This window comes from Aptenodytes patagonicus, chromosome 7 (assembly GCF_965638725.1).
Source record: "Aptenodytes patagonicus chromosome 7, bAptPat1.pri.cur, whole genome shotgun sequence".
In the NCBI taxonomy this organism is placed as follows: Eukaryota; Metazoa; Chordata; class Aves; order Sphenisciformes; family Spheniscidae; genus Aptenodytes; species Aptenodytes patagonicus.
This window is the reverse complement of record NC_134955.1, coordinates 13922816-14046759: the sequence shown is the minus strand read 5'-3', so window position 1 is coordinate 14046759 and position 123944 is coordinate 13922816. Positions and strand designations below refer to the sequence as shown.

General features: G+C 44.5%; 1 protein-coding gene across 3 annotated transcripts; it reads right to left on the bottom strand.

Annotated features, from left to right (window-relative positions):
* Positions 1-48997: 48997 nt before the first annotated feature.
* Positions 48998-111414, bottom strand: LMO1 (LIM domain only 1). Of its 3 annotated transcripts, none has more exons than XM_076344043.1 (4): positions 111315-111414; positions 65500-65713; positions 54196-54321; positions 48998-49439 (listed from the first exon to the last, which is right to left on the bottom strand). In XM_076344043.1, exons 1-4 carry the CDS (start codon positions 111334-111336, stop codon positions 49334-49336), a joined length of 468 nt encoding a protein of 155 aa, XP_076200158.1. In that variant the 5' UTR covers positions 111337-111414; the 3' UTR covers positions 48998-49333. The 3 variants fall into 3 exon arrangements, with proteins under 3 accessions (XP_076200158.1, XP_076200159.1, XP_076200157.1); XM_076344044.1 differs by lacking the exon at positions 111315-111414 and adding an exon at positions 110677-110810; XM_076344042.1 differs by lacking the exon at positions 111315-111414 and adding an exon at positions 105783-106332.
* Between the last annotated feature and the right edge of the window lie 12530 nt (positions 111415-123944).

The following is a 123944-nucleotide window of genomic DNA, read 5'->3' as shown; positions in this document are numbered from 1 at the left end:
CATATATTTTCAAGAGAGAGTTTGAAATTTGCGTATTGTCAACGCATTTGTTTAGGTTGCTGCTGTGCAAAGTCATCCTGAAACCATCTTCCCACTACACTGACAATAAAAGATCAAAGTAAAGAGGGAAGTTCATTGTTTGTACTCGTTCATTTTCACCTACTTAAGCAAAAAACTGCCAGTCATGTCAAATTAAATTATATGGTTTTGTATTTCCATTATATTTATATTACACTGTATTACTGTAGTTGAATTAGACTATTTTCCATGGGGTCTGGGCTGTGACTACTGAATTTAACTCACTTTACGCAAGAGCTACCCTTAATTAGAGTTGAGCTGAGAGCAGCATTGCTTTGACTAATGCTGCAGACCACTATGGCAGCAGAATACCACAGACTCTTAAATTACTACGAAAGAGATATCTGCTGTCTGAACAGCTGGAACTGGGCGGACAATTCCAGAAATCATTCTTACTGAGCACCTCTGCCCTAGGGAGACGGCAGCCCTTGGCCAGGTCCCCCCAGCTGTTACCAGACTAACCTGGCTGGGCTGTCTGCTTCACCCACCACTCATTCACCAGTTCTCAGGCACCTCACAATAGGACTTCTGGGACTCCCCGCTCTGCTCTGGAAATAGGAATTGTGGGAACTGTTGGTTCAGTGTCTATGCCTCTTTCCTAAACTTGCCAGCAGCTCTTGATGCCTGCAGTGGCAAAGTTAGCAGGTAGGGACATCAAAAGGAACATCTCCCTGATCAGAAATGTGTCATCAGTCCACTAACAACAAGTAATTTGCTCGATCTGTCATGAAAAATACATTCTTGTTCTCTGAAAATGATGTACTACCATGAGCAGCAGCTTTGGTCTCTTCATTGAAGAGAAGAAGGTTTTTAGCATAGTACAGTGGTGAGATTTTGCAGTTGCTTAGGACAGTCATCTTCAGCAGCTGATGATGCTGAAGTTACCCAAAGCATCAGTCCTTAAGCCAAAAGCAAAACAACCTTCCATGATGTCCTGGTTTCGGCTGGGATAGAGTTAATGTCCTTCCTAGTAGCTGGTACAGTGCTGTGTTTTGGATTTAGGATGAGAACAATGTTGGTAACACACTGATGTTTTAGTTGTTGCTAAGTAGTGCTTGCACTAGTCAAGGACTTTTCAGCTTCTCATGCCCTGCCAGCGAGAAGCTGGGAGGGGGCACAGCCAGGACAGCTGACCCCAACTGGCCAAAGGGACATTCCATACCATGTGATGTCATGCTCAGTATATAAATGGGGGGACTTAGCCAGGGGGCAGTGACCGCTGCTCAGGAACTGGCTGGGCATCGGTCGGCAGGTGGTGAGAAATTGCATTGTGCATCACTTATTTTGTATATTCTTTTATCATCATTATTATTATTTTCCCTTCCTTTTCTGTCCTATTAAACTGCCTTTATCTCAACCCACAAATTTTACTTTTTTTTTTTTTCCCGATTCTCTCCCCCATCCGATGGGGAGAGGGGGAGTGAGCAAACGGCTGTGTGGTGTTTAGCTGCCTGCCGGGTTAAACCACAACACAATGACCACAGGGAGAACACCACTGGCCTGGCACAGCACTCCTGGGGATCGCTTCTCTTTCCATTGTAACTCTTGGGATGTGCAGGAAAGACAAATGACGACTGGGAGAGCAGCACCACCACCTGAGCCTTTCAGGCGTTAGCTGCAATGGTCAAAGTGGTTTCACCATTGTAAGTGCCCTGGGTGTTGTCAAGGCAGTCGATTCAAAATGCTGATACTTGGGGGCTTCCTTGGTGATTAGGTTTGGATGAAGCAGATTGCCTTTCCACTCTTACCTTGTTCCCAAGAGGGTCACTGGAAGAAATAAATAAATGCTTATGGCAGTTTTCTCAGTACTTTTTCCCACACTATTCAAAGCCAAGGAGGAATGGGGAGACCAATGTTCTATAACGCATTTCACATGGAATCACCGGCTTTCTGATCCCAGCATGGCACTTGGTCCATGGCCACTCAAGAAGCCTACAGAAGCTCAAAGCCAAAGCAAGGAATTTAATACTGGGATTATAAGTAGAGACTGCATAGATGTAATGACTCTTTGTGAAGTCTTCAATCATCAAGAGTTATGTCTGAAAAAAAGGAAGACTTGATAAAACCCATTTTTCTTCTACAGCCAAACACAGAACTCCTGCAGGGGAAGCCTAGGGTACGAGTCTTGGGCTTCACAAAAAGGACAGGTCCAGTCCTTTGTCTGTGGAAGTCGCAGGTGAAATCCTTCTGGTTCAGCTTGCTGTAGACCCGTTTCTAATCGTACAAAACAACCGTGAAAATAGCATCTTAACAAAGAAGATCAAGAGGATGTGTTAGATGATTTTACCTTCCGGAAAAAGAAAATACCATAAATGTATTCTGATCTGAATATGTGTTTTTCAGACCACAGTCTGAGTACCACGAATGCACTGATTGCTCACATGGGCCTCAAAAAGGTCAGCCTCATGAAGTGGACTTCGATGTATTTAGATTGCTTTGAATTGTGTCGGCCATCACATAGAAAGAGATGTTTTCACAGAATGATGTCCTCATAAGTGCTAGTATTCATAAATATCTTATTTGATTTATGTTTCCAAACTATTATAAGTACAGCCTTTGTAGTATTCAGAAACAACACTCACATAGCAAAATACCTCCCGGGTAGTATAATAGATATTCAGCAGGTATTGATAGCAGTCTCCAGCAAATGATTTATTTTGAACTTCTGGAAAGGAACACTAGAAATTAATTTCATTTTCCTCCTACTTATTTAACCCTGATATTCTCGCACTTACCTGCCTCTTTGCTATCCCGTGCTTACCTCTTTCGGTTTCTCCTTATCATGGGACAAATGTTGAAAAAGTTTTTAAAGGCAATTTATCCAGTATGAATCAGACTTTTTTTTTTTCTTGTTTTTATACTTTTTTTCCTAAGGATGTTCTTGGGCTACTTTATTTTGCAAGAAAGCTCAAAAACCAGGAAATGAAGTCTGAGTTGTGGAAATTGTACACGTTCATGCTACTATCTGTGCTGGCAATATCAGCATCGAAGCAACCATCCATTTGCACAAATATTGGCAACTTACTGTAACTTTTTCCTTTCATGAGGAAAGGGTCATCTTCAGAAGCTAGAACCTTTTTCACATGTGTAGGTAAAGATCTGCACAAAGAGCAACTACTTGGAACCACAGTCTATGGCTTAATGAATACCAAACTACAGATTATGTAAAACAATATTCAACAGTTCTGAAAAACAGGAAAGGCATGAATGCTCAAGTATGATTGCTGATAATTCAGTGAAGATAAAAATAATGTGAAAGAAGTTGAATGAATCATTTTAAGCCTGTCTTTTTTTTGTCTGCTCATTGTTGACTGGCCACATATAAATTGCTATAAAAGTGAACAATCTTTGATATAAATGTAAATTAGGATCAAATTTCTTAACTTAAACTAACAAATGACTCAAGAGCCTCCTCGTATGTCTAGGTCTTGCCGAAAGCTGTGCCATCACAGCTTCTCTCACCTAGCTTAGGAAGGTGTCTATGTGCATGCTGCAAGCATACTTCTCATTGCAGAGTATCTTAGTAGTATAGGGCCAAATGCTGCAGTATTAGGCAAATGCAAACACCAAAGCCTGAGAGCTTTTTTCTGAGGAAGAATGTAATGCCCTGGTAATTCCCAAATCTGTTGATTAGCTGCAGAGCAGACAAAAATCAACGGCTAGGCTGCACCGGCAGTATTTGCTGGGAAGACCTCTGTGGTATGTTGCTTGCTAGTCTGCAGCGAGGGTTTTGTGCATAGGGCAGGAGCTTGCACGGCTAGCATCCTTGCAGTACGCTAAGCCAGTGCTGTACCTAAGCGGTAAAAATGGGTCACATCCTCTGTGCCTTCTGTGGGTAGCCTGGCACAAGGATGTGGTTTCTTGTCTTCTGTGTGTGAGAAAACCTATTTGGCATATCTTCAAGTCTTCTCCATACTGAGAATTGGAGGACTTGCCCCTAAATGAGCAGTGTTGACTAGAGTCTGCCTGCGTGTTTTCCAACTCCGTGGTGAGTTGATAAGGTAACATCAGGTAACAGATGGGATTGCTTACACAATGTGATCAGGAACACATTAAAGGGGATGGTTTAACCTATGGACCAGGTGATGCCTTGCAAAGGGAAGACCCTTTCCCTGCATCTTTCTTGCTGTCATTGATCAGCAGAAGGAAAGCTCAGACTTGAATTCTGTGGGCCCTTCTGTCACAAAAAAAATAAGAGAAGTGGTATTCTGCTCCAATTAATTAGACAAACTGATATAAATTCCCCGCTTAAATCGTACTTTGCATATCCATAATCTCTGCACTACATTTTATGTATACTTTACCCTTGGGTAAAAATTTGTAAGCATATAAATGCTTTCTCATATAATCTTGCTAAAGCACGCTCTTGCCTATAAATATTCATACCACTGCCAAAACATTTGCAAGCTTTCCCCAAAGGTGAAATATGTGTAATGTACTTTGCCTTCTGGGTATAAATATTATCCAATACATTTTGGTTAATATGAATACACTAATTATTCTTGTAACCCTTTTTAAAAGGGTCATCCTCATGATGTGAATTTTTTTTAAATGTAATTACAGTAATTGGATACTTAATCTAATTAAAATTGGCTTTATCTTTAATGGGAATTTTTCTAAAGAGGCAGAATGACAATTGACTTTCTGATAATCACTGTTTTCTTTCAGCTAGAGGATGCATTTAGTACGGTAGGAACCAGAGAACATGGCCTCTTTACTACATGCCAGCCACCTTTAGGGCCAGTTAAACTATAATTTTATCCATTACCAGGCAAAACTTCCACTTTACTTAGAAATAAAAGTTCTTTCGTTGTGGCTCAGGTACAGATAATTTAGGGAGTGTTCATTGTGCTGACTATGATGCAATGCCTCCCTTAGAGAAGATGCTGTATGGGAGAAGGTGCCAATCTCACAAAGCCTGGCTCTTTTGGTGGCTGCAGGCACAGTCACATGTATGATGAGCTCTGCTATCTTCAGGAGGTGCACCTGGATGGACCCCGGCGTGCTTTGGGGTACATGTAAGTTCTCACTGAAGTCAACAGAACTCCAGTACAGAGATAATTGGGATCAGCATTTCTAGCGTGCTCTCTAAAGGCATGTTCTTTGTACAGTGTGACTGGCAGGACTGTCGCTGTTCAAAAGGTGAAAATTATTTTGCGTCCACATTGCCAGTTATAGGGAGCATCCTTTACTGTGGGAAGCCAAGGAGAACAAGGCAATGGAAGAGCTGGGGGTTGTGTAAAATGAGACTGGAGAAGTGGATTCATGTTGCTAGCTTCAGATACCTGTGACATACACATTTATGTCTGAGACATGTTTGTATTGATCAGTGGGAAATCGGTACTTTTAAGGTATAATTCAGCAGATCATAGGTGGAGGTCTACTTTCAGATGTGATAGATCACACTATATTTTCCTTCCTTGACAATAAAGGCTGCAGGGGGTGCCTTGCCCAGAGATTGATGGGCACCCTGTAGATGTGAATATTGAGTCAGATGAATGCCACCAACTGAGATGCAACACAAACCCCTGTCTGTGGAGCGCATCAATTCACTCAGTGCAAATGAGAATACCAGCATTAGAAGCCAGGTCACGTTCATAAAGTTTTGCTTTCTGGATCTCTGAAGATTCAAAAACCCAGCTGAAAGCCGGGTTGAAAGAATTAAAACAAAAAACTACCTTGAGAAAGAAATGAAAATGGAAATTCCCTGGTAATATGGGTGATTTAGAACTGTCATAGTGAAAGAGTTCAAAATTGGAGAAGAGCTTCCCTGATGAGCTCAACAAATGAAAATCTGGCAAAACAAAGAGAAAAGGCAATTCCTGTGAGCAAATATGACTGACCTATCTCTGGTGATGTTACAGAGATGGCACTGTCAGCAAAGACATTTAGACATTGGATTGGTGCGAGCCCTTGAGATATGATTTGATCCAGCCATCAGGCTGAACTAACTCGAGCACAACTAATACCATGACCTGGAGAACACAGCTTCAAGTTGAAGTATCTGGAAGCGGCCTGTTATAAAGCTGCTGCATCTTTCAGGGTCTTTGCTTCTAGCAAAAGGCATTACTGGAAGCCAGGCAAGAAAGAGCTTCTAAGAAAATCAATCAACTGTTTTGTAGGCTCAGCTTGCCAACCAGTGTGTCCCTCATAGGCTGGTATGTTTTCACAAGACTAAAGACAAGGAGAGACATTTCATAGAGGAACTAATCATTGTTTACTAAAAAGGATACTCATCTACAACACATCTACATCTACACAGTGTTTACTAAAAAAAAAAAAAGAAAGAAAGAAAGATTGTGTAGACTGGGCCAAATCATCATCTAGTGCAAAGAGGCCTCACTGGTTTTGGAGGTACCTGTACTCAACTGATGTCAGTATCAGTTTGAGGAATGATGCAATTGTCAGAAGATTCTTTTGGGTTTCAGCCCTGCAGCGTGGTGTCTGCTACAGCGAGACCCACTTGCAGGATGGCTGTGGCAGCGTCTGGTAGACAATCTGTGACCATTTCTCTGTAAATGCTCTCTGTGCCTCTCACATCTGCCCAACTGATGCACCTGGGGAGTCTGCCTGAGCTGACAGACCAGAAGCACCAGCCTTAGAGTTTCCATAGGAAGCTATTTTTTGTGCCCGGAGAGTTTCTGCTGAGCTCAGCCCTCTTGTAGTCTCCTCCAGCAGGCGATCAGCTAATGAACAAAGAGAACAGGTTATATTACTGTATTACTTTTTGGGTCAGGGTGAATAAATATGTATCTAGTTCTGTTGAGCATGATGTGAAGTAACAGTGACTGCAGAGGAGCTGAGGAAAAGGAGGATGGCGATGATGCTGTGATTGAAAAGCTATGTTTCAGCACCAACCTGTACATAATATTTGTGTTAGAAAAGAGGCTTCTAAGAGAGCTCATGACATTTATGTATTGAGAAAAATCATTAATTTGGGAGTGAAATTAGCACTGGTGAAGAGAAACATTTCAATTAAAGACAGGTACTGGGAAAAGTTGATCATAGAATGAGTGCACGAGTTCAAAATAACATCAAAACTACCAAGGAAGGCCTCTAGCTTCGTTTGAGAACTGCTGGTCGTCTAGAACTGTAGCTTTCAGCTTGTTAAGAACATTTTCCATATGAAAAGGTTGGTGCTGAGAATATTGAAAAGTGTGCCATTTCCCATCAGTTTGTTTTACCAGTAATACCTTTGTGTAAGCTAATCCATTGGATCAAGAAATGATGACATCATCTTGTAGCCTTCACTAAGTTTAAAGCTTCCATACTGAAATTAAACATGGAGGTAACACTGACCCATTCAAGGGGGGGGAAGTTCAGTGGCAATAAAAAGTGCAATAATAGGTAAACGGTCCTGTACCCGAGACGCACAGAAATGTGAATGTGGTGAGGTTCTGTTGCTATTACGGAATATGTGTTTGTAGGTTTGGCAGTACTTCAGAAGTGGTGTGGGAGGTGAGAAAAGGGAGTGTTGTAATGGTCTGCAGCGTGAACTGTCATATTTTCAGAGCTGAAGATCCTTCTAGTTAGGGTTTTTGCTTTGGGACCACTATTGGCTACTCAATACAGAGGAGCTCGGAGGATAATGGCTTGCTAGAAAAATCTGAGCTCTTCAGAAATAAATTTTTGGATTGTCATAGGAATTCCTGTCCCTGTTTACAAGGCCAGTTCAAACTATGCTTCTTGCAGTAGCTCGTGACTGAGGAATCTTGGCAGATGCCCGTCTGAATGCTTGGAAAAACAGAAGCAATTTGGTTTTGCAGTCTGTCTTGGGTAAAAACTCTGCATTGCTGATATTCTCTCCAGATAGGCTTATTGGGAAACTAATATCAAACATTGCCCTAAGCATGAGAGAAAAGTATTGGCAGCTGAAGGGAATAAATGTGTTGGAGGGGGGAAAAAAAGTCTGTTGCCTCTCTTCTCTTTGCAGACATACAAATGTTCCTCATCCTTCAGTGGTCCAGCTGCAGGAAGAGACTGCTGAGTAACCGACCTTGGCATGTACATATCCTACAATACCACAGGAAAAGTTTTCTTGTTTAAGAGAAAACTTGAAACTTTAAAGACTTCTTATAGGTTGGGAAAAAAATCCTCATAGATATTGGTACCAGTATCAACTGGTTATACTGAATTTATTTAAAAGAAAATAAAATCCTGATGCTATTTCATGAATTTAAAAAGGAAGGACAGCCTGAAGTTACAAAAATTTTAGCAAGTCTATGACAAGGTATGATATAAAACTCTTGCAGAGGAGCTTAGGTGTTTCTAATAAAAGGAAAATCCTCAACAGACCAGACATGACTTTTGCTTTGACCACAATCAAAAAGGTGGGTGCCACTTTCCACAATCCTACTATCCACAGGATTATTTCAGAAAGCAATTTGACACTATGCACAGTAAGAAATGAACAGACTGGGCAGCTGAGTCCTAGTGACTTCCTTTGCAGCAGCTTTGGTATCTCGTGTGCATCACAGGCAGAAGAAAAGATTTGAATCCGAAGTATTAGTGAAAGGCTGTGTAATTTCTAGGTGTCTATGAGGACAGCATCCCTGCGAGGACGGCATCCCTGCAGCCTACGGAGCGTGATGGGAGGGGGAACCGTTCAGCTGGAGCTGTGTGCGGCTGGCTGACCAAGCAGCAACATACCTGTATTCCAGCACTGCGGAGACAGGAATGGGACCAGCTGAGGCAGGTGTGGGAGTAATGGGTCGCTGTTACAGCAGAGTGTGGATAATAAAGCGTGGATAGTTCAGACACAGCTTCTCCCCAGCGAAAAGACAGTAATTGTAAGAGGAATTTGGGTAAAAGAAAAACTTGGTTTTGACTGGAAATATGAAAATACCCTGAAAACACCCTGAAAACAAGGCATGGTAAATTTGAAAGTACTTAGAATTGTATTCTAATTTGGTCGGGGGGAGGGTGTAAAATGCATGGTCTCACAGGTTACCTGATAAGTGCAAGTGAGGAAGGATTTCATCTTTTGTAGTTGAACACAATTCCATAATTTGAGGAAGCAGTAAGAAACTGTTTCACTGAACCAAGAGCAGCCTTCCCCCAGGCCCATCATTATGCAAACAGAAAAGGCGTGCATGAAGTAGCTGGGCCTGGAGGGGGGTTTCAGCTCTGCTTGAGAGATAACACCGCTGAGCAGCTACGTGCTTCACCTGTCTGTCTCCCGAGAAAGGGCAGCTCCATGTGAGACATGGGTGCCCATCTCCCACTCATTTCTAGGAGAGGGAGCTGAGGCAGGGAGAAGAGTCCTCCTCCACTGCAGGCAGAGCCACGGCTTCATCCTCCAGCTGGTCTTGGACCGAGACTGAGAAGCTGAGCCTGGGAAGAGTGTGAGGGGCTCTTGCTACAATTCCTCTTCAGGCTGAAGGTCATACATAGCAGCCAGAGGTCCAAGCTAATTGTTGGAAAAGCTGGCATTGGGGCAGAGGACAACTGGAGATATGGACAAACGTAAAATCTGAGTAACAAAACTAATGCAGCACCTAGAGACACGGGAGGTGTGTTTGGAGTTGGGGGAGATCCTTCAGCGGTAGCCAGAACCACTGCTTAGTAAGTTGGTAGGATGGTCAACACTAATTATCACAGGGTGGCTCAGGAAAGGCCAAGGAAGCAAACAAAAAAAATACAATACCATCTCCTTTCAGATGAAAACTGGAATACAAACCTCTTCACTGCTAAAATCCCATAATCTGAAAGTTATCTATTTCTGGGTTACTGACTGCTGGGGGCATTAAGTAAAGTAATACTGCACCATTGCTTGGTGGGCAATTCATGATGTGTTTGGGGAGCTTACGTTTTGTAAAGAAACACCAAACCACTGGAGCACCTAGCTGTTCTCGCCATCTCCTTTGGATAGGAGTCGTCCACAACACTCCAAACATCACATCCATTCTTGTTCCTCAGCAAAATCCTGTGATAACAAAGAGCCATGCAGCCATTTCTAACAGTGAAACCAGGTATCTCAGCAACTCCTAACCCCTTACATTTAAGAGGTTGTTGGCTTTTTTACTTAACCTCTTGCTATTGAAAAGTTTGTTTCATCTCAAGGTGAAAAATTTGGGAGCACAACTTCTGTTTTTCCAGGAGATGGCAGTGCCACTACAGAAAATAGCTGAGCGGTTGAGCTCCTAAGGTGACTGTTCTGTAATTTGCCAGCTCATATATAACAAGTTTTGATTTTTTTTTTAAATAGATGATCAGATAATTATACTTCAATGACTGTCAAAAGCAATAATGATAGCACTCATTACAACTTTAAAGTGTGTCTGGTTTCCCAGGGGCTCACAATAAACGTTAATTCATCTGAATGGAAACAGGAGACATAATTAGGCAGTAACTCATTTCTATCACATACAGTATATGCTATAATTAATTTTTGCTACGCATGTTCACACCGGGTGTTGAACTGTCCTCCTAACACCCATCTCCTATGCCCCTACCTGGGGTAAGTGCAGGTGTTGCAAGAGTTGCAGTAGCAGGCAAGTAGATGGTAAACCCTGGATTCAATCCGAGGAAATAGCACAGCACATCTGGCAGCACCCGGCAGATCTGAAGCATAAAGCAGGCGAATAAATGTATTGAAAATTAATAAGGAACACAGCACTGCACCAGATGCAGCGGTATGCTAACTACATTGCTAAATAGATTGCAATATGCTAACTAGACCATCTAAAATATATTCTTGCTTTCATGAACTGTGTGAGCTGATGCCTTTAATTTTCAGGTTGAGCTTGATTTCTGATTATTTTTGTCACATCATATTTCAAGGATTTTATGTTATGATTACATGTGATTTACTAAAAATAACAGATCAATGAAAAGATGCAGAACTTACTGTGCTCCTCTTTCCATTCATTTGTTATATTTTCACAAGTCTTTCATTACAAAAAAGGGCTCTATTCACACTAGAAAGGCTACCTACCAGTTCAGTGAGAAGAAGGCAAGCAAAGAGTTATTCTACACCCTGCTAACATATTCATATAAAACTCATCCAATTTTGTTAAGACCTTTTGTGGAGAATCAAAAGTTAGCGAAGATTGTATTGTAATTCCTCTTCCTGACCTGAAAGTCACACAGCTGGATTCAAGTAGGCCAGAAATGTGTGCTTTATAGAAACATCTTGTGGTTTGGTGGTTTTTTTGAAGCTCTGAAAGTTTATACTGCTGACCCTGCCCTCCGTACCAACAACCGAGTCTCTAGTAGGAACTCATGGCAGAACACAATTTGTCGCAACTGTCAAATAGTCAGCAGAAGGAAAAATCCACCTTGTTTCATCAATGTCGGCCTCTATGTTTTCCTTGTAACGGGGTGGAAGTTACGTCCTGCTCATTAGACCTGAAATAGTCTAGTTTTGTGGGACACAATCAAAATTTAAATACCCTGGAGGAAAATCATTTGCTGCTTGATCTAACAGCACCTTTTGAAGTCAGTGTAAAAATGTTCATTAGCATCAATGAGATTCAGATTAGATCCTTGTTTCATAGTCAGCGGTAATGTAACATAAGTAGCTGGTCAACATCATCTTTTGCAAGTCATAGGAATTAACGGAAAACCATGTCAACAGCAATCTCATTTATTGTAACAGCAGCACCCCAATGCTCTTTACAGCCTTACGAGCATGCACGTTACATCATTTGCATCCCTCCTAGATGGTGCTAAACCCTGTCCCATACTACGCAGGTACATGTTGCAAACCACCCACCGCAAATTTCACTGGTGGGTGCTGGTAGAAGGGATTGCAGCATTTGTGATAATGGAGATAACTAAGATATGAGAAGGAAATGCAGGTATTGCATAATAACATTTTATATATCAGTTACTTTTAATTCTTAGTGTTAATGACAATGGTGAAGCAACTGTTAATGGTACTTTGCATTACATACGTGATAAAAACATAAGGAAATTAATGTGTATTGTGGAGAATCTCCCCATTATTTATGCCTTTCAATTTATTGCATAGACTTTATGACAAAACACATAAATAAGGTATTTAAATAACAACTTTTCAAATATAACATTCTACATATTAAACTGTGCATTGGATGAGTAGGACAGGTCAACACTAAGAGCTAATCAAAAAGGAGCTCAGATCCTGTGACTGATACCCATCATGTTAGGAAAAAGAAAAATATAAATCATGCTGATTTCTGACTAAGCAGCGCTCCAACCAGCCTCGTGAAGTCCGTCATATGACTCTGCGCTGGTGGGTAAGAAGACAGCTAAGGAGGGCTTGAAAACTGCAAGCCAGTAGAGCCACCTTGTTTTATATCCACTCAGGATTTAATTCAGCGCTTCTATGAAATGCTGTCATTTAATGCAAGCAATGCCAACACAGGTGTCACAGACCATATTGTTCAGAGGTGTTACTCTGTAAATGTGAACAACAATGAGCTAATACTGGAGGACATTTCAGTGTGATAGCTAAACAGGCCAGGTACATGGGGAGAGTGAGGCATCAGAACTAGCAAAAAGAGCACAGCCGGTTTCTGTCACACACGAGAATCAGCTGAGTATCGGGTAAAACATTTCTTATGCACATACCTGACAGCACGCAAATGCACAGACCATACAACTCCAACCAGATCCTGTAGGAACCCTCCCCCCCAAAATGATGGAGCTGGAAGCAAACTAGAAGAATAAGACTGATAGGGTGTTCATAGTCATCTGTTATCACCAAGGTAGTTTTCAGAGGTGAAGCCCTACGCCTTTGAAGGCATGTGCACCTCCGAGGCTCAAGCGCAGCTTACTCTGGGTTGTGATTCAAATGCCATTCTTCTCATGCAAGAAATGCATGGACAGCCCTACTCCATACAGCACATCCATCCCTCTGCAGCTCTGCAGAGCCAGGTAGGACTAGTCACCAGAAGACAGGCAGATAAAAGAGCAGAACATTAACCAAGGTCACAGGGGACTTGTTATTTCTGGGGCAGTTACTTACTTTCCATGTGTCTTTACTTAAGTCATTCAACCTCTTTGTGCCTTTTTTTTTCTGCTTGGTTGGGTTCCTCCAGTTGCTACCAGGACTTCAGCTATGGTCCCCATTTTATATGCTTAGAGCTTGGTTGAGGCCTCTGGGCACAACAGTATTACTACTGCTGATAGATGATTCCCACAAATGAGAAAAGGAAGAACAACACGAATACGTCTTGCTGTAGAAAGTCCCACTCTCAAAAACTGTAAGAGGCGGAGACAGCCTCAAAGAGACACTGCAGCTGCAACAGCATAGGGATGAAGGAAGAATCAAGGGCTTGGCAAAAAGGGTAGAAATGATAGCTTATGATTTTCAATGATGAAGGCTGAGAAGACATTCAAGTTTAAATAATCTTTGGATGAGCAGCTGTAGGGACAGTTAATACGGAGTTCCTATTAAAAATCTCTCAGGAGATCTTGTAAGATTAAGTAAAATTAGCCCAAAGGCCCAAATTCTCAGGCATCATCCACTGAAATTAAAAAGCCTCTGAAGAGTGCAAGATCAGACCAGCCATGTGGTCTGGCAGTCATGCCGTGCTTGTCTTCCCCGTGTAGCCTTCCCCCTCAACACCTCCTGCCTGTCCTACCTGCTCCGTTCAGCTCTGGTCCCGGCCACCGTGACAGCTTGTGGTTCTGCTCGCGTACGCAGTTACACTTTGAAAAATGCATAGAGAAAAGGCAGTTAGCTGATCCCGTGAGGACCAAGGCTTGCACTAGCATGGCATGGATGTACCCTATACGACTGCTCTTGAAAACCTGAAAAGGCTGGGCACCTACCTTTCAGCTAGGTATGGTGTGAGGGCTGGGGTTCTAGGCTCACACATCAGTGACAAATAACTACAGTGCGTACATCTTGTGTTTTCTAATTTCTTGCAACTAAAACTTGATGTAGCTACAAAAATCAGTGCTCTCAATTTTACATTAAGTGATTAAAAAAAAAAAGAAAGAAAAAGAAAAAAGAAAAAACAAGAAAAAAAGAAAAAAAAAAAAAGAGAAGAAAAGGAAAAAAAACCCAAAGAGTTATTAAAGAGTATGAGCTGATGCTGCAGGTTTTCCTTACTTTCCCCAGTCATCCCCGTTACGTCCTTGGGCTGTGCAGCAGACCATTGCATTGTGCAGCAGCCTGCTTTCAGGGTGTTACAACTTCAGCGATGAGGCGCTTCTCCTGATTGCAGACAGATAACTGGTGGAACTGCTGCCGCCAAACTGGGGGCAGGAGACCTGTGAGCCATGGCTTTGCGGCATGCCCAGTTCATCTAACACACCAGCCAAACTTTTTATGCCAGTCATTTGGCAAGTCCCGGGCATTGCCAAGTACCTGCACCTGCAAGTAATTCCCCGGGAGTCGCTGGCGTTGCTGGTGCGGCTTGGAGCTCAGCAGCCTCGCTGCTGGTCCATTAACTCTGAGAGAGGTTTATTATGAAGCTAAAATTTATTCAACCGAATCTCACAACGAATAGAAAGTGTAAGATAAATATTAGGGCTGCACTTGGTAGAAACAGTACAGGATATGCTGTTTACCAGGGTAGATATGAATGCTGCTTAATTTGTGTCAGAAGTAGTTGCAGGGGGAGACCTCACTACATTGCTACAAAGCACAGCTTTAAACAGACCTTTCCTCTCTGATACGTAAGAATATTTCTGTGCAGAACTTTTTTTTTTTTTGCTTAGAAGAACTAAAAATTAGTACCTTTTCCTTTTAGTAACATATTAGTCCCCTGATAGTCTATAAGGGCAGATGAGTGATTGAAAATACTCATGTACTTTCAGACAGTAACTTGAGCCAGTCCTTAGGTGCAGATCCTTAAAGTTAGGTAATGTCCAACTCCCGATAAAAAATTACACCAGTGGGAGTTGCTCACCTGTGCTCCAGTCATTGGAAATGCCATAACCAGTTAAAGGCAGGTGCCACAACACCTTGAGGACCAAAGCCTTAAGGTCAGATTTTAAATGCTATTGATGTGCCTAGCTAATTTACAGAGCATCCCAGGGCAGTCCCATGCTGGCTGTTTCAGGCCACCTCGGTGGGGCCATACCACTCAGGGACATCAGCAGGACATGGACGTTGCTCCACATCTGCCCGTTTTGGGAGTGTGTCCCCATGTTTTCGGCCACGGGCACTGGCAGTGACCAGATGTGCCAGCGCTCACAAAGCTGCGGTGATCTAAGGATGAAGCTGGGGCTCTTAAATATTACCAAAAATCAATGGGATTTAGGCTAACTCCTTAGTTATGTGCATAAGTTAGGCTAACTCCTTAGCCTGTGTGTTAGCCTTAGCTTGTGTGTTTGAAGACATTCAGGTGCCTCAGTCTGGCTGATGGGCTGGTTGGGGCTCGGGACTTAGTGCCTGTGCATGGATCCATCCCGCTGCACTGGCAGATAGTCCAAGACATGGTGTAGCTTCTCCAGGAGTGAATCTATACACATCCATCATCAATAAGGGACAGTTTATAGATCAAAACGAAGGATAATGGGAAGACGGTAATTTAAATGATAGTACTTAATTGGACGTAAGGATTCCTAACATCCTCTTACTTTCCTAATTGCTAATATAGTTAACACTGATTTTATCAATAGTCTATGATATATAAAATTACTTCATATCAGCTCATTAGTTAATTAACTGGGGGGGGGGACAAAATCAAAAGTAGATTGAGAACCCAAACTTCTCCTTGAGTGAAAGGAGCAGCTCTGCCTCCGGTGCAGTGGTGCTAATTCCCCCTGGCCTGCATGTTTTTCAAGTTACGTATTTACAGCAGTGCAGCTTTGCAAAGTACAAGTAAGAAGGAGATGAGGCCACCACTCCAGGACCAGCCCTTCTTTTCAGCTTTTTGAAACTTTATCTTTAGGGGCAAAGAAGTTTCCGGGTGAACCGCAGCTCAGAGCTGCAGCTGGCAGAACTGTGGCTGAATTAGAGAAACTGCAGAATTAAAATGAATATATGTACCAGTTTTTGAAAAACCCTCTAAATAGCTGGATGAGTATACTAAGAAATAAGATATAAAGTTAGTTTTTCTATGGGAGTTAATATCTCAGCTAAACCAGAGGAGGCAAATATTAGTTACAACTACCCAGGCAAGCACTCTGAGCTGTGTTTAGTGAATGCCTTCTGTATGACTGTTTTTGGTGAGAATGAAATACCATATATTTTTCCTACATTATGCAAGAATTGGGTGAACTGAATGTTTCTGATTACCCAACCCAACAACATAAAGGCATTTCAAGCCACCACATTTTGCTTCTAAAATAAGCTTAGGAAGGGACACAAGGCTGTTAAATGCAGCTCGACTGATGTGCAATGACCGTCTAAGCGATGGTCTGTCCATACCTGGAGGTCATCTCATTTATTTACAAGTAAGGTTAGGTAGGATTGGTACCTAGTTTGGGGTTTTTTGTTTGGGTTTTTTTTGTTTGTTTTTTTGTTTTTTTCCTTTTTTGCTGGTCAAAGTGGGGCAGGAAATGGAAGAAAGCTCCTGCTCCAATCGAGGGTTTTCATCACACACCAATCTTTCCTTTTACTGTCCAGTGAGCCAAAATTTGATCTGTTCTCTATTATTAACATCATCTACAGAGCAAATTGATCACACTTTCTTCCCAGCATTGGCAAATGGATGGTTTCATTTTCCTCATCTAGGATGACCCCATACATGCCTTTTACTGGGATGGAGCCCTCTCTTCCAGCCCGTTCTTGGTCTTTTGTCCTTCAGCTTCTGTGTGTGATATATATATAAAAGGGTGTCTACCACAGAAGAAAATTTGATCACCCCACTAAAGCGAACAATGTGAATTTTAGATTTGCAGCCCTTCGATTTATTATCTACAGAGAAACGCAAACTCCAGTGTTTGCTTCATGCCGATTATCCTTCTGGAGATATAAAAAAAAGCATCAATTTTTCTTTTACCCTAATTTCCCCATCGCTTCTATGCAGGCAGTCGATAGACACTGTTACCTGACTTCTTCCTCCTGTTGAAGACAAAAGTCAGGATTTTTTGCAGCCACAAACTGTTATGACTGCCAGTGTTTGTCCCATTTCTGCCTCCAGCCTACACTTACCCCTCTGGTTCCATGTGACAATTTATTGCTATGGTTTCATGTGACAATTTATTGCTAAAGAGTGTACTTTCCATTAGAGGAGAAGGGGGGGGGGGGGTACCAAACAAACTCCAGTGGCTGTATTCAAAGCGTAATGCTTCTTATCACAAATAATTTAAAAAATGCAAGAACCCCAATTTGCAGCTAGGAGGCCCACTTGAGGGATCAGTTAAAATTTACTCCTTTATACGCATGCCAACTTTGACTTCAAAAAGACTTTATTCCCAAGGATAAACAACCCAATATTTGTGTAATATAATTAAGTGAAGGCATCTTTAAATGTCATACCAGCTTGTGCCATGCTTTAAATTGTTATGCATCAACAGAATTTAACGAGATGGCCAAGGATCCTGCTTCCTGCGTGAATGCGATAAGCCACAAATACTGTATAGCTCTTTAATAGATTGCCAAAATAAAGCATTTTGTATGCAAATTATTCATGGAGTGGCAAAGCTAATATAGTGCCAAAATTACGCCCACTGGTCCTCTGCAATTAGTAGTTAAGTTGAAGTATCTTCAAACTGCAGAATTTCTTTCAGTGTCTCCCAATACTTGAAACATCTTTTCATTTATGAAAATAGGAAATAGCAGCTTTTATTTTCCTTTTAAGGTTTAGGGTATGCACATGCTATAGCAGAGAGGTGGCGAACGGGATCTAATCAGAATAATTGCACATAGGCTACCCTGGAAATAAATATAAAAGTCCAGTGACTTGCAAGAAAGTTGAAGGAGAAAGAAAAAAAAATTGATCTCCTCCTCCCCAGCCCATGCCCCTAAAATAAACTATGTGAGCCCTGTGAAGTTGGGCTGAAAAAGCTAACTGGAAAAACCACAGTGAAGACTGAGTGAAAATACAAGCATCTGGCTGATGGCTTGGAAGGGCTGATGGTTCCCCCCATGTACAGCACCTTCTCGTCTCCTCCGGAAATCTCCCTGCCCGAAAAACACTCGTGTCCTCCTAATGGCCCCAGAAGAAAACTTCCACGGAGTGCACCAGGTAAAGGAGCCACCACCACAAAAGGCCAGCACCTGTAAACCATTTAACCCATAGCTTCACTGGCAAGAAATCACCTGAAATGTTCTTTTCCAGCAGATTCAGGGATAAGCCGTCCATAACCAGGAGACTCTAGTTTCAAGTTAAGTACACAAATAACCGGCAGGCACGTCACCTGGGAAATACTTGCAAAATTCTCAGTTTTTCTTTTTAAGTAATTATACTCTCCCCTGAATATCAGCAACAGGGATCCTTTGTGAGAAAGGGAAACAGAGAAAGAAGGAAAGAAAAAGGATTTCCCAGTCTCCAAATTTCCAGCGAAAAACCCCTTTCCCTCTGCTTCAGCTCTCCAAGATCATCTCCCAGACAAACCTAGGGCCAGTGAGGGAGCCATACAAAGGGGGGGAAAAGAAGAATTGCTCCTTGATGGAGAAGTTTTTGAATAAACTTTTTAACAGTTGAATTAGGCAACTGCAAAGTATTCAGGCAACTTTTACCCTCTTTGGTGTCACTTGCAATAGCGCGTGGAGATGAAGCTCGGTGAAGTGGAGAGGCAGGTAGGTCCTGTAGATCATGTCCCCATTCTGTAGAGTTAACGCCAACTGTATTGGTCATTTACAACCTAATCATCAGAAGAGTATGGTAGGCATCAGGGACCTGGGACAGGGATTTAAGGAGTCTGTGTCAAACCGCTTGGACCTAGATGGCCTTTCTAAGCTAACCCGGAGGATTTACTACCAGCTAAACAACAAATGTAATTTCGGTCACAAACTGTTTTCTGAAATGTTGTGGAATACCATAAACAATGATATTCAGTCCAGTGAACTCCAAAAGCTGTAATCTACAGCTTTCTCTTATCCTGGAGGGCAGCGGGGGGACTCAAACCCAACAACCCCCTCTTCCATACTTTGATATCAAGGGAAGAAACAGATAGCAGGTCTTACAGCGGAAAACGGCAGTCCCTCAGAAAAACACATAAAAGCAGCTACCCCCATTAATAACATAGATCTTGTATTTTGTCCTTTTTATAGTGATGCCAGTTTAAATGTGTCCTTTTTTATAGTGATGTGGGTTTAAATGTCCGCCCCGCAGAGGTGAGCATTACCACAGCATCTCCGCCGGACAAAATCCAGCGGAAGGTACGGGGAGCATGCTGCCCCAGCACCTCCGCGCACGCCTGGCCGGCGGCAGCCCTTGCACCGTGAGGAGGACTTGCCGGATGCTATTGGTCCAGGTCCCGCACTGACAACTTGTCATCGATTTTGTTAAAAAAAATAAAAAATGGCAACCAATGAAAATCAATCTTCTGATGCTCCGCTGCCTTAAATACCAGTAGAGCAAACAAACAGCCCTAAACAATACAGCAGAACCCATATATCAATTACCCTAAATGCTCAAGCATTTTTACTTCACAGCCTGCAACATCCGACTGTGGTACCCGCACCCACTGCGCCGAGATGATAATGGTGCTGCATTGTTCCTGGGCGCCTGGCGGCCAGATAAGGGCTGCCTGCGCTTAGATGATAATGAAAGTGGGCAGACTTAACATTGTGATTGGAAAATTTCTTGGGTCTCAGAAAAAGGTTCTATTAAGCCCACTGACCCCAATTGAATATTAATTAGCTAATTAACAGATTTATTGTTCCACGCAATTTCTGGAGAGGCAATTTTTTTTCAAGTGCCATTATTTTTTTAAATTATTTTTTGCATTGTGTATAATTGAATCTTTGCAGCTGCCAGCATCTTCTGCATGATTTGGCAAAAAAAAGAAAGAAAAAGCACTTATAGCTTTCCTCTTTTTTTCAGACCCAAATGTTTCCAATCGCTTTAGCGAGTGTTTGGGGGTGGGGGAGGAAGGGAGGGGGAAAGAGGCAGCTGATTTATGTCGCATTCTACAGATTTATTTATTCTTAAAAGCTTAACTTAAAAATGTCCACACTTTTTTTTTCCTATTATGATTCACTGGTCTATCTTCTAGCCTGAGGTTACAGTGCACTATTATTCCCAGGAAAGACACTGAGGTCTGTGCCCTGCCTCTCTTTATACATCCTTTTAAGCATTGCACATCTTTCCTCTCGTCTTACCTGTTTGCTCCTGCTCTTTTCTGCCATGCAACTACTTTCTACCCAGCTGGGGAGGGCAGGAGACTTGGACGAGCTGGTCTCTGCCCTTCCTGCAGGAGGGTCCCTTGCATGGACCAACACGGTTCACATTTTTTTGCGAAGTATTTTTCTAAATACTGAATTATTTGTAAAGAGAGGCAAGATGATATTTTACCATATGGATGATTTCTGACCATTTCAAAGAAATTTATTTGGCACAGACCGCTCCAAGAGCTTCACACTTAAGTGAGCAAGGGCCCACGGCGGTCTGTTGCATGATGCTGTTACTGGGGCAGGGTGTTTGTTGCAGATTTCTTACAAATCATTTACTGCATCATATCATTTCCTAAAGAAGCAGGCTGTCTCTTAAATAAACGGTGGTATTTTTGCGAGTGCTGTCCAAAGACACTAATGTAAGCACTCTTTAAAGTTCCGGAATTAAAAATCAAGATATTCTTATAACATTACAAGCTGCAGTGGAAAATGTCAACAGAGAGCATCATTATCCTGTTAAAAGTAGAAAAGACAGAAATAATCTTGCATTAGAGAACAGAAAACATGCAATTTATATGGTGCAAGAGAGCGTGCAGATCTCTTAAGTCCATACACCTGGGCTTAGGGCTACTTCTTGTGTCCAAATCCAGGATTTGCATAATCTGCTGTAGCAAGCGTGGCTCAAAACTGCGACCTGGATCTTCTAACGGTGCCTTCTTTTAGGGCATATATCTTCCTTCTCTGACCATCGTGTGAATGCACCAAGACAGCTATATATTAAAAATATGGTTAAAAATTACAGAAAGAGAGTTCCTGTAGAGGCCTGTGAAAAACTCTTTGGCACCTACAGAAGTAAAACCGCATTTGCCTCATCCCCCATGGACAGAAGAGGCTACAAGAGGGACAAGCTGCTACCTGCCACAGCTACAGGTGGGTCCAAGGCCAGTGAATGCTCACAGATAGTTCCTCCTCGGTTTCCTCCTCAGACTGATGATTTTCTGTTATTTTTTCTTTTTTTTAATAAAACCGCCAGTGTTCAATGAAATAATTCATTCATAGCTTCCAAACAATTCATAGTTCTACAGCTTGCAGTCGTGTTTGGAAGCCTGTGAAACAGGTCCTCGATGACTCAAGACACTTTGTGGATCCACAGAAAGGCTGTGCTGCCAAATTAAACGGGTCAAAATACATCCATCAAGTATCTCTTTCAACTGTTACAGGTGGCACTGGTGGAGACTATGGACTATACTGCACAATGACATAAGAAAACCAGCTTGTAACCCCATTTCTGAGGGGTAGACAGACATTTTCACTCAACATCGAGAACTAAGCTGTATGACCCAGAAGAAGACAAGCCACCGGCGGCAGCTGTGGGCCCTGGCTAAATTTGGATCCAAACAAGTTTTACCAGTCATGGGGAGCAGAAGTGTCGGTATCTGGATGCTTTTGTCCGTCACAGAGATCTAACTGAACTGAAATATTCAACTCTGGATACAGGGCCCATGTTCACAATGTTTTGCCCAGGACCTACTTCAGATCCCATGCGATATTCTTCACAAGATTGGCCTAGGTGAATCACGACATTGTAATGAGCTGCTGTTGTCATAAACTTCTTTTTATTTGGATTTCTGTACCTTTTTTACAGCTATATCCTATCCTGAAATATGGTAGTCAGGGAGATAGTGTTTAAACCACATGATCATTTACTTAAAAATATTAGATGAAATACTACTGGGGCTCCAAATGAGAACTAATAAAACAGCAAGAAATGTGATTTCTATTTAGGTATAAAAACATAAGGGATAGGGAAGGAGAAACACAAAGCTTGCACTAGAATTATAGAGATATGTGAACTGTGTCACTAAAGAGCCTGGACTAGTCTCATCAAAAGGTTGGTGGATATTATTTCATATTGACTTTGACCTTCTACTCTAATGTAATTACTAGGAACAATTTAAATAACTTTCTTTTTTTTCCAGAAAAAAAAAAGAAAGCATTTTCCATTGCTTAAATCTGGAAAACAAAATGTTTGATTGAGGTCATCTTGACATCCATTAGTGTGATAAATGAAGTGGAATTCAAGGCTGCTCCATTATCAAGGTTCATTTTCGTTGTTCAGATCTGGTTTCCCCCCTCTCTCTCCCTCTCCCTTCTTTTTTTTTTTTAAAACAACATCGCCTCAGACTCAAGGCTGATTACAATAATTACATTTTCTACCCATAATAGTACAAATGATTCAAAGAGTTATTCAGAATGTTTCAATGTCAGCACTTAGATAAATGCTCCTTCTTTCCTAGGGATTGCATTTTTTATGCAGAAGGTTAGTTAGCAGCAGCAATAACGGTATAGCTGTCAGAAAGCCGTGAATTTACGTGCCCAGTAACTACATTCACAATTGTTCGGTACTCGGCGTGGCAACAAGACTGAATGGGATACCAGATAATTTATAACTGCTCCCCAATACAAGAAGAACAATTATATTGTGTGCAGTATAAAATGGCTATTATTTAGCTCAAGTTTTAAAAATTATTTGAACAAAATGCGTATCCTTTGCAGGGCTATTTTCTTCTTGGGTCTAATTAGATACCCAAGGAATACAGGATATATAAATTTTAGCCAGCAAATATATTTATGGAATTTTAATTCGCTTCTTGTATACCTCTGCCATAAACCTTGTAAGCCTTCTTTGGGCGGTTTTTAATCTTAAAGGTTAAAAAAAAATCCAGAAGTAAAAAAAAGTGAAAGAAAGCAATAGTCATACAAAAGGTAGCTGCCATTTTTCTGATGAGCAGCAAGACCCTGGCTGTACGTCTCTCCTCTTGTACCGTAAAATTACTGCTGTGTGTTTTATAAGAACAAGTTTGTTTCTGCAGACTTGACAGATTGCATCTCCTTGTAGGGAAGAGTGGGGCCAGTGTTGGGCAGAGCTTCAGAGGGGCCTCGAGCGGGCCGGGGTCTGCGGGACCCTCCAGCGCTTGGGCTGAAGCCTCAATCCCCAGCCTCCATCCCCTGCCCCAAGCCTCCCCCTTTGAAACGGGCAGGTCACATTGCTGTGGAGGAAACCTTTTTATCAAAATCCTCCATGTAGGAATTGTAGCATCTCACAGAAAACAAACCTCAAAACAGTTGATGACCTTACGACTGCCTGCCTTCATTTTGGGGTGATGGAGGCAGAGAGGCTTTGCAGCACACACCACACCTGGCTGCGGCTTTGGTAGCACGCAGTTCTTTGCGAAACATGGAAATTTTAGTCTAGAATGCAAAATTGATTTCCATTCACAAGGGGGGCACTTTTCCTCATTTTCTTCCAAAGTATTTCAGGGATCAACAAAGCATATAACCAAGTATGAATTGGATGAGAGTCAGGTTTCACCAATTTCTGTAAAATTTGCACCTAAATGGGAATTCAGCTAGAGAAGGGGCAGACAGACAGGTGTCAGAAAGCTCAGACTTGTTAGTAGCTGGGCCCAGTTTAAGTCATTGTCGAAACTTAAATTTTGCCAATTTTGAAAGGAAATTAGCCATGCTATTACCAAGACGGGTTTTCAATCAAAGTCTAAAATTAGACTTTCTTCTCTTGAATGAGACCTTAAAATATCTAACATATATTAATCTAATCCAGCTGTCTAAGAGTTGGTATCTCCCATTACCATATAGCCAAGTCGCAAAACATTGCATTAACCCTTGCCTTGGGAAGGAGGTCTTTTATGGGATTGCATCTGTATGCGTCTAACTAAAGCAAATCCAGTCACGTCTCTTCTAATGGGAAAAAAAAATATCTAGGGGAGACTGGGGAGGCAGCAGGCAGGGGAACGGCTGCAGCAGTGTCCTGCCAGCATTTCAGCAAGGCTGTGCCGCAGCAGCTCCCACCTGCCCTTTCCTTCAGAGAGTCCAAGGGTACGGATGCAGGAGAGAGCTGGGATGAGAGGCTGTGCTGAGTGCAATTAATTTATATCTCCTTTTAAATAAAACCCTCTCATAGTCATAGCTTGGGAGGAGACAGCGCCACTTGGCAAACAAAATTGTATTAAGTGCACTCCACTAGAAATGTTTATACTTTGTCCCTGAGAAATGTTTATGCTTGAGTACAGTATTTAACTTATCAATTTGAAAATGAATGACGAGGAGAGGAGTACAGAGGCTTTCTTATTTCAGAAACATTTGTTAAGTGCCTTTCATTTGCGACAGCTCCAAAGTCAGGGTGAGTCGTCTTCGCCTAGAGGAGTCTGCAGTGACCAGAGCAATGCTGAGTGTGCTGGTGAGGACCCTCCAGCAAATGTATACCCCCAAAATGAATGAAGGTTTGGGGAAATTTCTTAATTTCTGATTAAATTCCTTTCTTCTCACCCTCTCCTGGTGCTGACTTGGCCTCAGGAGCCTAAAATTACGTTAGAGCAGCCGGACCAGGGCTTTGAAATGTATGAGATTGTACCTGTGAGCATGAATTTCCAAAAGACTCTCTCGATTAATATCTCGAGGTTAAATTCCAAATTCCCAAAGGTCAATGCACCCCCTCGTGTCCTTCCCCTGCATTTCCAGTGCAGGGTGCAATCGCGCTCGGTCGTCCATCCGCAGGGGCGCAGGAACAACGTATGCCTGTGTCCAGCATGTGCATTGCAGACACTTTTTCTTGCCAACGGTGGCTGGCCTTCTGCTCTAAATACTTTGTTTCATAGGAGAATGAACCACAACGGAGAAGAATAAAACCCCACCTGTATTTACTGTCTCAGTATTTTTCCCCTGCAGACTGCACAGGGTGAGTGCAAGCTAACAGGATCCTCCCGTAGGATCCTCTCTGGGATTCAGGGCTGTGGATGCTGCTGAATGGTCCATTTTGCATCCAACAAGAAAGTAGATTCCCACTGTGACAAGCCCACAAGCTACACAGAGATTTTGGCAGCAAGGTCACCTCTCTCCCTCCCACTGAGCAAACCAGTGCCTCTGCATTTTGGGGTTTGGGGCTTGGTTAGTGGCCAGCCGCCAGCTCTGTCCATCACCGGCATGGGTGCTGCTGCTTCTGCGCTACTCTGCATGTTTCTGGGTCAGCCTGCATGGGCTGGACATGGTGCTTGCAGAGCCATAGGAACCTTTCACTTGCTTTGGAGTTCAGGTTTTTGTCCATGAAAGAGTAAGGCAGCAGTTGAACCGGGGCCGTGGCAGGCTCGCCTTTGCCAATGGGTCTTATTCTGGGCCAAATTAACTGAGCTTGGTCTCTGGGAGCACGTTTTTACCCAAATGCAAGCCTCTCTATCCCTGTGTGTGAAACCTGGATATCAAACTGCTGAACTGGAGAACCCAAATTAAATTGCATTTATTTCACTGTAGCATCATACATAAAAATAAAAAGGCCGAGTGTGGAGGTGAAAGACATTGGTACTACTTTTCAAAGGGGAACGTGCCTCTTAATAAGCCATTTGCATGAGGGATGTGTGCCCTCCGCCTCCTCTACCACATGCAAGTAAGTGTACATGTGCTTGAGTTCGTGCTCCCGTTTGTTGGTAAATTATATTCCTTGCAGGAAAGCCTGTAGGCTTCCCAAGATGGCCATTTTGCTGAGGTGCTCAAGGTATTCTGGAAAGGTGATGGAGCGGTGCAGAAGATGCAGTTCTCTGTAGATAAAATCCAAATTAAACGTTAGATTCTGCAGAAGGACAATGCAGGGGTTTCCTGCGTTGGGCAGCTCCAGGAGGCTCAAAGCCAGGATTATCCTGTCTTCCCCACACGACAGCCCAGCTGGCGGCTACCAACAGGAGTGACCCCAACCATGAGCAATCCCAGCCACCACAAGAGCAGATTACTCTGCTAAAGGCGAACCTGAGCAGGTAATGTGCAGTAATGGTTTAACGCTCCTTCGTGTGCTAGTCGGTGCTACAGACCCCAATTTCAGACCTGAAAAGCTGCCGTATGTGGGCCCCAGCTGTGCCTCTCCCCATGCTGGTGTGCGGGCACTGGGGCAGCCCCACAGCCGTCCCCGCAGCCAGGCTTCTGAAACGACCTGTGGACGGCCATAACTACCAACCGCTCTACTAACACTTTAATTCCCCCATCACACCCCAACAAAGCCGCAAAGGACCATGCTGCCAGTATCCCAGCTGCTTTTGCTTGGTATAATGAGGATGGGGAAAAGATCCACTGGAGGGGAGAAAATAAATTTTTTAAAAAAAGAAGGAATAGGAGTAGGAGGTGAAGGAGCATTGCTCACTCTAACCATCATCCGTAACATCATATTTGATCTTTACATGAGACTTCCAGAGAGACAAAGAGAGATGGTGTAAGTATGAATCCAGGAATAACAATGTACACTTAATAATTCTCATTGTATGATGAAGTATGACACTGACATTTTACCAATGTACTTTCAAAGGGTGTTAATGAGGGAGAACCTGCCTGAAGCCTACAGCCCAGAACATGCCAAACGAGAAATGATTGTTTCCGTGAGGAGAAGAGACCCAAAGGAGGGAAAGAAGAGGCACAGAACAAAATTCCTTGTGCAACCATGTGATGTTTCAGCACCCAATGACGAAGAGCAAAGGAGGGGTAACCTGATGCCAGAGGGAAGGCAACAGGAGGCATTCAGCAGCTCATGGAAGAGGAGGAGGAGGAAGAGGAGAAGAGCTGCACTTCCTCATGGCAGTTTCAGCATTGGGCATAGCATCAAGCAGGCTCTTAACTGTGTCCCTAATGTATCCGTGCCTGATATTTTTTCTCTCCTCAAAAGCTTTGCTTTAGAATATACATGACCTGGGTGCATGAATCACCTCAGGAGCAGCAGCATTGTGATTAAAATAATAATAAAAATAATAATAAAAAAAAAAGCATGCATGCAGAGTACGAGAAGTGTGCTCAACCTCTGAGAAACCTGGAAAACTCTGCAACTCTTGGGTATGAGCATTAAATGAAGTTTAAAAGCTTGTCACCCTCTCCAGCACACAAGTCAAGAGCAGAGGTCATGTAAAATTGAAGGAGAATAATTTGCGAAGGAGGGGTGTAATTTATCAGATTCTGGGAAACTCATCACTTCGCGTTGGACAGGATGTTGCAGCAAAAATAGCCATTGGTGATGTGCATGTTTTAAAAGAGGCAGCTACTCAAACAGTGCCCTGTATTATGCAGAAACAGAAAATAATTTTAATTTAAAAAGTTTTGCTTTCCCCATCATTCATTTGGTCTCATCCCACTAAATGAACTAGACAAACAAAAAAGAAAAGCTCTTTGAGAAAAGCAACATGCCTTGGCCCACTACTTACATACAGAATCATACAGATTCATGTAATTGTAATACCAGCAGCTTCAACCTTCAGTCTTATTCTCCACCTGTAGTTTCCATCACATCAAACTGTAATGCTGGAAACACCGAGTAACTGGGCAGAGGGAGGGACAGCGAACCAGGCTCCTGCTCAGACGTGAGTTTTTCAGTAGTTAGCACTAACCTGAAGGGAAAGGCATCATGCTTCATTGAGAAGAGAGGGATTTTAAAAAAAAATAATTTTCTAAGAGTTGCATCAGATTTGAGATGGCTCCGTTGAAGTACTTTGGAGATGTTAAATAATTAGTTCATTACTGCATAATGAAAACAGAACGGAAAAAAGGATTTGTTTAGTAAAATTGGGAAATTGCTGTTTTGACATCAGACAGCAACAAAATAGGAAGCAGTGATGCCAGAGTGCATTAACCCTGTCTGAGCTGCCCCAATTCATAACGGCATAAGCCAGCCTGTCCTTACGAAGTTTATAGCCGAGCTATAAATGCACGAGCTCTCATTTGCAGGACAAGTGTCCTGGCTGCTGCACACCCACATCACCCTGCCAAGGCCAACAGAGCTGCTGCCTTTGGGAGAGCTTGGTCCAAAGGTTGCATTTTTTTCCTGATGTATTTTAGAAAATTATACCTCATTGTTAAGAGTAACATTGCTCACCGATGCTTAAAAGCATGGTCGTTAGCCTTGAACTACAGGAAAAGTTGTCTCCTGCTAATGGCACATGCTCATGGGTATGAGACCTCATGATCGTGGCAGAGCTCATGTGCCTCCTCTGGCATTATTTCTGACTCTGACATGCAGTGAACTGTGGGCCTGGCATAAAAGCTCTTTTCAATGTATCGGGGGGGGGTTGACTCAGGGTTTTCCAAAGCAGTGAATCCCCTGTGCACCTTAGGACTCATCCGGGGAGATCCCTGTTTCTAGCCGTGGCTGCTTGCTGCTGCCTGCAACATGATCTCACCCAGCCTAGTCCAGCCTAGTTATTATTTCAGGCAGTCTCCATCACAAGAACAAGACGGCAAGTGCCCAAAGCAGGCGGCATGCTGCCGAGGCCAGAGCATGCAGGGCTCGCCCTGACTGGTTCCCAGCCGCTTGGAAACAGGCCTTGCATCAGCAATCACAGGGCTGAACAAAACCACCACTACCCATGTGAAAAACGCCAAACCGCAAAGACAGACCATCCTGCAAGGGACCAGCACATCTCTCAAATGCACAGGGGCCAGACACACAGCTTGGCAGCAAGCACAGCTTCATGCCTGTGGGGTCCCCAGGGAGCACCAGTGCTGCTGCTTCCCCGCGCTAGTGGCTCAGCCGCAGGAGCAGAGAGGCACGGTCAAGAGAAATACGGAGCGCTGCCTGTCCTGCCCCCAAGCAGAGGAAACTCGTCCTTTATAAACACTGCCTGCTCCTGAGCTCAGAAACCGCAGGGTCCCTCCCATTACCCAGAGCTGAGATTTATACGGCCAGAGGTGGGGGAGCATGAGCACATGGGCTTGAGCAACTGGATACCCTTGGATTTATACTCCATTTGGGATGATAATGAGGTGGTTAATACAGAAATACAAGACAGTAATAAACCACTGACTTTTATAGATCTCGGTGTGAATCTGAATCCTCATTTGGTGACCAGGAGATGGGTGATATACAGCAGCCCGTCCCGCTCCCGCTCCTCTCGCAGCTCCCTGGGAGAGCAGCAGCACAAGGGACCCTGTGTGCGCGGAGGCTGATAAATATGACCTGGCTGTGAGGGGACAGTGTCCACAGGACAGGATTTTTTAATGGAATATGGATCAACTAATCTCAATTAAAAGCATGTTCTTTTTACATAGAGATCCCTTTTCCCCCACGCACGTTGTGCTCATTTTTAAACCCCTTAATTATATTGGAAATGCACGCTGGTAGCTGAAGGCAGATTTTGCTGCTAGCTTTAATAAAAGGACTAGAAACAACTTGTTTTCTGGTGGGTGAGAAGGTGCATTAACTACCACTAAATGATCTACTTTCAGGTCACCTCAGTCATCTAAACTTGCATTAATGTGTTTATAAGTTTGAAAAAAATCACAAAACCATGGAATAAACGTTGCAGATGCCTGAAAGTTCATACGAGTTAAAAAAAAAAAAAAAGCAACTGGACAAATTCATGGCAGAAAAGGTCCCTCAAGGGCTACGATACAACTCTCCCTTACAGCTGCCCCCGAAGCACAGACACTGGAGGCTGGAAAAACATTGCAGGGGATGCACAGCCCTGGGTGCTTGCCTGGCGTTGCTGCAAGGCTGCTCTTGCAGACATGCCCTTGGCTGCTGCCGCAGACCTGCTGCACCGCTCAAGTCCCACAGTCCTGGTTTGGGTGAGCTACAGCTCTGTCGTGAGCTGGGAGCCAACAAACTTTATATAAATCTCTTCCAAAGTGAAACAGTGACTTTAGGGTATCCCGCTTTAACAGAAAGCCTGATTGCTGCGAGTAGACACTGTCAGCAGCTCCCAGCAGCAGAGGTGCCTGTGAACTGTTGCCAGCTGGGCTTCCCCAGCAGCAAGGCAATAAAATCACAAGCAGCTTCCAGAAGTATTCCTCTTTGTGTGTGTGTGTATTTTTCTGTGAGAGAGACTTAGGAGCTGAAGTGATATTTCATTAAGGTAGCCGGAGCTAATCCTTCCCATCCCTATTCTTCTCGGAGGCAGTGTGGGCAGGCAGGGCTGGGGCAGCAGGGCTCCTGCTGCCTCCAGACTCCAAACCTGCCAGTTCCTCTGGGAGCAGAATATATGAGGATTTATATGATGGAAGAAAAAAGATAAAATGTTAGAGGAAGTGGTCCAGAAATGCTGAAACAGAAATGAAGGACTGAAATAATCTACCCATACTTTATGCAGTGGCATAGATAAAAAAAAAAAACAACGGTATTTTTTATAATTGAGAATTCTTTTTCTTCCCAGGAAAATTGTTTATGCAGAATCTCCTGAGAAGCTTCATTTTTTATTTATATATCCATATATATGAGTAGTGGTAATCTGAAGTCCTCCAAACAATCACCTGTAAATTACAGTCTTTCTAAGCAGCAAAAATCAGTCCCAGGACACTGAAGCTATATGTGAAAAGGTCTATTTATGTCACTCCAGGCAGAGAAAAAAAATTTGCTTAGTTTTATATAAAAGAAAATTTCTTATTAACATGTATAGCTAATTGGATAATAAAAAAAAGAGGAGCCCTTTAAAAGACCTGGGATGACTAGAAAGTTAATCTACTGAACTCCTGAGCAGCGTGATTTACCAGGGCAGCGATACCCGTGCTGCTCTGTGCTCCGCAGGCACAGATTTATCTCCTGCGCAGCGCTGAGCACAACCCCTGGGTATGGCTCTTGTGCTGCACACACACACTGGGAGAGCCACCGTGGTGCTGGGGAGGGAGCAGCCGCACTGCTGAGTGTTGGTCTACAACAGAGAAGTCACCAGGAGTGACTCTGCAAAAAAGCCCTGCAAAACTCAGGGCAGAGATGACGTGAGGGGAGGCAGGCTCGGAGCAGGATGCTGAGGGGACAAGGCCCTAATCCCAAATCCCCTGCTCTCAGCAGCTGCGGCAGGCGGGCAGCCCCGGGGCCCACTGCTGTGTCAACCCATCACCAGCCACGGAAAAGATGTACTAGTTTGAGCTATTGCTAATGGGGATAAAATCTGAGCTTATTTTACTTGCCTAGTGTAGTCAGCCATCACCATATACACAAGTAGGTGTTGCCCATCACACCTTCCTGCTGAATAATCATCTGCCCAAGTTACCTCCTTGGGACCCTGATTTGGGACGGGGTGGGCATCGATGGGCAGAGTTAACTTTGGCCAGATCAGCACCGTCAGCGATCTGTACGCGAGGAAAGACAGCAACAGTTCAAAGCATGCCGTATTTGTACCTGCAGCTTTCTCATAGCCGTTATCTTACCCATGGCCCATATCTCCTGCTGTAAATGCAATGTTTTGTGGGTGTGAGGGAGGCAGGTTTCAGGAGTGCTGCTAGATCATGTTACCAGCAACAAGGGAGGTGAGTTTCCAAGACCTTGAGACTCATCACTTCTAACAGCAGAGTCCAGATCATACACATGCGTTTTTTAAAATATGCTTTTCCTCAGAGTGAGCTTTTGGAAGAAGCCGCTCACGAAGCCAGCAAATGACATCAACCGACAGCGCCATTCAACAAGTGGGCACTTAAGTGGCAGGAGTACTTTGTAGAGGACAAAACATCTGATTGCTGCAGCTTTTCCTCCCATAAATTACATTCTTGGCTTCTCTCTTCTCCTCCTCCTACCTGTCTGAGTGCCGCTGAAGATGCGAAAGAAAACTACCAGTTGTAGTAGTTCAAATGTATGAAGTTAAAAATTACTAGGCAAATATATCCAGGGAATTCTCTCAAACACTCAGGTGAGTTTAAGCATGAGCTTGCAGCAGCCCTGCTTAGATGGCTTTTGTCTTCATCTTCCATCAACGATCAAGGTTTGCCTGCATTGTCTTTTGTGTTAGGTGAATATTAACCCTTTCCACACAAGTCCTTGCATTTGCTGTATTTTCGGGGAAATGGAATGTTTCTAGGGCCTTTGCTGTGGCTGGGCAGAGGGGGAGTGCCGGGGTACTCTCATGAGGTACCAGAGTGAACAACTGGTGTGAGCCATCGCAGTTCACCCGGACAGCCTGAGCACGGCCGGTGCACTCTCACCCGTCCCACACCGGAAGGAAAAAAAGCAAAATCCATTAATACTGGACACCAACAGATTTGGGAAAAGCACAGCCCCTTCACAGAGATTCAGAAATAGGAGCTGTGTTTGTTGAAGAAATTATTCACTGTGAATGATTTGCTCTACTAATAAGCTGCTTTCCCTCCAAGTCTTGCACTCACCTGTCCTCCCACATACATGGGTATCAATCAGGCCTCACTCCACTGAAATTACCAGAATCACCCAAAATTTACAGCAGCGCTGGGGTGAGGAGGCATCACCAGCACGTGGGGGCTGAGGGGAAAAGCCCCTGGACCTTAACGCAAGTGAGGAGTGAGGAGCCTCTGCCGCAGCCCCGGGCTTGGTGTCAGGGGGCTGTCATGCCACAGGCGTGCTCTCCTGGAGCATTGCTGGAGCCACCTGGAGCTGTGGTCTATCTGCGGCGGTTTAGTAGCGGGAAAACAAAGGGAGCATATGCTGGGGGATGTGAGGGGACGGGGGAGTGGGTCGCTGGTGCTCAGAGCAGGTGGTGATGCCCAGAAATAACCATAAAGCTGACTTTCCAGCCGGTGCACTTCTTCCTATGGATTTCCCAAGCCGGGAGTTCTGATCGTGAATGATTCCCTGTGGTACCCCCACGGCCAGGATGGGGCTGCAGGGCAACCCCTGCAAGGTGGCACTGTCCCAGGACCCCTGTCCTCCACTGCGAGTCAGTGCAGAGATGGGTCGTGCACTCTGTATGCTACCTCCCCAAAACTGCCCAGTGAAAGTCTGCTTGAGCTGCAGGCTTGATTCTGCAATCCCTCTCACACACTGCTGGGCAAAATCAGCACAGGGCCAACATAGGGAAGAGTGGCTGGAAAGCTGCCTGTCAGAAAAGGACTTGGGGGTGTTGGTCAACAGCCAGCTGAACATGAGCCGGCAGTGTGCCCAGGCGGCCAAGAAGGCCAATGGCATCCTGGCCTGTATCAGAAATAGTGTGGCCAGCAGGAGTAGGGATGTGATCGTGCCCCTGTACTCGGCCCTGGTGAGGCCGCCCCTCGAATACTGTGTTCAGTTTTGGGCCCCTCACTACAAGAAGGACGTCGAGGTGTTAGAGCGTGTCCAGAGAAGGGCAACGAGGCTGGTGAGGGGTCTGGAGAACAAGTCTTATGAGGAGCGGCTGAGGGAACTGGGGTTGTTTAGCCTGGAGAGGCTGAGGGGAGACCTCATCGCTCTCTACAACTACCTGAAAGGAGGTTGTAGCGAGGTGGGTGTCGGTCTCTTCTCCCAAGTAACTAGTGACAGGACGAGAGGAAATGGCCTCAAGTTGCGCCAGGGGAGGTTTAGATTGGACGTGAGGAAAAATTTCTTTACTGAAAGAGTGGTTAAACATTGGAACAGGCTGCCTGGGGAAGTGGTTGAGTCACCATCCCTGGAAGTATTTAAAAGACGAGTAGATGAGGCACTTAGGGACATGGTTTAGTGGGCATGGTGGTGTTGGGTTGACGGTTGGACTCGATGATCTTAGAGGTCTCTTCCAACCTTAATGATTCTATGATTCTATGTTCCCATCTTGGGGAAATTACACCCAAAAAGGGGCTCTCCCTGCCATACTGCAGGGGACAGCAAACACCATCAGGGTTGAAGGGCTTCAATAATTCAAAATTTTTTGATCTTGCAATAATCCCTTTGCACAGTGCAACTTAGAGCAGACTTTGATTAAGGGATATCTTGTTAACCGATGTTTGAAAGAGCGTTTTTTTTGTAGTTTTTGCTTTTTTAAGAGGGGTTTGATGTTTGTGCTGTCCCCATGCCTGCCTGAGCACTGTGACACAGCCAGGCATCGCAGCAGCCTGGCAAGTGCCGAGCTCCTGGCCATTAATTGCCCAGTGGCTCAATGTCTTCCAGCTCCTTCCCCCTTCCAGCTCCAGACATTGATGAATTTTAAGCTAAAAGGCCAGCCAAATTTATTGTCTTCCATTAGTCTAATACAATACAATTTATTTTTAAACGGCTTCTCTCATGCAAAAGCATCCCAAAATGATTCACAGCAGATGACAGACTCTGCATGCAAATCCGGGCAGTTTATGTCCTCCTGCGTGACACGGCGTGGATCATCCCGCTGGCTGGACCGCACCCAGACAAATTTAATTATCCACAGAATGGCATCATTGCGCTTTGTCCCGGAGAATGTGCAATCAAAACAAGGTAAATACAGGCAACAACAGATATAGGCAGAGCCAGAGAAGAGACTGACGTGGATTAAAACACAAAACGAAGGTTGAGCAAATCACGCTGCAAATAAAGATGCTCAAGAACTTGGGAGGAGAGGGAGAAACGCAAGGAGCAAGGCGGTGGGTGGAAACCGGCGGCACAGAAAGTGGGAGCTCCTATGGAGGAGCAGGGAGCCAACCCAGGACTTGGAGGATGAGAACAATACAGTGACGACGGGAGATGAGCTGATTTGCATCAGTTCAGGATCTATCCTGGGGCATTTCCACAAACAAACAACAAGCAATTTCCCCAAAAGCACTTATAAAAGTTTGTCGGCCAAGCCTCTCCCCTGAGTTGTGGTCAGGAGAGGCTTATTTAAATGATGGGGGACCCCCCCACCCCAGCACAAGAGCATGGCTGAGTGTGCTCCTCTATCCCACAGCCCGTGCCCCTGGCAGGAGGGGGGCAGTTTTGTGGGAGCCCTGTGACCTAACAGGGGTGTTGCTCCCTCCCACAGGGCTGCACGGTGCACGGCAGCTGAGGAGGGCTCACCCCAGCTCACAGGAGCTGCGGGGAGTGGGGAGGTTTGGCACAGCAGCGAGTGTGGCTGAGAGGGTCCAGCACCAGCATCTTCTACTGGCCATTTTAAAAATGATAAAAATGATTGAAGGGCTGGCAATTCAGGGAAGGAGAGCTATAATACCTTGTCCTTTGACTGAGGTGATTTGGCATTTCTTTCCTCACATACCATTGCAGCTCTTAGCAAGAGGCCAGAATTACATGGCACCTCCACATACCACGTGCCCATCACCTCCCTCCCACAAGGCTCACCCCATTCCCCGGGTGCACTGCAGACACCTCCTGCGCTTTCTTCAGCCCAAACAAAAGCCCAGAAAAGCCCAGAATTTCCCCCTGCCATACCTGTTGCCACAAGGTGCTCCCAGCATCACTCCCCGGGCCAGGTCCCCTACTGCCTGCAGAAGCTGTAGCCCAGAGCATCTTGCTGCAAACAACCCGCAGCTGTTCCAGCACAACCCCTTGGGACAATTAAAGAGGCAGGATAATGACCTGTGGGAAACAGCATGTCAGAAACCTGCCTTCCCCCCCATCAGCGAGGAAGGCTTCCATTTAATTTCCCTGGACTGCCTGCCTCTCTACAAATAAATGAATAAATACAGTTCAAGGATCATCAGGGTAGGCTGTGCCGCTGATAACTGTCATGTTTATAAAACCTCATCAACAAGACCCACCAGGGACCGGGAGCATGTGGCCTGTCACACCAATAGAGTTGGTCACCTGCTGGAAGTGAAAACCAAAGTGATAGTCGGGCAGTGGCTTGTGGCAAGTCGCACCACAGAGTGCTGCCCCCAGCCACGCTGGCCAGGAGGAGACCATCCCCGCAGCATCTTGCCTTCATGCCGTGGCCACATGGTCCCCGAGCACGCCCCAGTGAGGGTCAAGCACATACCCACAGGCACTGGGGAGGCTCTCCACCCTCACTGGTGTTTTGGTGAGGCTCACAGAGGGGTAGTCAGGGTTTTGATCAAGCTCAAGGCAGGTGCTTAGTAGTTTTTCAGGATTTCGTACTTCACAATTTTATCCAGTGATGTAATAATCATGGCGCTTCAGCTGTTTCTAAAAAGGAGAGTGACTCTGCAAGAAGAGGACTTATTAGAAAGCTCATTCTTTATTTAAAAGCCAGAATAAAGTTCTTTGGGGAGAAATTAAATCATGGAAGTAAAGAGCCATGAAAGGATAAAAGTGTGGGGTTAAGCAGTATGTGGCTCAGAGCTTGGCTTTCCTGGCTCCTGGCTAAAGTCGCCGAAGCAGGGCCTTCAGAAAGCAAGGGCAGTGGCGCAGGCAAGCGGCATTGCCTGCCAGCGGCGTAAAGCATCTGTAAAAGCAAAAGAAATCATCATTTGTGCACAAGGACATACTGTAGTAATAATACAGCAATAAGGGAGCCTGTATGACCCAGCAGGTCATGGTAAAGTGATGTTATACCACAAGCCAAAATAACGCCGTACCCATGGTGGGTGCCCTTCCCTGCTGTGCCTTGCTTGGCCGCCAGCCCCAGCCAAGCAGGGCCTGACCCCTCTGCCTCCTCGGCACACTGGTGCCGCCGGCTCCGTGCCGCAGCCCCTTGCAAAACCAGGGCCGTCCTCAACCCTGGCTGTGGGTTTGGGGGCACCACTTGGCACACGCTCACGGGTTTCACACATTTTATCTGGAAAATGACTCCCTAGGCGTTATTTGAAGTCAGACACCTCAAAAATCAAAGCATCCCACATGATTAACCACATAAAAGGTGTCTTGAATGCCTTTTTTTTTTTTCCCCTATAACGAAACAGATAGCTCGTGCCATGTGAGAAATAAATTTTTCTTTCTGATTTTCTCCTTGTCTGTAGAACATTTATGAAGTGGAAAAGCCAGCGGCAAAGTATGTCAGAATTGTCTTTTAAGGGGTTAACATTTGTAAGATGAATGCTGCAAGAAATTTTTTTTTTAATTAAAAAATATATTTCTGGAGCAAAAACACAAGCAATAAAGAGTGTTTGCCTGTTGGGAGTCTTGTTTTGTAATGTGGTATGAATAACCAGCTGACAATCCGTTTTTTTGTTTTCTCTTCGTATGGGCAATGGCTACAAGCCAGCGAACTTTATTGTCCTTGAAATGTCATGATTTTGAGTATGCACAGAATTCTTAACTGTCCAAATTACTGCATAACATCCCTTTTTATTATATGGCAACAATGTGATCCTGGGCTCAAAGACTTACTAGTTAAGAAGATTATGTGTTTTCCTTTTTCTGTTTTGTTAAAGTGCCAAGTCTTGCATTTTTGGCATCTTCTAAAGAATAAAATGTCTTCTGAAATATTCTCTCTGAGCACAGAAGTTACCTCAGAGGAGCTCAGCAATGCAGGGCTTTTCAGTACTTTCTCATTTGCTCAGAAGTTCAGACGCATTTCTTTTCCTCAAAAGCTTCCAATTTTGGCCTCTTTGTGTGTATTGACAGCAAAAAAAATTGTCCTTCATAAGTTTGTGTTGCTTTACTTTACTGATAATTTATTTCTCGCCTTTTTTTTTTCCCCCTTCCCAAGTGTTGAACATTTGCATTCGTGCTCATGAGTGGGCAGGCAGTGGGCAGGCAGCGGGCAGGTGGTCCCACCTTGCCCTGCCTGCACCCTCAGCTGCGTCCCCACACCCACCGTTGCAGCAGCCCTGTCCTGCAAAGTGCCCACCGCCCCATACCCATGCTGGGGGTGCACACCCCTCCCAGCCTGCCCCGTGGCTCAGCCGCGTGGGTTACACAAGCGTACCAGAAGAACCAGCACAGTTTTGGCCAAATTTAGCCCAGGCACAAGTGTGAAACCCTCTGTTGGTGGGAGATGGTCCCGTTGACAGCGGGACGGTGCTGGCTCCCGCAGGTCTGGTCCCCAGCGAGTGGGGACGCAGTGCAGCCAGAGAGTGTAGGGGTTCGTCACCCCAGCCCTGGGCTTCAGCGCGGCAAGAAACGGTGTGACTTTTTGGAGCTGCCCTTGCAGCCCGTCTCCTCTGGCAGGTTGTGCTTCCCCAGGAAGGGAGCCTTTTAAATATGTTTTCACCAGCTGACATTTAAGTATGAATAAACAACTATTATCCATGCACTAAATATTCATGTTTTACAACATTGCCACTACACTGCGGAATTATTTATGAGCCTGCTGCTCCCCACCGGGGTAAGGGGACGCAGTGTGGCGTGGCCAGCAGCAGCCCCCGGCCCTGCCGGTGCGGCCACAGCTCAGCAGTAATGTTGATGTTTCTTTCTTGCCAAAGGCTGGGGTTTCCCAGAGCCTCCTCTGGGGTGCAGAGGCAAGACGTCCTGCTCTGGAGGATGTTGTGTCCTGAACCTTTGTGTTCCCATAGGGACTTTTGGGACACCTTTCCCCCTCCTCTGCAGCAGGCAGAAGAGAGGGAGTCGCCTCAGCCCCCCAGGGCTCCTGTTACTGCACCGTGTGTGCTACCGAGGCAAGATGCTTCGCTGCATCTCTGGACTCTGTTTGGCAAGAATTTAAGAAATAATAATTAAAAAAAAATTATGAAAAAAATATGCTCTTTTCAGAAACCAAACTGCAAACAGAAGTCCCCCCTTCTGAACCTGAGTGTTGAACATTAAAGGGGTTACTTAGGTTAAATAATAGACTTACTGAAAAGCCATTCTTAAAGACTGGGGGTAACAGCGGCACGGTCTCTGCAACTGGCACGATTTCCACGTGTGCCCAAATGCACTGCGGTGCTGCAGCACGGCCGTACGCCTGTTCTCGGCCCCAGCAGCCTGCTGTGGGCAGGGTCAGTCCTCCCCTTTCTACAGCTGCTGCCAGAGGACAGGGACAGAGACGCCTCGGATGGTGTTTTGGCCACCCATTGCCCTTGAGCCACCGACTTGGAGGCCACGGCTGGAGGAGTCACAGCTGTGATGGGACCCGAGGCCGAGGGGAGAAGAGCGATCCGTCAGCTGTCAGGGTGGATGCCACCCACGGGCTGTCCTTGGAGGGTGGCAGCACGTTCCTGAGCGCTACTGATGACCACCCTATTACCACCAACAGGCTACGTGTAATTCCGCTGGGATACACATGGATGACAAAGTGCATAGGGAAGCATTTTAAGGGTGAAAAAAGCCAGGTGAGCTGCAGAGGGAGAGGGTGCTTTCCCTGCCTTGGCACTCCTGCCATGTGCAGGCACCTGCCGTGGGATGCACACGGGGCCACAAGATAAGCCCCAGAGTGAAACACTGGTTTTGAACAAGGTTTTCATTAAATAAAAACACAATTTTCTATGGTTTCTACAGGGATCTCAAGACCTTTAAGTAAATACCTGATTCTATTTAGTAATAATAAAGCTATTCCCAAGGTAATTTTCTTAGTAAAATTGCCCATAAAAGCTCGGGTTGCATTAGCAACATGTCTTTCCAGGAGTATTACCAGCGAGGGCTAAAACGAGCAGCAAGCCCCGCCTGCCCGCCCGCAGGCAGCCGGCGGGCAGCACCCAGCGGGCAGCGCCTGCTGTCCCAGCGCTGGCCTGGCTAGCCTGCATGGGGAGAAACGATTTGCCTGATTGGTCTTGCTTCGGCATGGCTAAGCAATAAGAAAAGGTGCGAGCTACGTGTATATTGCAGTGGCAAGAAACAAAAGGAGCGACCCAACAACTTCTTGCTCCTTTCAAAATAAATTTCTTTTAGTTAGCGAAATGTTCATGCCAGGAAGTTCCTGGGACTTTGGTTTCATGCGGCCAGTCAGTGGTGGAGCCTAAATGCATATTTCTGCATTGCCACTGGGTCTGCAAGGTGACCACGACCCTGCTGCAGCCCACGGGCGTGCTGCCACACTGTGCCCGCCGGCTTCCAGCAGGCACCGGCTGCACCAGGGGCCTGCCCGCATGCCGCACTGTGGCTCCGGCTGCCGGGCATGGATCGGGGGTGACTGGTGACATTTCTCGGGGGGGGGGGGGGGCGGGGAGGGGGGTCTCACACCTTGTGTCTCCATGCTGGATCTCCAGGGCCTGAGGAATGCTCAGTGCTGTTCTGGGCAGCAGGGACGTCACCTAGCAGACACCAGCAGAAAAAGGACCGGGGGTGATGGCGATGTGTGCCCCGGTCTCGCTGCAGGCGTGCAGGCAGCTTGCTAGCTGCATGCAGGGTGTGTCCAGCGCTGGCATGCTGTGCTGCTGGCCATGCCTTGGGCCAAACCCAGGCAGTCATGGTAGGGCTGGCTGCAAAGTTTTGAAGGGTGCCTCCGCAGCACATGCTGGCTCCACCCGCTCCTCTTGCCACCCCTGCCCGGGCAGAAGGGCGTTGTGCTGGGTCTGATGGGGCTTGCGGTGAAACACTGACGTGGCTGGGGGGGCAACTCCAACAGCCCATGAATTTCCACAAGCCCATCTATTTGAGTCTCCCAGGGGCAAACCTGAGCCCGGGTCACAGGCTTGGACCATCATGCTTTCCCTCTCCAGAGTACCTTCATTTTACAGCACACCCAAAGCCGCTCACCCAGCCAAGCCCCCGCCATTTCCCCTCCATCACCTGGGGGGAAAAAATTGCCCATGGCTTAGAGAGGATGTGTGTGTGTTCCTCGGTATGTCACACTCCTTTTCCAATATCTGACCTGTTTGCCTGCTTGGTGATATTTGTCCTTACATGTTGAGCTAACGGTGCTACAGGCAGGTGGGAGCAGATCCAGCACCGGGCACTGGTGCGGGAGCCCCTGGCTTTGGCGCCCAGCTGCTCACACAGGCAAAGGCGCTGGGGAGAGCGAATTTTCAAGCCTGAGGTGGAGGGAAGGTTGGCCATCAGGAGGGATGATGGACAAGCAATGCAGCAGCAACTTAAATCATCTCCCCACTGGGGAGGTTTTGCTGGGATGGCCATGGGAGCCCGCACCAGCCTCAAAGCTGCGGGGCTGTGGTCAGTGCAATATATTTACATTCATGTTATTTATATTTACACTTAAACTAATGTTAACATTACTTCTGAGATGTTTCAGAGTGCTTCTGTGGCAAAACTGATCTCTGTTTTGGGCACTTGCCCTCCAGTTGCTCACAATAATCTACTGATATTCAGTACTTTAGTCCGTGGCTGATCCCCCACTTTGATCCACCTCTCCGGCTCCTGCTGCTTCTCCAGGACCAAACCCTGCTCCGAGTGGCTGCTCTTCCTCCTTCTCTTCCTCCAGACCTGCTTTCTCTCAGACCTTCACTAAAAATCTTCTTCAGCATCATGAAGCGGCCGCCCTGCCAGGTGTCTCAGCCTGGACAGAGACGTCCTTGGCATCCTTCAGTGTTTTGCTATTAAAACCGGAGCAAGACAGACAGACCTCAGAGTCATTCAGTTCCTGTAAGCTGCGATACCTAAATTGAGCTGTGAAAACCGAGGCTCCCCCTGAAGCTGGTGCCTCCGGTGGGGGCTCAGCCCTGCCCCAGAAGGCGCTGCAGGGATACCTTGCCCTGGGCGCTGGTTCTAACTGCCTGTGGATAGCATAGGGGTGTGCAACCCGACTTCTCCTCGCTGGGTCAATTCAAACGTGGCTCGACTGGAGAGACAAGTGCCAGCAGAGGAGAAGATGGAGCGACCTGATGAGTTAGGGTGCAGTGGGACTGGCAGCCGGGGACCAGCCCCACGTCTGAATGGCATCCCCTAGCAAAATGTTTGCAACCTCTCTCTCTGCTAAAAAGCCCATTTTTGTGTGAGAAGCTGATGTCTAGGACGTGGGGACACAGTGGGGTGAGCGGACGGGGTGAGTGGCATCACCTCATTGCTGTCCCTTCCCTTTTGGAAATAATATTACAAACTCAGTGCAGGCAACTCTGCCGCTCCCTGGCCAGTACAGCGGAAAGCAGCGATTGCTAGAGCAGGTGGAAAGCCAGCGTCCCATAAATAGGGACAGGGTTTAGCAATGCAGCATATAGTGAGCTAATCAAGAATTAAGCCAGAAACTAACACTCACAAAAGCCATCTTCATCTGCAGCAACGCCACATCCCCTAACGCAGGGCAAGCAGCCCCAGGCACCAAGTCACTGATGTCACCTACTGCTACCGCGGGGCATCCCCAGCCCCATCCCACTACCCCTCCCAGCCCTGCAGCTGGTGCGGCTCTGTGTGGCCGCTGGAGAATCATAGAATCATAGAATCATTGAGGTTGGAAAAGACCTCTAAGATCATCGAGTCCAATCATCGACCCAACACCACCACCCACTAAACCATGTCCCTAAGTGCCTCATCTACTCGTCTTTTAAATACTTCCAGGGATGGTGACTCAACCACTTCCCTGGGCAGCCTGTTCCAATGTTTAACCACTCTTTCAGTAAAGAAACTTTTCCTCACATCCAATCTAAACCTCCCCTGGCGCAACTTCAGGTCATTTCCTCTCGTCCTATTGCTAGTTACTTGGGAGAAGAGACCGACCCCCACCTCGCTACAACCTCCTTTCAGGTAGTTGTAGAGAGTGACGAGGTCTCCCCTCAGCCTCCTTTTCTCCAGGCTAAACAACCCCAGTTCCCTCAGCCGCTCCTCAGAAGACTTGTTCTCCAGACCCTTCACCAGCTTCGTTGCCCTTCTCTGGACACGCTCCAGCACCTCGACGTCCTTCTTGTAGTGAGGGGCCCAAAACTGAACACAGTATTCGAGGGGCGGCCTCACCAGGGCCGAGTACAGGGGCACGATCACATCCCTACTCCTGCTGGCCACACTATTTCTGATACAGGCCAGGATGCCATTGGCCTTCTTGGCTGCCTGGGCACACTGCTGGCTCATGTTCAGCCGGCTGTCAACCAACACCCCCACGTCCTTTTCTGCTAGGCAGCTTTCCAGCCCTTCTTCCCCAAGCCTGTAGCACTGCATGGGATTGTTGTGGCCGAAGTGCAGGACCCGGCACTTGACCTTGTTGAATCTCATACAGTTGGCCTCGGCCCATCGATCCAGCCTGTCCAGGTCCCTCTGCAGAGCCTTCCTACCCTCGAGCAGATCAACACTCCCACCCAACTTGGTGTCGTCTGCGAACTTACTGAGGGTGCACTCAATCCCCTCATCCAGATCATTGATAAAGATATTGAACAAGACCGGCCCCAAAACTGAGCCCTGGGGAACACCGCTCGTGACCAGCCGCCAACTGGATGTAACTCCATTCACCACAACTCTCTGGGCCCGGCCGTCCAGCCAGTTCTTTACCCAGCGCAGAGTATACCCGTCTAAGCCGTGAGCCGCCAGCTTCTCGAGGAGAATGCTGTGGGAGATGGTGTCAAAGGCCTTACTGAAGTCCAGGTAGACCACATCCACAGCCTTTCCCTCACCCACTAGGCAGGTCACCTGGTCATAGAAGGAGATCAGGTTGGTCAAGCAGGACCTGCCTCTCATGAACCCGTGCTGGCTGGGCCTGATGCCCTGGTTGTCCCGCTCATGCCTTGTGAGCGCCCTCAAGATGAACCGCTCCGTAATCTTCCCCGGCACCGAGGTCAGGCTGACAGGCCTGTAGTTCCCCAGATCCTCCTTCCGGCCCTTCTTGTAGGTGGGCGTCACATTGGCAAGCTTCCAGTCGTCCGGGACCTCCCCCGTTAACCAGGACTGCTGATAAATGATGGAGAGCGGCTTGGCGAGCACCTCTGCCAGCTCCCTCAGCACTCTCGGGTGGATCCCATCCGGCCCCATAGACTTGTGAGCATCCAGGTGGCGTAGCAGGTCATTGACTGCTTCCTCTTGGATTATGGGGGGTTCATCCTGCTCGCTGTCCCCGTCTTCCAGCTCGGGGGGCCGAGTACCCTGAGGATAACTGGTCTGCCTGTTAAAGACTGAGGCAAAGAAGGCATTGAGTACCTCAGCCTTTTCCTCATCCTCGGTGACAATGTTCCCCCCTGCATCCAATAAAGGATGGAGATTCTCCTTGGCTCTCTTCTTGTCATTAATATATTTGTAAAAACATTCTTTGTTGTCTCTAACGACAGTGGCCAGATTGCATTCTAGCTGGGCTTTTGCCTTTCTCATTTCCTCTCTGCACGACCTAACGAGATCCCTGTACTCTTCTTGAGTCGCCTGCCCCTTCTTCCACAAGCGGTAAACTCTCCTTTTTTTCCTGAGTCCCAGCAAAAGCTCCCCGTTCAGCCAGGCCGGTTGTCTTCCCCGCCCGTTCTTCTTACGGCGTACAGGGACAGCCTGCTCCTGCGCCTTTAAGACTTCCTTCTTGAAGATCGTCCAGCCTTCCTGGACCCCTTTGCCCTTCAGGACCGTCTCCCACGGGACTCTCTCAACCAGCATCCTGAACAGGCCAAAGTCCGCCCTCTGGAAGTCCATGGTTGCAGTTTTGCTGCTCCCCCCCTCCTTACTTCACCAAGAATGGAGAATTCTATCATTTCATGGTCGCTAAGCCCAAGACGGCCTCCGACCACCACATCTCCCACCAGTCCTTCTCTGTTAGTAAACAGCAGGTCGAGCGAAAAGCCTTCCCGTCTGAGAGCTGCCAAGGGCCAGGAGCTGGGCCGTTCAGGGAATTGGCTTTTCAGCAATTGCTTGGAGGGCTTTGCTCACGGTTCCCCCCCACCCCAGCAATTTGGAAGTGAGATGCAGGGCCCCCACCGTGCTGGCAGACAGACCTTGGTGAGTCCCTGGTGTGCGGCAGGGGCTGGTGTGGGAGCACCCCTAAAAGCCTGAGGAACCTGTTGGTGTTGCAAAAGTCTCCGCTGAGCCCATATGTCTGCTGATTTCCATACTAAAGACATTTACTGTATATGTTTGCCACCAGGGAAAACTACTGTCTACGACTCAGCTATATTACTGGAAGAGCAGCAGCGGTATTTGTGCTATTCTGAATATTGCATTTCCAGGACCTGCTCTACAGCTTTTGAAATCCTCCTTCCAACTCCCCACACACACCCCTGGCCAATTAGCGAAAATGCCTGGTCGGGGTGATGGCCCCCTCCTCTGTGTGGCACCACCACACCGAGAGACTCGCGCAAAACAGTGTGAGCCATCCCTTCTTGGCATTGGGAAGCACAGTTTGCAAGCCAATGACAGAGGGATGAAATGCAAATGTAGCATTTCTTGTAAAGTAAATTAAGCTAACAACGAGGTAACAAACTGCTGTTAATATTAGATTAACTTGTTTGGCAAGATATGAAATCGGGCGAGCTGGATTGTCGATAGCGGAGTCCTCAATAGCGCTAATGCTGCTCAGGGAAGTGTAACATCCTCTGAAAGACAGAGGCACGCACCAAAAAAAAAAAAAAAAAAAAAAAAAGACTGGAGGAAGAGCCAGAATCTGTGCAGCAATTACACCAGCATTAAAGATGAATGGAGAAGAAGCTTGAGATTTTGATTGCCTTTAAATACTGTCTTGTTTTTAATCTCAGACTGTGCTGTGATCAGCCATTAGCCCCAACGACAAAAAAAAGAGAGAAAAGATCCTAGATTTTAACATTTGTAGTATGAACTTAAAATACCACTTTGATCTAAGATAAGGAGGCAAATGGCAGATAATTCAGATGTTAAAGCCAGTTGTGTGTGGTTGGCAGCTGGCAGCGGCTGGGCTGACTTTGGGAATGATGGAGGCTTGGGCAGAGGGGTCACTGGCAGCTGTGTCCTCAACACGGGGGCCGAGGCACAAGCTTAAATGTCATACTGTATGCCAGTGGTCAGTAAACTGATTAAGCAGTGGTTATCTTTAGCAGTAAAAAGGCTATCTGTTAATACTAAATGATTAGAGTCTAAAATGCCATTTACTCTGCTCTGATTCCTTGAATGAATATTTATGCCAAGTGATGACTATAACACCATCAAAAGGTTTCCGTGCTCTGCTCTGTAGAGTGGAAGTGATTATTCAACAGCAGGTCTGCACTCCAGCACTTGTTTCTATTAAGCAAATTTGCAGCGTTCAGACAAAAATTCATGATTGCATTGTCCTCCTGGGATTTTTATTTTTAAAGAAATCCCACTTGGCATGGGCTCTGGCAGGTGGGCCTTGTCTGCTGCGCAGACACAGAAAAGGGGAGATACAGATGCTGCACCATTTCTCCCTTGTATTTCTTTTTTAAATAAGACAACTGGACATTTGCTGCACCCCATTCAACAGCAAGAAGCTGTGCCCTGTCCCAGGCTTTCCTCCCAGCCACCCAGCCACCAGCCGGGCCTTTTGCATGAAACAGCATCGTGAAATTCCTCATTAGGCATAAGGAATTGGATCTACAGCCACGGTGACAAATCAAGAGGGCTGCCCATCAGAAATAAAGCCCCTGCACCCCGGCAGGGGAGCACTGCCAGTATTTCACAGCAAGGAGAAGTGCAAGGAGGCAACAAGATGCCCAAAGTGCCATCGCATGTGAGTCATGGCCCAGGGTGTAACTAACACCCCCACTCCCCAGACAGAAGGGTGTTTTGGCAAGGTGTAAGTGTCTGTGCTGCTGTAGCACAAGCGAGGGAGGGCTCCAGACATGCCCGTGTCAGGGACCACTGAGCAAACCGAAGAGATGTTGGCATCCAAGCAGCATGCTGCTGGACCTTGTATTTAGTGTGCACAACTGGAAGGGAAGTCGTGCCTTTGCAGTGCCAGCCCGTACCGGCTCAGCCTCCCTCCATGTTCCAGAGGGGCGTGCAGGGCTCGGTTCCTGCCTTGCCCTGAAGGCAGAGGTGCTCTTTATTGGGGTTCAATCTCTCATAATACACCACCCTGATGTCTGCCCCCACCCCCGGGAGGAGAGACCCATGTTGTTCTGGTAACATCCCCTGTGACCGCCGGGCCCCCTGTGTGTTCCCTGCTCTCGTGTGTGCTACATGTTCTCAGCTAATGTTGCTAACCGTGCTTCATCCTTGGCTCCAGGCTTCCTCTACACCACATCATCATGCTGCCAGTACCAGCTGGATGGCAGCTACCGAGACTAGACCTTACTGTAGCTGTTTCACCTTACTGATTATTTTGTCCTATTTACCAGTCCATGACCCGTTTTTTTTCTCCAAGTTCCTGGGCTATCTCCTGCTCCATCATTCTGCTTGTGTTTGCTGACTCAGCCTGTTGCATTGCCACATATCAAAACGACCCCACCAAACCACCCCCAGCCCAGGCACATCCAAAGGGGCCCAGCTGATATGCCTCCCCTGCAGAGCCAGCGTGGGGACTCACGTACACAGCAAGACATGGCTCACACCAACCAAGTGCCATTTTTATTCATCCAACGGTAGAGTGGGATTTCCCACACAAGTGACCCTCTCTTCCAGCATGCTCCTGCCTCTGGGGTGACATTTCTGCAGCTTTCCCAGCAATGTATGAGAGATGTGGCAGCTGCGGAGCCATTAGTCAAGCAGCTCTGAAGAGTAACACTTTCTTCCTCCCTTTCTTCTGAAGCAAGGAGACCACCTAAGCCAAGAAAAAATGCTTTCTAGAAGGTTTAAGTACCATTCGCTGAAGGACTTTTTTGATTTTTAATCTGGTACCAAAACTCAATCCTTAAGAATCTGAACTAAATCTGAATAACCCCCCCAGCTTGTTTGGTGAGGGGTTTTGGTTTGGTTTGGTTTGGTTTTACTGCTCCCATCCTCACCATGGGACAAGACCCGCATGCTGCCACTGTGTGTTGAATTACAGCAAACCCCACGGGCAGGCAGATACCCGTCACCCTGGAGCACAGGCAGAGGCAGCGACTGTCTAGCAGCCCGTTTCAAAGCAAGGAAACAAAACGTTTGGGCAACAAGCTGCTCCTTCAGTAGCCCCAGTATGGCCGCCTGCAATAGCCTCTGCAAAAAAAGCATCAACTCTACAGTTTCTCAAAAGACACCCCCCCGCCCAACCCCAAAAGGTACTAAAATGGAATAGCAATTAAAACGCCACCTATCCATAGGTGGCTATAGGTGGCTTTTTAATTGCTAGTCCATTTTCATGGGAATAAAAGGGGATGGGGCCACACATTTTATAATGGGTCTCCCAATCCAAAATGTCTGTTTATGAAGAAAAATCAATCAATCCATGTCTGAGGTAGCTTCAGATGACAGGTAACATGTGAAGCATGAAGTCTGGTGGTGTTTTGCTTCTGTTTAGCCATTATTCAACATAGATGTACATAAAAGCATTTCATGCAACAGGCAGAGCAGCACCAAGCTGCACTGCATGTGGCATTTGCAATTCAGAGAACACGCACACGATCCAGGACCAATAACCAATTAAGTCACGTCAGGAAAAAAGTACTCGGTGTCTATTTATTAGAGGAAAGTGGGGTAAATCTAAGAAAAAGCAAGAAGACAAAATAAATAGAATTGCAGCCATCCTTTGCAGCTACTGGTGCACTGTATTAATGTGACACTCACCGTACAAAGAAATGTGTTTGGTACAGTCCAGTGGGTTGCACATGAATTGCATAACCTTGGAAATCATTGCACAAAGCATTGCAGCAGGAACACAGTTCAGAACTTTTCTACGAGAGATGCTTCAAATCTGATCGCTTTTGTTACGTGGGAGGTCAAAGCACCTGGCAGAGAGTAAGCAAAAAGGGCTGCGAAAAGGATGCTGCGTCAGCGCCCAGCTGCGTTCGAACCCCGGCAACAGCTCTCGCAGCAGCTCAGACCTGGACAAGCAATGCCCCACAGGAAAACCCCACTGCCTATCAAAGCCTTGAAATTAATATTCTGATCAATGCCTGGGCACCTGTTGGCAGGGCTGGAGGGAGCCTGTTCTGCGCAGCCCAGACTGGAGACACCGTATCAGCTGGCCACAAGCACTCCTGGCCATGGAAATGCTGTCTAAATTCATAGAGATGAAAAGCAAGGCGACTCTCAGCCAGCAACTCAGCACTGCACAGCAGCCTTGGTGGGACCCAGCCAGCGACACCGACAGTTCCCAGCCATCACCCGCCCACAGCTCATTCCCTCCTGTTTTACAGTGCAGCAGGTTTTTGGACACAAGTCTCCGCACGGTTCAAGCGGAGAGGTCTAACTCTGCAGCAGCATTTCTTCCCCCAGTTCGTGTGTGTGAACTCCTGCCTCTGCTTTTATTCATGCAGTTTCCAGCGATCTGTGTATATATTTCTAATAGCCTGCTCAACGTCAAGCACAGGAAATACTGGCTTTCACCGCATGGGGAACAAACCACAGCTAAGATGACCAGGAAACATTCATAATTTTTAATTCACACCGGTAATAAAATTGCATTACATTTTTCATAAAATAAATGTTCCAGTTTATATACAGAAAACAGACTGTACAGAGCCCTCCCCCAGACCCCAAAAACTCACAAACATACAGGCAATGCAGTGCTCAGCTAAGCAGGCACAACTGTACATCTAAAATTGTAACTGCTTTGTGTTGGGGGGGAAAAGTACTACAATGTATATAGTCCTCTCTGGACCAAGAATTAAAAAAATATTGCAGGCAAGCTGACAGGCACCCTCGCTGCTCGTGCGGCCGAGCACCCATCCCACAGTGCTTCAGCGAAGCAGAGTTTGCTATTGAACCTGGGACTCGAAGCTCCCATTCAGCTGCCCTTCCTCATAGTCCATCTGACACAAGATCATGTTGTTCTTCAGGAAAAATTTGTCTCCCACGCAGAATCTGGAAGATAAAAGGAATTAACGGGTGTAAATATGAACAGAGGTTAGAACAGGGGGAATTTGAGGCAGTTTTGGGTCTGAAGGCAACTCTGGGGACCAGAATTTGATTTCCAGCTCTGCCGGTGGTGTGGGACCCCTGGAAGCCCACGTGCTTCTCCCCCCGCTCCCCTTCCCCACACGCGCCCTGGGGTTTTGCCATCCCTTTTCCTGGCACGGTGATGCTCAGCTCCCAGGCCATAATTGTATGAAGCAGCTCAGGGAGCAGGTCCCACCTGCCGGGTCCCGCCTCAGTGGCTGGAGGGGGCCGGGAGCAGTTAAGGGATTTGTCTCTGCAGATGAGCGGTGTCAGCCCTGCAGCCGGGAAATCAAACGGGCGATATTACACAGAGACTGTTTGAAGTTTTTGCTGGTATCCACATTTCCACGGTTCCCTCGGGTGAGGCAGTATTTACACTAATTTCCAGGCAAGGACTGGCTATTAAGTCTTTCCTCACCCCCTTGTGTACAGTGTGGAACAATAAATAGAAATTTCCTGGTGGCTGGACTCCTAACCTTTATCTTCATTGAGCGAAGGGCACTGCTCTCTATATACCATGTAAATTGTTCTGTTTGTATTGAAGTTGACAGAGAAGCTTGTGATATTTAACAATTTTATTTGACCATTAAGGTCAAAAAAGTTCCACATATAAGATCTGAGAGGTGTGAATTGACAGCCAATAGCTTTTTCCGCCCTGCCTGCTTGTTCAAGAATCAGAAGCTAATCTTTAATTCTTAAGATAACAAATAATGCTCTTTGCACCCAGTTCAGGGGCTGGGTTTTGTCCATCACACCAACGGGGCCATGACAGACCAGAGTGCACGGCAGCGCCTCCCTGCCCCAAGTGCTGAGTCCTAAATCAGCCCCAGGTCCCTAAAGCAAAGACTCACCCCAGCCCTTGCGCCGAAAGGCAGCTCTGAACCATAGGTACCATCCTCTGGCAAGGCCGAATATTTACTGGGCTTTGAAGGAAGATTAGTGGCAATGATCCCATCCTCAGGAGACTTAGCAGACCTCAAATGCCCATTTCCTCTGCTGCCAGGCAAAGCTTTGGCAGGGACGTTGCCTACCCTTTGTCTAAAATGCTTTCTAGATTTGTAACCCGGGCAGCTTTAGGCAGAGCATCTCCATAAAACAGAATATTTTGTGCTACAAGAACAGGAGTGGTCATTTTAAAGCTCCCTTATAGGTCTGACATGGGCACAAGTTTTCTCCAACTGGACATCTGCGAATAAACTGATTAATTTGCCAAGTTGGTACAGAGAGAACTGGGCATTGGTTCTCACTTTATATGATTTCACTGGAGACTTTCCAACTTCTTCCCTCTGCAGCATGTGCATTAGTAGTTCTGAAATTCAATCTTTTTTGTATATTAAAAAGCTAAAAATTAATCTCAATTTAAATTAACAGCTTTTACGCTAAAAGCTGTACTGCACACACTCTCCTGAAAACCACCTTCCCCACCAGTAGGTTTACTCATGATAGATAACAGACATAGCTGCTTGCTTTCTGCTACTTATCCCTACCTTAAGTACAATATAAATCTCCAGAAAGAGAAATGCAAAAATTACTTTTGCCACCAGCATCACGAACAGCTGTCTCTTGCCAAACCTGGTTTGGGTCTAGAGGAGTCAAAGGAGGAGTTGGAGAACTAGGGAGCTTGGGGGGGTGTGTGTGTATGAACACATGGGAACTAAAATGCACAGCAGGGGTACCCTGAGACCCTGTGAAGTTTTAGAAGGGCTTGATTCACTGGAAAGGCGACGATTTCTTTCTACCTGCCAGTCCTGCAAACCCAGCAGTAAACTGGGATCTCTTCAGCTGATGCATTGCAACTAGAGACAGAGGATTTAACAAGGCTACTTGAGACGCAGTTTCATGTGTCCCAACCCACAGCTCTCTTCAGAGTGAGACGTGGGACCACACTGCCAGCCCCCACGCTCAGAGCAGGTCTGTCGCAGAGACTGTCTGGCTGATCGAGTTCCAGCCTGCAGCAGCACTGAACCTACCCTGCCATTTCTACAGAGTGATTTTCTTCCGAGCAAAACCACATTTTAGATAACGGCAACACAAGCAGCTGGATTTCCTGCAACCCTTGTAATACTGACCTATTAGCCAGTTACAGCGGTGACCAGCTTTTATTCAGTATTGTGACAAGCAAGGTCGGCCTTCTAACAGTTTAAAGCACGGTAGGCTGAGTAGTGTTGTAGGACTTGCTGCAAACCTGATGTTTTGGAGCTAATGAAAATACTGCACACTCGGTAAAACTATCAGAGATTTTGCTCTGATGGATTTAACACTCTACACAGAGTCTAGCTATAGAAGGGCAAGTAAGCTGGAAGAGAACTAGAGAAAGGTCTTTATAATCAAATCTTTTCATAGCTGAAGAACGAGGTGGGGTTTCAGGTGAGGTTTCCAATTCAGAACTAGTTTTGGCATCCACCTCTGCAATTTTGACTTTAGGGTTACTTAAACTCACTGTTCTCGGTTCAGCTTCCAGTGTCATCTGTTACAGGAGCACTGCCATTCTGCCCTTTCAGGCCAAAATCTCTAGAGGGTAAGTCATAAAAGTTTGTAGCCTTCTGATCTCAGCCAAAATTAACAATCTACACATAGCTCTATGCTGTCTACTCAGCCCATCTTTCAGAAAAATTCAGCTCCTCCCAAACTGGGCAAATCCCTCGTGCATCAAAGCGCGACTCTGCCAGAACGGGGGCGATGACCTGTGCTTTCCTACCAGGCAGTGACAGCGCATGGAGGTTCTTTTAAGGGCAGAGTAGGACCGCACTTTGCACTGAGTGCAGTAGCAGTGTTAGCAATCGCAGAGGGAAGAGAGGGAAAGAGGTACTTTGGAGCCTTTGTAATAAAGGGTGAAATTTAAAAGAAATTCCTGAAAATGAAAACTAGGCAGTACTAGGCTTTTCCATGAGAGAAGCCAGGGTAAAGTAGGGGTTTGATGACAAATACTCATCCTAGAGACTCCAAGGCCAACCCAGCACTCCTACCTGTGCAGCCCAGAGCCGTGACTTGCCTCTGCCAGAAGGGACATTTGAGATGCTCCAGCCCTAGTATCGGCGTGGAGTTTGGGAGCACCCCTCTCCTGCCCGGCCTTCATCGGCAGGCTGAAGAAAGCTGAGCCTGAGGGCTGAGCCTGGCAGCATGCCGCAACACTTCCGAGTCTGGAGACAAACCCCACGAACAACCAGCAATTTCAGCTGTGTGAAGAGAGACCATCTGGAGGAAGGAACATATCAGCTCTGCAAAACAGTCACATGCTGCTGATCGGGAATCATGGCTGTTGCAGAAGCATGTTCAAGAGTGGCAAAACAAGACTGGGCAACTGAAAGATTTAGGTGGCTTCAGGAAAGGAGCCCAAGGCTGGGAGCCACTAGATGTCACTGCCGCCTCGGCACTGCCACCACGCCTGTGGACGCCACCAATATTAATAGGAGAGTTTCCTACCTCGAACAAACACCGCCTCTGCCTTCAATAACGTGATCGAGTAAAGCCACCTGTGCTACAAACTGCTCGCCCGGGGGGGCCGCAACCCCATTCATCCCCATGAACTAAACCACTGTCAGAGGGCATGGAAGGAGAATCAGGCCCCAGTTTGCACGGTCTCGCATCCACATGCGCACCGAGTATGGCTGCTTCATTAGAGATCCCACTGTGATTTTTGTTTTAGGGTGAGAAAGTGATGAATTTTTAAGTCAGGCTTTTAACTTGACCTTTACAGAATTAGGTTCTACATCTTCCCACAAGTTTTGCCATCTCTCTCCCATCACTCTCTCTCTCACACCTTCACATGAGCTGAAGCGTTGTCTCCAAGTTTCATCTGTGGGAAACACAACCACAAGTCCAGAACATGCACCCCAGCACAGCCCTCGGGCCCTGGGCAGTCACTATAGCCCCACTAAAGCAGTGAGAACAATAAGCACTTTCAGGCCTGTCTTGGACAAGGATGGATGGATGCATCAGAAGGCGACACTGTATCACGTCTGGCTCTGTGGGCTGCCATTCTGCCTACAATCACCAACAAACAGGGCGCTGGGAAGATTTTTCATAGCCCTCCCAAATTCGGCTAGCTACAGGTAGCCTGAGGGAAAACTTTGTGCATGACCCTTTATTATACTCCTTGACGTGCATTTTTCACTGGGTAAAACCCAGCAGAAATACACAAGCCCCACTCAAATTTTCACCACCAAGATCCCCCATTAATTACACAAAAACTAAAGGGATTTGTTCCTAGTGTTGGAAAGGGCTCATCGAGAGTATTCTTCTCCTTTCCGCCCCTTCTCTTTCTTCTTCTTCTTTGCCATCCCCAGTTTTGAGCCTGTCAGAAACCTGACTGAAGCAAAATAACGTCAGTTTGCCAGAGGAGGTCCAGTCTTCATCGTCTGTGTTCTGCAAAGAGGGTAGATCCTGAAAGAACGCTGAAGCGGTTTGTTTTATTCAGCAGCAGCTGTGCTGCATACAACCGTGGCCAGATCTGCAGTCTGTGTGCCCCCCCTCATCCCCCCCAACTCCCACTAGCTACAAGGGGATTTGCAGTAAAGGGGCTACAGGTACTTCCATGCATCACCCAGGTCAGCCTAATAAACCAGCCCGTCACGCCAGCAGGCTGTGAGCCCCAGACAGGTAGCATGGATCAAACACTTCCCCTGTTTTACGGGCAAAGGTATAAATTAGTTTGTGTTTGTGTGTATAACTGTGTCCTCACCGCTGGTTGCAGAGCTGACAGGCAAAGCAGTCCAAATGGTAAACATTATCTCTGGCCCTCATCACCATCTCAAAGGCAGGGATCAGTTTACTGCAGGCAGCACAATTCCCGGTGGTACCAAAGAGCCTGCCAAAGAAGCACAATCATTAGAAGCCATTTTAATTAAATGGTGGAAGGACTAATTAAGTGTAATTAGCAGTATCAAATACTGTATTGCACCAATAAATAGAAGTTGCAGTCTCCATTTCGCTGACCAACCAGTGTGCGGAAGCTTGGGATAAAACTGCCTGGTGAGCAGGCTCTGATTGTCAAGATGAAACTTCATTTGGTTTGCAAGCCTAGGGCTAATTTGCTGTCTAATGGAGAAAAGCATTAAACACTTAGAGCGCTATTTTGGGGCTCACAAAATTTCAGTCAAAAACTATTTGCTTCTCTGCAGTGGTAGGGTAGAGGTGCTCAGAGCTGCCCGTTCTTCTCTGCGTGTGCTTGTCCCGTCTGCGCTTGGCCACAACCTAATGGAGGGATAGGCTGGCAGCCTCTCGCAGCAAGACGCAGAAGACCTGCAAACTTTGCCAACCCTGGCAGGCAATGCTATAATATAGCTCAGGAAGAACCTCACTTACCTGCTGTTTAAAACCAAAAAGCACAATTTCTCTTGCAATGACTACAACAGCATTTTGCAAGGCATCCCAGAGAGCAAGCCCTCCTCCCTGGCTGTGCCCCCCTCCTCCTGACTCCACGTCCCTCCTGGGAGCCAGCTAAGCCCTTCCACCGTGGCCCGAACAGCATGCTCAGCCATTCCACTTCAGCTCCCTGGTCCTTGAGGACAGCCCTTCAGCACTGGAAGCTTTGCCATTTTCATCTTGGCTTTCACTATCTGTCTCCCCAGATGTCTGCTGCTGTTACAGCTCCCGCCGGGGGACTCAACCAAGACTGCAGCATTCTTCCCCCGGCCCGCTTCTCCAAGATGTCCCTGCAGACCCCTGCATGCGCCAGAGGCAGTACGCCACTGCGACGATAAAGCCAGATGAACCAGCCGGGGCATGAATCAACAGGCTGACTAACCAAATTTCACCCGAGACCGTGGTCAATACGCATGTGGTTAGTTACTTTGCTTAGGAGATGATAAAAATCGTATTCTTGGGGCGATGAGCCTCAAGATGTACGGTTCCTGCTGACCATTAGCTCTGCGCGTGCAACGCGTCACTGCCCGCAGACAGATTTGGGCTTGCATTTTGTTTCAAGCCATTGGTTCTGGCTGATTCCACAACAGGCAGATGAGAAGCATCTGGAAAATCTATAACCAATTTCTAAACCTGCAATTTGCCAAGCTAATCAATACTAATTATTACTGGCCAGTAATTGTGAACTAAAACACCCAGCAATGTTACAGAAACCTCCACACAACTCTTTCACCCTCACACAGTGCCGTGCTACCAAAGTCAGCTTGCTCTTCAGCTACAAAAAAAGGCTACCCTTATTTTTCATTAGAAGTGGTATCCGTGGTCTTTCGTTACACTGGCTGGAAATCCCCAAGACTTCCTATGAAGAAACAGCACTGTGTTTTCCCTGAAAGTTAAACAATGCAAACCAAATGGAAACTCTTGTGCTATAATGGGGCAGGACAGAAAAATCGCAATGGGAGTACCAAAATTTCTTCCCCTAAGATCTATCATATCAGGGCTGAAAGGCAGAGTAAAATGCCAGCTATGTAGTTTGCACCGGCAACTCAGACCATGTAATCGGTAACGGGGCAGCCTCTTTCTCCCTGCAAGCTGACTCTGGCTTGCTCCTGCTCCCGCAGGCAGGCAGGCAGGCAGGGGAGCAGCTGAGTGCAGTGCTTGGCTGCCTAACGCCAGCAGACAGGACTGAAAAAATGTGGCACTGAAAAGCGTACAGGTCTCCACCCTGAAACGCCCTGGCTCTCATTCAGCACCCGCTCGCAAATCAAGCCATTAATACAGACATCCCTCCCACCCCCAATGTAGCTGCTCCCTTCTACGGTACCTCACTTGGGCATAGCAAAACCTGACAGCTTTTGCTGGGGTTTTGCCATTTTCCATAAAACCAGGCATCTGTTTTTAGAGTACCCAGGTCACAGCAAACTCAAAAAATGAGTCCAATATGTGGTAGGCAGGAAAAGTGGGAGGTTAATCCTAGATTTGCTCTGTGCCCAGCACTGCTACATGCACAAGTATAAAATATCCATTATTCATTAGCATCACAGTTGTGTGGAGCTCAATCTAGATTAAACAAAATAAAGGGGCCCCAGACAGCACCATTTGCATTGTTAAGCAGGCGCTTTTCTTCAGCCTTCAAATAGGAGACTTTTCTAAATGGAAATGATGGGGAAATTTGGACAGATGTTCACTTAACTATTTAAACAGTTAGCTTAAGAAACATGAAAAATGTATTTGGCATCGTATTCACCTGTCTCCTTTCAGGGGTTTGGGGGTAAACCAATTGTTAAACAGCTTTGACTGTTTGCATAAGATCTGAAGCTTATGTTCTGTCCAGCTGAAATCGTGTTGCCTTCTAATGTCTACATAAATGTAGCTTCCAGCTAGTCAGTGTGCTAATCTTCTTCTCTTCTATCAAGTTTCACAGTCCGCCATACCCGCCCTTTCCCAACAGATGAACATTTCACACTTATTCTAGCACTTCCTAATTTTAATCTGCTTTTCAGGGAGTGATTTAGAGCCCTGTATATTCACCATGCTTCTAAAATACACTGTAACTTGTAGCTCAGTGAACATGATTTTTTTTTTTTTTAATCTGCTGGAAGAAAAAGCAAAATGAACACAGACTTTTGCCTTTTTTGTTTGTTTGTAAAAAAACCTGCCACCTCTGATACCTACTTACCCAGAAGCTACTTGAGCTGAAACTTTCTGAGGTGGGGAGCTTAACGTTATTGGAGGAGGGAGAGAAGACAAGAAGCAGGAGGAAAATCTTCCACCCCAAGCCCCATCTGTGGTTAAACTTAAAATAACGCCACATGAACAAACTGATCTGCATTCTGTCCCCCAGACACCTTCATAACAGATGCAATACTCTCTCGCACACTCATGCACACAAAGTTGAAGTGCATTAGAAAAGTCTATCAGAAGATGCTCAGCGTCTACTTACCAGCTTGGAGCCATTGGCATAAAAGAAGCTAGAAATACAGAAAGGTTTCAGTTTGGAGTTGTTTTGCTTCTTCTAAAAAAACCCATTTTTTTTCATCTCCCTTTGAAGTTAAAAGGCAACAATTTTTAAGTACAGATTTATTCTCCCTTATGTAATAGGAAGACCTAGCCAGCTTGTAAATAAGCATAGACTATGCAGATTTAAAATTTAGCACAATTAAACTTTTACCCTGTGGTAGTAATTATGTTTAATGGCTCTTAGCCTGAACTTAACCATGCCTATTGTTGTCAGCCAGTCTAAAGGCAGGAGTTTGTCCAAGGACAATTTTCTGTAGTTTATAGGCACACTAAAAACTCCGCTACACGCTGTTCTCATTGGCCATTGATGTCAGTGTGTATAGTAAAAATTAAAGCTAATTGGCATACAGGAGCAGCAGTGAATGCAAATGAATTAATGGGAAAAGAAGGGAGCGCTCCTGGAAGCAGTAGGCAACTGTCGAAGGATGCTTTTCACATAGTCTTGTCTGGGCCAAAGAGTAGTCTTCTGCACAATGGACCTCACCAGCTCCATCAATACACCTGCAGTTAATTTGAACTATAGTAAAGTCAACAGCACCCTGCAGGTCTTGGGGGGAAAAAGAATGGTACTTTACTACTTCCCTTACTGTAGGGAAAACAGGAAGAAACTTCTCATATGAACACATTAAGTTTAGCACCTTTTAACAGATTTTTCCTTCTCCGACCAAAATGTGCAGGGTGGCTAAACTGAGAACCTGATTGCCTATTTCTGTCACCACTAGAAACAACAATCTGTTTTACTCATTGCCTACAAGGAGAGAGTCCCCATTTCTTCTCCTCTCTCTAGCCTCGTGTCTGACTAGCTAGCAGCTTGCAATCGAGAAAGAGGGAGAAAAACTTCCCTCCACAGAAAGAGTGAAAATTTTGGAGCTGTTGACTTCACAGGAGACAAAAAAAAGAGGAACCAGGACTAGCTCATATAAATAATGAGTGGTACAGAAAGAATAGGTTGGGAGTGTCAATTGGATTTTTTCTTAAACAACACAAGAACAAGACAAGTTCAAAATTAAACAGCTGAGACTGATAATTCCCCAAAACAAGAGGCTTTGTCAACACTGAAAGGTAGGAATTATGACCTGGAAGAGGACTAAACACTTACCTACAGATAAATATCTACATTTGTAGATATTGTGTACAGCTACATATTTATCTATATATTTGTATATCCAGATTATCTGGATAAGTTTTTGAAGAGCTACCGAACCCCATGCTCGTATCTTCTCCAGCTAGTAGGTGAAATAGGTTTTCCCATACACCTTCCCTATATGCCTGGTGCCATTTATTTCCTAGCTCCATCAGGACCTGCTGTAGAACAAGACTTGCTTTACATACCTGAAACTCGTCATCATTAAAAGAAAAGGTTTTGCCCCTACCATTTGAAACAAAACAACAACTAGTCTTCCAGTGAGGACAGCTCTTAACAGCTTGCAATATTTTTCCCATCTATGGATATTAGAAATATGCTGAGCTACAAGTCTGATTTGACCAAAGTACTGAATATGCCAATAATTGCAGGGAAAGCCTGAACATCACTTAAAAAGATAAAAAGAATAAGCTTAAAAGCAACTTCAGACTCGAGGTTCCCAACTTCCCTGTAATCAGCCTTTGTGTAATATTCAGAGAAAGCCTTAGCTATAGGCATTTCAGCACGGTAAATACATATTAGCTGGGGCACCCTCCTTTCCAGGACACCGTTGTCAGTGCTGCAGTGGGAAATCATGTCAGCTGAAGGAAAGGAAATGCATTTTGATACTAATGAAGTTGGTCAAGCTGTCCTCTCATGAAGCCTTCAAGTTCAATCCCAAAGAATTTACGTCTTGCATGCCAAAGGGTTTCGCATTCATGGATAGCATAGCGGGAGGAGTTGAACCAGTGCAGTACAAAAAAGCCCTCTGGTCGGGTGATCGCACTAGTTCAGAAATTACTGAGCATAAACTTCAAGGTTGCTGAAGGGCATCTGTTTTCAGTTGAAGAATGCATCTGAACGTCCACTTATTTTTACTCCTTTGGTCTCTCTCTCCATATTTTCAGTAGATATTTACAGTGGGGTTGGGAATCTTAGCAGGTAGGAGAAATCCAAGTCCTCCTCCCCTGCCCGAGCCTTCCTTACGGTATAACTGAAGCCGCCAACCTTAAAACCCATCTTCATTGTCTCCGGCACTGTTGAACACACATGCAACAATATCCTCTTAGGGGAGTTTGAAAACAGCAGTCAGAAAACTGCAAGGTTGAAAGCGCTAGAGACACTGTAGTATACCACAGCCTGGAAGAATTACTCCCTATAAGCTTTCCTCCTGACTGGGAGGTGTGGAGAAGGAAGAAAAAAAAAAAAAGGGGGGGTGGGGAAAGCAAGCAAACAAACCAAGCATTGCTTGTTTATCCTGAAAGGTATGGGCTGTGAGAAACCCTTGGACCAACTACTATGGAGAAAAAAAATAATCTGTGCTTTGACATCACAAAGCACAGCAATGTCGCCAAGACACATTGTATTGTGAGCCTAATTAATCCTCCTTAATCTGTACAGATACCAAGCGTAGAAGTGAGGGTATCCTACATAGCAAGCAAGACGCTCCCTGTTGCAATGCAAGAACAGCACTTCAATTTTGCAACGTTTTTAGGCTCTGAGCAGATACCATTTGTTCAGCCACACTGCATTTATACCTCTCCTCCCCACGCTGAACATGTCCCTTGAAAAGCTGGAAGGGCATGCTCTCGGTGCATGCATGGGCACTATGCTCCTGTGGTGGAAAAAAATCCCAAAGACTTTCCTTGCTGCTTCGAAGGTGTTGCAGCTTCTGCAGGCTGAAGCTACATTCAGAGTATTAGTGATGTCTCTGGTAGATTAACTTAAATTCTGCTAGTTTTGACGTGCACGTCTCAGTTCCTGAAGACTTGTGCTTACACATCCAGCCATGGTTTAATTGTTTGGCTTAGGGCCTTCGTTACCGACTTGGGGAAGCCCACCAGAAGGAGAGTATTTGCCTGTGTCCTCCTGTGCCAGAGAGCAGGGTGCCCATGTGCAAGATCACTTTTCATATCCCACAACAAAATTAAACCCTGTACATTTTCCAGACACAGAACACTTCATCTAAAGGGCTCCCAAAGCAGTTCACTAACAGAATGAACCCACCGGGGCATTCGGAGCAGAGCAAAAACCAGTATCCAACAACTGGAAACCCCAGTATCGGGCAGCTGACTTGTTTGGACTAGGAGCTGCCCAGAGTGGAGTTCAAGCCTCCATGATACAAACAGTGCTGAGGGGCGCTGGTGGCAGGGGATGGCAGTCCTGCCAGGACGTCTCTGTTGCTCAGACAGGGTGCGCAGGGCTGCTCCTTCCACCAGAGGCACCAACGCCACGCTCAGGTTGCAGCACCGATGCTGTGCTGAGGTTGCGGCAGCGATGCCATGCTGAGCTTGCGGCACTGATGAAAACACGTGGGAAGCTGGGTGAAAAGAATTTCCATGAAATCAACTGAAAACAGCATCGGGGCTTCCCAGAAAGCCCTTCTCTCTTATTGGTTCACCATCATTTTTTAATGCAGGTTTTTAGCTTTCTTTGGAGTCTAATTAAGGCCCTAATCAGTTTAAATGATGAAAAACTTTCCCAACACCAGCATATCAAACACGCAGAAGCAACAGTTCTGCTCCTGTCAAAGCGAGCCTGACTCGCCTTTGCTCGTGTGAGGGCACCATGCCGAGTAAAAAGGAAAAATCACGTTCTTCATCAGCACTTCACAGTGAAATTTAAGTTGTCAGTTCCTCACGGGAAATCCTGATGCAAGACCCAAACCGTCCCTGTGAACCGGAGCTTGGTGAATGTTTAATTATGCCTAGGAACAAACACACATTGCTGCGTGGGGACTGTAAGGAGCCATCCGAGCTGCACACTAAGCTTCTCTGTCCCAGAAGCAGTTTCTTCAATAGCATTTGCTTATCAAAAATAATTAGAGGTAGGAATGCTGGAACTGTGATTATGAAACAAATGGTAAATCTATTTGCTCAAACAAAATGTATCGAAAAATACATCTAGACACAGCTGGAGACTGAGGTGATACCGCAAGGATAACAACTCGAGATCCAATTTCATCTTTCATGATTAAAAAATGAGCAAGAAAGTGTTTTATGAAATGTGAAGGTTAACAAATGTTCCTTCACAAGCAATGACGACAGTTTATCTTTTGAAACAAATGATCGGGCTATGGTCTGCTAGCAGCTCCTGAAATACATTTGAAAGATTTCTTCTAAAAACCCACTGAGGACCAGCACATGTGGCTGGCAGCCCACCGCGCTGCCAACACCTCAGACAAAGCCGGCTCCAAAGCAATGCCGAAGCAGCAGGGCAGGAGTCAGCCGCGCTCCTGTCCCAGCGTTCTGCCCCACACCGATGGCAGAAGTCTAGACATTCATCCCTGTCCCTGATCCCTGCAGCAGCCGCAGCTGCTCCAGTATGGCAGAACCGCTCTTCGCCGACGGCAAACCGCGGCGCAGGGGCTCTTGGCCCAACACCACCTGCCTGCAGGAGGGGTGGCACAAGCAGGGGCCCAGACCTGCAAATTGCTGTATTTCTAAGCTGCCCAAAATAGTCCAGGAGTCCTTTCTGCCTATAGGTAAGCACCTATACATTGCTGTCTCCACAGTGATAAGGCAAGTGGGAGCCCGATGCTGGGTCATAATGGTTGGGTCTTTGCAGCCCTGGGCAGGAAGAAGTCTGCTGCATGCTCGTAGATGGAGACTGTGCAAGGGGAGGAGAAAGCACGTCTCACCAGGTAATGAAGCACGTATTCCCAAACTACACACTTGGCTCACAGGCAAATTCAAAGAAACATTGGTCTATAAAGAGATTATGAAACACCAATTTTTTTCTCCTGGTCATTACACAGCAATATTCCTTTTGGACTTCAGATATAAAAGATACATAAATTTACATTTATGGGTGCAAAATCAGTCTAGCTTTTAATCTTTCACATGATGGTTGACCTACTAAATATCAGTGCAGTATTCACCCTGTTCTTATTCAAAGGCATATAGAGGAAGTGGCCAACAATAAATGCCTTTAACTGTCCTCCAGATAAAGTACTCCCTTTTTGGTACGAGTACGGTGTGAAGTATGAAAACTTATTTTTAGGAATGAATTCTGCTAAAATTTGACTAGTAGAACAAATACCGTGAGTTGCTGAACAAGGAAAAAAAGACGTGGATAGAGGCTCTAGAATATTAAAGGAAAGTAATTATATAATGGTGGGAATGGGTAATTCTCCAAGAAGAAAAATTCAAATTACCAGGAGTGAACAGAGAGTAGAGAAGATGGCGATGGCAACTTTAGTTCCTTCTGTTAATAGAACTAATAGTTAATATTTCTTTCTCTCTCAATTTTATGTGTAGAAGGCAACAGAAGATGTTTTAAAGTAAAAAAAATTGCTTTAAACTTCCATAAAATACGAGACTGCAGAGCAATGCCTTTATTCCTATCCTAGGACCCTGAAATGGTTCGTTAGCACTAGGAGAACAGAACCCAGGGGTGCAGCAGATCCCCCCCCCCAAAAATAGTATAAACCTAAATTTACTTATTAGCAAGAACACAAAACATCACAGCTGTAAAGCTGGCTAAATTTCCTGGGATACGACAATTATATTGTTGTCCAAATAAAAAACAAGTAAGAAATATTTCTAGTGGTCAAAGCTGCTGTAATGGACTAAATTCAGATAGGGGAAAAATATTTAAAGTAGGAAGTAGTACCACCCACACCCCCCACACCCCAGTTAGCTAGCAGCATAACATATGTATACATAGCCGTCGTCTGAGGAGGTTAAGACTAGCCAGAGACCTAGAGGAGATTGTGCAGCCAGTTAAAGTGCTTGGTACCCTACTGCAATACGAGCAGATGCCCCCCATTTTTACTCACAATACCTACAATGTCTTTAGCACGGAGAATGTCTGGCCCTGTTTTACTGGGCCACATAAGCCTTCTCTCCACAATTTAACCATGCTGCACAAATAGCAACAGACTCCCCCCTTGGTGGACCGGGGATTGTTCTAACCCAACAAACGGAGGCAGAGGGACTACAAGACACCTTTCAGGCACAGAACAAGTTTGCTTCAGAGACCACGCTTAACTGCTGCTGTGTCAGAAGCTGTGTGGACATAGTCAAACACTAGCCCCAACTGTTGCCTTCCATGTTTCATGTCACAAATTGCCCTCTCTTCTCAAAGACGGGACGTGGGCTGTTTCCTGGCGTCTGCAACTCCCGGCTTCTTTCCCATCTCTAGCACAGACCTCTGGTGTGCCCCAGAAAGTCATGCTATCTGGGGTCCAGTGAGAAGAACACAGATTAAGCTTTTCCACCTCAAAGAAGCATTCTCAGGATGGAAAGGAAAGGAAAAAACGAAATGCTCTACAACTGCATCGCTACTGCTCTCCTTCGGCACTTTAACATGTCTGATTTGATGCTGCATGTTATTTTTGTTATGAAACTGGAACAAACCAAAATCAATACAGTGCTCATTAAATGGACAAAACATGGGGTAGCTTGTAGGTCTCAAAAAGCAAATGTAAATGGGAATCACCACTGCTAATTTGGGGTTAGAAATCTGTGTGTTAAAGAACGTTCTGGAGCTCAGTTTCTTCAGCTTAGCAGAGGTAGGGTTACAGATACTTCCACAGCAAGTGACTCGTGGCATTAGTAAATACTCAAGACAAGGTACAAAAATTATTTCATGATAGTGAAGATAGTTAACTCTTTCCGCATCACACCCTTTCCACCTTTCCAAAGGCTGCTTATCCTGTCTTTCCCCCTTCAGATGTGTTCCACCCTTACCCAAGCTCCTCCTCACGTTTTGGAGACGCATCCCAGTATGGACCTGCGACTGCTGCCTGAATGGCAGAATTTCAGCTGAGACATTTCATGTGTGCCCTGGAGAGTTTCAGCTCAAGCAGGAGCAAAAATCCTCATGTGGGCAGGATGCTTTTATACACTGCCTGGCTGTAAGGCAAGGTGGCAGCTCCCATATGGCAGCTAATAGACTTATTTATTCTATTTGGCTCAGTGCTTAAGCTCTCATCTTTAGAAGAAGACTCTTGTTTGTTCAAGTTTACTAAGAAAATATTTACTAAAGATTTTCAGGAATATGTTTTACATTGAAACCTGTGAAGCATCTGATCATTGAGACTAATCTTGCCAGCCTCTGGACACCACAAGGTTAGACGGCATTTTACCTCCCTATCTTAAAACAGCCTGTTGTTTTTGTTTTGCTTCAGATGTGTTTGCTCGTTGAGGTTGCATAGGAAATGCTATCAGTGCTTTAGGAAAAAAAAACAAACCACACACATTAGCTGGAGACCAAGTACATTCTTCCAAAGCAAAAACAAAGCAAAACTTGGCGTGTTTTGCAGTGTGACCCTCATAAGAATGTTTGCATTAGGCCTGCTGTCTTATTAAAATTAATTTGTGCTTATATAAAGTATTTTGTACAAAACCCGCATACACACCAGGCAAAAAAATCCCATGTGTTGTTAAGTATTGCAAACACACACTGACAGGGTAGTTCTAACTCAGAGTTAGTGATGGTCTCTGCAGACTTCCTCATGAAGAAAAATTTTTTGAAGTTGATCTGTAATTTTGGAGAGTTTTGCTCTGTTTATTTAGGGAAGAGACAAGAGCCCCTCGGGAGGTACCTTACTCAATATAAGCATTAGAAGTCTATCTAAAAGCTATCCCTGAAAAAGAAAAGGTAAAGGTTTGGTCAGATCTCAGTCAATATGCAGGAGTATAACATCAAAGATATGCAAGAAGAATTAACAGTCTTTTCCTAATTTTCTCAGCAAGCACTGTTTGTTCTTGTTGGTTCGTAATAATAAAGAGTTAAAGTCATGCCCTCCTCCTTCTACCTTGACCTAAAAATAGGATGCCACCTCCCTGACTACAAAATACGTTACATGCAAATAAAAAGCCATGCTTAGACACAGGAAGAAACTCCAACCTCTTCTGGGCAGGGCTGGCCATGCACAAGTACATGTTTTCATAGTAGAGATTTAGAAAGACAAACAGCTGGCAGCACACTGAGAGGCTTTGGGAAGAGCCCACAGTACGTTCCTCTATTTACCTCAGGTAATCTCTGCGGCAAAGAATGAGATTTGCTTTTGTGTAAAGAGTTGATCCAACCTCTCCAAGACGACAGTCACAGCAGGCACACTTTAGACAGTCTTCATGCCAATACTTATCCAGAGCCTTCAGCAGGTACCGGTCCTTGATCTTCCGGTTGCAGCCAGCACAGCCCTTCTGCTTCCCTTTGGGTTGTACAGATAACATCGGCACACCTGCAACGCAAACAAAGCATTTCGTTTAGAAGATATCAAACAGCTTGAATAGGTTTCCTGCATTCGGGGTAGCACTGTGAGCTATAGGTAGATCTGTGAGCAAATACTGCTGCTGGTTTTATTACAAGTTCACACTGCAAGAAGCTGATGGTCAAAGGAACTTAAACTTCATTTGCTGTCACAAGGTAAGTGGGAGTGTGACACTTGCAGGAACGCAGCCCTTTTTTCCTAAGGGTAGGGCTGACACAAAGCACCAGACTTTTTTTTAATTAACATCTTGCAGCAGAATAAACTGGCTGCAATGTCAACATTTGCTCTTTCCCCTCATTACCAGTACCCTTGTGTTGTTAATTAGCTGCCACAGGCAATTACGAAGATCAGAAAGGCCACCACTGTACATACCCCCAGTCCAACATCTTGGCTGGATCAAGCTTGATGGGGAAAGGAGAGGAGTGGGTATAAAAAGATGTGGTACGCCACTGTTTTTCCTCTTTTGTGAACCCCGCTGGTCACAGAGACCTCAGTAAAAGCTAGAGCAGCCCAGGGGCTGCTCTAAAATAAATGTTTTCCAAAAGCCCTTGAGGACTGCTGAGAATAACCCAACCAGTGCCCCTCTACCACTAGTGAAGCCGTGCTCCTTAAGCAAAGCAGAGCTTTCCCTCTCCTCTTGTACTGCTGGAGAAGGTAATAAAAAACCAGGAGTTTTTTCCTCCCTGGAAACTCCCACTGGGACTGCAAAGCAAGCATGAGGGTATGAGGTGGTGACAGGACACTCAAGTCACTAGGCTGGTGGAGACTTGCTGTAGCCACCTTCCTCACACTGCTGTCTCCAGCTTTTTCCTCTCCTCCAAGTGATAGTGCCTCCCATGGTGAGCACTGACACGGGTGCGAGACCTGTCGCCCTTCTCGCCAGTTTAAGAGGGAGGCAGGGAAGGATTTTATGGAATCAATAGGCAAGGTGGAAAAATAAACAAGGATTGTACTGTGGGGGAGGAAGGGGACAGGAGATGATGAAAGAAGAAATGAACTCACTGAGACGCCAGAATCCCATTTTCTCTAGTACCTTGATTTTACTTTGTTACTGATTTTTATTTTCACTAGGGTCAATCACTAAAAATGGAAATGCCAGGCCTATAACGAGCATGCCATGGGCTTAACTAATGCAGAGGAGATGAGAGGGGACACTCTGGTTACAGTAGCAGGTGTCACGGGTTATATACTCTTACACAAAGTTAAGCCACCATTTCTGTAGGAAGCGCCACACCTCCCAGAAAGTAGCAGCTTGATAATGGAATTAACAGTCCCTCAACCGGAGAGGACCGAGTCAGTGCCACTGTAATAAGTGACATTTGCTGCTTTCCTTAAAAGACAGGGTGACCTGACGGTGGCTAACGCTCAGCACATGTAAAACCCACCACTCCTACAGTAATAACTGCTTTGTCAGAGCTGCAAGCAGATGACAATAGCACTTAAGACACCTCTACACAAACAGCGAGGTACCGATCCATTTGTTATCAAGGTGGTCTCAGCAGCACGGAGACAGGTCAAGTAACATTCAAAAACTCTCAAGGCTTAAAGAGCCCTCCTGCTCTTTGCTGCGGCACACTCGAAATCCGCTTGCAAGGTCGATACAAGCAAACTTTTTATGCCAGTGACAAATATTCAATAATTAAGTGAAAACTTAAACCTGTGTTTGCCTGCCACATACGCAAGCTGTAATGCTCCTGAGAGAAATTTTACGTACACAGCCCCAGAGAAACACCCACACGTTTGGAAACAGGGAAAAGACAGGGAGGTGTCAGAAGTGTAACATACTGCAGGTGCTGGAGGTCAAACTGCAGAAGTCCTGTGCTCCTGGTGAGAGTTTCTTACGAGAACGAAGGAAGTGGCCCCGTGGTTCTAGACACTCCACTCTCTTTTTGCAGAGTACATTTCAGGAGCAAAGAGAAGCTTCACTTTCTGAGTAATTTCTTTTTCAGAAAACTTAAAGCCTTCATCCCATGCTCTCTCCAACCCCACACAAGGAAAACAGCACATCATGAGAAGAGACTGCCTTATTCTGAGGCAGAGAAGGGCGTGTACATGAATTTGCATTTGCAAACTGTGTAAGATCAGTACCAGTGATGAAGGAAAATAGTTCGCACCTATGAAAACTAAGACCTAGATGTGCGAATTATATTTTAAGATAGGAGCCCTAGACAGCAGTGAGTCACTACCCACCCCCCAAACAGGCTCTCTAAATGTGAGCTGCATACTCTCAGAGGCAGAAGAGGATTTCTTACAAGAGGAGGTGATCATACAATTCTTTTGCAAGGTTCATCTAGGTAACTTGAGGATCCTGCATCTGGAGGTGCTGCAGATTTCAGAATGCAGATTCTAGATAATCAGAGCCCCTTAAACCCCCTCACAAGAGAACTGCTGCATGGGTGGGGTTTGAGATCATCTCTGCGATTCAGAAATACAAGATCTTTAGCCAGACGGGACTTCCCAAGGCCCTCGAGCACTTTTGAAACCAATGCCCTTTTGGAGTTACAGCTCTCCTCACCCAGAGCGAGGGGTCCGCTGTAACAGCAGCATGGTCAAGCGCAAGGACAGCTGTGTAGGGACAAAACCCTGGCTGGACCATTAGGAGAGGTTGGTTTGACCAGTAAGGGCAGGTTAGGAGGGTCTGCTGAGGTGGCAAGCAGGCCTGGACGGCTGTGGGCTGGCTGTAGTGGTGGTTCTTGTTCCATCTCTGGCAGCCCTCACTCACTGCTGCCGTCTCAGTTCCCCACTATTGCAAGCACACCATTGTCTTAGGAGAGGCTTCTGTGAATAAGGGGAATGTAACACTTTGATTTTCTTCTAATAACTAGCAAAGGAACAGAGATATATATTTTTAAACAGTACCTTAAGCAAGGAGAAAAGCTATGTATTTGGTCAGTGTTCAGCAGGGGGCTTTCTAATGAAAAAAGGTACCATTTCAGAGATCATATGATGTTCAAAGCTGCTATTCGCACTCAGATAATAACAAGCAAGGTCAGCCTCTGCTGGTCAGGTTCAGTGTTTTGAAATTACATTATGGTCTGTGAGGCTTCCCTCCGATATCCCAACCAACCGGTCTGCACGGAGCACACTACTACAGAAAGTTGCAGCTGCAATTAGCTGGTGAGTTGACACAGCAGGCAAGGCGTGAAACAAAATTTCAAAAACTGCCAAACTTGATCAGCAAGGGTTCCTCACATGCCTGCCATGTCATTTCCAAGCAACAAGAGAGCAGCATCTCAGAAGCTTAACCCCTTTCATGGTCGGAGGCTTGCAGAGAGAGGACACAGCCAACACCAAACCCCACTTTCCTCCTCCTGCATCCCTTCCAGCAAACCCCAAGCAGTCTGGGCTTTGCAGATAGAAACCACCTGGAGAGCTGCTCTTTCTTTTTGGAAATTTCCCCACTGCAAGACTGCGATGCTGCTTCATTTCTCTATGTAGATTTTTTTCCCCAGTACTTACCAAAAATGCCCAGATACCTAGTTCAATTTGATCAGGGGCACATGGTGTCTAACCGGGGCTGTCAAGAAACAAAGGGTTCACCTCTGACAAATTCCACGTGCACTCTGCAGGCAAGGATTAGAAAATGAGAAGTCATGTTGCAGAGGTAGGAAAATTAACAGCTGGACACTCACCCGTTTAAATACATGATCACAAAGGGAATGCTGACTGATCACCAAATTCTGGAAGTCCCATCAAGTTGCTCTCTCCTCTCCTGTTGCTAGTCATCCATCGCTATCTTTTCTTAGAAACAGTAGATGAAGCCTTTCTATTTTTGGCTACCTACACTCCCTTCTTTGCCCTTTACAACTTAATAGACTTGCTGCTGGTAAATACAAAACAAAACCTGTTCTGAGTGCTCGGAGCTCCAATGCACATTAAAAAATTATAGACACCACCTCTGGACATACTGAAATTTATGGCTGTGTCTAAAGAGGCTGTTGCTGTAGTGAGTAATCTAAACTTTACCTCTATTCACAGTCAGACAAACTAGCTTTAATCAGCCCGTATCGTCTCAGTCAGGGTCTTTCTGTAAAATTATTCAGCTGGCTTTGTAACACAAGTGTCCACTAAGTACACCTCTAAATTTTTCTAAGCCATTTTACTGATATTCTATTCACATGGCAATCAGCTGCAGTTCCTTTAAGGGCACTGTTCATAAAGCCTCATTTCCAAGAGAGCCTGGGAACTTTTTATAAATGGTAGACACTTTAAATAACAGTTATCTGCAATGGTCCTATGGCGTACGGCTCCACAGTGCTCTGGTCTGCAAGAGAGCTACTGGTCTCCTCTGAAAGCATGGAAGTTCACCACCTAATTTCTTTAATGCAACTCTAAAGGTTAATTGGTCTGAAAGAGTAATGCGGGACTGCTGGCTAATGATATATGCCTCAAGGCTTTGCAGCTTGCCTGTATTTTATACAGTCAAGTCCAGAGCATAGAACACAGGTGATATCACCAGGACTTTCCAGACGCCCCTCCGACTTCCCGCAGCCCCCCTCAGCCTCCCCCTCTCCCACCTGAGCCCTCTGCTACACCCACATGTGCCAAGTGAAAGCGGCAGGAGCTGAAGGCGGTTCTCCTCCACCTGCATTTCATGCCTTGTTAGAGGGGGCTCTGAGGAGTGCCGCCACTGCACTCCTCATTACCACTGCAGAGAACTAAAAACAACCCTAATGAGGAGAGTGAGAGCGTACAGTACCGGGTGGGAGGAGGGACGTCCTCCCACACTCCCCAAGGAATCTGGCCAAAATCTTCAATTTGCCATTTATGACAGCTAATTAGTTATTCTATTCAAAATCTTTGCTTTAAATAAAAGAACTAATTATACACAAAGGTCAGTCCCCCACCTCCTGTGAAGCCCACATAATTGGCTTATTTCCCCAACATTGTGTGTGTGTTTTACACAATGCTTTCAGGCAGATGGCTTTAACTCTTTCCCTCTGCAAGTTTTTGGTTTTTTTGGGTGGTTTGTTTGTTTGTTTGGGGGGGGTGGTGGTGGTTTTTTTTTTTGTTTAAAAAAACCAAACAAAACACTTTCCCTCAGATTAGCTACTTTTACCATAAAAGCTTGCTCAACAACAAAGCAGATAACTACACACACACAAACTATATCCACTCCCAGAAAGGTTTGTGACAACCACACCAGTGCAGTGCTTCCTATACAGTTGTATAGCACCTTGCACAACATAGTACTGGAATTATCTTTTTATTCTCCACCACGAATTCTTGCTTGAGCAGTGCCTTTCAGATACAGTTACCACATTTCTGAACAACCCTTCTGCCAAAGACCACCATTATTACAGGTTTATGGTACACTTCTTTTTTCTTTTCTTTTTTAAAGTTTTTTGTAATTTACGTAAGTGATTATTATAGGGATGCAGCATTCCAGTGCTAAAAGCAATTCTGGTTTAAAGACTGGAGTTTTGGCAGTTGGGCAATTGAGCCTAGGTTTCAGAGTTCCACTTGAGGGAAAAAATGTTTATTTCTAGCATCAACACTCTTTAAATGAGCTGACCTCCTTTTGCCTGCTAAGAAAAACCCCAGCATTTGGCTGCAAAAGATGAAAAAGTAACTGAAGAGTAGGAGTAATCTTATTAACTCCTGTCTCATCACAATAAATAAGCTGCAGTCTTATGCCTTTTATCAGAGGATCTGGTATCATTTAAAAGCATTAGAACCCTGCATCACCCATTTAAGTAAATGCAGACAGTCATTGCCAAAAAGATGCAGTGATTTTCATTCCCTTAAAAAGAAACTCACTTTGTGTTCCCAGTATTGTATTACTCACCTTCTATGAATATTACACCCTGCAAAACAAGTTAAACCATGCACTTCCACTGAACTGAGAGTATGCTGTCTCGGGCATCTTCACCAAGAATTTCATTTAAAGAATTATGGCCAGCAAGGTGAAACTCATCATGTCATCTGTATATCCAATTAAAACGTTACATTCGGAACACCGAGTACTTGCAACTAAATGCTTATGAACAAGCCTTAGACCATTCATCAAAATTATTCAATGAGTAACCACAATCTTTTTTTCATTTCCAGTTTCATGCTGCAATATACAGCAGGTGATTTTTACAGTGGCTTTAGCAATTCATTTGTGGTATTCTTTCTTCTGAATCATTACTGAACAAATTTCCCAAGCATGGCAAAAAAGTAGTTGGAGAAGGCAGTTAATAAGAGAAACAACATTTTGATCAGTACTTCTATTTTAACTATGCTATAGTCCTCCTCCCGAAAACACATCAATTTTTTTGGCCGTACAGTTCAGAACAAGCTTTAGAGAAACATATTTTAGAGTCTAGTGTCCCCTGGCAGTTTCAGCTGCCTAAAAGTGACCCAAAGCTTCAGGAGCGGCTTAACCCCGCCTCCAATCTCCCATGCAGAGACCCTGTTTTCAAGCCCTTCTCTCAGACAGACCAAGATATCCAAATTAATCGTTCACATCATTTGAATCTGTACCAAGGCAGGTCCTGATTCAGGACGCAAGGTTTAGAATCTAGATTTTCCTTTTCCCAAAAAGTTTTGAGACTTCCAGTATGTGCTTTAAGACTCTCTCTATTATGGAGTTGCTCTTACCAGAGGACAACCTGTAGCTATAGAGGAACACATGGCAGCAGGACTGAACGCAAAACATGATAATTGTTGCTGCAAAACAGTTTCTATAAATCAGTCCAGTAAGCAACATTTTCCCTGTGCTCATAAAATATGCTTGTTTGAGCTTTAATTTTTCATAATTGGCATATGTCCAAAGCTTATTCTTAGCACATGCAGTGTTTCAGTAAAATCCATTTTTACTGTTTGATGCCCTGGGAACAGTAAAAAGACATGCAGATTTCTTCCACCTTCAACCTAGCCTGAGAACATTCTGATCAAGTTTTCTCGATTAGTCACAATTTAGTGTCCTACAGCCTGGCAAAGGTCCTGATTTTAGGTGGCCAGTTCCCTCCTTCAGTGTCTGTAGTAGAAAAAAGTCTGGCAATGGAGAGACTACCCTCAAACCATCTTTCCAGCAGTATAAGAACATCACAGATGAGAAAATGATTATTACGGATGATAGCCTGGAATTCTTCCCATATTCCTCAATATTCCACCGACTTGCAGGTGACCACTGAAAAGACACTAATCTCCAAAGTTTTCTATTTGGGGGGGGGTGTTGGGTGTCAAAGCAAACCATTGGAAGAAGAGTCTCTGAATCAGATGATCACAAAGGTGAGAACTCATCCCTCACTCTTCAGCTCATTTAAGAATAACCTATGTACCAATGTTAAATACAGAGACTTTTTTGTCCCTCCCCTTTCCAAAAAGGAAAGAAAATCAAATAGAAAAACCCTGTATCAAGTTAAAAATCCCAAAGACTGTGAGAAGTAAAAACTTGAGTCAATTATTTACAGGCACGTGTAATACTACACAATTCTCACCTTCCCAGTTAAAATGCACTGTTTAACCTATTACTACTGAGGTTTCAAGACATATGCAAAGACGTGTGATGTAGCAGAGCTCCGGTTTAGCAGTGAAACATTAACATCACCCTGACAGATTTGGTACGCTATGTACGTGAATATTTTAAGGAGACTAGAACTATATCATTGCATGATCATCATCATCATCATCTTTTCTTCTGCCTCTTTGCAGACATATACAACGTCAACCTAAGCTTTCGGCAACCTTAATAGAATTTCAGTGCCCACTGCCAAATGGCCATTTGATGTTCTGCTCTGCGTACACTGATGAAGCAATCTGTCACAGGCCTTAATGCAGGCAATGATGACTATCCAATCTAAAGCTTTCACAGGCTTATAGAAATTTCTCAAGACTTTTGGAGCCTATAATAATTTGTGCAATACCACAAAAGAATTTGGAATCCTGGTGCTCTGTATTTAATGAAATATGAATATACTCTTTTAAATGTTTCTAGAAGAAATCCCACGCAGGCCAAAAGCATATTTTACACCATCAATCACCAGAAAGTTGTGCTGGCAACTCTGAAATAGCAAACACTATAGTGATTGCAAGTTATTGTAGTATGAAAATAACAGCCCCTCCTGCCCCTGTCCAAACTTACTGCAAAGCCAAGCATTGACGCTCATGCCCTGCGTAGATTAGTACAATAAATACAGAAGGACTATAATTTGTATTTTTTAATATTTTCTTCATTTCCAAGAGAGGAGTAAAGATTCACCTATAGAGAGTGCAGAAGGAGTCCGTCTACCTAATGCAATCCATATAAGAGATACAATTGCTGCTGACCTTCTAGAAGTCGTGAAATAGACCTCCCTAGTGATTCAGAAAGATGCAGTTTTTCCCCAAACCTAGCCTCTTCTCCCTTTCCTAGCAAAACCAGACCAACCCGTTTGCTATTAAAAGTTGAGAGAAGAACGGCAAGGAGAGCTATTTCCTTCTCCTCTCGTTGAAAGGAAAAAACACAACAGACAGTCCTTCGCAGGACCATTTGCATGCTGAGCTGTCAGACCATGCACTTTCCATTAAAGAGATAGCATCCCTTTTCGTAAGTCCATTTGGGATCCATTTTAGTGTTATCTAAAAATCAAATCTACATGGTAATCCTTTTAATGTACTCTTGACTTTTAAAAACAGCTTTATGTTCCTTCAGGAAATGTTTTAAGCCATTACTCAGTAATTACTACTCACCCATGAAAACACTGATCTTTTACAATATATAATCAGTTTGCTGACTTAAAAAATAAAGCAGACTGGAATTTTGTCTCATGAAAGTAGCGAAGAAAAACCAAGGTTAAGAGAGCATCCCGTCTCCCCATCCCCCACCCCAATATTTCAAAGTGGTACATTTTTCCTGTCATATAAGACAGGGACCGAGGTGGTCACAGTTCCAAGTTTCTTTGTTAAGTCTCTGGGTGCGGGCAGATAGGAGACTCTCAATCTCAGTTTTGCATGGTGATCACTGTGCAAGTAACCAATAAATAATTACTGAATTAGGAAGCGGAATTTGTATCATCTTGGATATAAAAAATACCCTAGCCTTTTGCAAGCCCTGAAGTTTTGAATGACACTATACAACCTCCTGAAAGGCTGGTAACATAGGAAAGCCATGAAATTCGTGGAGTTGCTTTTGTAAGCTTCAGCTGTACACGAACAAGTCTCAGAAGAGGCGCCAAAAATGGGTTACGTCTAGCGCAGCTTTACTGGATTTACCTGGACCACACCTGCAGTCAACACAGGAATGCCTAGCCAAACTTCAGGAGCCTGAAATTACCTTGAAAGTCCTACTACCAGCTCCTAAAGGTTTTGCCTTGCTCCCTTCCAAACTCCTCTGCCCACCTGGAGGTGGTTGGGAGGCAGAGGAGAGTCTGAGCAGGATGGTAAGCCAGCACTGACTTGCTGTTTCTAGCAGGAGCCAGAAAGAGGACAAGAGTGCATTTTGCTCAGTTACAGCTCCTATCTGAGGATGACCAGACAAAAGCCCATGACTACAGGAGGTCCCCGGATATCCTGGCCTTGCATGCAGTTTAACAAAGACCCTAGATGTTTATACAAAGTATAGCCCATCAAAATTGCACGGATCCTTCCCATCCCACCGCTGACCCCAGAGAGCACAGCACCCTTCTCACTCGACTGCTCTGGCAAAGGCAGTTTAATATTTCAAGACTAGGAAAAGGGCAGCGTGAAGTTTGTCGGAAAGAACTTGCTGTACCTTGCAAATAGTATCAACTAAAGTTGTTGTTCTCTTAATGCCACGGAGATAGAGAAGACAGAGAAAGCAGAGGGTAAATACTTTCATTGCTTCTGTTTACTGATGTCTAGCTTAAGCCTTACTTAGCCACAGATTTTACTCTACCCCATTTTGCTACTACAATTAGGACAGAGAAAGTCCTGCTCTTGTCCATTTCCCCTTTCATTCACAGGGAAAGGTATGCAGACCCCAGTGCAACACTGTTCATTAAACATTTGTTATAGCTGCGGTTGGCTAGTAACTATATGCCTCAAACTAATTTTTGTTATTCACAACTGATTAAGTCAGGGCTTACAAGCCACAGCTGGCCATTAATGCTACCCTTCTTTACAAGAAATTATGCTGATAAGAATTAAAAGTGGTTTCTTGGCATTGGCTGTTGTATACTCATTCTATAATGAGTTCCTCTGAGGTGACATAGAGACAGGATTTGAGCACTATTACCCTGGACAACAGGAAAGACCCAAGTAAAATTGCAAGACTTTTTTTTTCTTTTGTTTCTTTTTTGTGAAATGCCCCAGAAAAGGCTTTGAAAACTCTGCTGCAATTCACCATATATTCCAGAATAAAGTGAGCACTAAGGGTTTGGGGCAAGTTAGCATGACGTTTAGTTTGCATTAAAGCATCTTAGAAGTCATATGAAATATACCGTAACAGAGCATATTCTACTCTATTAAGCATTCAGGAGCATCGCAGTATTCAGAATATGGATGAGAGGTTGGAATTGCACAAGACATTCCTCTTCTTACGGTTGACCACTGAGTTGAATTCAAGCTGATCCTAAGGGAGCCGTTTTCATTAACCTACAGTAGCTCTCTAATCCTATTCCTTGAATTTCAGACCACCACCACTACAAGAATTTATGACCTGCTGCCTGCAGTTTGGATGGTACTCACACTTTACTCTTTTCCTCAATGCATCCTGTTCCTTTGGATCATTACCACTGCTTTGTGCAGCAACCGATCCCCTTAAAGTGGAAGTCTGCTCTCCAATTCAGTTATTTACGCTCCATTTAATTCTCACCTACATACCTGAAGATGCTGATGGTTACACTTGGTTAAAAACAATGAAAAAATAATCATGTGACCTAGCCCAGTGCAAAGAACTGAAAGCCTCCTGAAATGTACCTCCTGAAGTCTGGCACGGGTATGTATCTACTAATGCTTTGCCTGAAACCTCAGACTAAAAAGAAATTCTAAACCACCAACCTTCAGCTCCAAAAATGCTACACTTCTGGGCCAAAAAACTTACTGAGCAGCTTTTCCTCCGCTCCATTTCCATGGGAGTCTCTACCGCTTGATTTACTCAGTTTTTGTCCACCTCATCATGAGATTCCTGACTGCTGAAGAGAACTCCTTCACTGAACTAATGAAATAAGGAGTCTTAAGTGCCCTGCAATCCATTTTAGAAAAGTCTGTATCTCCAGATGAGTCTCAATTTCACAGCATCAGGGAACTGTGTGCCAATGCGCTGAACCGGAACGCCAGGGCTAGCAGGAGTTGCAGACAACAATGCTAACATCAGGGTTATTTTAGATTAGAGTACTTCCAAATCAATTTTGGATTCAAACTTTTAAATGCACTCTCCAGAAGGAATCTGCACTGACTGAGTATTTTCAAGGCTAATTTTCTAAGCTTGAATGAAACTCATTCTTATCTAAGAAAAAGACGCAACTAACCTTTGCCACACAGGCTGGGTCATAGCTAGAAAATTAGGCAGACAACAGTCCTAAAAAGGAATAAACTGCCTAAAAAAACATCTGTAAAACTGCAAACAAAACCCACTACAGATGCTGTTGGGAAGAGATTTTCACTGAGACCAGAAGTTATCACGACGTTTGGGATCCAAGGCACTTCTCCTATTGCTCAGGTACCCCGTCTTCCACAAGCGGTCCCATTCTAGCAGAGGTAACGGCATGCTCTGGGCTACCTGGGGCAGCAGGGCTGCACTCCAGGAATGTGCATCATGCTGCAGTTGGATAAAGAAGGAACATCCACAGACTGATGGCAGGATTTTGCTGGACTAAAAATCCTGCAGAATTAAGACAGATCCTCAGCACTCTACGGAAAGAAAGTGGTTGTGATGAGAGAAGGGAATGTGTAAGGCAGATGGGAGAGTTAAGGTTAAAGTTCATACCAGAAGCAATTAAGACGGGTAAGAGTGCTCTGCAACTTGACACAGGTTTGCTTTGTATTCAGAACTTTTCACTAGCATTAAGCATCTTAACTTGTGTATAGAGAGATTATAATTAAAACCTGACAAGCTTAAATTAGCCATTTATAAAAGGTTCTCCAGAAAGCTTTTAAAGTAGACTAAACATATCTATTAAAATGGAAGAAAGGAAAAGAAAAGAATCAGAGCCATTTTCAGTTACAATAGTTTTCCCTACGTAGATATCTCAAGAGATTACACAAATTTCTGCAACTGTCCAAAGCCACTTAAAAGAGGGGAGAGGGAGGAAGTGTGGCAATTAGAAAAAACCTTTAAAAACCCTTCTATTTAATAGCCCACAGTCCTTCGGATGAACATAAGCACTCCAGAAACCCCATAAAAAAAAAAAAATAAAGAGATCCTAATTTCCCTTCAGGATTTTGAGCACTTCAGGGAGTGCTCTATTATGGTTCCCCAGGGACGGGCGAATTATGTCAATTTGCCACGAGGCTGGGCAGTTAGTGAGGGAGGCAGCCCGGGAGCTGGCTTTCACTGGGCCAGGCCAATTAGAGCAGAGGGAGTGTTTTCACCTCACGCTGGCTATTCAGAATAATTCCTAGCGTTTCAATGCTATACAATTTTCCTATGAGTTCAAGAAACTGAATCTAAAGAAAATTTGCTTTTTATCAAAGAAAGAAACATATCCACCACTGTCAAATTACACCAGGTAATTTATTCCCCCTCAAAAGAAAAAAAATAACTACAAATATTTTGATATTTCAAGAAAAAGTTCACAGACTATAAATATCTGGAAACCAGGTTTGTAAGAATAAAAGTCATTAAGGGCAGGGCTGCTACAAAGTCCACCTTACTACTTCCAAATCATATTAGATTCCTTCTTTCCCTGCCTTGCCTTTTCATAAAGTGAATGCAGTACTCGAGAAATATGGTTGGACATCTAGCTGGGACACAAGAAGCAAGCGTTGGTTTCCCAGCGCACATCTCCAGCCCTGCCATGTCCTCCTCCTCTTTGCTGCGCAGGTCAAGGGAACAATCCCTTGACTGAGCTGGCTCTCAGTACACCTTTCAGTGAGGAAACAGCTACAAACATTTGCTTATTAACCTAAAGAGCTCCTGAACAACCCTACATCATTCCTAGCTCTGATTGCTCCCAAGAGCACATCAGCCTCTCTGCAACCCTCATTTTCAAAGCTCTGGAACAGATCCTTTTGTACGCATGGAGTACATGATTTGAGTATTTTCATAGGCCATAAGGTGCCCTGGTCATAACCTGTTGTGGCGGCCTGTTGCCACTGCTGAAGACTCAGAAGTTACATGATCGCAGCATCCTACTTTTGGGCGAGAAAGGAAGGCAGATAGGAAGTGGAAGAATAGAAGTCAGCACAAATGCTATATGAAATATGGTGCAGACGTGAGTGCAGTAGTTCTTTAAAGGAAGGAGAGAGCCAGCGCCTGTCCCTGAGAAAAATAATCAAGCTGTAGCAGCAATGATCGCTCTAAACCCATGTCGTTTATCTACAGCCTGTATTCATTGCTTCCACATGCAAAATGTAATCCTTTTCTCAAATCTACCTCAACTCTACTGCACTCCATGTGGTACGTCTTTTCAGAGGAGTGTCTAAATCTAAGTGCAGGAAAACAGAATGTTACTTTAAAGCAAGCCATGATCTGCCACAGCAAAGTGTAAGATGAGTAACTTGTTACTTCAAGTGCTAGAAGGTTTGGGGTTTTTTTGAGAGCCAACAGTATTTGAAGTGGTAATGTGCATATAGAAATCTTAATTTGTTTTGCTTCATCTTTATATACCACTAGTGTACTTATTCCCAATTCACAGTAAGCCAAAAATCTGACAAGGGAAAAACAACATCTGCTCCAGATCCAATACCTAACGGAAGCATGTGAATGAGTATTTGCAAAACCCAAGATCCATTTGAATCATTAACTGAACTGCTTACAAACAGGAATTGGGTGAAAAAGAACAGATATCTGCATTTCAGGCACCCCAAAGTTCAAGTAAAGAATCTATCCCATTTTTGGTTATCCATAGCAGCAATTTCACAGCAACTGCTGGGTGTGCAATTGCCACCCTGCTTTTGGAGAACTGAACAGCAGAATACTTCTCCAGAGACTTCTCACTTTTTATGCAGGCTCAGCCCTATTTTCACTTCATTCCCAAACCTACCGCAGCTCAAATCCGGCCCCAGACCCAAACAGGCCCATCAAGCAACACAAGAGGAGTGGCAGATCTGCGCTGAAAGCCAGCGTAGCCCAGGAAGCTGACAGCCAGCTTCTCCTCCCAGTATTGTAGTGGGACCATTGCTGTATCATCCACCGCACCTCTGCCTGCCCCTGCCCTCAGCCTCTCCCTGTATGTATCGCCACTAAGATGGCGCTGGGTTGCATCGGACTTGCTAGGCTCTCTCCAGTCTGTTGATAGGACAGCTGGCCAGCTTCAAGTGATGGACACTCATCTTGTGTTCAAAGGCTTACAGCTGATTTCACAGTTGACACGCTGACCTCTGGGAAGCAAAAACTTGTCACTTTCATATGATATCACCAACGATACGAATCGGGTACCTCCAAAATATTTACTTTTTTTTTTAAATGAGCTCTACCACAAACTATTCCTACAGCCCGAGCAATCAGAAAATTCAATTAAAATATGCTTCCAGTGCTGACACTGCACGTCTTTTGCCTAGAGACCCCCATATTGCAACCATAGACAACCGGAGGGATGAAACACGGCCATCTCCAGACAGAAGCGAAGTCAACAGTCTGCATGCAGACAGCACTGTCTAAATAGCCAAGAAAATCAGGGGAAACCCTTCCTATGTATTAGTGCTCTAAGACATCCTGTATCTATGCCAAACAGGCACCACTTCCATGTTTAAGATTTGCCCATGCCTCTCTCTGAGATCAACCCTCAACAATAACAACAGTTCATCTCCTGCTACGAAGGTCAAGGGCTCCGCCAGCCCTCCGGAGATTTGAGCTACTGGTTCCACAGAGTCTGCCAGTATCAAACCTGACACTTAGATTAGTAGTTACTCCCCAGACATATCTAGTTTCCCGTTTCTTCAGTTTCTAGTGTCAAAATACACTTGCAATACAATATGCAAACCTCCACACACAATATCCTCTCTGCTTTTCAGTTGTAGTGGGAGGAATGCCTATTTTTGCAGGAAAAATGTGTACTTTATGTTAATGTATTATCATACTAATATACCCCTGAGCTCGTATTTTTGTTGTAGAGCACAGAAAATGGTAAAGCTGCGTCCCACAGTTAGCATCACATTATAGGCACAGAGAGAAATATTTTGGAAGTTAGCATTTAAGACAGATGCTCTGCATTTTAAACACCAGAGAACGATCAGTCTTTGATATGCAGTTCATGGATGGCTTCATTGAAGCTCCTTTTGGTGGCTTTACTTGAACCAATACACTGCAACACTATATATCACCCTGTTAAGGTATGTATCAGCATGGGTGCCTGCACATTACCCTCCCCTGAGGGTAGCGAAGAGTTAAACCAAGGGACCACTTCTGCCCATTCCACATGATCAGATCGGAGCAATCCTGCGCCCCCACCTCTTACACAGCCTTAATATATTAAAATCATTACTCACTTTTACTCGTCATGAACAGGGTTTACCTCGGTTTCATCCTAAATTGTGAAGTGGCAATTTCCCCTGGTGCTTCCGCAGTCCAGAACCACTCTCGCACACCCAGGACAAGCTCCTGCCGCGTCACACAAGAGCCACTGTCCCCTTGTTTTGGGATGCCAACATCTTAAAAATCTTACAAGTAGAAGGGCCAACCTGGTAATTTCTTGCCCAGCTGCAAGGGATTTTTAACAAGGAAGGAGACAAAATGGAGCTTAAACAGGAGGTATTAAATCTTACCAGGCCACTACGCAGTTATTAAGAAAGTCTGAAATTACAACAGAGCTCTACTTAAAAACCTACAGACCTGGTTCTCCAAGGCTACGTATTTAAGTAGCTTGCAGATACAGTTTGTATCATTCAAGATGCTTTAACACTTCTACACAAGCCCAAAACTGCATGAGCAGACTGCACACAGAAGTTGTTCTTACACACCAAGTGGTGGTGGAGAACAACTTGTCCTCATCGGCTCCACTGGGGTAAATGGGCACCAACTTTGTTCCCACTGACTGCATTTATTACATGGCTGCATTGGTCCCTTTCCCTCGTCGCCCTCTGTTTGCCAAAGGACAAGCCAGTTCTGAATTCTGGGACCTTCTGTAAAACTACCACTGGCTATTTTTCAGTTCCATTAATTCACGGACACTTCTGCAGAGAAGGTCCATGTTTGGATATGGCACACCTTGTAAAGTGTCGAGAGAAGAAAAATAAGCCGCGGCAATGCAGAGCTCAGGCTGCAGGAATGGCAAGAGGATATCGAATGCTGCTTTAAGTGCTGATATATTTGTGCTTTTGTCCTGGTTTCAGCTGGGATAGAGTTAATTTTCTTCCTAGTAGCTAGTACAGTGCTGTGTTTCGGATTTAGCATGAGAATAATGTGATAACACACTGATGTTTTAGTTGTTGCTAAACAGTGTTTATACTAAGTCAAGGGCTTTTCAATTTCCCATACTCTGTCAGTGAGGAGGTGCACAAGAAGCTGGGAGGGGGCACAGCCAGGACAGCTGACCCAAACTGGCCAAAGAGATATTCCATACCATGTGATGTCATGCTCAGTATATAAATGGGGGGAGCTGGCCGGGGGGCAGCAATCGCTGCTCGGGGACTGGCTGGGCATCGGTCGGCGTGCAGTGAGCAGCCGCATCACTTGTTTGGGTTTTTTCCCCCTGGGTTTTGTTCCTCTCTCTCTCTTGTTGTTTTACTTTTAACTACCACTTTTTAAATTCTTCTTCTTCTTCTTCTTCTTCTTCTTCTTCTTCTTCTTCTTCTTCTTCTTCTTCTTCTTCTTCTAATATTTCAAGTATTAAACTGTTCTTATCTCAACCCACGAGTTTTCTTACTTTTGCTCTTCCGATGGTCTCCCCCGTCCCAGTGGGGCGGGGGAGTGAGCGAGTGGCTGTGTGGTGCTTAGTTGCCGGCCGGGGTTAAACCACAACAGCTTTGAAGGAAAAATGCCTTCAGGAATCACAGCAGGAGTCACCTCTATATAAAGACTTTACATATAAAGGGACATTTATTATTCTCAATTAACAGCATTCTGATAGACACATTTACATTTCTAAGTGTCAGATTCAGCAGAAAACGAAATGACTGAAGGCCTCTTACTTCGCTCATGAAAATGGCCATAAAAGGTTCTAAAGACAACAATAAAAATCCACATTTTCTAGAAGACACAAGACATCCCTTGATTCCTTACAGTTCTGAAGCCTGGTTAGTACAGCAAGGCTTTCCAAATACAGATTTAAATGCCTGCAAACAGCAAAGCGAATTGCCACTACAGCTCCTTCACAGAATTTGGTGACGTCCACATCGAGAGGCAGTAATAGATCTTGATCACATCCTCCCATGGATTATTAGGGAAACCTAATGTGGCAGAACACTGTATAGTAGGTTTCTGGAAAAATGAATAGCTAGAAGTCTCAAAAAAATTCACACTTTGCAAGCAAAATGTGTATAATGTTACTGGATTTTAAACCAACACGTCAGAAATACTGTCTAAAAGGAGACAGAGAATAAAAATCTTGATCTTGTGAGAGAAAAGTATTTGTTTGGGGGAAAATCTAGAAATGGAAAGCCACTTTGGTGACCTTTGTGTAACTGAAGCACCAATAAATTCTTCACACATACACACACATGCCCACAGGTTGCTGGTGGCACGGCATGCATATGGCCGGGACTGATACATAAGTGTTTGTCACTTTTGAACCTCCCTAAGGCTAAAGAGAAACAATAACATTAACTCAACCATGAGCAGCTAAGGACCATATTTAAAAAAATAGTAAAAATAAAAGTACAGCTACTTAAGGCCCAAAGCTATTGCAGTGCCTAACTCCCTGAGGCAACAGGAGGTCTTTCTCACGTATGTGGGCACACACATCAGCCATCAAATCCTTCAAACACTCTCCTCAGCCACAGAAACGCTGACATGAATTGTTAAGTGGTCAATACACCTCCACTGGAGGTGTACACTGGAGACAGCTCACATGTGGACCGACTGAACATTTAAATGGGAAGGGTGAGAGCACACACGCAGCCCAAGTAAGGTTTTGGAGGAGAAACAAGCTGAAATGCCAGAGGCAGTTCAGCACGGTGGTTTGCAGCTTCCACAGCAAGTGATTTTGGAAAGCTCCCGCGTGAAGGCAGAAGCAGTCCTTGCTTCTGGTTCCAGCTTAATCCTGTCTCCACTCCCCTCCTGGTGCCACTGCGTTCTATAGCTACCGCTCATGGACTCTATATGCATCCTCCCGGCTCTTCTTTTTAAGTCACCTCCTCCAAATAATATATATATTAAAAAGAACAATTTTACTCATATTGACTCTCCTTTCTCTCCTGGAAAGAGCTGCAGATTGTTTGCTTTACCAGAAATTGGAACACTGGTTAGTTTTGTAGGTTGGTTGTTGGGTATTTTTGTTTGTTTGTTTGTTTGTTTTTAAATTAAGAATATCCCATAAAAAAGGAAACCTCCCCATCAAGTTACACTGTAGTTCACAGTTTTGAGGACTTCAAATAAAAATGCCTAACCATCAATTCAGCTAATAAATCTACATGTTGCAGGTATTCCTGCCTGGTGGCCTGATGCTAGACCTGTAAATAAGTAATTCAGTACTCAAATTATAGCAGCTAAATTTAAAAAGCACCCACAAAACCTACTAGCATTAACTGGAGCTTTTGATGGTCAGATTTGGTTTCTTGGGCAGGGTGGGAAATGCAATTTACTATCATGGGGAAAGTACGGGTGTTGAAAACTAATTCAGCAACACCTCCAAATATGAAAGCTGTTCCTCAGCCCCAGCCAGCGGGCTGCAAATCCCCACAGACCGCGGCTCCCTACACCCTTACACGTGGCTCCATGACCACCTCCAGACTCGCAGGACAAGCCCACCTTAAAAACCCTCAGGAAGAGCTGGGATGCCAGCAGCTCCCCAGTTTGGATTAAGAACTGTACCACAAACCAGAAAATCTCAGATTATAATTGCAGTTCTGCTACTGATTTTCTGCATGAAAATCTCTGCATCAGTGCCTTCACCAGGGACAGGGAAACAGCAACGCCCGTTATCTCCAAGAGATTTCAAGTGGTGTCCAGCACCCTGAAAGCACCAAGTTGCTTTATAAGTGTAAGTGTGCTGCCAGATGCAAAAGATTTAACGTAACAGGCTATGCTTACCTTGTCCTAAGATCCTTTAGCAAAGGCCAGGTAGATTAAACTTTCCACTGGATTATTTTAAAACTTCCATAAAGTCTCCACAACTAGTTCCTCTGAAAACACGAGTTTACTTTTTTTTTTCCCCCCAGCAAAAACCTTTGGAAGCTGTGAGGTGCTCTGGCATATACGACATAGATATATATTACCAGCAAAAAGGCAGTTTTCTCTCCTTTTAAATGATGGAAAGTCAATCTGCATCATAATTGCAACCAAGGCCCTGTAATGTTACTTTTAGTTAAAACAGTAAACTACTATAATAAAAGTGTACCTGGGGAATATTTAGAGAAAGCACTAATGATTTCTTCCCTAGTGGTTAATAAATTCACTTCCAGATCAATTTGTTCATGATAGAAACTTGAGAGCATAAACAGTTACACAAGCACATTAGAGTGTGTCTTTCTCAGTATAAATGATTTATTACAATGATTAGCAGCACATAAACAATTTAAAATACAACTCTAATTAGCTTTTTGGAAGAAAAGGAGAAAAACCTTCCTGACTCCCTCTACACATTATGTTTTACTTTTCTAAGTGTGTACTTTTTAATTAAATCCAAATGTCACAATAAATTTAAAGTGTTTTATTACCACCCTGGCTAACTAAGCCATTCATGCAAACACCCATTATATTAAACCAGATGCAGGACTGAAAGTGCTTGAGGAGAAAGGAAAAAGAAAGGGGGGGAAAGGCCATTATTTCTATATTTGACAAGAGATTTGTACAAATGTTTAAAGACAAGAAGATCTTTGGCAAGCTTTCTCTGTTTTACCCAGAGAGGCCGTCCAGCTAATTGCTCTTTAATACCTGTTTCCAAGTTTGAAAACGTCACACCCTGTTAAACTTTCCCCATTGAAAGCAAAAGGAGGAGGAGGGAAAGGTAAGAAAACTGGTCTGCATAAAGTCTAGCACAGTTTACCACAAACAGCCAAAGCAAACCGCCTCTCTACCTGTACACACATATAACCTTTTTTATGTCTGGGGAGAGTAGAGGGATACAAAAAAGTGTCCTTTCTAAAAACATTGAGAGCTCTCCCACAAGAAGGCTGACAACGAGCCCTTGCCGTTCACGACAACGTCTGGCCATCGCTCTTCTGTGGGATGAAGTGCCACCTCCCCTTGAAACATCCTCAGCTCAGAGGACGCAGCAGTCTATAAGGCAGGGAGGTGCTCACCCTGCTGATGTTACTGGCCATCCCAAACAGCTCTCCCGCAGCTCACGAGCTCGTGGTGCAATCAGCATAACGAGGGACCCTGGCCACTGCCAGCCGCAATGGGCATTTGTCTATTACTTACGGGGAAAAGGGGAGGGGAAGGCTTTCAAACAAGGTTGGAGAGGTGCGAGTGCAGCTAAACTGATGGTGGGATGCTGAAGATACAGCCCAGGGTGGCCACTGAGCCCCGCAGACCCATGGCCTGTCTCTGGGCGCTTTGCAGAGGCGCAGGTTAGGGGAGCTGTGGGGCTGAGTGTGCTGTGAGCTGTGCTGGGAGCGAGGGAGGGAAACCCGGCCCCAGAACCTCCCAGACCCAGGCCTCAGGGCGGCCCCGCAGCACTTTGTTTTACTGCTACAGCAGCGTCCTGGTCTAAACAGGACAGATTTAGCATAGTTCAGACAAAAGCTACCCATTAAAGAAAGCAGCTACGATTATTAAAATAGGTTAAAGAAAATGGGCACTGCACAGATAAAGCTTTTGACCTTACCGTGCAGCTCTCTCAAGAACGCTTTAGCATAATTTATCTAAATTAAAAACCAAACACCAAATTCTAAAATGGCACAAAAAGATTGTTTAAAAAATGCGATTAAAAAGGTAGGTCAAGGGTTGGAAATTAGTAATTACTACTACAATTAACCAAAATCAGACAGAGACACATAAATTGTGCACATTACTGCAGTTCACGTCAGAAAGGCAAATGTGAGCGGAGCACAGAAGAAAAAGCCTGCAAGTTGCAGAACCACTCATATAATTAACCTCTGCCACAGCAGAGGACCCGCTCTTGTAAGTTTGCGTCATTTGTTTCTAGAGAGAAGTGCTGCTAGTTACTGTGCCCAGCTATTAGACCACACTCTTCCCCGGTTACTCAGTTCTTTGGAAACCAATATTTTGATTTTCTTCCGGTCTAAGATCTTAGTGCATCTTCACCCTATTAGTACTACATTTGCCCTTCACCTCCTATTTTAATAGATCTGAAAAAGATGAGAAAGGCCAACTTCTGAACATCCTGGTATTGAGAAGAGGTCATTTGCCAAAAATGCCACCTGCTAGAGTCCATATTGTTTAAGTGCAAAAGCCTATTGAGAACTGCAAAGGACAAAACATAAAGGTTTTCTAAAACAGACTACTTAACACTGGATGGAGACAGAAATACTCTGTATGCAACTAACATCCTTCAGATGATTTTCCTTAGGTTTTGGGGGGCAAAAGATAATTTAACAATTAGCACTTTGTTCCCACTTCAATCTCAGAAGGGCTCTTTGTGAGCTTCCTTGGAGCAACTCTGAAAGAGCACAGTGGGAAAGAACAGACTGACTACTGTTTAGAACTATAACCAAAATGAACTATTCTCTAGGTCCTCCCTTGAAGCTATCATCTACTTTAGGTTAGATGAGGAAAATCTAGGTTCAAATCTTATTCAGGCTCCAGTTTAATTTTGAGAGCTCAGAAGGCTCCACAAATCATTTTAAGTTAAAGTAATGAAAATAGGTGAACTTGAGAAGGTGGACAGGCACGAATGATCTCTTCCAAAATAGGGAAGAATCCATCTGTTCCCTTTTAAAGCGCATAAAAGTCTTTGTAGCAGTAATGAAAATTCAGGGATGTAAGTCATGGACACTGTAGCAGTCTATTAGAGAGAAGAGTGGGGCTGTATTACAGAATACTGCGAGCAGCAGTGATTATATAAAAGGGATGCTGCAAAGGCAGCATAGCAGAGGGCAAGTCAAATGATTCAAGGACTCAAGAATCTCAGTTATTCAAAAATGGAGGGAGAAGTGAAGATTTCTGTCTTTTGAAGAGGCAGAATGAGTACACAGCCACACGTGTCTGTGTACATGTCTGAAGGAAGTCGGGAAGATGGAGGTATAAAGCAGGACGTGCTCCTCAGATGCAGAAGGCAAATGGCAGCTCCAGGTGAAGCACAGGTAGTGGGTTTGCACCCCAGCTGGCACAAGGGCAAACAGGAGGAGGGCTCTGCTGCAGCACTTGGGAAGGTCTCTGCTCTTCCTCTCTTCGTTCCACGCATCAAACCATGCCTTTCAGCCACAGACTCTCAAGCAGCAGCAAGGCACGGCCTCCATGCCAAGCACCTCAGGTGAGGTAGAGCTGGTCAGGGTATAAGACACCCTGGCCCTGGCTGGGGGCTGCCCAGCAGCTCACATGGTGGCTCTTCAGCTGCCCGTGGCTTGCAGCAGGGGCTCCTGTCTCCCAGCTCCATGCCAGCATGCACCACCAGCTCCCTCAGCAGCGCATCCCGCAGGATGGCCACCAAGGGCTGAAGGCACTGAGTGCTTGCAAGCACCGTGCTACCCCATGGCAGAGCTGGCCATGAAACCACCCTTTTAAGCCTTCTGCACAGGACTGTGGCACAAAGAGCTGCAATGCTACACTTGCCACCTCCCATTTCTCTCTTCGGATCTGGCTCCTATGAGGCACCCTATGCAAAACCAGCCAAAACCATGCAAGACCCAGGAGAAGACTAAATACTAGTTGATCAGTCATCATGTAAAATTAAGACTAAATGCTGACAAACCCTGAACTAGTTAGGAACATTTTTCTGTGTACATTTTAAAAATGGCAGGTTCCACACAACTTCTGTTTACCTCTGTATCAGTTCTGACTTAGAGCCAGTAATACCCGAAACTCACAAAAAACCTCAGCACGTCCTGCTTCCAACCCATGCATGCCCTTCTCCTCCTCTTCCCTTACTAGGTGACTACATTTACCTCCTCCCATACATGAAGACGCAGTTTACTTTAACATTTCCAAAGATACTTATGTGCTTTATTGCATATCTCCCTGCTAATACTATTAAAACATCGTCAACAAATCTTCCAGCAGAGCATGTGTTTCATTTGGTTCGCACATTATTCCCAAATTGTTTCTCTCTATTTTAGACGAAAAACACTTTGCCATAATACCTATTATACAGTACAGTAAATCCAGCAAGGGGGAAGGTGAGGATGACATATTAAATTGCATAAGTGATACAGAAAGCCTTAGCCAGATTAGTATTTCACACAGTATAACACAAAGTCTTACTCTCAAAGTAAACTGGAAACAAACTGACAGCCAGCACCCATGCTGATCCGCCCTTGGGTATGGTACTGAAGCAAGAATCACATGAACTTACATGTTTTTTTGCAGTTCAGCATATAGTGTTCAGGCCTGAGATCTGGAGACCAGAATTTCATCCCACCACAGATTACCAAAATGCTGCTATTTTGGAAAAGTTACTTTACTTTCATTGCCCTTCTCAACCTTTTTTTGGATGCTTAATTCAAACATTCTAACTTAGAGATTATTTCTTGCTATTCTGTATGCATACACTGCTTTACATAGCGTAGTACCAAACAAATAGAAACACAAGCGGGGTCAACTCCTGTTGGGTTTTTTTCCTACATGATGTCTTAGTGATGTCTTCCAGGACATAAAAAGCATCTTCAGCATTTATTTCATGGAAAGACTGCCATTCAGCATCCACAGGATGTGTAAGACCTTTCGTTCACTGGGTAGACATCTCTGCTAAACTCAAGGGTAAACACTTAAGTGGAAGGAGCGCTCTGAGAGCTTGCAGGCAAATGCTGAGTAAACACAGCCCTGCTATCAACACTCCTCCTTTAATGACGAACTCATTCAGATGTTAAAGTTGCCTCAAGCGCTTGATCATGATATGCAGCATGAGGAAAGCTCAAAATCAACTCCTCCTGCATTCTCATAGAACTTCAAACAGTAATACGCACCTACCTGGCTTGCTTTACAGATCTTGCTTTGATAAGCAAAATTTTAACTAGGTTAATACCATTTGAAGAGTATTCATTTAACTGAAACAAAATGAGACTTGTCACACTGTTCACAGCTGGTATTGTAGTAACAACTCACATGACTCTTGCAGCAGGAACCAGCATAATAATCTTCACAACTGGCTTGCTCTGTAGATCTAACAGAAACTTAAGCTAAGACCAAGAAATATTTTCTTTCTTTGATTAAGCATCACCAAGCAGTGTTCTTTGGAGAGTCAGTGCTGTAAGCTTACAAGCTAAATGAGAACAGCACACATTGAGAAACCCTAAGTACAGATCAGGATTTGGCAAGGGTTTTGCTGAGCTCAAATTTTTATCTGGTTCCTTGGGATGGGAGGGGGGTGGGAAACAAGTCATCATTTGAGACTTAAACACATGGAGCTCGCTCAGTGATAAGGAAGGAGCCAACCATCCCAAGCAGAAAGAAGACAGGATGAAAAGAAGCAAAACCAAACACTGAGTATCCATCAAGCGTAGCACGGGGGCTACTGCGACATGTCCACAGCTCCTTAGTTCAATGCACTGTTTAATTTGATAAAAAGTTTATAATGGCAAAAGACAGTCAAAATATTTGTCCCAAGATGCAATCAGAGCTTTGTTTACTGTACAGAAAATGGATCCAGTTGTGTACAGTGAAACATGCCACAACTAAACTAGAGTGACCACGAGGCAGCGGCTCCTCCAGCCTGGGAGGGAAGGTGGGGGGAGGAGGGACGAGACTGTCAGTCTCTGGTGTCATTTTTCAAGTCTTGCAGATAAACTGTCTGACTTCATGGTTGGTCATCTGCAGGAGATGTCAAAATCATTCTCCTGTCCTCTACCTTGGCTGGTGCCGTTGCTATCACCTTCAGCTCGCTCAGGAACCCGCCAGGGCACATTTTTCTTCTGAGAGTGACCACTGGCAAATTGCAGCTCTGGATGCAAGCGTGGCCACCATGCAGGAGTGCTGCACAGTAACTGCCCACGGGGAGCGCTGGGCACAATTAAAGCTGAGCAGTACATTACTGCAGCATGCCTCTGGTTGCTCGAACTCAGAGGCTGCCAGCATTTCCAGCATCTCTTCCTCCTGGACGTATTACAACAGTTGCAAGACAAAAAAAGCAAGAAAAAGCAAAAAACCACACCAAGGCTTTAGGTTAGCCTAAGATCTCAGCCTACAGCTACGTCACGCTCACTCCAAGATGACACTAGGAAGAATCCCCAAGAAATTGCCCAGGGAAATCTGAACCCTTTAACACAGATGCACCAAACCCTTGAGATCCTTCACTCGTGGACAGCACTGATGCATCTGTGAAACCCCAAGAAGGGCCTAGGTACTGCGACTGTATCACCAGAAAGGCCTTTAGCTTACCAGACATTACAGGAGGCAAGAAATCAGAAATCCCTGCCTTTGCTTTGAAGCAGCAAGATGCTCACTGACTTACACCAGCTGGCCCCTGCGTCCTGGCTGAAGGTTTCATGCTGGTGGGGCACCTTCCCTGGTTGCTCCATCAGCTAGAGGCAACCGCTGGCTTGGTGGAGAGGCTGGCAGGCAGAAGCAGGTCCTCAGGAGCACACCTCAGCTCAGCCCATTTTCTTTCCGTAAGGTGCTCAGCAGAACTTCCACATGACGGGCTCAGCTGCAGCAGGAGCAGCAGCACTGCCTGCTTTGGTGCACGCACTGACAGCGCTAGAATATACCAGTTTGCAGCCTGGCATTGCTTCCCACAGAGCACATCATTATGTCAGGGGGTTGCATTCAGCGCAAATGAAAAGCTACTCTAAGGCTAGCAACTGGAAGCGTGGCACCGCAAACCCCACAGCTTTGTGCGAGTCAACACCAGCTGTTTCCCACGTTAATGCACAATGCCTTTGAGCATTGACGCTCACATGAAACCAGGTTAAGAATCTTAGTGCTACTACCAGTTCCTGAAAAAGGGGCAGCGATAATGACACACCAACTCACTTTATTGGGTCTGGATTTTTTTCCCCATTCAAAAGAGCACTGTGCTGCCGTTTCCACTACAAGCAATCCCATCTCATTAAAGTCAAGCCTACAGGGTGGACCATGCATAGGGGAAGAGAAGAAGAAAAGATTATGTGAAACTTAGGAGCTACGCTTGGTGAAGAACAGCTGCAGCAGTCAGTATCCCAAGTATGTTACCATGAGAATTATGTTTCTCTCCCACCCTCCCCAAAGTATTTAATTCAGGGCAGAAGGGGTAGAACGCGTTCACCTTTGAGCTCCCGTGCCACAAGCAACCATATTCATTCAGCTTTCCTATTTAACTAAATGGAGTTCACACATGCTACAGTATAAAGTTACCTCTTGCCATCTGAAAGCAGTCCAATCAATGCTATACACAGAAAGTAGCATTTGAATCAGCCTTAAGTTAATTCTTAGTCGTCGAAACTGTGACAGCATGCTGACCCTTTCAAGTCAACTGGGAGCAGGTAATCTTTGCAGAAGATCCTCAGGCCTTTAATCAGATTCTCAGTGGGTTTTAAAGAGATACTACAGCATCAGTTTGTAAACATCTCTCTAGTGAAAATAAAGATTACTTCTGACCTAGCCAATTACTCAGTCCTAGAAGATATATCCTAGAGTTATAATTGAATGAACCATAGGGAAAGAAAATATATTTTAGGTAGGGGGTAGCAAACCCAAATCCCAACTTAGGATGCAGCACTGTACCTCGTGGAAAGATCAGATACAGAGAGAAATGCTTATAAAAAAAAGTCTATTAAATCATCTAGTCCTTTCTCCTACTAGGGCAAGATTGGTCTCTTGAGCACAGAGCCCTACTAAGATGAGTGCAATTATCAGCTGAAGCTCTTCCTGAAAAGCAGGTGTGATGGGGAAAGACCAAAGCATTATTTTGAGGAGATCCGTAGTATCAGGTACTTCTTTGCACATCACAGAGAATCTGGGGCGAGATGTCAGCTCCTGGCAGCATGGATACGCTGTAATATGAGTAAGCAATGAGAAAGAAAACATTAGAGAAAAAGCAGAGGACTTGCGCTTAGCACCGAGACTGTCAGAGACATTAAACAGTCTCTTGTTGCATTACTTTAAAACTGCATTTTAGCATGCGGAGCCATTGCACTCCGTTGTGGAGAGAAATAATTATTGACTTTAAAAAAAAAATCAAGTTATTTATTCTGGAGCTATTACAGACTAATGTGTAACAGACATCACCTGATGGGCTGTAAAGGCTCCAAGGGCCATTACAGCCTCACAAGTCAAGACCTATTTGAAGGTTTTAAAGTTTGTGGATCACTGCTCTCAAACCAAACAGCACAGGCAACACCTGCACACCAACACACATGCAGAAAAGCTAGGGGAGACTTCTGGGAACAGCAGCTACTTACGCATTTTCACACTTGGATCAAACCAAATCAGATCATCGAAAAGAAGTTCGGAACCTGCAGACGTGGCTTTTGCCATTCCCATCTAGGAGTTCACCCGTAAGCTTGTAGCTTGTGCCTTTTTTTTTTTTTTTAAAGGAAGCAGTGAGGAAGAAAATGACACTATACCCTCCATGCTTCCCCATCAGGGCCCCCCTTCTATTTTACTTTCACAGAGAACTAAAAATCCCAGCCAAGTGACGGGTTTATAAAATTTTAATAGGAAAGAAAAAGGTATCCTCAGGCAGGATCTTATGTGCAGACTTTCACCATAAATGAATGTTCATGAAAATATGGGTTTTATATGGAAACACTGACAGAGCTTCATACATTGTGACATAAATGCCTCAACATGGACTGACGACTGAGAAGGACTAGCGAGTCCCACGTCCTGCAGCTGGGGGCTATCATACCATCTCTTTCTCTAACCCAAACAATTCAGCTTCATCCCTCCACTATTCTCTGGGGAAGGCTGATCTAGAGACCAACTCTTCTGAAGCCCAGAAGCTTTCAAGTTGCTAGCCTAGAAATATTCTTAGCCATTTCCAACTACTTGTTCTAATGACAATAAAATATTTTGGGGTAAAAAGCCCGTTTTCCTTCCTCCCTGGTGTTTCCCCTCCCAGCATCCTCATTACAGGGCAGACCAGTCAGCTTTCATTTTGCAAAGGTAGAGAAGTTGAAGCACGGACCCCTCTGTCTTCACAAGCATCCTCTCTGCCCCTATTTCCACATGGATTTACTGTCCCTGAGAATGAGTGATCTGTGGTTTACCCATGATAGACAAGGTCTGTCAGTGCCTCTCTCCAGCATTATTAACAGTGATCATTATTAGCAGTTTTTTGTTCAATCCATTCCAGGATTGCATTTGCTTTTTTTGAGCTACCTTATACCTCAGGCCTTTTGAGGTCAACCACCACATGTTCATGCCAGCCTTCCCCTCATCTTCTGTCATTTCCAGCTGACGGTGATTCCTGCTTGTAGCTGGTCCAGCGATCCCAGCAGAGATCAGCTGGGGCTCCTGGACTCCTTTTCTTACTGTTGTGAGCTTCACACAGGAATGAAACCAAAGAGCAACAGAAAAGCTTTCACTCCCCCTCCCATCAGTTACTTGCACCGCAAAACTTTTCAGTGGTGTTTTCATGAGATCAGGAAATTTGTACTTAGTGCTCACAAAGTAGCTTTCCCACCCTCTATACTAAAAGGTAAGCTGAATGACTTCTGTTTGAAAGCAGAATTCATGGCTTTGGTTTCAGGATCTAAACTACCACTTCTGAAAACAGTGATGCTTGAGGTTCATTTCCCCTCATCTCCCAGGTTCAGAATAGAAGCATTATTTCTCACTCACAAAAAAAGAAAGAGATGCCACAAGGAATAGTCACATCCTGTTTAGGCTGTCATTTCTTAAAGCAGCAGCAATCTAAGAGCAGTGCTCCATAGCTAAGGTATAACAATCCTGTGCAGAGCTAAAGCAGTTTGTTATTTTTTTGTCAGCCATCTGGTATGTACACACACTTCTGCAGGTCAAAGTTTTGCTTTCAGAAAACTTGAAGCTTCTTAACTGCATGAGGAAGATGGGTAACCACGGAGGGTACCTGCGCAATGGACAAAACCAGTGGTTCTCTCAAATGTGACGCAGACCTAAAGTGGCCAAGAGCCAGCTGCGCCCAAAAACTCCTCCTGATCTCTTCAGAATTTAATTGTCATTCTCTTTAGCATACACACACACAAGGCAGATTAAAAAAAAGAAATGGTGTGCAGGGTGGAAACACCATTACACAGTATTAAAATGTCAGGGGTTTAAGCTCCGTGTTGGTTTAGTCATAAGTTACCAACAACCACTGATGGCAGACATAAAGCTTCCCTTAAATTATTAAGCATAAAACAGCAGACTGTAATATTTTGCTAAACCAAAGTACAGACACAGACAAAGATGTCATTTCAATATTTGAAACCAGCAAGTTTAATTTAAAATAAGAGCAAGCCAATAAGCTCAGAAAATAGCAATGTGTGAGAGGAAAATTACACTGCTAGAGAAAAAAGTGGAAGGACTTAAGAAATTTATAAAAGTAATCTCCAAGTGGAAATTAGAAATCAACCCCTAGAAACAGAATAACACAAAAGAAATATTACTGTCCACTTTCTAAATCAATATAACACTGCTACACGACAGAATTACCATGGTAACTCAAGTAAAAAGAATAAAGCAATTCTTATTATTTCAAAATAAAATCACAGCCTGAAGCCCAGCTTTTATTACAACTGCTGATAGATCGCTGGCTTGTATTTATCTGAAATATTGCTTTTCAATCAGCTATTTTATGAATGTACAAATTTCACTGAGCAGCCCACTTAGACTGAATGCTTAAAAACCCCCAAAAAGACTAGTCAATGAATCGATTATACATACGCATACTTTTTTTTTTAAGGGAGCCTTTTTTTTTTTTTTTACTCTATGCAAATTAAAGAGCGAAAAGGGAATGAGCGAGAGTAAGTTAAAGCCTTGTTTAGTCTGACCTCTCTAAATTCCAACTTAGATTCCCTGGAAAAAAAGGTAATAAGAACGAACAAAGAGGAATATCAGCCTACCCTAAATACTGCAGCCCCTGCACAAGGACAGGGAATGCGTGTGCATCAGGGGGTGTGCGCAAACACACACATAAGAAGAGACACATCTGTTCCCTCCTGATCAAAGGAAAAGAGAAAACACTGTCTAAATACAAAGTTGCTCAAGGACGTTTTGACTTGTCCTGCTGGGTACTTCAGACATTTAAAGCGTTGTTTGTACAGCTTGGAAAGTGCATCAAGCTCAGTATACTTGTCTGCACTGAAGCCACGCTAAAGGCAGAGCTCAGTCAAGTTCCCCCACGCCTCCACTGCTGGTGCCACCTTTTAAACACATTAATGCAAGGAGAAAACCAGCAGGTTCCCTTCTGCTCCCTCCCCCCAGATGTTCAAAAGAGCATCGATCAGGAACTGAAAGCAACAGTCCTCTTAAGAATAACAGAGCTCCTCCTCTGCCCCTGCCCCTCCAGTCCCTCCTTCCTCCAGCCACACCAAACACCCCTGGACCACCTGAATGCCAAGAGAGTCACTAGATATGGGGCAGAGCTCCATGGGACCTTGGAGTAATTGCATGGAGAACCAGCACGCCAGCAGGCTAAGAAGTTAAAGTACCATCTACCAAAAAAGGGTCACTAAGGAAGCGCCTGTAGACTGTCAGGATGTTTTACAGCACAGTCCTACCTCACCTTTCTGTCGCACGCATGAAACGGCAGAGGGGAACATGACCGACACGTATAATCACGGCAGGAATGAGAGGGGAATGCAACTGATGCTCATAATTATGACAGGAATATAGGCTAGTGAAGGTTTTTCCTCAACAATTTGCAATTACTTGGACTGAACCTCAGGGATGTAAAAAAATAAATAAAATAAAATTGCCTATTGAGAGGGGATCAACACAACTGCCCCAACAATAGTCAAGGACAGCAACTGTTGCAATAGTGCTCCGTCCTTCCCAGGAGATCCAGAAGTTGTTTCTCCCTTCTTCTGTGGAGCTCTGACCTCCAAACCCAGCATGGTGGAGCAGGTGAGGTGGAACCCAGGCCCAGCACTGTGCCACGTTAAAAAGAGATGGCGTTGCAGATCCCACCCTCCTCTTTTGCTGGGCAGGGCAGCAAGGGCTGTGTCTGACAAAGCAGAGCTGAACAAATCTGGGACAACTTGCACAGAAGCCCACCCATGCCTCAGGCACATCCCCCCAGAGACCCAGGCCTTAGTTCCAGGGAATGCTAACTTGGGGTACACAAATTCCTTAATACTGGCAAAATGCTTTGAGGATTAAAAGCAGCAGTGATATGCCAAGTATCATAGCTGGAAGTATTGCTGCAACAAGAGCAATAAGCCACCTGCCAGCTGTCTTTTATATTAAAATATTTCAGTGTTCTTAGAGCTGCTTAATTTCCCATCTCGCTCCAAGTCCAGAGAAACTTTGTGGGTTGCTAGTTGTGCCGTGCAGCAGTGACATTGCTCATTATTTTTAAAATAGATTTAGAAGCTGAGATCACGCTCAGCTCAATCTAAAAGTATGCACTGTCTTTTAGTGTAATGTGGTCCTTTGCCATCTACTGCAAATGGGGTTTAAAAGCAGTGGTAGAAACAATGTGTGCTTAATCTGAATGTGGACTGCAGAGAGGTCACACACTCAAATATCCTGTTTTATGTGGTATCTGGTTGTATTTTAAAACACTCTTTCTAGAGACTTCAAGCCAGCTGAGGTCACAAACAATCATATACAGATTAGAAAAGGGAAGGAGCTGGGGGGAGCAAAAGAGAGCCTTGTCTGACACACTGAAATAGGACACTCTAAATTGCACTTAGTATTTCTGTAAAAGAAAAAAATGGCTAAAGTAGTAAGCTTCAGCAAAACAGTAAATACAGGGGTAGTTAAAGAGTTTTTATTCAAATAAAGTCTTGCCCCAGGAGACGGAAGGAGATTCTTGAAATATGGAGATAGGATTTTACATGTGCTAAAAGCATCAGTGTGACACTTTTTGGAAAAAAAAAGGGGGAAAAATACCTTCGTTGTTATACATGACAAAATAGCAACTAAATGTTTGCTTTGATCCCAGCGCATAAAGGGTGAAGCTTTTAGGCAAGGAGCGGCAGGTGATCTCAGCTCTTCTGCAAGTCCTAATGCTCCTAAAAGCCACTCTTCCAGTTTCTGTAATTGGGCATCAGTAGTTAATGTAGTATTGACTGCATTACATGCTCCTGTGCATCCTCTCACTAATGCCAATTGCATCACCTTGTACATTTACCATATTGCTTAGCCAATAGCTGTTAAAAGCAATCCAAATCATGAATCATATAGGAAACTTTTAGCAAGACACGACATCCAAAGGAGACAATTTACAGTTGAGTTAATCTGGGTACATTAGCGAGACATGGATTCAGGAAGACAGACCAATTTATGTTACTTTAGTTTTACCCTTTATTGCTTTGTATAGGCAAATGAATGGAAGGGCATGGAGTAAAAACAGATATAAAGGAGTCCTTTTCAAAACAGATCTCCATTCTGTGCAGACAGGTCAAAGGGTTTGAGACTGATGCTTGGTTCAGGCTTTCATAACCATAACAGGGTACTTACAGAAATCATTTTCCACAAAGGAGTATAAAGATAAATATATAATGGATTCTGAATAATGTTCAATACCCACCCCCACTGCAAGTACATTAGGCAAAAACCAGGTTGCTCAACATTATCTAAGGCATGGCCTATCCACGAGTCACCTGCCATCAAGAGTGCCAGGAAGAGGCTTTACACAAGATCCCAGGTAGGTCTGCTCCCGAGCTCTTTCAGGTGGGAACCCAAGGCAGGAGTGTTCTGCAAAACACACCAAGGCTCACCGGCTCAGGCCAGTCCTCCACCCGTAGATCTCTACCGTGTCTTTTGTCAATATACAGAAAGTACGACCTTCCCCTACCCACTTGACTTGAAGGGATTGCATCCTTTTGAAATGTATACCCATCTCTCTGCAACAGAAGGAAATGATACGAGCATTAGGAGGCATTGGTTAACTCACATCAGCTGCAAGGTAGAGCCAACCAGGAAACAAATTAGCAGCGAGTTCCCTCTAAAAAAGTACATTTTACAGAACAATTTCATACTGCATGTTTGATCAAAAGATGCATAGCAAATTGACATAGCACCTTTCTGCTTTTCTGATCAAGCTCAGTAGCGCTGGGAAAATAGAGGAGTTGGGGGAAAAAGGACAGCTACAAAGTGTGCTGTTGCCTCATCTCTTATGGGTAGCGAGTAATTTGCAATATTTTTGGAGGGGGAAGGAAAAAAAAAAAAAAAAGAGTGGTGAAGGAAATTTAGGGGAAGCAATGGCTCACCAGCCAAAAACTTTACAAAAGAAAAACTGAACTGCATCCTTAAATATTGGATTCCAAAATACTGGAAGCTCTGGTGTTCTAAGCCTGGTTTAAAAAAAAGATCATGATTCCCCTTTGAAAAGCTTCCAGAAGTCCCTTCGAAAGAGTTGCACATGCAGGGAAAATGCCAAAACAAAACATTTTCACTAGCTGATCAATTTAAACAGCTGTGGTAAAGCTGCAGCCACTGGCACCATCATTAACAATTTAAAGCATGGCTGCTTTTGTCTTCCTTCCCAGTTACATTCTCATTATGCCTTTTTATTTATTAGAAACACAGTCCTCCAGAATACATTTCTATATCTCAGATCCATAATAAACCGAGTAGGAACATCCCTGGCTTCCATTCAAATGGATGTTTACATTGGTGAGAGGGTTAATCGTTTAATTCTGGTCCAAGTTCTCTGCAGTTCAGTCATGAATATGCAACAATCATCCACTTTTTCTTTAAGAAAAACTAGAACTGTTGAAATCAATAGTTTAAAAAGAAGGCAAATATTACCTCCACTGCCCAAATTACCCTTTCAGAGTTTGATTAGCATGCAAGGAACTCTGAACACTGGCGTAAAGAATTCAGAAACGTTCAATGAAATTAAAAAACCCTCTAAATTTGGACAACAGCATCCATTATCTGCTTTGATGTGCAACGTATGAAGAAACTAGTTTGCAAGAACATTCACTGGAAAGGAGAGTTGAGCATCTGTTTGCACAGATAGCACCCAACATCGCGCTTGAAAACTTGGGCTCGGGAGTCATCCTGTTGGAGGACAGAGAAAACACACACACACTTACACACTGAGAATAAAAAAACAGTAGCTGCAGTAAATTGTTCTCAGACCATCTATAGGTTTAATTATGTTAATCTAATAGTGAACAACTTTCATTTTAAATCGCCCTTCACTCCACCCCCAAGTCTTCAGTGAATAGGAACTACATTCACTGAATAAATCATTCCCTGGCAACAGTTACGCACATTATTGAAGTTGGGGGCAGTGATTTCTATACGGTTTAAAACAATGTCTATGTATTCTAAATGATGACAGTTCTGTCCAATTTTAAAAAGATATAGACCCATTAGAGTTTTATAGTTCAGCATTTAGCAGCATCTGCAGTGCCTTTTTTATTCTTACACCGCAACACTTAATGCTTGATACCATTATTCTGATTTTGAATTGATTTCAAGTAAAATACCTTATTTGCCATAAACTTTCATATTCTTTACCTAAGTAAGACTCCTCACAGATGCAATCAGTCATAATGCTAAAAGAACAGTTTGCCTTTAGCAGAAATGTAATAGTTCATGCTAATGACAGCAAAGCAAAACTTTGAGCAGCAAGCACATTTGCAAAGAGAGTAAACCCATCTTTAAACACAAAGCCTGAAAACCTTAAGAAAGCCTCCAAATGAAATCAATTAATCCTCCAACCATGATAAATTTCTTAACCATTTAAGAAACGTATTTCAGACTCTGCTGTGACCCTTTATCACCAGACCTAATGGATTACTTTATTAATAATGCACTGCTCTTAAAAGGAATTTTTCTGAAGATTCTACCATAAGAGAGCATTTTCGGAATGGCTATGACAAACAGGCTGACATGTTCACATTGTATCTATTAAAGATAATAAAATTTAACACTAACTCCAAAAAAGACAAATTATGTTCCGCTGCCAGGGTATCAAGCATCCTTTCTACTGTATTAAACCAAAATTAGAGCAAACTAATTTCCAAGAACCAGCTTCTTCTTTTGCCTTATTACCCAAGCTGAAAAATGTTCCTACACTGTTGTAACACTTGTTATGTCAAACAGACAACTATCACATCTCACTGGCATCTGGGAACGAAGAACGATGACACCCTATACAGATGCCTACCCAGATCCTTCAGCTATCTAGTCCGAGCAAACACTAAGAACTATTTGATTGCCTGGCAGGAATACACCTATACAAAGTAGTTTACTCCTATTAGGCCTGCTAACTCCTTTCACGCCTCTTCTTCCCATAGGATGAGTTTGCATTAAATAGAGACCTAGGTTATCAGTGCTCCAACCACAGTACCTTCCATTTCCTGAAAAGGTTTAGGCAATTACTTTACTATCTCGCGGTACTCTCCTGCCTCTGTATTTGCCATTTCCAGGAACGGGGGGCGCCTCTAGGAAGACAACCTCTAGCTGCACACTTGGTCAGCTTTGGAGAAACATTCCAAAATTTTTTTTTTTTTTTTTTCCTTTCTGGCCAAACTGAGTCTCATGGTTTATTCTGCTGCCAAGTGTGCTCTGGCCTTATTCAGATTCCTGCTTTTACAACCTTCTGCCTCCTCTTCGTAAATATATTAATCCACTGCTGTACACTTGAGTCACAAAAGGACACAGTGTCATGAACTAAAGCCAGACCAAACCTCTGAAATTACACCAAGACCATGTGTGTCAAGATCAAGCCCTCAAAAAACCAACAGGTAACCCAGCTCAATAGGTAAATACAGGGTCTTTGGTGACCTGGATCAAACATTCTTTGAAGAAGCTGATGTCTGGGAAGATGTGTAGTGTTTCTTTATAAATGGGAAGTTAGACAACGATGGACCACAGAGAAGGCCCAAGGTAGAGGGGCATAGGAAAAAAAAAGAAAACAAGGAAGGAAAAAAAAAAAAAAAAAAAAGAGGCAGCTTCAGGAATATTAGGCAACAGAAAAATTCGGTTCCATGTTATGTGAGGAAAAAGCCACCCTGCCGTTTCCCCTCCTCTCTCTTTGCATGATTCTTCAATAGGTATATCTGAGAAAGGTATGTTAAAAAGAAAACAAAAGACACCAGCAGCACGTAGAACAGCTCTTCTTCCTATATGGCACTATTTCATATTAGGCTTGTGTACAACCTGGACGTGCCTTATTTTTGTGTGTATAATGATTTTTATCAACAGAAGCAGACTGTCAGGACCTATCTTGCTGGAAGTCGGTATCTCTCCATATCCACATACTTATCTATAGGTACCCCCGTATGGCAGCTGGCATATTCATTTGTGAAGTCAGCCCAGAGCTCTGCTGTCCTGGCTAGGGCGCTGTGGCACCATTCCTGTAACTGCCATTACACAATTCATTTCACTGCTTTTCTAATTCCAAATGCTGCTTTTCTTTCCTTCTGTGCAGTGTAAGATGGGGTCTTACACAACAGGGAACCCAACTGCTGCTACTAATCTAGTTTCAAATTACCTAATATTCATTGCCCTAAATACCCCCCCTCAACCTAAGACCCATTCTCCAAGTCCAATGCACACAACCACTGAGTATCCGTATTTTTCTTTTCATTTCTAAAGAAACTATGGAAAAAATTTTAAAATAAACCCCAAGGTTTGTATACGGGTCCATGTTTAATGGAGTCCTCCGATATATTATTTACTTGGCCTACTCTTGCAATCTCTTTAATCAGAGTTCTGCTTGAAAACACAAAGGATCCGTGATTTGGGGTGCTATGTCTATGCAAACATCAGGACGAACACACAGCTGATCAGTGTTTTTACAAGTGCGCACACACTCAATAATTTGGTTGAAGGATACTATGTCTAGTTAACACAGTACAAGTTAGCTAAAAGGAAACTTTCACCCCCCACACACATAACAAAGAGCCGTGATTTCTGTTAGTGCATTTCATACCATACGTGCTGATTACCAGGCTGTGCTTCATTGTTAGCAGAGATTACAGCTGGGATAAGCTGCAGCTTTTTCCTAATTGCTATTATGATGACTGAATTTTTGTTTTGTGTCAAGCATTATTCACACGTTATACTCCAAAATTTGATCCCTCCATGATGCATTATTGATTCCATGCAGGCAATCATACTGCCGCCAATGTGAAGAATTAATTTGGGCTATTCTATTTGATTTGCGTTGCTCCATCGTAGCAGAACACAGTTCTATAGGGAAACACAAATTGAAAAGGAAGATTTAACAAAATATGGAAAATGCTGCTGTCCTTTAAAAGAGATGAGGTCCTAAGGAGGAGAAAAAACAAAATCCCCAAACCCAGCACAACACGTGTGGTCCAGAAAGAAATAAGGTCAATCAGCCAAATTCATCTTAGTCAGAGGAAGGTTAAAAGAGTAGCCTTATGCCTCTAATAAAGTAAACTAGCTTGCTTCAACTTATATTGCCAAAGAAAACAACTGAACACCTCTGAGAGCGACACTGCTTCAAAGCCTTTGAAACCCTGTTAGCTTCATTTGTTTTCCCAGCATAAGCAATACTCAACCACTTAGCGTGTCTTTTATCCACAGTCCAGTCAACTGCAGAGCGGATCTAGAAGATGTGTAACAGATGCTTCACATCTACTTCTTTTTTTTAAAGTTCTACTGTGTTAACAAAGAAACTTATGAGATCTCAACAGAAATAAAGCCCAGGATTTTTTTTTTCTCCCCTGAATAAGATTATTTCACAGTTTTTGGATGCCAACTTAATTAGCATAGAATAAATTCAGAAGGGCAAGACAACTCATTCATGGGCACTAACCCCACATTGGTCAACTCTTAGTCAAAATCGGATCAAATCTGCATACAAGAGGCCACCGATCATGACGCATTTCTGCTTGGTCTCATATTTTAAAGGTGTAAAATCTTTGTGAAAAGTCCATTCACATTTTTTCATTGTCCCAAGTGCTTCACATCAGAATGAAACAAAACCTCACATCCCACCCCAGAAACTAGATTCAAATTCTACGCACATGAATACACCAGGCTGATAATTTTAGAAATCAAACTTACAATGAGATAAAGACCTCAAAATGCTAGATGTAAAATACTGGGTAGTATTCTCCCCTCACCCTTTTTTGGGAAGCAAGGAGCGGGGAGAGAGAGAAGAGAAACTTCAGTAGAAGACCTTTGGTTAAAAGTGAGCATCCATCCATTATTTTCAATAGTCAAGCCTTCTTTCCTAAGTATTCTCCAGTACAGTATTAATTCAGTTTTAAAATACCAGAAGACAGATATGGGTCAGGGAACAAAAATCCTATTGCTCCAAGTTATTAGCATTGGGCAGCTTTCAGTACTATTCACAATACATGATTAGCACCAATCTGACACAGGAAAGCAAGTGACTTTGAATTACAAGTTATTTTTCTCATAAATATTTTAAAAAGCAATACATATATTCAAGTGAAATCAATGCTACTGCCAAAATGCTCAACTTCCAATTTCTCCAAGCTCTTTGGCTCCCTGTGAAAAGCTGTTTCTTGTCTACAGTCTTGCAAATACTCAGTAATTTCTTCTACTTCCAAATGACAACTGCCTATAACTTCTTTTTTTTAACACTTAGAGAGATTTCTGAAAAAAATTTTAAAAGATCAGAGAATCCAGCAACACACCCATTACACGGCACACTTCGTCCATTTATAAAGGTGAAATGAAACAATGAGATAATAGCTACAAATGTGCGTTAAAAGATGTAGTTCCCACTTTCAATACACAAAGTGCTGCCAAGGTGGAGGTCTTTGGCAAGAGGCAGCGCCATCAATGGAAGTCCACCTGGATGGCTACAGAAGCGTTCCGCTCTACCTCAGTTTTAATCTTTGCTTTCAGTGTACAAGCTATAAGGGAAGACCTAAGCCACAAAGCAGCCTTAGAAAAACCTCATTAAAAAGTTGTGATTAGACTTACTACATTCGTCCTAGAAACTACTGGTGACTGAGCAGTTAAGTTGCCCACCCTGGTAGGCAACATGCAAAAGAAGGCATCAGGTCATTCAAACTACTAACTATCGCTATCTATTATTCTTTACATCAATTCATACCCCTTAGTCATCCTTGATAAGGACTAGTCAGCTTTAAAAAAATAAGTATATGTGAAGTCCTAAAATAAGTCAAGCTCTCCTTCAGCTTCATTCATTAAATTACCTCCCAAATGAACCTCCACTTCTGCCATTTAGAGAAGGGAGTAAATTCTTAGAATAAGCCAATCCTTTTTTGCCAGAGCAGCTTATTAGCTTATTGTCATTATGTTTATAGCTATGAAGAAAAGCTGCAAGAAATAGATTTTAAAGGCGCACATTAAAGAGACCCAAATGACATGCAATGGAAAGGAAAGAAAATCTCAAAATTAGATTTACAATAAAAGCTGTTAAAATAAACAGGCTAAAATGGATATATTAGAGTAACTTGTAGAAAGAAAAATCTAAATAGATAAAAAAAAACCAAATTCAAGCTGTTTCTGCTATGTCCTTCAGCAAACAGAGCCTGGGGTAAACCCTTCTCGACTGGTTCGATCATGCCAGAGAAGAGATTAAAAAAAAAAAAAAAAAAGAGCAAGCATGCTTTTACCAACACAAGAGGAAAATATCAGAAGCTGAAAGCAGAGCACTCAGATATGCACAGCGCGCATCTGTTTCAAAACTATTTATTTCTACGTTAGCAGCACACAGAAGACACCAAGCACAGGCTAACACAATCTCAGCCCACCTACCGTCCTCCTTGTCCAGCACCATCATCTCCGCAATCAAGAAAAGTCCGGGGACAGATGCTTCTTCTCCAGCAGCCTCCGCTCAAGGGAGAAGAGAACAAGTCTCTGGGAACACAAATGAGCTACGGTACAGCTGATCGTCCTTTAGCAGCAAGTGAGCTCTAATTACCCAGTTGTCCAGCTTTTAACCTAGATTGCACTCAGTTAGAATTACACTCAGAAATAAAGCACTTTGCAGATACAAAAGCAGTCTCACCTACTTTTGTGCCTCAGAATTGCGAGGAACTAAAACTGCAATTTAGAAAGAAGGGGGATCAGAGCTGTTTCTTTGGTTCTCACCTTCTAAATGGCTCAATTTACACAGTATAATCTATTTTAATGTAATTGCATTTGATAGCTCATAACCCTAGCTGTTGCAACTACACAGCTTTCAACCTTATAAAGTGTTTTCCCTTTGGATTTAAGCTGAATCTAAATCTAAAATTATATTCAGAGAGGGTAGAATACCTAAGCCTGACTACTGCTGCCTCTGCCTCTCAATTTGTGAGCTTTGCACACTTGCTATTGAATAAATGCACATATTTCCCAGGGACCCCTCTCATTCTCCTGTCAGGGTTTCCTGGCAAACTGCAGCCTTCCCAGCTCAGCAGCACCACCTGCAGCCCAGCCCCGGCCCCTCCGCCGCGCAGGTAGCGGCAGCCCCGGCTTCTCCTTCCCGGGGACCGAGCCGCGGGGAAAAGCCCGGGCACGGCGCTTGACGGGCTGCATCTCAAACCCACGCTGTTCTCTTTGCGTTTATAAACGCGCCGGTCCAAAGCAGGGGTGTTACTCCAGATTTGCTCCCGTAAGAGCGGGGATTTTGTTTGAAACCAGCCAGGAGCTTCTGGCAGGTCAGAGACTCAGAACTCCCCGCAGCAGAAGCCGGCGACCCAGGCTGCGTTACACCAGCCCTGCTACTCGCGGCTGGATTTCACACGTCTGCTGTGACCTAAAACTCGATACTAGTTTTCTGTACAAACATTTTGGGTTTGTTTTCACGTGTACGTATTAGTTTCAGGGAATACTCTGGAGAATATAGCTCCATTTTCACTAGGTCGATATTAAAATGAATTTAACAAATCAAATGCGGTACAAACCCTTACAGGTTTGCTCCTCTTTTCAGAGATGCCATCAATGCCCAAATATAAAGTGACAAGTTTGGGGCCCACGTCTTTTATCCTTCCTCTCGCAACTCGCGACCCTTATTCAGACAAGTCATCTGTTGTCTCCGATGGCGCTCATAAGGATTGCGGGATCAGATGCTTTGCTACCAAGATCAACAGCACCATTTCACTCATCTCTGTCTTTTAATCCTAGAAAACATTTCATTCCTGCTTTAATGATACTTCTTCCTCCCCTTTACAACTGATACAACGGTACTTTAAAAAGCATGATAGCCGGCTCAAGTTATATATCCTTAATACCGATTTTTAATTAGATTCCTTATCCCCAGCGGAAGTGGCTTTTCCTTCCCCCTTCATTCAGAATACTTAATCCTAACAGTCCTTGAGCATATTTGATGTTAAATGTATCATTTTACATTGAACCATTTTCACCTAGTACTTCGAACAACTCCTGTTTCCTAGCGGTACTAGTTTGCAAGTGTTGAATATGTATTTTAGCTAAGAGTGTGACCACCATAAATACTCATTTTATTTTAAGAAGTATCACAAGCTAAAAAGGAGGAGGAGGAGGACTTTATCCCAAAGATTAAAGCCTAATAGTTGAAAGCATCAGTGCAAAAGGTAACAAAAACACAGGCTTTCTAAATCTGAGGTATTTTAATACTTCTAATATACTGTTGGCCTCCATTAGAAAACGGTGAACTCCAAAAGTGCTCCATCTTTCTGTTTGCGTACTTTTCAACCCTATCACCTTCAAAATGGACAAGCTTACCCCAAAATATATGGTATATTTAAGCTTACACTATTTGGTAATTACAAGAAAGGCAGATTTTTGATAAAAATGAAGTTACCCATTGCCTCTCGCAGCTGACTTCTGTGGCAGAGCAAACTAGCAGACATAACGCACTTGTAAAAAATACGCAGTACCAGATCAATGTATGTTTTATTCCTTTACTGCTTCAGCATGTCATAGAGACTGGATTATTCCCTTTACAAATGGGTATTTTTAAACACTTTATCTGCTTACTCACTTCATACACCAACAATAAAAGAAGTTTTCTAACCCCCAACACATTTGTACAGCAATTAAAGTCAACTACAATTAACACAATCTGTTGGAATTAATCATGATACCTGATGTCAGTTTACTTTTTTAAGCAGAAAACTGGTCTTTGCAATCAAAACATTTATGTATTTGAGAAATATCTTAACTCTCATTATCTTGAAATTTATAAATGCGCTGCACGGTGCGTAGGTTGGCTTGCTCACAGCAAATTCAGTGATTTACGCAGTGGAACTGACTAAAATGCAAGCCTTGAAGTTTTTCACTCTCAACCCTTCTCTTCCCCCCCCTCCCCGTCTCCCTTCTCTCACATCCTAACATTTGTTTCGGGAAGATATTTGCCAAAGTTCCACTGTAAAACGGTATTTTCTAATATCAAGTCATGTTGCATCAGTCAAGTTATATTATGTCACTTCAAACACACAAAATGACGTTACCTCCCTGACATAACTTGACGTGATGCCACAACACATCAAGTCAAAAACATCATTATTGTTGTTATTTTTCAGTCTGCCCCTTCATCCTCAATGATATCTGTAAAGACCACGGAAAAGTATTACTGCACCTCTACTACTTCTCTCGGCACCACAGAGTGTGTTTGCCAAGGAAGCTTTTCACTCACAAAGCCGTATAGCGGTTGTTAGACTTCACAGGTGATACTGGTGTCTCACTAGGGCTAGCACACGCCCCTAAGGCACCATTACAGCACCGACCCGGGGGCTGGAAGAGTGGGCGGCTGCCTCCGAGGCCATGGCCATGGCCCAGCTTGCCAAGTAGCCTTCAGGGATGCAAAAGCAAGGAGCACATTGCAACCTCTACCTACTAGGCAGCCAGTGTCCTCCTTGCGATGCACCAGGGCTACTGGGGGGGGAACGTTTCTGAAATCTTGCCTTCTCCACACAGTAATAACTATGAATACCCCCACTGCTGGCAGAGACCTCAAAAGAAGAAAACCCCTCAAAAAAACCCCTGCGTGGCAAAGCCTCTTAAAATCAAGGGGAGAACTGGATACTAGCCACAACGCCAGGATTTTTAGATGGTAGAAATCAGACTGGCCTCTGGGGAAAAAAAAAAAAAAAAAGGAAAAAAGAGCCATTTAGGGGAGTAAAACAGACCCATTTTTATTAACAAGCTCATTCAAGCTTGATTTCAAAAGGAATTGGTTTAGTTAGCAAAAGCTTCCATTTTAGTCCATTTGTAACCTATGCAGGTCCAGCATCCCCTTTTAACATTCACAGATGAGCGGGCAAGTGGAGCCCATTTGAAGCAGGCAGAAAGGAACGTACAAAGGTAAAATAACCTCTTCATAAAAAGAGTTTCTTCTCTCAATCTCACCTCCTGTCCCCAATTTCTCCAGCGCACTTTTAAAAGCGAGCATAATTTCTCCTCGAGCATAACTACTCCATCAACAGCACAGGAGATTCCCAGGCATTACCGCAGTTTGTTGCTCTGATCTCCACATCCCTCTCATCAGGGATTTGTTTCCTACTTTACTCTTTTTTAAGTGCACCCCGCACTAATTTTCTCTTACCTCTGCCATCGCCACCATTATTCCCTTTTACACAGCCGCTCATGAGATCTCCTGGAAGGAGGCTGTTGAGAACTGTCTGGATAATCAATGGTTCTAGTTTCATTTCCTTACACGACCATCACGTCGGCCCTGAGCTCCTTGTGTTTAATGAGTACATCTGCAACACTTGAAAGAACCCAAATACCCCTATTAGGAAACCCTCTTCAGATCTCAGTTTTTCCTCCCAGCTCACCTGTGCCTCTCGCTTCTGCGATGGAGGCAGCATCCTGCTGTTAGCCCGTCAATCAGATTGAAACAGATACAGGTTGGCAGGCATACCCTCTGACAGAGAGTCACTGGGATTAAGACATCACCCAGTTATTGTTATTATTAAAGGGTATTAATGGAGATGTTAAAAGCCTTTCCTCCCTTTTCCTCCAACAGTCGAGCAAAATTCAGGGGATTCACGCAATGCACATCACCCCCAAAAGTGAGGTCAGAGAGAAACACAAACCTTGTTCCACATACGTACACCAGTAAGAAATTAACCTTGCTTAATTCCTCTGTCGTTACTTAACCCTTTTACCTTTGTGCACAGGGGCTGAGGGATGAGAAAAGTCTTTCTACTGTTATCTCTCGCGGACCAGTTAGATAAGTTCATTCCCTCTTCTCCAACACATATGGTTTCAACTGGAGCATTATAGACCCCATTAATAACACCACATCAGTTTACTTCAGAGGGCTTCAAGAAACTGCAGGAAGAAAAGACGCTGGGAGAGGGATTCTCAGCCCAGAGGCATGTGACGAGTTTGCAGCAAGCTCCCTCCCCACGCACCTCTCTGGGGCAGTGAGCATTTGACCTTCTAGTTGTCAGCGCTTCGGCCCCCTCCCACACAGCCGGATCGCACAAGCGAGCCCGTGATTTCTCTTCGTGCCCCATCTGACTCTGCGGTGTCGTGGCAGGCAGACTCTCACCTTTCTGAAGCAGAAACTCCAGATCAAAAGAAGGGGGGGGGGGAGGGGGGCAAGGGGGGAAGAGGTAGAGAAACAAGAAAACCAGCAAAGGAGAGCATCTCCCACTTGCCTCTTTAGCCTGGTATCCACTTTTCCGAGTTAAAGCCCCCCACCAGCCCCACAGAGAGACATTTTGTGGCAACTTACGCAATCACGTAAGGCAGCACTGACTGCAATGGGAGCGCGGTGTGGCTTTTCGGCACGCCACAGCCTCGGATACCACCGAAGTTGGCCCGGTGGTGACACACGCTAAGGCCACCAGAGCTGATGGCGGGCTCGGTGACAGGGCTGCAGCCGTCAGGCACTTCCCCGCTGGCCGCAGCACTCGCCGGGGCCGGGGCAAGCCGCCGCCGGTGTCCCCAGCGCGGTCACCGCCGCACGGCGCCGCACGGAGGGGGCCGGGCGCGGGCCGCCGGCTCGGCACGCCCGGGCGGAGACACCCCGCACCACCCGGCCTTGAAACCGCGGCGGGGCGGCGGCAGCCCTCAGGGAGAGCGGCCGCGGGGCGGTGAGGGGGCACCGTCCCGGGCGCACCCGCCGGGCCCCGGGACCCCTTTGTGAGGCGGCGGGTGGGGGGCTCCGCTACCCGCGGCACCGGCGGGGCGATGCGGGACAGGCCGGGCAGCAGCGCCCTGCCGCGGCGCAGCGAGCGGCGGCCCGGCGCGGGGCAGCTCCCTCCGTCCCTCGCTCCCTCCGTCCCCCCCTCCCCGCCCGCCGCCTCCCGCGGCCGGGGCGCCCGGACGGAGTTGGCGGCGGCGGGGCCCCGCGCCCCCGCTCCCACCTACCGTCTTCCTTGTCCAGCACCATTGTCCCGGGCGCCGAGGGCGGCCGCCGCCGCCGCCGCTCCGGCTCCTTGGAGCTCTCCCCCTCCAGCCGCCGCCGCGCGGCTCCGGGGGAGGCGAGGCGCGGCGCGGCGCGGCGCCGCGACGGGCCGGGCCGGGGAGCGGGGTGCTGCCGAGGCGGGGGGCAGCGGCGCGGCCGCCCCGGCGCTGCCCCGGGACGCGAGTTTGGAGCGGGGCTGCGGCGGACTACGGTCGCGCTGGGCGCCGGAGAGCTGGAGCTGGGCTGATGCACCAGCCGCCTCGCCCCCGGCCCCGCCGCTGCAGCTCGAGTGCCAGCTTAGATATTAAAAAAGAAGAAGGTGAGGGGAAGAGGAAAAAGGTAAGGGAGGAACAATATCGGGGGCTGGTTCCCCAGCTCCGTCCTTTCCCAACCTGCGCTGTCAAAAATTGTCTTAATGTAATCGCGTGCGATGGCTCACAACCTCTCCCCCCTTTGCTGTTGCTACTGCAAGAGCTTTCCAGGCTTCTAAAGTGCTTTTCTCTTGATTTCACTCTAAATCTAAAATTATATTCAAAGGAAGGGGGGTGGGAGGGAGGAAAGATGTGAACCTATCACTGAAAGCAAAAGCACTTGCCGCCTGCCTCTCTCGCTTGCTCGCTCTCTCAATTTATGTGCTTTGCACTCTCTCCTGCTGCTGAATAAATGCACACATTTCCCAGGGACCCTCAGATTCCCCTGTTAATTAAATCAATTCATTATGCTCAGATCTGATTAGCAGCCCCTTCCCCCCCTCTTTGAATCAATTATTCAATACACAAACATAATTGCCTGTGCCAGAGGTGTCTAAGTATTAGCTTATTTAACTCCAAGGACACTAATTACCCCTAGGGCAAGGGAACTTTTCTCATTAATTCTGACAAAACACAAAAGCACAGTTAAAGTGTGTGTGTATATACGTGTGTGAGAGAGAAAATGGGGGAGCGTATAGCAGAGGAAGGGAGGCATTACTCTAACACACGTGTTACTGTATAAATAAGCTCTATTTTCTTTCTATCTTTGCATTAGATTATTCCCCACATCTCCCCTTCACTAAACTTGCCCCGTCCACCCCTCTTTTTTTTAAAGTAAGGAACAGATTGGCATTGCAATGGTGGCAGTTCTGGAGTGAAAGTGCTTGCAACCAAATCAAAAGAGAAAAAAGTATAGAGGAGTGATGGGGAGCAAAGCGGAATTTGCAAATAGTTTTGTTTACCAAAGCAGAAAACTCTGTGGCAGACAATCTTCTGTACTTTAAAAACCTGTGAAAGAAGTGGCCCTCTGAAGCGGCAGGTAAGATGATACATAATCTAGTATGTACTGGGAACAGTTCTGAATTGTTTACCATTTGAATTAATGTCAGTGCCCACTATTAATGTACTTGCTTCCTACATTTACCATAATGGGCTTGATTTCCATTAGCTGAAGCTGTAATGCTAAAAAGAGCCTAAGCAAGACTGATGCAAACCGAGATCGACCATCATTGTAGTATCTGAGACACAGGACTTCTGACTTGCACGTTACCCAAATTTTACCTCTGTGTGAACCTCCTTTAAATAAAAAAAGTGTAAGAAAAAAGAAGTAGTAATTGATTCCCTCAAATTAGGTTTTTACTTTCTAAAGACCTTTATTGTTCATGTCCTCAATGTGCACAGAAGTATTGAAGATTTTCTTTTTGTTTCCTTAGGCAATGCATGAGCTGATCCATTAATCCATTTGGCTTTATATATCAGGAAACTAATATTAGCTCAGCTCATCTATTAGCTTTTATTTAGGTCCCCCCATGTTGCCTTTTTTTGGACTTTTGTTCAGGCTGGTTCCCCTTGAGGGGAGACAGACAATTTTTGATAGATTTCAGGGGAGAAAATGCTGCACATCATCTCATGGGAACTGTTCCCTCCCCAATTCCCCATCCTCGCATTCACCGATGTCAAGATGGCCATGATTAAACTTGCTTGTTTGGCAACTCTACTCGCTCTGAAGCACACCTTGTACACATCACTTAAAGCCAAGGAAGGGAAAACCACCATAAATGCCAAGGAGGGGAAAAACACCGTAAACACCTCCTCTTCCCCCCCACCAAAAAAAAAAACCCTAGCTAAGCTTGCTTGGCAACAAATTTACTGAGCTACCTTCATTCTTTGCAAGCATAAATATGACTGGGAACATAAAGTTGTGTTTCATTAGTGCAGTATGTTTTTCTGTGAGTACACACCTACAAGGATAAAAATGCCTTCAGTTTTGTAACACAACAAACCCTGTTAATTCTCTGGTCTTTGATTTCCACTGTAAGGCACACACTGCACCCACAGGAACTTGGTCCATCTAACTCAATGAATCTTTTATTTTTTTTTTCCCCCAGAAAGAACACAGCAGCACTTGAAAAATACCGACGCTGGAGAACATCATGCATCAACTCACTTCTGAGTGTACTTTTGGTCTTTGAGTCTATTCCTTTTCTCACTGTGGTCAAGGAGACTTTTGGGTGCAAAGCCAGAATCCCAGGATCTTAGTATGCAACTCTTAGGCCTTAATTCTGAATTTGCTACAGGGCTGATGCAGTTTCATCTGAACACAGACTTACTGAGTAGCAGGCACTTGTCTGCATGCACTGAAGCGCACTGAAGGCCACTGTTGGGATGCCAAGGGTAGAACAGGAAGAAACTGAGGAAACAGATGTTGACTTTGGTATCATTCTTAAGAAGTGATGTTCACACTTGAGCTGAGAGAGATGTGGTCACTGGAGATGAAAAAGAAAGAGGTGGAGTGAAAAAGCAAGGGAGAAATTTGCACATGTGCATGCGCATGAGGGAGCGTCACACAAGGGGAGAAAAATAATGCAATAAAAGTACAAAACCCAAAACATTCCATTCCCAAACACACATCCTGCAGTTTGAACAGTCTGCTGTAATCCTACAGTTGCAATTACGGGGATTTTTAGGTTTACAGCTTTAATAAGATGAAGGGATGAACCCCAGTGTAAAGGTCCCCGCTTTAGGTAAATGACTTTTTTACAGTGTGGTGAAGCATTGTTCTGCATGGTTTTCAATAATATCTGTTCAGTGAGTCATTTCAGAGAAGTGAGCAAGTTTCGGTAATTTTTGAGCCTCCTTCACCCAGTAGATTGGAAATCTCTTACAAAGAATTTTACCACACTTATTTTTTAGTACCTTGACACTAGAAAGGAATAGCTAGATCAGTGCCTCGGAAAGCACTTACGTACATAACAGGCACCATAACGAGTGACTGGGAAAACTTGACACAGATCAGTGGCAGGACTGGGAGTAAGCCTCAGTTCCCCAACCCTGCATTCTCTGGAACAAAGCACTAGAGCAGCTCCCTGCCGGAGGAGGACCAGACAACACTGTCGCTGAGGTGTCAGTTCATCATTAACGTGCACTGTTACTCATTCAGTTATGGTACCTTACACATGCCCTGTCTAGGCAGTACGGAGAAGTCATCGTGCTCAATACTGCAGAAACTACAGGTAGAAGAGAACAGCTGTGCTCTGCCTAGGAAAGCTTCTGGTCTAATACTAATTCCTGGTGCGGGAGGGAAGAGGGACACAGGAATAAAAACACCTATGTGCTGCAGTAAGGCCTAGGGCTCAGACCTCTGGGTCTAACTTGAGGTCCTTGCTCACTAGCTGCTCTTACTTTTCTTTTGCTAGTCTTGAGCACAAGCAAGAGAAAATGAAGTTTCTTAAGCACAACGTGCTGTTCTTATTAAATTGCAAAGGAAGTCTGCAATATACTTAAGTCAAGCCTTTAGCAGACCCGTGAGGTTTCATATTATCCTATGCTTGAATGAGGCAGATGACTGGAGCAAAAACCAGCTAATGACATAAAAGCATTCTTCTACTTCAGTCTCTCTTAATTAAGGAGTTGGTTAATGTTTCAGTGTTGGGAATTATAAAGCTTCATCAGGGAGGTTAATATGTTTTTTATTTTATCTTTCGGCTAACAGGAGGAAAAAAATCAAAAAAGAAAAGAGAAGGTGATTAAGTCATGTGCCAGTCAGAATTCCACAGTGAAGACCGTATCAGGCCATACCAAAGACCACTGCTGCACATGGTGAATTTAGCAGCTATTTCCAAAGTCAGATTTCTGAGCAGATGAAACTGTCCGCCAGTTTAGACACATGGGTTTTATTTCTTGAATTCACCCAAATAACCAAGACAATTTGCACAGCTCTATACTAGATTAGCTACAAAAGATCTATGTTATTGCCCATTTCAGAATCACTTGCACTTACCTTGCTAGTGTCAGAAGACAGTGACCATGGACCTGACCTTACACTGCAATTCAGCAGTTCTGTAAAGGAGGAAAATCACAAGTGCTCTAAAAAGTTATGTTCACACAGAACGTGGAGTGCAGTTCAAAAGACCACTTAAATAGGTACCTGAGATCTACAGACCTCAATCATTTCTAAACTCCTGCTTGATCTACTTAACTTCTCTGCCTATACATTGTAAAAATAAATAACTTGATTCCATTACTACGTTTTGCATGAAATGAATGTTAAATATTTTCATAAACATAAGCTATTTTTTAAAAAAAGAAAATAGTGTGTTAAAAATACAGCATTTCCTTTGATAGAAGAAAAATGGCAAAGCTTCAAAAATACTGTCTCTAGAGAATGAGTTCTTTACCCCTGTGATATAAGGCTGGCACTTTAAGCCATCAGGCTTTACAACCTTTTAGAGAAATTTACAGCAGATAAATTAGTTATTCAGAAGTTTTGCTGCTGCTCTCCATAGCACAAAGTTAAAAAGAAAAATATTTTTTCAAAAATAAAAGTAGCAAGACCTAAATTCTTGGTCTGCTTCTTTTTTCATAAGAAGTTTAATGGGCAGATTCTGTCCCCCCAGAACAGCTCAGCTGCTATGAACTCCACAAAGTTTCTTTCTACGGGAGAAACTGGCATCAGAATGGGTTTGTGAATGGGTATAAACTACTGAAGGATCAGGTTGGGTCTGACACACTGCAGATCCATCAGCGTCTCCCCAGTACCAGTACAGCTGGGGAGAAGGGCAGGTCTAAGGCAGAGGAATCTATGATGCAAGTGAATGGCTTTAGAGGAGGCCCAGACTAGGAGCTGGGACAGGCTGGCTTCCCCTGGGCTCCAGGGAAAGCGTACTTAGAGGAGATACATCTTTTCCAGGAGAAGCCTCCTTTCTCTTTCTACTTCTTGAAACTTTCCCAGGCTCAAGTGAGATGTGCTCTTCCACTTGTATGGTCAATCAGTTCTCAACAGTGATGTAAAATTTCAATTCATGCTGAAGTCGAGCAAAAGTTCAGGAATGCACCTTTAGCCCAACCTCTCTGAGCAAGTCAACACATGGACTCTGACTCTGCCACCTCTTCACATAGCAGTATCTGTGCAGAGTTTCCCGAGTCCTTTAAAGTAAGTGGAAAAAAATCCTTACCCACCCCCCCCCCCCCCCCAAACCCAACAAAAAAACCCTCAAACCTTATGAGTAAATTCTGGCGACAGTGTTTCTGTAATGTCTCTCACTTTCATCTGGACAAATAATTAATTTTACTGTATATCCTCTACTTCAAAGTTCATTGCTACTGCAATGTTTTCCTGCAGATAGTCCTGCCTTTCATTCCTTACCTTGGTGGGTGTGGTAGGTAGACCTGAAAGACAAATTTGGCATCCACACATCTGCCTCAGTTGTTTTATGGAGGAATCCAGTGAGACAGTGTCTGGTTCTGGAGTGACACATGGAGCTCTCAGGCTTGTTGCCACATCCACTGTTCTGATCGGAGCTTATTGCTCCCAGCCTAATGTCAAGCAGAGACTAATCAAATGTGAGATGGGTGAACAGAGACAGAGCCATGGAGCTGGCTCTTCGTAATCTGTTACTATTGGTTCTTCTTTATACTGCAGCAGCACACAGGGGTCCCAGTCATGGAGCTAGACCATAACATATTGTCCAAAAATCCATCCCAGTGCCTTTCTTCAATAAGATACTTTCTTTCCCCACTATCTTGCTGCTGAAGAGACCAGGCAGAATTGACACAGAATAGTCAGAGATGGAAATACATGAATTGAAAAGATAAAATGCAATGTCAGGCTCACATTGCTTTGTGATGACAATATCCTAAGATGCTGCCAGTGTCCTCCATGTTTTGTGGCTCCCTCTGACTCTACTTGGCATGGGTGACATTTGCCAGGCCTTCATAGCATCACTTTAACAACCTATCGTCTGAAAATGTTGATTCCGTAGGGACATGGCTGCTGGCACAATAGCAGTAGGTGCACACAAAGGGTATGGCATGGCTGCTGAAGACACAAGGGAGGAATTCCAGCTATTCCCGTATCACACAGCCAGTGAGGGTCTGTTGCACCGGACTATGTTTTGCACACGATTTCATCAGCATCCAATTCAGTCTGAACCTAATAGTGATAATCTTCTTGATACATTCATGTGTGAGAGGAGGAAACACATCCACAAACCAAAGAGATGAATATTTTTTTTTTTAAATAAGCCCATCCTGTGAAATCACAAGATTTCTTTCCCAATCCAAAACCAGAAACAAGTTCAATGAAAATGAAAGTTACTGAAGATCTTCCGATAAAAGCAGGCAGGTGGAGGCTCTAATGAAGGCATACACTATAGTGCACATCTTGCCAACGTTTCTTAATGAATAATATGTGCACTCAGATGAGAATAATATTGATTGAGGTCTGCAGGGAAAGTTCTCTAGGAAAAATTTTTATTCTAGGAGCAGAGTCCCTTTTGGAAGATTTTGATCTTTTCCTGCTGCAACCTTTCTCCTCCCCTCCCTTTGTGCTACCCAAAGCAACTGACAGCCAAAAAATGAAAAGCCTGCCCTGCATCTAATGTATCTATCAGATCCAGAAAGAAATTTATATACCGGCACTAAGAATGGCTGCACCATTCTCCTTAGCTGGTAGAGGGCACAGCAGTGTGTAATTAGGACTGGATTACTTTACTCAGAACTGGAGCAGAGAGCAGATGTCATGCATTAATATTGGCATTTGATTCCACACACTTTCTCTGCCATGTTTGCAAAAACAATTTGCCTTCCTATCTTGGATCTTGCCTTGCGTTTACCCTCAGGTTGCTGTAATGCAAACAAGGCACCAGTGGCAATATGAAAGTATATGTAGAAGGACAGGCCCATACAGAGTGGGTAGAGTTTATGATTTAATTCCTATCAAGTTATTTTCTGGTTATGTTGATTAGATTAATACGGCCGGTATGTTCTACTAGACGCCAGCTCAGACACAAGGTCATGACATTATAATGCATTTGTTAACATAAGCCAACGGTAAAGAAAGATACACCTTATTCCAAATTAATGTTATCAGACACTATCTGTAGTATGTATGAGATGCATCTCCCTTCTCAATCACAGCCAACCTTTTCTTCACCTGTTTTTCCACACAGGGGACTTCAGTTTTGATTTTGCTCCAGTTCAACATTTCATATACAGAATCCATCCAGAGGGCCTACGACAAAATTTCATGCTGTTAAAAATATTGGCCCCAATTCTGAACTGCAGCCAGCTTGCATTTGATAGCAGCTTTATGGCTGCAGCTGGGTTCTGGAGGTTTCTTAGGAGTAAAAGATGATCTGCCTTAATTTAGGAGCATCAAGGGGCTGATTACAATGGTCTATACTACAGCAGCACAGGATAACCATAATATACCGGGCAGCACGCAACCCAGCAGACTGATGCTGACAAACTCTAGCTTCACATGTATGGATGCAACCCAAAGAGAATAACCACTGAAACTCTGCTGCAGTGGTATGTTTGGCTTCAAGACACACCATTTGCTTTACTTAGTGATGGAGGATGCACATCAGACCCAGACCTGTAACACCAGCAACACACCTGTAATACACCTGTAACACCCATTTGCAGGTGGTAACACCTGTTTGTATCATGCAGGGCATTACCTACACAGACACTTTGGGAAGAGCACCAAACTCCTCTATTCACACCTGTGTAACCCCACTTCTACTGCCTCTGTTCTCTTGTGATGCCAGCCACTGGGGAAGGGAGTGTGTGTGATTGCAATAACAGGGTCACAGCTGAGAGACTGGAAGATTTTGTGCTTGTAGACCACCAAGTCCATTCCCCATTGTCCTGGTTTTGGCTGGGATAGAGTTAATTTTCTTCCTCGTAGCTGGTACAGAGCTGTGTTTTGGATTTAGTATGAGAATAACGTTGATAACACACTGATGTTTTAGTTGTTGCTAAGTAGTGCTTACACTAGCCAAAGACTTTTCAGCTTCTTATGCCCTGCCAGCGAGAAGCTGGGAGGGGGCACAGCCAGGACAGCTGACCCAAACTGGCCAAAGGGACATTCCATACCATATGACGTCATGCTCAGTATATAAACTGGGGGGAGTTAGCCAGGGGGCGGTGACCGCTGCTCGGGAACTGGCTGGGCATCGGTCGGCGGGTGGTGAGCAATTGCACTGTGCATCACTTACTTCGTATATTCTTTTATCGTTATGATTATTTTCCCTTCCTTTTCTGTTCTATTAAACTGCCTTTATCTCAACCCACGAATTTTACTTTTTTTTTTTTCCCCCTGATTCTCCCCCCCATCCCACGGGGAGCGGGGTGGAGTGAGCGAATGGCTGTGTGGTGTTTAGCTGCCTGCCGAATTAAACCACAACACCCATGAAAAATTGTCCTTTTTTTTGCCTACTCCCTGTACGCAATGGTGGCAACTCCCCTAGTCCTAAAGAAGGGCTATGTGTTGGATATCTTAACAAAATGACAAATTACCTTACCACATTAGGAAAAGACTACTGAAATCAGATGGGCAGGTTCACATTCTTCTGGCCCATCAGCAAATGACAGAAGTGCAAGAACTGCTATCCTAAAACAAGAAAATAACTGGAGTGAAATGGCAATGGTTGCCACAGTTCTCTTTAAGCAGGTGAGAAACTCAGTCTGAAAGCTGTAAAGATAACTATAGAAATTATATCATTCTCTCAGTGAGAGCTAGAAAAGCTTCTCTGCTCACAGGGAGGTCAAGAAGTGAGAGCCCAGTGGATCATTTGTTGCGGTTTTAATGCTTCATGGCTCAGGGTCAGTCAGAAATCCCTATCCTAAGGTCATGGTTAGGGCAGCCTGGAAAACAATCTTGTTTCTTTTCTGTTACCGGTAAGGCCTTGCTCAGGCTCTGCTATTTCTCTCTCTCACAGCAGATTATTACAGCCCACTCCTCCTGCTCATCATGCTATGGTTAAATTCACCCTAGGCGCTGACATTCGGCTTCTCCGGGATCACAGTGGCCCAAAGGACCTTCCCTTTAGCAGTCCATGCTGTTGCAACGTGATGCAACAAATATCCAACCAAAGCTGACCCTGGGCAGCATTCAGGGGAGTAAAATTCCTTACCGTGCCTATTGATAAGCAAGCACTAACATTTATTTTTAGCTTCATTTTTAAATAGCATCAATGAGACAGAATAAGGAGCGTGCATGGTAGCAAACTTGTGTGTTAACTAAGTAACGAGTCCTATTTCTACTGCACTAGCCCTTGCCACTGCAGTGGTGTGGCTACACTTGGCACGTGGGGAAGCGGTGATAATCATCTATCTCCTAACCTGCTTAGGAGACGGTTTGACTTAGAAGAAGCTGGGAAGCACAGTTTAGAGGGCCTGCTAATGACTACATCTGTTTTAAATAGACATATTTTGACTATAGCTTCCATACCAAACAGTCATTGGAGTCAAGCGATCACTTAAAAAGGCTGAGATACAACTCTGCGGTATTTTACAATGGATTTAATAGCTAAGCCTTAAAAGAAAAAATACCGCCATCCAAACACACAGCTGAAGCACAGGCATTTAATGAACACCACTCACTGCTTAAATGTGAACTCGCACTACAACACTCTTGCAAATGATCTATAATACCTTGCATTGCTAGTATATCAAATTTGCATAAATATACCTCAAATATTTATAAATCAATAGATATAAGCATGCATTTAAAAGTGAATATCAAAAGTACATTACACAGAGTTCTTACACACTCTCTAATTAATTCAAATAATCACATTTTGCCTTATTAAATTAAACATTATATGCATAAAATATAGCTTGCCATCAATTCTAAGCACTAAAATTCTATTAGAAAGGAACACTGCTGCCAAAAAAAACAAGAGAGAGAGAGAATGTGCCCATAGAACACTTAACTGAAATGTAGCTGTAAGATCTAATGCCATGGAAAGACTAACAATAATGTATATATTACTTTTAAACAAGTGAGCAATTTTAGATAACTTTCCACTTCTTTGTCTGGTACTCCAGTTTCAGCCCAGTGAGCTATAACTGTGCAGGATAAGCAGAAAGCAGCAAAAGAGCCTGCTAACCCTCTTGCACTTTTAAAAAAAGGTCTCCTCAAAAGCAAGGATAATTCCTTGTTTCCTCCAGCTGCTTATTTACTGGTGCTTCCCTGCCCTCATTTAATTAGAGCTAAAAAACCAACAGCAACAACTGTCCCTGATAGTTTTTTAAAACTCTTTCCAACTAAGAATCCCTTTACTTATCAAGAGGTATGAAGAAGCACTGAGACCATCTGTGTAGTTTGGAACAAATTTCTCAGTCAGTCCCACTTCAAAGCCTTTATATACCTAAGAAGTCTAGCCCTGCCTGGAAGACAGTGATTAAAGTTTTTAAAGAGTACAGAGATTTTTACACAGAGTAGTATGATGCTCAGGACCAATTAGATGTCATCTTAAGTACTTAACTGAAGCATTTTTTTATACACTAGGAATCAGTTAAGTGGAAGGTGCCAAATTAAACTTACATTTGAGTTTTGCCATTGACTTAATCGCGAGAGATTATGCATCGTATTTCAAGAATGATTTCAGAAAGCTTTCAGTAGAACAGTCTTTGTTAACCTGGCTTCAGGAACACTGCAGAAGTCTGAAAAAAGAAAACACACAAGGGAAATTTGACATACTCGAGCAAATAAATGCAAATAACAACAACAAAAGCGTTGCAATTAAGCCCAAAATAATGCAGGTGGCATCACATGAGGGGGTCTCAGTCAAGAGAGACTCAGTCTGCACAAGGACATTAAGTGAGTTTGTTCCGTTTTCAGGCAAGAGCAATAAACCCCAGGTTTTTCTTTCTCCAACATGCGACAAGTTAATTTGCCACATGTAATAACATGATATAATGATCATGCCCTTTCTTTGATGAATGCTTTTCTCAAGCAAATATGACTTTGACAAATTTTGGGGAGAAGCGGATATAATAAAACTTTTGGGAATGAGGCAGGAGGTCTTGCAGCTAAAGCACTAGACTGGAACTAGGGAGACTTGGAATTTATTCCAAGTCTGGTATATGTTTTCCATACAACTTCTAGCAAGTCTCTTGGGCACCAAAATGAAAGTCAGGTGGTCGATAATTTTTTTCATAAAAGTTTAGGTGCTTTTGGCACAAACATCTATTTAGAAAATAGAGGCTAGGTGGCTAAATTGACATAAACTAAGAGTGAAATCCCAGGCTAACCCAACCCTGGCCACCCACCCCCATGCCCTCTTTTGGAAGAGTTGTTGTTGTTGTTGTTATTATTATTATTATTATTATTATTATTATTATTATTATTATTATTTATGTATGTACCTATTTACATGGATTATGTCAGTGATTTGGGCTATGGAATGGTCCAATAACTAGAGCACCACTTCAAGAGCAGCCCTTAGCATGTTGAAGGGAAAGACTAGGAATACCTTGAACTGGCTTTGCTGATCACATGTGACCAATGTGTAGCTTCTCATACCTGTGTACCCCGTACTACAACCTCACTTGGAAAAGGAAGCATACATTTGGCACAAAAAGTAGTAGTGGCCATCTTTCTTCAAAATATGGGCAAACGGCCCGACTTCTCTTTCTCGTAACAAAATACACCAGCATGACCCCTGAGATCACTCCCCGGCGGATGAGAGAGCTGGTATAATTCTTTCATGTGCCTGAGCAGATGTCACCTGGACCAACTAACTAACTAACCAAATAGTCTTTTCTGGCTTAGGGTGTGCTCCTGCAACTTCTCCTGTTTAATTTATGTGTAATCATTAATAAATCATTTGGCTGGAGGAGAAAGCATTACTCCCGATGATGGAATAGGTTACTCATCCTGGTTTCCACTCCTTGCTTTGCAAATCCTCTTTGTTTTACATTAAACAGTCTTTGGCTAATCTGTCACCACTGGCATAGGGATTAGACCCCACATCACCCTCAGATGGCTAGAAAACAAAGTCTTTTTCTCCCTTCCTCTATGTTTGCATCCATGGTGATTTAAATGGGGAGAACTCCATTCAGAAGCAGTATGGAGAAAGTCCTTCTACCTAGGCTGCTTAATAGCCCAGGGAGGAGGGTCTCTCCTGGGAGATGTAGGTTTGGGTAGCTTGGGAGGAAGGACTAGAATGCAGGTCCCACCCTGCTTGTGTGAGTACTCTGCCTACTGAGGGATGGCACAAGGAAGACGAGTAAGTGACTTGCCCAGGACCATAACTATGTGCCAATACCAAACATAGAGTTTGATTCTCAGTCCTTTGCTTTTCTGACAGAAATCTATCTTTCCTCTTA

Bases quoted from the DNA above. Each gene is read 5' to 3' on its own strand.
- LMO1 (XM_076344042.1), bottom strand. From the start codon at position 105,807: ATGATGGTGCTGGACAAGGAGGACG. The intron at 65,714-105,782 runs GTAGGTGGGCTG...TTTGCGTTGCAG, and splicing joins GGTGCTGGACAAGGAGGACG to GTGTGCCGATGTTATCTGTA. The intron at 54,322-65,499 runs GTAAATAGAGGA...CTTCTTTGGCAG, and splicing joins TGCCGCAGAGATTACCTGAG to GCTCTTTGGTACCACCGGGA.